This window comes from Pseudophryne corroboree, chromosome 2 (assembly GCF_028390025.1).
Source record: "Pseudophryne corroboree isolate aPseCor3 chromosome 2, aPseCor3.hap2, whole genome shotgun sequence".
In the NCBI taxonomy this organism is placed as follows: domain Eukaryota; kingdom Metazoa; phylum Chordata; class Amphibia; order Anura; family Myobatrachidae; genus Pseudophryne; species Pseudophryne corroboree.
In genome coordinates, this window is record NC_086445.1 from 443263324 (window position 1) to 443407502 (window position 144179).

The following is a 144179-nucleotide window of genomic DNA, read 5'->3' on the forward strand; positions in this document are numbered from 1 at the left end:
AACCATCGTTTTGTATTTGTGGCTGACTTTGTCAGTTTCACTGGGTGCACCCAAAACATGTGTTTATGTATTTTTCGATGTGAGTGCGGATCTCCAATGATATCTTTTATTTTCCTAGTTGTACGTCCAATGTATTGAAGACCACAATTGCATTCTATTACATAGATGCAATTTGTGGTATCGCATGTTATAAAATCGAAAATTTTGAATTCCGTATTATTAAAAGTGGAAATGAAACTCTCCTTTTTTGAAGATTGATTTTTAAGTGATCTACATGTCATACATAAACCACATCTGTGGAAACCTTTGGTTTTAATTCTATTCGATCTTTTTTCTGTGATGGCACTCTTCACTAATCTATTCTTTAGATGGTGGATTTTCTATAAACAAAAATTTTTAAGACTGGATCCCCCATTAGTAATTTTTTTTGTTTTAAATTCAACGGTTTTGTATTGATTATTAAAGGTGAAAATAAAAGGAACCTTTGGTTTCTTATCCTTATTATTATTTTTTTATTTGTATTCTAATAGGTTCTCCTTGGGAATCTCTTTCATATTCTTAATGATCTGATCTAATTTTGCAGCCTCATAGCCTTTACTTTTCTTTAGAACTATGGACTCTACGAAGCTAATTGTTTAGAACCAGCAGGTCTCAACAGTGACTTTGAAATAAAATGGTTTCTTTAAAAAAGACTATCACTATTGAGAGAAGGTCTGAGAGTTTAATTTCCTGTATTCCTCGACTGAAATATTTAGAAGAGGGTACCCTGATGTTAGGGTAGGAATTTGGACCCACGGACCCATTGGACAAATTCCACCTTTTCAGGGCATCTAGATATTTTAGACTCTGATTATATATATTATGTCTAGGGGTTTTAATTATGATAATATGTTAATATTATTGTAATTATTTATTCAACCATTTATTTGTTCCTTGATACACTGATTTAAGGTATGACTTTTTTGTTATATCTAAAATGCCCTAAAAGTTTTGTTTTATCAGTTATAGGTATTAAGGTATCAGTATTGAAGTCAGATTCCCAGGTAACTAGTCCCCTTTAGTTCTGCCCTGATAATGAGGCTTGGAACAAGAGTTGGAACGCAAAAAGTAAAGTGTCCTCCAGTATGATCAAAATATTCCCCTTTCCGTTTGTAGAAATTAGGCTTGGAACACACGCCAGCCTCCGTATGGGATGTGATATGTCACTTCCGGTTAGACAGGATATGTCACTTCCGGTAATAGTGGAACGCATACTGCTTAGGGGGCTGGATTAGTGGGTGCACCGTTTCACCTTGTAGTGCGATTAAGGTATTTTCCCCCATATTGGTGCAATGTTATGTGCGGCTGGCACTTTTCATGTTTTGTGTTTTGGTTTTGGTTCTAATTCCACTTTTGTGTTTTGGTTTTGGCTTGGTGTTGCCAAAACCACCCTTTCGTGTTTTGGTTTTGTATCTGGATGATTTTTTTAAAAAAAACATAAAAACAGCTAAAATCACAGAATTTGGGGGTAATTTTGCTCCTACGGTATTATTAACCTCAATAACATTAATTTCCAGTCTATTCTGAACACCTTACACCTCACAATATTGTTTTTAGGCCTAAAAGTTGCACCGAGGTGGCTGTATGACTAAGCTAAGCGACACAAGTGTGCGGCACAAACACCTGTCCCATATAGGAGTGGCACTGCAGTTGCAGACAGGATGGCACTTAAAAAAACTAGGCCCCAAATAGCACATCATGCAAAGAAGTAAAAGACGTGCAATGAGGTAGCTGTATGACTAAGCTAAGTGACACAAGTGTGCGGCACAAACACCTGGCCCATCTAGTAATGGCACTGCAGTTGCAGACAAGGTAGCACTTAAAAAAAACTAGGCCCCAAACAGCACATCATGCAAAGAAGAAAAAGAGGTGCAATGAGGTAGCTGTATGACTAAGCTAAGCGACACAAGTGTGCTGCACAAACAACATGGGACGTGCTGGAATTTGCCCAGATGTAATACACGCACAATATTGGTGTCATAGGATAGCGTACCCCTAAACCACACACACACACGGCAAAGCCTGTAAAATTAATTTGGATAATAACCTTTTTATTTGGAGCTATTATATTAATACTAGGTGATTCATCCCGCCCTACGGGCGCTCTTCACACTGTCATTAGCAGCAGCGTATACCACTGTGACTGCCTTGTCACTGGAATGACTGATGGACAGGACACTACCACTGGTCTGATGCAACACAACACAACAACACTGTAAGGGACTTGTGGTTGTTGTTATAATTATTATACGGCAGCAGTGGACATATAGCAGCAGCGTATATCGTCACTGGATTGACTGATGAGACAGGACACTACCACTGGTCTGATGCAGCACAACACAACAACACTGTAAGGGACACGGACTCCTTATATAGAATACAAACCCCGCGAGAATCCGACAGCGGGATGATGACGTTTTGCTGCGTTCCAAGTCTTCCAAGTTTCCAAGTCAGGCGGGAAAACCCGAACCGGGCTCGGAACCGATCTCGGAAGGCAAAGTCCCGTAGGGTTCGGTTCTCTGAGAACCGATCCCGCTCATCTCTAGTTAAAATGTTGCTTTAAACACCTGCCAGCCTCCATAAAAGACTTGGCACGTCACGTCCGGTATGACGGAAGATGTCATTTCCGGTAAAGAGAACAGTGGAATGCACACCGCTCAGGAGGCCATATTATTTGATTCACCTTTCCACAGGGAAATTCACTACCGATTTCATCAATTTGTGCTTATTTTGAGCGATTGCACCACTCATTTTAAGGTTAATAAAAAGGTTTGGATAAATAACAAGTATTGGAATTGTATTGAATATGAAATATGTTTGGATGATGAATTTTAATGTTAGAGTGGAAGTTAATAAGGCAGACCCGACCACAGGGAGACAGGAAGTGGGAGGTTATTAGCAGTGCTATAAATATGTCAAGAGTGCACCACCAAAGTACACCCTGAGGAAGGCTCTATTAAGTTGAAACGCATTGGTGGCAAAAGGAGTTCCTGTAAGCTGTGTGTCTCCAAATCCAGGGCCTATGCATCATTCAGTGAGAGGTTTACACCCGGGAATTCCATCTACCTTCCTGCTGTTTGCATTGCCTTTGCATAAAGCCACCCATGGTACTTGACCCCCCAGATGTTTGTTGTTTTATTGATTAAAAAGTTTTAAGGTTTTACACTATGTAAGAAATGTATTTCTTTGAGGCGCCTATAGTTAATATTTACTCCACCTTGGAATCAGACACCTAGGGGGACACAGAGGTTCTATGATTCTGCTGTTTATTGTGGCCCAATACAGGACCTATAAGGGTACGCATATGTTGTACACATTGTTTCCATTACCCGTTGTGAAAGATTTTGCACTATGAGAAGTGTTTTTCTTTCTTTGAGGTATCGGCTATGATAACATCTTCTGGTGGAAGAGGACTGCAATATTTTAAAGACTGTGGACATTTCAAATACTCTGCTTATTAGACACATAATTTGAAAATACTTTGGGGTATATGGAATTCCAGACGAATTGCGTCTTTTTTTCGACCGTTTTAGGATTAGACTGTACTCGACAGCCGAAACCTTCCACCCGGTACCATGAATTCGACATATTCAATACAAAATGTATTTGACACTCCCCTTGTCAAATAACGGACCAATCGTCGAGTAGTGGGCGTCCTGGATTCGACTTCCCGCCGTTTTCAGCCCTTTATAGGGCTTGTTTGCTGCGTGCTCAGCAGCCATTTTGTGAACCTGCAGAGTGGAGTGGAGGTGCTGCAGAGCTAGCAAATTGGTTGTTGTTTGCTGTGGTATCGTTTGGACACCCAGCAGGCTTTAATCCAGGACGGACAGGAGACCTGTTACCCCGGAGGAGAGTCGTTTTTGGAGCGATTTCTACATTTGTAGGTAAGTACCACATGTGGTCTGGCGTTGCATGTATGTGTTTGTGTAGTGGGGGGGTGCCATGAGGTGTACATGTGGCGTTGCTTTGGGATGCTTGGGGTATGTATATGTGTGCAGGTATGTGTATATAGCTCCTGCTTGTATTGCTGCATGTTTTTTTTGGAGTTTTGTGTTTGGAGGTAGTTTTTCACTTTTTTTTTTTTCATAAAATGTTTTTTGGGTCATGCTTTTGCATTGGTGTACCTCCAGCATGTGCAGGAATGATTTTTGGCTTGTTTGGGCTGACTTTTACTGTGTCGGTATGGCCGACATGTGGTGTAGTTTGTTTCCAAAACATGTTCTTTGCTCCTACTTTAGCACTGGTTGACCTCCAGCATGTAGTAATCTTGGGATTTCTCTTGGTGATAAATGCATGCCTAGTTTTACATATTTAGACAGCACTACTGCGAGTGAGTTTATTATTGACTCATATTTGACTGGTGAACAGTAATGCATAAATAAGGAAGGATTTACCTTGTTTGGATATTAGTGGCCTTGACATTTTCTTGCCATATAATTATTATATCCAATCTGTATATTTTGAGACTATGTGTGTCCGTCCCCCTTTTTCTTGTGGAAAATACGACCAATTCCATTTCCTATTTAAGGTGACAAACAAAAGGGCTAGCTTAAAAAATTGCGGACATACCCCACTGGAGATGCCCAATCTCTTCCGATCTCGGAAGCCAAGCAGTGGAGGGCCGGACTAGTACTTGGATGGGAGACCACCTTGGAACATCCTGGTACTGCAAATAAATTTTGCCGCCTAATTTTAAGTCACAGATAGGTACTCGGATCCATATGACCTATGATTTAATTCTCTGCAATCATTTTTCCATTTGGGATTCTTGCAGTATGAATGATGGTCATATACTCACTATGACGGACACTACTGAGACTAGAAGGTGACACCTTTTTGACAATATAAAAGATTTTCCGGCTTACATTATATTATAGCAATTTTTGCTAATTATCTACTCTAATCTATATAAATATTTTCGCATAATAGTCTTGTATCACATATTTATTGAACTCCGATAATTTTATATATTTTACTAAGAAACTATTAAAATCATGATTTTATCAGTATAAGACATTGATACACTTTAGTCCCTCTGAGGTTGAGTGCTCCCAAACAAGAGTCTACTTTTTTTCCATTTCCTCTCATTTGGTATTTTTTCTTTGACCTCCAGCATGTGCAAGGATGCTTTTTGGCTTGTTTGGGGTGACTTTTCAGTGTGTCGGTATCGGCCATGTGGCCGACATGTGTTGTTGTTTGTTCCCAAAACATGGGCCCTCATTCCGAGTTGATCGGTCGCAAGGCGATTTTAGCAGAGTTGCTCACGCTAAGCCTACGCCTACTGGGAGTGTATCTTAGCTTCTTAAACTTGCGACCGATGTATTCGCAATATTGCGATTACAAACTACTTAGCAGTTTCAGAGTAGCTTCAGACTTACTCGGCATCTGCGATCAGTTCAGTGCTTGTCGTTCCTGTTTTGACGTCACAAACACACCCAGCGTTCGCCCAGACACTCCCCCGTTTCCCCGGCCACTCATGCGTTTTTTCCGGAAACGGTAGCGTTTTTTCCCGCACGCCCATAAAACGGCCTGTTTCCGCCCAGTAACACCCATTTCCTGTCAATCACATTACGATCGCCGGAGCGATGAAAAAGCCGTGAGTAAAAATACTATCTCCATTGTAAAATTACTTGGCGCAGTCGCAGTGCGAATATTGCGCATGCGTACTAAGCGGAATTTCACTGCGATGCGATGAAAAATACCGAGCGAACGACTCGGAATGAGGGCCATGTTTTTTTGCTCCTATTTAAGCACTGGTGCATCCCTGCACATACTGGAGGTACTTTTTGGCTTGTTTGGGCTGACTTTTACTGTGTCGGTATCTGCCATGTGGCCGACATGTGGTGTAGTTTGTTTTCAAAACATGTTTTTTGCTCCTACTTTAACACTGGTTGACCTCCAGCATGTGCAGGGATGCTTTTTGGCTTGTTTGGGGTGACTTTTCAGTGTGTCGGTATCTGCCATGTGGCTGACATGTGGTGTTGTTGTTTGTTCCCAAAACATGTTTTTTTGCTCCTATTTTATCAGTGGTGCATCCCTGCACATGCTGGAGGTACTTTTTGGCTTGTTTGGACTGACTTTTACTGTGTCGGTATCTGCCATGTGGCCGACATGTGGTGTAGTTTGTTTCCAAAACATGTTTTTTGCTCCTACTTTAGCACTGGTTGACCTCCAGCATGGGCAGGGATGCTTTTTGGCTTGTTTGGGGTGACTTTTCAGTGTGTCGGTATCTGCCATGTGGCCGACATGTGTTGTTGTTTGTTCCCAAAACATGTTTTTTTGCTCCTATTTTAGCACTGGTGCATCCCTGCACATGCTGGAGGTACTTTTTGGCTTGTTTGGGCTGACTTTTACTGTGTCGGTATCTGCCATGTAATTATGTAATGTGTGTTTAAATTTGTAAAAATAATTTTTCTTTTTACAACAGAGATGTCCAGGGACAAGCGACCCCGATCCCCCCTTCCCCCCACCCCTCAGAAGAATTTTCCCTGCACAGCAATGAGGAGTGGGAGCCGACCCAGGAGGAGGATACGACCGACCAGGCATGCAGTGACCAGCCGCGGTCATTAAGGGACCAAAGACAGAAGCAAAAGAAAAAGAAAAGGCCTAGGAAGGTAAATACTGACAACACCTGCAGACACAATAGCATCCAACATGACACACCCTAGTTTGCGCACTGCCATGCACACCTACAGGTATCTTTGCGCACTGCCAGGGATACTGACACACTCACAGGTACATACTGATCTTATTAAATGCATGTTTTCTTTTTATCCCTAAAGGCAAGAAGCCAGCCAGAGGATCAGTCGGAGGAGAAAGCCTCTGGTGAAGACGCAGGACAGAAGAAGCCGCATGGACACAGATACACTGAGGCGGAAAACTGTGCCCTAGTGGATGGCGTCGACAGGTCCAGAGGCGGAACTACCGCCAGTGCAACCAGTGCGTTGCACTGGGGCCCGCCTCTGTCCAGGGGCCCAAAGCATGTAATGAGTCAAACTGACTCATTACATGCCGCTGTGCGCTGCGGGCAACCGCTGCCCACAGCGCACAGCCGCCCGGAGAGAGGAGAGGAACAGCGGTACGGGGGAGAAGGAGGAGGAGGGAGCCGAAGGAGGGAGCCGCAGCAGCGCTTTACTACTGGTGGAGGCGCTGCTGCTGGTGCCTCTCTGCTTCACTATAGGCTGTCTTCCGAGAACAGCCTATAGTGAAGCAGAGGGGCAGCAGCAGCAGCGCCTCCACCAATGACACAGCGCTGCTGCGGCTCCCTCCTCCTCCACCTCCCTCCTCCTCCTTCTCTCCAGCCCGGGAATCGTCTGACGCTGCACCAAGGAGCCTGAGCCAGCGGAGACGCCGGAGAGGATAAGTATAATTCTTCTTTCTGTCTCTTTCTTTCTGTCTCTTTCTTTGTTGGGACTGCCTGCCGCTATGTGTAAAAATGGGGGACTGCCTGCCGCAATGTGTAAAAATGGGGGACTGCCTGCCGCTATGCGTAAAAAGGGGGAATCTGCCTGCCGCAATGTGTAAAAACGGGGTAATGCCTGCCGCAATGTGTAAAAAGGGGGAATCTGCCTGCCGCAATGTGTAAAAATGGGGAATCTGCCTGCCGCAATGTGTAAATATGGGGGACTGCCTGCCGCTATGTGTAAAAATGGGGAATCTGCCTGCCGCAATGTGTAAAAACGGGGGACTGCCTGCCGCAATGTGTAAAAAGGGGGAATCTGCCTGCCGCAATGTGTAAAAACGGGGGACTGCCTGCCGCTATGTGTAAAAATGGGGAATCTGCCTGCCGCTATGTGTAAAAAGGGGGAATCTGCCTGCCGTAATGTGTAAAAAGGGGGACGCTGTCTGTCGTAATGTGTAACAAGGGCACGCTGTCTGCCGTAATGTGTAAAAAGGGGACGCTGTCTGCCGTTATGTGTAAAAAGTGCACGCTGTCTGCCGTAATGTGTAAAAAGGGGGACGCTGTCTGCCGTTATGTGTAAAAAGTGTACGCTGTCTGCCGCTATGTTTAACAAGGGCACGCTGTCTGCCGTTATGTGTGAAAAGTGCACACTGTCTGCCGCTATGTGTAACAAGGGCACGCTGTCTGCCGTTATGTGTAAAAAGGGGACGCTGTCTGCCGTAATGTGTAAAAAGAGGAATCTGTCCGCTGTAAGGTGTAAAAGGGTCTCTGCCTGGTGTAGTGGTGCTACTGTGCGGCGTAATTTGAAGAATGGAGACTACTGTGCACCGTTTTATGAATTGGTATTATTTTGTGGCCACACCCCTTCCCCATGAAGCCACGCCACTATGTATTTTTGCGCCTACGCCGCGCACTGCCCCTGATTTGCATGCAGGGGTGGGGCTCCGAGGCCGTTTCTTGCACACAGTGCTAAAATGTCTAGTTACGGCACTGTTGCTAGGTATCCATTTCTCTGGCCCTGAGCAGGTCTCCCTCACCAGATCCTCTCCAGGGGTGAGGGGGTGGACTTGGATGGGATGTGGGGGGGTGGGGCCCAAAGCATTTTGTCGCACCTGGGCCCACCGCTCGCTAGTTCCGCCACTGGATAGGTCCTACGACGTTCTGTATGGACCAAGGGCACAGACCACAGCAGCTAAGAGCAAGCAAAATATCTGGGATGTCATCGCGAGACAAGTCACTGCAGTATCTGGAAACCGCCGGAGCACCAAAAACTGCATGAAGCGGTACAGTGATTGCCTCAGACAGACCAAGAAGAAGATGGGGATTCAGCGCCGACATGAGACAGCTACGGGAGGTGGTCCGGCTCTCAATCTGAAGTGGCTACCCTGGGAGAACGTTATTAGAATGCGCATGAACCCTGTTATGGTCCAAGGAGTTTGCGGAGGTGTGGACTCCAGCCGTCCTGCTGGCTTTCCCGAGGAGGAAGAACCGCCCCGAAGACGGAAGACGGCTGGAGACAAGCAGTCCAAAAGGAGGCCTGATGGTAAGAATACATTCAAATGAGCTGCACTAATCTTTTTTTTTTTTTATTTGCTAATGTGTTTGTTCTTTTTCCCCAGACACGCCTGCCCAGAGGACATCACCTGCGCGCAGGACATCGCCAGCGCGGACCTTCACCTACGCAGCAGGCATCGGCAGCAGCGCGCAGACCATCACCTGCGCAGCAAGCATCAGCAGCGCGCAGATCATCACCTGCGCGCCTCACATGGTCAGCACGCAGAAAGTCACCTGCGCGCCAGACATCGTCAGCGCGCAGACCATCACCTGCGTGCCAGACAGCGTGCAGAACGTCACCTGTGCGCCAGACACCGTCGGCGACCACACGACCAGCTGGGCGCCAAACTACATCCCCTGCGCGCAGGCCCTCACCAGCTCGTCATCTCTCCAGGAGCTCTGGGACTGTGACCGAAGAGCCTCAACAAGACACTACCCTTGTGGACCCATCACCCAAACTGTTTGAGTCTACAGAGTTAACGGACGAGACTTTTCTTGGGTTTGAAGACAGCTGTGCAGACGTATCCAGCCATACCCTTGAAAAGTCTCCAGAATTGAGGACAAGTGAAGCTCCTGGAGCAGCAGCACCACAGGATGGAGAAGGTTTTTATTTTGGGGTATTTTTTTTTTTGGGGGGGGGGGTCGCCATTTTTGTATAGTTTATTAACTTTATTTTATTTTTTCTTCTTTTGCAAACAGAGGTGCCACGGACCAGCAGCGGACTTGCGTCGGGGATTGGTCCCTTCTTCAGGCCGGATCTCCTACAGGATTCGTCGGACGACGAGGTGGAAGTGCAGCAGCCCGCTGTTTCTACATCCCTGTGCGAGTAATTATCAAATTGTGAGCCTTCAAACAAATGTATGAATGTGTATTCTAATTTCTAATTTTCTTTTCAGCTGCACAAATGCAATTGGTGGCCAGAGCAGGCCCTAGCCAATTTGATGCCCTAGGCAAAATTTTGTCTGGTGCCCCCTAGCTCCGCCGCTAGTTCTGCATCTGTACCTGCAACGCTCAGGTAGTGGGGCCCACCGGGGGTTTACCCTGTGGGCCAGTTCAACTCTGCACAATGCCACACAGTAATGACCATAATACATATAATTCCACACAGTAAAGGAACCTTACACATATGCCCCACATTAGTAATGCCCATAATACACATAATGCCACACAGTAATGCACCTTACACATATGCCCCACATTAGTAATGCCCATAATACACATAATGCCACACAGTAATGCACCTTACACATATGCCCCACATTAGTAATGCCCATAATACACATATACTGCCACAGATACTGCCGCACTTGCTGGTTATACAAAAAGATCAGTACCAAACATGTAGAAACTGACCATTCCCTTCACTATTCAGTGTGTTTGCTGGTGTCTGTTACTCCCGTTAACTGCATGCCCTTTACTTTATACTGTGGGAGCTAAATGCTCTGCCCTCCAGTCTGATGTGTCCAAAAGTCACGCTGCACTGATGTTTCATATAGAAATAACACAACGCAACTTACTGACCACGTTACAGTGCTAGATGGCAGGGGAATTTTACGGTATGGACTGACTAGGAAATAAAGTGTGGGGAGATCACTGCCCATGTTATGTCCCTGCAGACACCTGGGGTTTGCACAGGGATAAGGGACACACACAGGATGGCAGGGCCCCCCTCCCCCATGTGCACAAGCAGTATAGGTGATGTCAGGTTTCTGTGAAGCAGTCTTCCAAAATACACATGTGTTATCATAAGAAGCCATTCACTAATAACCTTATATAGTCAGTAAAAATGTCACAGGTCCAGGAATTGCATTTACTGGGCTTCTGCTGTCTGTCTGAGGTCTCACAAGTCAGGGGCATTCAAGCATGTCAGAGGAAGTTTAAGGCACAGTGTGCATTTTTTTTTACAAATGTAAACAGCAGTGTATACAAGTACTGATTGAATACATTTGGAAAGTAACAGTTTGCGGACTGTCCCTCTCAGCATGAGATACTGCAGGGACATGCTTGGATGCCCCTAGACATGCTTGAATGCCCTAGGCAAATGCCTAGCCTGCCTATAGCTAAAGCCAGCTCTGTTGGTGGCAGACGTACAGCAAGGGCAGGATCCCTCAAATGTTCAGAGGGTACACACCCTGGCAGCAGAGATGACTGCCCGCCAGGATACCTACACGAATGTCGTTGAAACCAGACTGGACGCCATTGAGAAGACAATGGAGAAAATGGCAAACGGTCTGGTTGAAATGCAAAAGGCTCTTGCCGACAGCATGGCAGAAACGCAAAAGACCAGACGAGAAGATCACAGAGAGACTATGGATATCCTTCAAGTTCTGGCCACATCCATTAACCAGCTGGTGGATAACACATCATGCCTGGCACACAGCGTTGACAACATGTCGGAGAGCCAACGACATTCGGCATCCAGCCAACAGATCATCGCAACCACACTGCAGATGATGTACGATAAGCTCCCAGAGCCAGCTCATCAACACGCTGGTGAACCACCACATCCGCCATCACAAGCCACATGGACGCCTCCTGCCCTTCCTCCACCACCATCCTGGTATGGACGGTCACAGCTGTACCACGGATATACAGGAATATACCCCACCCACCAGATGCCTCCACCACCAACACCGGCCGCATCATCTACACCCGCACGGCCACCGAGGCCAAGTCACAGCCGCCCAGGGCATCAACGCCCCATCAGGAGGAAGAAGAGGATCCGGACGGACAACCACCATAAGCCGTATCGTTTTATTATTTACTATTTATGTTTTTCATGTTTCCCTTTCTCCCCCTCCCATTAGTTTTTTTTCTTACTATTGTTTTAAATTTTGTGTTGGGCTCCCCCACCCGTGACCGGATACTACCAAGGAGCTATGTCTAGGCATACATGCGCGGGCATGTATGCGGGCGCGTGTGGTAACTGATGAAAGCTCCTTGTGGTTACATGTATGATGGGCCAAAGAGCTATTCTGATACCACTTTTTTTTTTTAAACAAACTCCTTTTTGTATTGGTGTAAAATAGGCTTTCACTGTTGTGTGAATTTACTATTCACTAGTGTTTATTTTTGGCTTCTTCATAGGATTGGGTGGAAAATTGAAGTGGACGGCGTAGTTCGTGTTGTGCGTACCAAGGTGAGTAAAGCCATGTTTCAATGTACATATTCAAGAAACTTTGGGCCGCCTGACCTTGGGGGACAAGACAGTCCAGCAATGGGTCATGCTGGGCTGTGTGGTTCCACAAGTGCAGGCGTGTCAAAGTGCTGACCACTGACACCACTCTGCCACTTTGGACTGCCTGCCCTTGGGGAACAACACAGTCCAGCAATGGGTCATGCTGGGCTGTCTGGTTCCACAAGTGCAGACGTGTCAAAGTGTTGACCACTGACACCACTCTGCCACTTTGGACCGCCTGAGCTTGGGGAACAACACAGTCCAGCAATGGGTCATGCTGGGCTGTGTGGTTCCACAAGTGCAGGCGTGTCAAAGTGCTGACTACTGACACCAATCTGCCACTTTGGACCGCCTGACCTTGGGGAACAACACAGTCCAGCAATGGGTCATGCTGGATGGTGTGGTTCCACAAATGTTCTTGGGAAAGGAATGAACATGACATCATTAGTGTCTTTACTTAATATGGAATTATTTTTTTTCACAGATATCTACACAAGAAAAGAATGTAAAGAAGAACAAACGCTACTTTTTTTGTTTTATTACATTTTATTTTTTAATCCAAAATTAAATACAATTATATTTCTTCAATACATTTTTAAAATGAGAAGTTTTGTGTGTTTTTCTTTAAATTAATAGTAAATAGAATGTAAAATATGGCATTTCAGAGATGCAGTGGTATTGTGTTAGGTCGCCCATAGTACAGCAGGGGAACTGTCGTGTCCCTTTTCATCCATGCTGTTTCCTGCAAATCGGGAAGGATACTCCGCAAGACCTGTGGAAGAGAATAGTATGAGGTTCCAGGTATTGGTAATAGTGTCACCCTTCTAGGAAAAGACAAGGTACAAGCAACACTTTGACACAAGCAGGTTACAGCGGCCTTTGTCCCAAATGCAACCCTCCGGCACTTGAGAAACTACACATCCAAACATTCCCTGACACAGCGTAAGCATTGGTGTATCAGGGCATGATTGGATGTGCAGTTTTGCAAATGCCGGAGGGCTGCACCTTAGACATGCCGGGGTTACTTGGACAAGAGGGAGTTTTGGGCAATACATCTCACCTGAGGGGGGTTGTCTGCTACATGGCGGAGGTTCAGGTCCACATCACAAGTAGGTCGCCCATGGTACATCAGGGGAACAGTCATGTCCCTTCACATCCACCCAATTTAGGAAGGATACTCCGCGAGACCTGTGGAAGAGAATAGTATGAGGTTCTAGGTATTTGTGTCATCCAAAGACAAGGTACAAGCAGGTTACATTGGCCTTTGTCCCAAATGCAACCCTTCACACTTGAGAAACTACACATCCAAGCATGCCTTGACACAGCGTAAGCATTGCTGTGTCAGGGCATGATTGGATATGCAGTTTTGCAAATGCCGGAGGGCCGCAGTTGGGACATGCCTGGCTTACTTAGACAAGAGGGAGTTTTGGGCAATACATATCACCTGAGGGGGGGTGTCTGCTACATGGCGGAGGTTCAGGTCCACATCACAAGTAGGTCGCCCATGGTACAGCAGGGGAACTGTCCGGTCCCTTCAAATCCAGGCTGGTTCCTGCAAATCAGGAAGGATACTCCACAAGACCCGCGGAAGAGAATAAGGAGGTAATTTGAGAGTGTTTCCACCACCCTGGGAAAGAACAAAAGGTCCCAGCAACACTGCGCATATACACAGGTTACTCAGACAAGATGGAGTTTTGGCCAATACATCTCACCTGAAAGAGTGACTCTAACATGGCGGTGGTTCAGGTCCACATCACAAGTAGGATGTCCATGATAGAGTGGGGTAAACTGGTCCAATACTGGAGTGGTTTTGCAGAAGTGTATCTTGGGTAAAACTGTTGAAGCATGGGTACATTCCCCTCAGCAGAGTGAAAAAAAAATATTCTTTTTAAAAATCTATTAAAAAATACTTGTGGGTCAAAAATAGACAAACCAAGTATATAATCCCTTCTAATAAAAATAGATATGCTATTAGCAATAAAAAAACACACAAAAAAACATGTTTTTAAACATTTTTATTAGATTCCGCCAGCAAAGTGAGGCGGAATGAAATTGACGAAAATTACTGTCGAAAAGCACTGTTGTCGAATCGACATTCTTCTATTAAATATACTTTTGTCGAAAAGCCGCATTTTGACCATTGCAGACATGTCGAATTTTGAAAATGTCGATTTGCAAAAAGTCGAATCTGAAACGGCAGGTATTTTGACGAAAAGTACTGTATTGCATTGTCGAATCCAATTCGACATGTTTTTTTTGTCGAAAATGCCCCGTTTTTCGACTTTTGCAGCAATTCGAACGCAATTGCATATACCCCTTTGTGTGTTTTAATTGTGAGATCCTACCCCAACCAGGAATCGCGGTTTCCCCTTTTATTTTACTGTTTGTTACTGCATTATAGGTGTATGATCACTATAGGGTTTCCAGCTGAATCCTAGATTGGAGCGCTAACATTCCATTTCTTTTTTCATGTATACATTCTGGATAATGCACCTCTGGGAGTGGATGCAAATGATGTATCCATGCCAGGCAAGTGGGTAAGAACCAGAATAAATACACATAGGGTAAGAGTAGGGGTGCTCAAAACAAGACCAGCTGCTGGTTTGAAAATATATAAATAAAAATATTTCCACAGACACATTAGCATATAATTAAATAAAATAGCATATTAAGCATAGCAGAACAGCAGATGGACATTGCTTTCTTAGAGGGTAATTCAGATCTGATCGCTGGGCTGGGTTTTTTGCAGCCCTGCTATCAGATAGCCGCCGCCTAGAGGGGGAGGGTGAATTTGCTGTGCAAGTGTGCATCCGTATGTGTAGCAGAGCTGCACAAACTAATTTTGTGCAGTCACTGCTCAGCCGAGGACTTACTCAGCCGCTGCGATTGATTCTTGCTGATCGGGACCGGATTTGACGTCAGACACCCTCCCTTCAAATGCTTGGACACGCCTACGTTTGTCCGGACACTCCCTGAAAACGCTCAGTTACCACCCACAAATGGCCTTCTCCTGTCAATCACCTTGCGAACGACCATGCAACTGGATCCTGCGCACCATCCTGTCGCAGGGCGCTGATCCCCGTAGCAGTGGTCCGTCACGCCGACGCATACGCATGCGCAGTTCAGATCTGATCGCACGCTATGTGAAAATGCACAGCAGGGATCAGATCTGAATTACCCCCTTAAAGCAAGAGAAAATTAGTAGAGATGAGCGCCGGAAATTTTTCGGGTTTTGTGTTTTGGTTTTGGGTTCGGTTCCGCGGCCGTGTTTTGGGTTCGACCGCGTTTTGGCAAAACCTCACCGAATTTTTTTTGTCGGATTCGGGTGTGTTTTGGATTCGGGTGTTTTTTTCAAAAAACCCTAAAAAACAGCTTAAATCATAGAATTTGGGGGTAATTTTGATCCCAAAGTATTATTAACCTCAAAAAACATAATTTACACTCATTTTCAGCCTATTCTGAACACATCACACCTCACAATATTATTTTTAGTCCTAAAATTTGCACCGAGGTCGCTGTGTGAGTAAGATAAGCGACCCTAGTGGCCGACACAAACACCGGGCCCATCTAGGAGTGGCACTGCAGTGTCACGCAGGATGGCCCTTCCAAAAAACCCTCCCCAAACAGCACATGACGCAAAGAAAAAAAGAGGCGCAATGAGGTAGCTGACTGTGTGAGTAAGATTAGCGACCCTAGTGGCCGACACAAACACCGGGCACATCTAGGAGTGGCACTGCAGTGTCACGCAGGATGTCCCTTCCAAAAAACCCTCCCCAAACAGCACATGACGCAAAGAAAAAAAGAGGCGCAATGAGGTAGCTGACTGTGTGAGTAAGATTAGCGACCCTAGTGGCCGACACAAACACCGGGCCCATCTAGGAGTGGCACTGCAGTGTCACGCAGGATGTCCCTTCCAAAAAACCCTCCCCAAACAGCACATGACGCAAAGAAAAAAAGAGGCGCAATGAGGTAGCTGACTGTGTGAGTAAGATTAGCGACCCTAGTGGCCGACACAAACACCGGGCCCATCTAGGAGTGGCACTGCAGTGTCACGCAGGATGTCCCTTCCAAAAAACCCTCCCCAATCAGCACATGATGCAAAGAAAAAGAAAAGAAAAAAGAGGTGCAAGATGGAATTATCCTTGGGCCCTCCCACCCACCCTTATGTTGTATAAACAAAACAGGACATGCACACTTTAACCAACCCATCATTTCAGTGACAGGGTCTGCCACACGACTGTGACTGATATGACGGGTTGGTTTGGACCCCCCCCAAAAAAGAAGCAATTAATCTCTCCTTGCACAAACTGGCTCTACAGAGGCAAGATGTCCACCTCATCTTCACCCTCCGATATATCACCGTGTACATCCCCCTCCTCACAGATTATCAATTCGTCCCCACTGGAATCCACCATCTCAGCTCCCTGTGTACTTTGTGGAGGCAATTGCTGCTGGTCAATGTCTCCGCGGAGGAATTGATTATAATTCATTTTAATGAACATCATCTTCTCCACATTTTCTGGATGTAACCTCGTACGCCGATTGCTGACAAGGTGAGCGGCGGCACTAAACACTCTTTCGGAGTACACACTTGTGGGAGGGCAACTTAGGTAGAATAAAGCCAGTTTGTGCAAGGGCCTCCAAATTGCCTCTTTTTCCTGCCAGTATAAGTACGGACTGTGTGACGTGCCTACTTGGATGCGGTCACTCATATAATCCTCCACCATTCTATCAATGTTGAGAGAATCATATGCAGTGACAGTAGACGACATGTCCGTAATCGTTGTCAGGTCCTTCAGTCCGGACCAGATGTCAGCATCAGCAGTCGCTCCAGACTGCCCTGCATCACCGCCAGCGGGTGGGCTCGGAATTCTGAGCCTTTTCCTCGCACCCCCAGTTGCGGGAGAATGTGAAGGAGGAGATGTTGACAGGTCGCGTTCCGCTTGACTTGACAATTTTGTCACCAGCAGGTCTTTCAACCCCAGCAGACCTGTGTCTGCCGGAAAGAGAGATCCAAGGTAGGCTTTAAATCTAGGATCGAGCACGGTGGCCAAAATGTAGTGCTCTGATTTCAACAGATTGACCACCCGTGAATCCTTGTTAAGCGAATTAAGGGCTGCATCCACAAGTCCCACATGCCTAGCGGAATCGCTCCGTGTTAGCTCCTTCTTCAATGCCTCCAGCTTCTTCTGCAAAAGCCTGATGAGGGGAATGACCTGACTCAGGCTGGCAGTGTCTGAACTGACTTCACGTGTGGCAAGTTCAAAGGGCATCAGAACCTTGCACAACGTTGAAATCATTCTCCACTGCACTTGAGACAGGTGCATTCCATCTCCTATATCGTGCTCAATTGTATAGGCTTGAATGGCCTTTTGCTGCTCCTCCAACCTCTGAAGCATATAGAGGGTTGAATTCCACCTCGTTACCACTTCTTGCTTCAGATGATGGCAGGGCAGGTTCAGTAGTTTTTGGTGGTGCTCCAGTCTTCTGTACGTGGTGCCTGTACGCCGAAAGTGTCCCGCAATTTTTCTGGCCACCGACAGCATCTCTTGCACGCCCCTGTCGTTTTTTAAAAAATTCTGCACCACCAAATTCAAGGTATGTGCAAAACATGGGACGTGCTGGAATTTGCCCATATTTAATGCACACACAATATTGCTGGCGTTGTCCGATGCCACAAATCCACAGGAGAGTCCAATTGGGGTAAGCCATTCCGCGATGATCTTCCTCAGTTGCCGTAAGAGGTTTTCAGCTGTGTGCGTATTCTGGAAAGCGGTGATACAAAGCGTAGCCTGCCTAGGAAAGAGTTGGCGTTTGCGAGATGCTGCTACTGGTGCCGCCGCTGCTGTTCTTGCGGCGGGAGTCCATACATCTACCCAGTGGGCTGTCACAGTCATATAGTCCTGACCCTGCCCTGCTCCACTTGTCCACATGTCCGTGGTTAAGTGGACATTGGGTACAACTGCATTTTTTAGGACACTGGTGAGTCTTTTTCTGACGTCCGTGTACATTCTCGGTATCGCCTGCCTAGAGAAGTGGAACCTAGATGGTATTTGGTAACGGGGGCACACTGCCTCAATAAATTGTCTAGTTCCCTGTGAACTAACGGCGGATACCGGACGCACGTCTAACACCAACATAGTTGTCAAGGACTCAGTTATCCGCTTTGCAGTAGGATGACTGCTGTGATATTTCATCTTCCTCGCAAAGGACTGTTGAACAGTCAATTGCTTACTGGAAGTAGTACAAGTGGGCTTACGACTTCCCCTCTGGGATGACCATCGACTCCCAGCGGCAACAACAGCAGCGCCAGCAGCAGTAGGCGTTACACGCAAGGATGCATCGGAGGAATCCCAGGCAGGAAAGGACTCGTCAGACTTGCCAGTGACATGGCCTGCAGGACTATTGGCATTCCTGGGGAAGGAGGAAATTGACACTGAGGGAGTTGGTGGGGTGGTTTGCGTGAGCTTGGTTACAAGAGGAAGGGATTTACTGGTCAGTGGACTGCTTCCGCTGTCACCCAAAGTTTTTGAACTTGTCACTGACTTATTATGAATGCGCTGCAGGTGACGTATAAGGGAGGATGTTCCGAGGTGGTTAACGTCCTTACCCCTACTTATTACAGCTTGACAAAGGGAACACACGGCTTGACACCTGTTGTCCGCATTTCTGGTGAAATACCTCCACACCGAAGAGCTGATTTTTTTGGTATTTTCACCTGGCATGTCAACGGCCATATTCCTCCCACGGACAACAGGTGTCTCCCCGGGTGCCTGACTTAAACAAACCACCTCACCATCAGAATCCTCCTGGTCAATTTCCTCCCCAGCGCCAGCAACACCCATATCCTCCTCATCCTGGTGTACTTCAACACTGACATCTTCAATCTGACTATCAGGAACTGGACTGCGGGTGCTCCTTCCAGCACTTGCAGGGGGCATGCAAATAGTGGAAGGCGCATGCTCTTCACGTCCAGTGTTGGGAAGGTCAGGCATCGCAAACGACACAATTGGACTCTCCTTGTGGATTTGGGATTTCAAAGAACGCACAGTTCTTTGCGGTGCTTTTGCCAGCTTGAGTCTTTTCAGTTTTCTAGCGAGAGGCTGAGTGCTTCCATCCTCATGTGAAGCTGAACCACTAGCCATGAACATAGGCCAGGGCCTCAGCCGTTCCTTGCCACTCCGTGTGGTAAATGGCATATTGGCAAGTTTACGCTTCTCCTCCGACAATTTTATTTTAGGTTTTGGAGTCCTTTTTTTTCTGATATTTGGTGTTTTGGATTTGACATGCTCTGTACTATGACATTGGGCATCGGCCTTGGCAGACGACGTTGCTGGCATTTCATCGTCTCGGCCATGACTAGTGGCAGCAGCTTCAGCACGAGGTGGAAGTGGATCTTGATCTTTCCCTAATTTTGGAACCTCAACTTTTTTGTTCTCCATATTTTATAGGCAGAACTAAAAGGCACCTCAGGTAAACAATGGAGATGGATGGATTGGATACTAGTATACAATTATGGACGGACTGCCACGGTTAGGTGGTATAAAAAAAACCACGGTTAGGTGGTATATATTATAATAATAATACAATTATGGATGGACGGACTGCCTGCCGACTGCCGACACAGAGGTAGCCACAGCCGTGAACTACCGCACTGTACACTGGTTGATAAAGAGATAGTAGTATACTCGTAACAACTAGTATGACACTATGACGACGGTATAAAGAATGGAAAAAAAACCACGGTTAGGTGGTATATATTATAATAATAATACAATTATGGATGGACGGACTGCCTGCCGACTGCCGACACAGAGGTAGCCACAGCCGTGAACTACCGCACTGTACACTGGTTGATAAAGAGATAGTAGTATACTCGTAACAACTAGTATGACACTATGACGACGGTATAAAGAATGAAAAAAAAACCACGGTTAGGTGGTATATATTATAATAATAATACAATTATGGATGGACGGACTGCCTGCCGACTGCCGACACAGAGGTAGCCACAGCCGTGAACTACCGCACTGTACACTGGTTGATAAAGAGATAGTAGTATACTCATAACAACTAGTATGACACTATGACGACGGTATAAAGAATGAAAAAAAAACCACGGTTAGGTGGTATATATTATAATAATAATACAATTATGGATGGACGGACTGCCTGCCGACTGCCGACACAGAGGTAGCCACAGCCGTGAACTACCGCACTGTACACTGGTTGATAAAGAGATAGTAGTATACTCGTAACAATTAGGATGACACTATGACGGTATAAAGAATGAAAAAAAAAACCACGGTTAGGTGGTAGGTATATAATAATAAATAATACAATTCTGGTCGGACGGACTGCCTGCCGTGTGCCGACACAGAGGTAGCCACAGCCGTGAACTACCGCACTGTACACTGGTTGATAAAGAGATAGTAGTATACTCGTAACAATTAGGATGACACTATGACGGTATAAAGAATGAAAAAAAAAACCACGGTTAGGTGGTAGGTATATAATAATAAATAATACAATTCTGGTCGGACGGACTGCCTGCCGTGTGCCGACACAGAGGTAGCCACAGCCGTGAACTACCGCACTGTACACTGGTTGATAAAGAGATAGTAGTATACTCGTAACAATTAGGATGACACTATGACGGTATAAAGAATGAAAAAAAAAACCACGGTTAGGTGGTAGGTATATAATAATAAATAATACAATTCTGGTCGGACGGACTGCCTGCCGTGTGCCGACACAGAGGTAGCCACAGCCGTGAACTACCGCACTGTACACTGGTTGATAAAGAGATAGTAGTATACTCGTAACAATTAGGATGACACTATGACGGTATAAAGAATGAAAAAAAAAACCACGGTTAGGTGGTAGGTATATAATAATAAATAATACAATTCTGGTCGGACGGACTGCCTGCCGTGTGCCGACACAGAGGTAGCCACAGCCGTGAACTACCGCACTGTACACTGGTTGATAAAGAGATAGTAGTATACTCGTAACAATTAGGATGACACTATGACGGTATAAAGAATGAAAAAAAAAACCACGGTTAGGTGGTAGGTATATAATAATAAATAATACAATTCTGGTCGGACGGACTGCCTGCCGTGTGCCGACACAGAGGTAGCCACAGCCGTGAACTACCGCACTATACACTGGTTGATAAAGAGATAGTAGTATACTCGTAACAATTAGGATGACACTATGACGGTATAAAGAATGAAAAAAAAACCACGGTTAGGTGGTAGGTATATAATAATAAATAATACAATTCTGGTCGGACGGACTGCCTGCCGTGTGCCGACACAGAGGTAGCCACAGCCGTGAACTACCGCACTGTACACTGGTTGATAAAGAGATAGTAGTATACTCGTAACAATTAGGATGACACTATGACGGTATAAAGAATGAAAAAAAAACCACGGTTAGGTGGTAGGTATATAATAATAAATAATACAATTCTGGTCGGACGGACTGCCTGCCGTGTGCCGACACAGAGGTAGCCACAGCCGTGAACTACCGCACTGTACACTGGTTGATAAAGAGATAGTAGTATACTCGTAACAATTAGGATGACACTATGACGGTATAAAGAATGAAAAAAAAAACCACGGTTAGGTGGTAGGTATATAATAATAAATAATACAATTCTGGTCGGACGGACTGCCTGCCGTGTGCCGACACAGAGGTAGCCACAGCCGTGAACTACCGCACTGTACACTGGTTGATAAAGAGATAGTAGTATACTCGTAACAATTAGGATGACACTATGACGGTATAAAGAATGAAAAAAAAAACCACGGTTAGGTGGTAGGTATATAATAATAAATAATACAATTCTGGTCGGACGGACTGCCTGCCGTGTGCCGACACAGAGGTAGCCACAGCCGTGAACTACCGCACTGTACACTGGTTGATAAAGAGATAGTAGTATACTCGTAACAATTAGGATGACACTATGACGGTATAAAGAATGAAAAAAAAACCACGGTTAGGTGGTAGGTATATAATAATAAATAATACAATTCTGGTCGGACGGACTGCCTGCCGTGTGCCGACACAGAGGTAGCCACAGCCGTGAACTACCGCACTGTACTGTGTCTGCTGCTAATATAGACTGGTTGATATTTAAAGAGATATTAGTAGTATACAACAATACTATACTGGTGGTCAGGCACTGGTCACCACTCCTGCAGCAAAAGTGTGCACTGTTAATTAATATAATTGTACTCCTGGCTCCTGCTAACAACCTGCAGTGCTCCCCAGTCTCCCCCACAATTAATTATAAGCTTTTAATTTATACATTGATGACTGTGCAGCACACTGGGCTGAGCTGAGTGCACACAGACTGAGTCACACTGTGTGACTGACTGTGCTGTGTATCGTTTTTTTTTTCAGGCAGAGAACGGATATAGCAGAGAGAAGTGAACGGATATATTATATTAAATAAAAGTTAACTAGCAACTGCACTGGTCACTGACTGTGGTAAACTAACTCTGTCTGCGACTCTGCACAATCTCTCTCTCTCTATCTAATCTATCTCTATTCTAATGGAGAGGACGCCAGACACGTCCTCTCCCTATCAATCTCAATGCACGAGTGAAAATGGCGGCGACGCGCGGCTCCTTATATAGAATCCGAGTCTCGCGATAGAATCCGAGCCTCGCGAGAATCCGACAGCGTCATGATGACGTTCGGGCGCGCTCGGGTTAACCGAGCAAGGCGGGAAGATCCGAGTCGCTCGGACCCGTGAAAAAAAACATGAAGTTCGGGCGGGTTCGGATTCCGAGGAACCGAACCCGCTCATCTCTAAAAATTAGTAGCGGAATTCTCCCACATACCCAACTAATAAGGGGTTAAATTATAGAAGGAGAAATGGAAAGCTAGCAGTATCACTGGACGTATATGGCAGTATCGCTGATTTATACGGTAGTACCACTGGACTGGATTTATATGGCAGTATCACTGGATTTATACGGCAGTACCACTGTACTGGATTTATGCTGCAGTATTACTGGATTTATACGGCAATACCACTGGACATATACGGCAGTATCACTGGACTTATATGGCAGTATCACTGGACTTATACGGTAGTACCACTAGACTGGATTTACACGGCAGTATCACTGGACTTATACGGCAGTAGCACTGGACATATACGGCAGTATCACTAGACTTATACGGCAGTATCACTAGACTTATATGGAGTATCACTGGATTTATATGGCAGCACTACTGGACTGGATTTATACGGCAGTATCACTGGATTTATACAGCAGTACCACTGGACTGGATTTATATGGCAGTACCACTGGATTTATATGGCAGTTCCACTGAACTGGATTTATACGGCAGTATCACTGGACTTAAACAGCAGTACCACTGGACATATACGGCAGTATCACTGGACATAAACGGCAGTATCATTGGACTTATATGGCAGTACCACTGTACTGGATGTATACGGCAGTACCACTGGACTGGATTTATACGGAAGTACCACTGGACTGGATTTATATGACAGTTCCACTGGATTTATACGGCAGTACCACTGGACTGGATTTATACAGCAGTATCACTGGACTTATACGGCAGTACCACTGGACATATACGGCAGTAGCACTGGATATATACGGCAGTAACACTGGAATTATACGGCAGTACAACCGGACTGGATTTATATGGCAGTATCACTGGACTTATATGGCAGTACCACTGGACATATACGGTAGTATCAATGGACTTATACGGCAGTACCACTGGACATATACAGTAGTATTTCTAGACTTATACAGCAGTACTACTGGACATATATACAGCAGTATCACTGGACTTATACAGCAGTATCACTGGACTTATATGGCAGTACCACTGGATTTATACGGCAGTACCACTGTACTGGATTTATGCTGCAGTATTACTGGATTTATACGGCAATACCACTGGACATATACGGCAGTATCACTGGACTTATATGGCAGTATCACTGGACTTATACGGTAGTACCACTAGACTGGATTTACACGGCAGTATCACTGGACTTATACGGCAGTAGCACTGGACATATACAGCAGTATCACTAGACTTATACGGCAGTATCACTGGACTTATATGGAGTATCACTGGATTTATATGGCAGCACTACTGGACTGGATTTATACGGCAGTATCACTGGATTTATACAGCAGTACCACTGGACTGGATTTATATGGCAGTACCACTGGATTTATATGGCAGTTCCACTGAACTGGATTTATACGGCAGTATCACTGGACTTAAACAGCAGTACCACTGGACATATACGGCAGTATCACTGGACATAAACGGCAGTATCATTGGACTTATATGGCAGTACCACTGTACTGGATGTATACGGCAGTACCACTGGACTGGATTTATACGGAAGTACCACTGGACTGGATTTATATGACAGTTCCACTGGATTTATACGGCAGTACCACTGGACTGGATTTATACAGCAGTATCACTGGACTTATACGGCAGTACCACTGGACATATACGGCAGTAGCACTGGATATATACGGCAGTAACACTGGAATTATACGGCAGTACAACCGGACTGGATTTATATGGCAGTATCACTGGACTTATATGGCAGTACCACTGGACATATACGGTAGTATCAATGGACTTATACGGCAGTACCACTGGACATATACAGTAGTATTTCTAGACTTATACAGCAGTACTACTGGACATATATACAGCAGTATCACTGGACTTATACGGCAGTACCACTGGACATATACAGCAGTATCACTGGACTTATATGGCAGTACCACTGGACATATATGGCAGTATCACTGGACATACAGTATACGGCAGTATACAGCCCAGGACTTACTCAGCCGCTGCGATTGATTCTTGCTGATCGGGACCGGATTTGACGTCAGACACCCTCCCTTCAAATGCTTGGACACGCCTACGTTTGTCCGGACACTCCCTGAAAAAGCTCAGTTACCACCCACAAATGGCCTTCTCCTGTCAATCACCTTGCGAACGACCATGCAACTGGATCCTGCGCACCATCCTGTCGCAGGGCGCTGATCCCCGTAGCAGTGGTCCATCACGCCGACGCATACGCATGCGCAGTTCAGATCTGATCGCACGCTATGCGAAAATGCACAGCAGGGATCAGATCTGAATTACCCCCTTAAAGCAAGAGAAAATTAGTAGCGGAATTCTTCCACATACCCAACTAATAAGGGGTTAAATAGAGGGTGAAATGGAAAGCTAGCAGTATCACTGGACGTATATGGCAGTATCGCTGATTTATACGGTAGTACCACTGGACTGGATTTATACAGCAGTATCACTGGATTTATACGGCAGTACCACTGGACTGGATTTATGCTGCAGTATTACTGGATTTATACGGCAGTACCACTGGACATATACGGCAGTATCACTGGACTTATATGGCAGTATCACTGGACTTATACGGCAGTACCACTGGACTGGATTTACACGGCAGTATCACTAGACTTATACGGCAGTAGCACTGGACATATACGGCAGTATCACTAGACTTATACGGCAGTATCACTGGACTTATATGGAGTATCACTGGATTTATATGGCAGCACCACTGGACTGGATTTATACGGCAGTATCACTGGATTTATACAGCAGTACCACTGAACTGGATTTATACGGAAGTACCACTGGACTGGATTTATATGACAGTTCCACTGGATTTATACGGATTTTGGCAAATATATGAGAGATGTGATAGCATAACCTCTGACCCCCCTCTTTTTTATATTTATTTTATTTTCATATGTAATTCATCATGGAGCTGGATAAAAAAACATGCCAAAGGAAATTGGATGCCGTGACATTTCATTCAGATTTCCTTACTTAGACTCTAAAAACATGGCCGCCGTAATGGAGACTATGACTGTATCTGAAATGGCCGCCGAGAAATCAGATTTGCAACTGTGACCATTACCCATGTGGAGACCAAAGAAAAATGCACGCCGCAACTGAGACAACTGAAAGTGCCGGGAGCCTCTTCCGCAGTACGGAGCCGGCGCATGCGCACATCGAAGTTACGGATACCGGATGTGGGGCGGAGAGGTCACACATGGCCTGGACAGGAAGTCCGTGGCTTCCAGCTATATTTATGTTTTATGGACACTATAGTGAATATTTTAGAAAACAAATCTAACATTATACACCCCTACTGTTTGTCAGGAATTGACTTACCACAGCTGCATCTGTCCGTCGGTGCGGTCCCCGTCTGGGGTCTCTACGTCTCGCTGTCACTGGTCGCCTTGTCGCCGGACGTCATCTAGGGCCTAGGAACACTCCTGTTGTCAGCAGGCGTGCATGCACGCCGCGTTCCCACCGGGCCGCGGCATGGGCGCCGCCATGACAGTTTCCATCAGACTGCCGCATCGGCCAATCCGGAGCTTGGCCGCACCTCCTCATTCACTTCCCACCAATACCTACAGACCGGGGGGTATATCAGGAGCAGCAGGGTGAGTCAGTCCTGGTCCTGGACTTCGTGTCACTCCTATGACCTGTGTCTCTGGCTCCGTTCTCCAGTGCCTCCGTTTACCTGCTTTGCCTTCCAGTTTGATCCTGTACTACCGTGGAACCACAAGCACCAGCAACCCTTGCACTTGAGATCAAGCTTCACACCTTAACCAGCTACAGTGTGCTCCAGCCCTCTGCAGTAGAGACTCTCCTCCAGGTGCATCTCGTCATCTACACCTGTTCATCAGCCTGCAAGCTGCCAGTGTTATTTCAAACTGCACTGAGAACTTTAACACTTGTCTCCTGCAATTGCTACCAGGCTTGCTTCTCCCACCAACATCTCTGCTGGCTCCACGGTCCAACAACTATCGGTTTCCATACCGACACATCGATCCCCTGATCGATTGAACCTATCCTACAGACTTTGCCATAGACTCTCAGCTTCCACGCTGCTCATTCACCATTGCATTTGTTACTGTTATTATCAAGCATTCCTGCTGCCTTACTGTTTAAACCTACTGTTTAATAAACAACGTTGCGCACATGCGCAGGAATCCAATCCGGCCTCCTCACTTCTTCCATCCTACCTCCACTGACCCACTAGCGCCCCCTCCGGGAACACAAACTAAACAGAACCTGACAGTAAGTCCAGGACCGATGGACTCGGATGGTGGTCAGAATGTGGAGTCAGGGGCCTTACAAAATCTGGTCTCTCGCTTGGATGGTCAAGAGGCTGCGCAGCAGCAGATGTTCCAGTTCCTGCAAGGAATGTCCTCCCGTTTCGATACACTACAACAATCTCTACCCAGTGCTCTTGTTTCTTCAGTTCCAGTTACCCCTGCGCCTGCAAGTGCAGCGGGTTCTCCTTCACCGGCTGCATCAACTCCAGTGTCACGCTTGCACCTGCCCGTGTCCAGCAAATATGATGGCAGCCCCAAGCTATGTTGCGGGTTTCTTAATCAATGTGAAATCCAGTTTGAGTTGTTATCACACAATTTCCCCATGCCAAGATCCAAGGTTGCCTACATTATATCACTGCTCTCTGGATCAGCTTTGAGTTGGGTGTCTCCTCTGTGGGAACGTGCTGACCCTCTTATGAATAACTATACCGAATTTGTGTCAACCTTCAGATGCATCTTTGATGAACCAGGTCGCGCAACATCAGCTTCTGCAGATCTTATCCAACTCCGTCAAGGTACCCGTAGCATGGGTCAATACGTCATCCAGTTCCAGACGTTAGCCGCAGAGATTCAGTGGAATAACCAAGCACTGGTAGCAGCCTTCTGGCATGGACTCTCTGATCGGATTAAAGATGAACTAGCCACCCGTGTCATTCCTGAGCAATTATCAGAGTTAATTTCTTTATGTATCAAGTTGGACTCTCTCATTCGCAAACACAACAGTGAGCGTGCTCGTAGTGAGCCTCGCAAGCCGAGAATGGTACCTCCGACACAATTTCAGCCTCCACCTTCTGACGAGCCTATGCAAATTAATAGGTCCCGCTTAACCCCTGAGGAGCGGTCAAGAAGACTTCGAGAGAGACTGTGTCTTTATTGTGCGGCTACAGGTCACCAAATTAATTCTTGTACAGCGCGTTCGGGAAACGCCATATCCTGACTTGTAAAGAAGGAGTCAAGTTGGGATCTTCTAGACAAGCTCCTTCAAACCAAGACCTTATCCTTCCTGTGACTTTAGAGACTAAGGCTGGACTCCAGTCTGTAACTGCGTTAGTGGACTGTGGAGCTGCTGGAAACTTCATTACTCAAGCTGCAGTCTGCCTTTCTGCGAACTCACATATCCAGCCTATATCACTGCAGTGGATGGTAGCCGAATTTCCATGGGTTACATCTCTCATCAAACCAAGCCAGTGGTGCTGGGAGTTGGGTTCCTGCATTCTGAATTAATGGAGTTCCTAGTCATCCCTCAGGCAACCCAGGAGATCGTTTTGGGTATGCCCTGGCTCCAGCTACATAATCCGCAGATTGACTGGTCCACGTTACAACTGACTTCTTGGGGTTCACACTGCCATTAGTCCTGCCTAGCCCAAGTTCGTCCTGTGAGGTCTTCGGAAGTTAAAGTTCAGTCAAGTCTTCCTGTGGCCTACCAAGATTTCTCTGATGTCTTCAGCGAAAAGGCCGCTGATGTTCTGCCGCCCCACAGGGAGTGGGATTGTCCCATCGATCTCATCCCTGGCAAGAAGCCACCTAGAGGACGTACTTATACGTTATCTGTACCTGAAACCGAGGCAATGAGTGAATACATCCGGAGCGGGTTTTTTCTTTGTTAAAAAAAAAAGATGGAGGATTACGTCCGTGCATCGATTACCGGGGGCTCAACGATATTACCGTCAAAAACAGCTATCCACTACCGCTCATCACTGAATTATTTGACAAAGTCAAGGGAGCCCGCATTTTTACTAAGTTAGATCTCCACGGTGCCTACAATCTCATCAGGATTTGAAGTGGTGATGAATGGAAAACGGCCTTTAATACTCGGGATGGTCATTACGAGTACCTAGTAATGCCATTCGGGTTGAGTAATGCCCCAGCAGTGTTCCAGCACTTCGTTAACGAAATTTTCTGTGATGTTCTGTATAAATATCTTGTAGTCTATCTGGATGATATCCTCATCTTCTCTCAAGATCTCTCCTCGCATCGCCTACAAGTTCGTGAGGTCCTCCGACGTCTTTGTGAGAACCGTCTCTACGGCAAGTTGTCTAAATGTACCTTCGAAGTTTCTTCCATACCCTTCCTAGGGTATGTAATTTCTGGATCGGATCTCCAGATGGACCCGACAAAATTGGAAGCTATTGCCAATTGGTCTATTCCGAGTACTCTCAAGTCCATTCAGCGATTCCTGGGGTTCGCTAATTATTATAGGAAGTTCATCAGAGGATTCTCAACTCTCATTGCTCCTATTACCAGCTTAACTCGAAAAGGGGCAGATCATGCCAACTGGTCAGAAGATGCCTTGGCTGCGTTTCAGAAAATTAAGCAGGCTTTTATGACCGCCCCAGTTCTGTCGCAACCAGATGTTAACAAGCCATTCGAGTTGGAGGTAGATGCTTCTACAGTGGGAGTCGGAGCTGTTCTCTCCCAAGTGGGGGTTGATGGGAAGATTCACCCTTGTGGGTTCTTCTCTCGCAAATTCCTTCCTGCGGAAGCTAATTACTCCATCAGTGACCAAGAATTACTGGCGATCAAGCTGGCTCTTGAGGAGTGGAGGTATCTCCTGGAAGGAGCAAAATTCCCATTTAACATCTACACGGATCACAAGAACCTCCTCTACCTAAAGGCAGCCCAGTGTCTTAATCCTCGCCAGGCCCGGTGGGCAATGTTCTTCTCTCGTTTCAACTTTAAGCTTCATTTCCGTCCAGGTTCTCAGAATACCAAAGCTGATGCTCTGTCTCGTTCTATGGAATCCGAAGAGGAGATTTCCGATCCAGTTCCGCATTCTATTTTGAATCCAGTTGTGTTTGCCTCGTCTCAAGTTACTCCTGTTCCGCCTCCTGGCAAGATTTTTGTTTCCCCTGAGCTTTGTTCTAAATTGCTGTCTTGGGCTCATCAGTCCAAGTTCACAGGGCATCCTGGTGTCCTAAAGACTTTCAAGTTCCTGGTGGCCGAAAATGAAGGTCGACATCAAGGACTTCGTGGCATCCTGCCCCAAGTGTGCCCAGCATAAGACTCCCAGACAGTCTCCGGCAGGTCAGTTACAACCATTATCCGTACCCAGCCGTCCCTGGTCTCACCTGTCCATGGACTTCATCTCCGATCTACCCTCCTCTCAAGGATTCAATACCATCTGGGTAGTTGTCGACAGGTTTACCAAAATGGCCCATTTTGTTCCACTCCAAGGTCTTCCTTCCGCTCCAAAACTTGCTCAAGTCTTCCTACGGGAGATTTTTCGCTTACACGGACTGCCTACTGAAATCATATCTGACCATGGAGTTCAGTTTGTAGCAAGGTTTTGGAGAGCCCTCTGTTCTGCCCTACAAGTTAAGCTTAAATTTTCGTCAGCCTACCACCCTCAGACAAATGGACAGACGGAAAGGGTGAATCAAGAACTGGAGACCTTCTTGAGACTTTACGTTTCCTCTTCCCAAGATGACTGGGTAGACCTGCTCCCGTGGGCTGAATTTGCTCATAACTTTCGCTATCATACTGCCACGGAGACCACCCCGTTCTTCGCTGTATATGGGCAACATCCTCGTGTTCCAGATTTCCAAGATCTACCAAACATCGATGTTCCTGCAGCCACTTCTGTTCTAAGTCAGTTCTCATCTACTTGGAGGAAAATTCATGTTTCCCTAAAAGAGGCCTCAAGTCGATACAAGTTCTTTGCCGACCGCAAAAGGCGTGCAGTTCCCAGCCTAAAACCCAATGATAGGGTTTGGCTTTCCACCCGAAACCTTCGTCTCAGAGTGCCATCGATGAAGTTTGCACCACGCTTCATTGGTCCTTTTTCCATTGACAAAGTCATCAGTCCTGTAGCGTACAAGCTCAAATTGCCTCCTTACTTACGAATACCTAATGCCTTTCATGTCTCTCTCCTTAGACCCTTGATCCTGAAATCGGTTCCAAAGAGCTCTTCCAGTTGGCCCCAAAGTACGAACCCAACGGGGCATTGAGTTCGAAATAGAGAAGATCCTGGATTCCCGTTGCCGGTACGGTCGTCTGCAATATCTCATTGACTGGTCCGGTTATGGTCCTGAGGAGAGAAGTTGGGTAAATGCTACAGATGTTTATGCTCCAGGGTTGGTCCATGTTTTCCACAGAACTCATCCTTCCAAGCCACGTGGGTGTTCGGTGCCCACCCGTAAAGGAGGGGGTACTGTCAGGAATCGATTTACCACAGCTGCATCTGTCCATCGGTGCGGTTCCCGTCCGGGGTCTCTACGTCTCGCTGTCACTGGTTGCCTTGTCGCCGGACGTCATCTTGGGTCTAGGAACACTCCTGTTGTCAGCAGGCGTGCATGCACGCCGCGCTCCCGCCGGGCCGCGGCATGGGCGCCGCCATGACAGTTTCCATCAGACTGCCGCATCGGCCAATCCGGAGCTTGGCCGCACCTCCTCATTCACTTCCCACCAATACCTACAGACCGGGGGGTATATCAGGAGCAGCAGGGTGAGTCAGTCCTGGTCCTGGACTTCGTGTCACTCCTATGACCTGTGTCTCTGGCTCCGTTCTCCAGTTCCTCCGTTTACCTGCTTTGCCTTCCAGTTTGATCCTGTACTACCGTGGAACCACAAGCACCAGCAACCCTTGCACTTGAGATCAAGCTTCACACCTTAACCAGCTACAGTGTGCTCCAGCCCTCTGCAGTAGAGACTCTCCTCCAGGTGCATCTCGTCATCTACACCTGTTCATCAGCCTGCAAGCTGCCAGTGTTATTTCAAACTGCACTGAGAACTTTAACACTTGTCTCCTGCAATTGCTACCAGGCTTGCTTCTCCCACCAACATCTCTGCTGGCTCCACGGTCCAACAACTATCGGTTTCCATACCGACACATCTATCCCTTGTCAAAGTCAGAAAAATATCTCTATGCACACTACCATATTTGCACCTCACACAGGTCCGTGCTGCGCATGCGTGCGCTCTCTCGTACGTGCGCATACTCAGTCGCGGGCACCCGCAGGCGCACGGTATGCGTATTTACGGTAGAGTTTATGTGATCGTAGCGTGCGACTCAATCGTTACATATTTTCACTATATAATGTATTTTGTAGATCATGGTCCCTTTGATAGATTCTGAAAGTTTAGTTAACATAGCATGTTCCTGGACAGAGAGATCCCTCTTTGTATTGTACGAAGGGTCTAACAGGGGTCATACAGTGGTGTTTAGTACCCATCGGAAGAGTATTTAAATAGCAATATTCCGGTGTTGGTTTGGAGCGGATTAATCGCTCGTGCGAATAGTTATGGACATAAGAAGTTTATGTCCATTTACTATTATTTGTTCTTATTTAGTCATGCGGCGGGAAACCCAGTATCCCACCCACCTGAACAGTTGGAAGCAGTCACAGCCCACCTGTATGAATCAACCTATGACCTTTTGTTATAATGCGAAGCCGAATTCCTGTGTCCAATGAACAATGAGATTGTAGGGACCATTGAATTGCATTGTGTGTGGGGCATAAATAGGCAGGCCGACCATATCCAGTTCACTCTCTTCAACGGTTCTCATTGCTGATAATCGGGAGCTGGATATCGAGGCGCATGCGATCGTTTCCCCTTGTGCGTAAGTGTTTCTCCGCAACTATATTGATCTTCTTGTTATTGTGGGCCAATTTCTCTCTCTCTCTCTCTCTCTCTCTCTCTCCTCCTCTTTTTCTCTTATTTTCCCTTAAATAGTAATTGTATTATATTTCCTGTGTAGTTATCTGGTTAGGCAGTCTATGTTATATTGTAGTGTATGATTTGTATTTGTATTAATTCTTTTGCAAGTATATCATTCAAAATATATATATATTAGGCGTTGGACCCTAAGCCCAGGTATCTGTGTATTTCTTATAGTGTTTAATATTCTCAGAGCGTCGGTGACGCTCAAACAGCTTTTAAGTTAATAAGGTTACACTAGGTTGCATCTACACCCTATCTCTACACAAAGGTTTTACAGCATATTACATTGTTTATGGTTTAGATATAAAGGTTTAACATTGTGAGCGTCAGCGCCGCTGGTGATCTCCTCGTGGTCCCGAGCGTCCGCTACGCTATAGCGAATCATTAAGTTAGTCAGCAGCCAATAGCGTGCCTGCCTGTGATCTCTTGGCCGTGAGCGAACGTGACGCTTGAGCGTCTCGACTACGGCTAAGCGATTGTTACGCAACGTGCGTACCCTTACGGTACTTCATACGTAGATAGCGTACAGTGTTCTTAGACCTCATAAAGGGTATTATATAAGATAAATTTTTAGCTTTATCAATTGGCGGCTCGTCCTGTCCTTCACATATCTGCACTAGGTAATTTCAGCAGACATTATCCAGCAGCAAAGGGCGGGAGATCATATTCCTCGTAGTGCTGTTTGGATAAGCGTCTGCTTCTCTTAGTAAAGGGTGCTGAAGGAATCCGGGAACCGGAGGTAAGAACAACACGCTAGTCTCTTTTAAAACTGTTTATTTTTCTGTCTTGCGTACACACGCACGCATATCTGCATTTCTTTTTTTTTCATTTGTGTATTTTCGTATATCACTCTCCTGTTTGCCAGTTTTATAGTTGATAAACGTGCTAAGAGAGATTTGCCGCTATTTTATAGTTTAAGAGTAAAGGTAATATAGTTAAAGTATAGACAAACACAGCTGTGCCTGAGAGACAAGGCGAAGTCAGTGTGGTGCGCGGTAGATGATAAAGGATCATCTACATTGATAAACGTATAAATTGTGTTACGGTGGATCTTTGCTTTGCGTACACGTGTCTCTAACAAAGGACTGAGACTTGCGTACGCAATCCAAGGGCCGACGCACGCAGCGTATATTACGCAACGGAGCGTACGGGTACGCCCACGTAACTCAAATCACTCAGCTAGATACGGTAGCGCGATCCCTCCCCACATGCTTGCGAAGCGTTGCCGCGATAGCATTGCTAGTAACGAAAAGCGAAGACGTCGTGCTAGGTCACAACCTCACAATTCATACACCACATGCAGTTAAATTCTGCCCAAACCAGGCACGTCTCATCAGCGCGGTTTACAAGATGGGAATTGGCACTAATGGCCCCCGTAAACATCACCATAAGGAGATGCAGTGCATTAAATCCTGCAACATATCTCCCAGGTGTGCCTGGACAGGCACAAAGGGTGGAGGATGAGAGTGGTGGGGAAGGAGGATTTAATACAAAGGAAGACACTCATGATTGTATGGAATATTTGACCCAAAATTTTACCGCAAGGCCTGACATCAGTGACAACCCACTGGAAGATGTAGAACTTACGTTCTACACGGACGGTAGTTGTCATAGACAGTCAGACTCGGGAGACTTGTGTACTGGATACGCAGTCGTAGATGACCAAGGCACCATAGAAGCGGAACCGCTAGGCCCACCTCACTCAGCCCAGGTTGCTGAACTGGTCGCCCTAACCAGAGCATGTGAATTGGCTAAGGGAAAATCAGCCAATATCTACACCGATTCTAGATACGCATTCGGGGTAGTCCATGATTTCGGAGCCCTATGGCGCCTCAGAAATTTCATGACGGCAGCTGGTACACCGGTAGCGCATGCAGCTCACATAAAAAGGCTTCTAACAGCGATACAGGAACCCGACAGAGTGGCTGTTATCAAATGTAAAGCACACACATATAGCCAAGACCCAGTATCACTTGGTAACAGCCGAGCAGACGAAGCTGCTAAATTAGCAGCTGCTACCCCCAGACAGACAGACACCACACAACTGATGGTATTTAATACCATCAACACACAGAAGTTGTGTGAGATGCAAAATTTGTGTTCCACACAGGAAAAGGCAGTCTGGAAGGCAAAGGGATATGGTCAGGAGTCCTCAGGACTCTGGACGGATGGACACGGTAAACCAGTGGCCCCCAAAGCATACCTTCCATGCTTAGCTGAGGCAGCTCACGGGCTGACTCATCTGGGCAAGGAAGGGATGTGCAAGTTGGTAAGAGCATATTGGTGTGCCCCAGGATTTTCATCTCATGCGAGTAAAAGGGCAATGTCATGTCTTACCTGTCTGAGAAAGAACATCGGAAAGGCAATACCTACAGAACCATCTCATATCCCACCTGCCGGCGGCCCTTTCCAGGTAATACAGATTGACTTTATTCAATTACCCCCTTGTCGAAATTTGAAATATGTACTTGTTTGTATAGATGTTTTCTCAAATTGGGTCGAAGCATTTCCGGCGGCCACAAATACCGCTATGTTTACTGCTAAGAAAATTGTGCAGGAATTTGTATGTAGATATGGTATCCCTAGAATTATCGAAAGTGATAGGGGTACCCATTTTACAAGTGATGTCTTTCAAGGAATGTGTAAATTGATGGGAATTGATAGCAAGCTGCACACTCCATACCGTCCACAGGCGAGTGCGAAAGTGGAAAGAGTGAACAGCACTATTAAAAATAAACTGAGTAAAGTGATGGCAGAGACAGGATTGACATGGCCAGAAGCTTTACCCATTGTACTGTACAGCATCAGAACCACTCCCAGGTCCCCTCTTAATCTGTCTCCCTTTGAAATCTTGTTTGGTCGACAACCGCATGTCATGATTAACCCTCAGGATGATTTGAAGTGTAACAATGAAGTGACTGTAAAATACTTGATTAACATGAGTAAACAGTTAAGGAATCAAAATGATAATCTGAAGTTAGTGATTCCTGATTTACCAGATAGTAATTGTCATGACATTGAACCTGGGGATTATGTAATGATACGGAATTTTCTACGCTCAGGTTGCCTTATTGACAGATGGGAAGGACCATACCAGGTCTTATTGACTAGCACTACAGCATTGAAGGTTGCTGAGAGAGAGACTTGGGTTCATTCGTCCCACTGTAAAAAGGTTGCTGATCCAGAGAGGCCCCGTGATAAGGAACAGACGGTAGAGGTTGTATCACTGGAGTGTCTGTTCCAGGAAGATTGAGGCGGCACCTGAGCATTGAAAATCACAAGACCAAAAGCAGTTGTCGATCCCCTGTTCCCTTTTATTGTTTTTCTCCAACTTCCCATCCCCTCTCCCTCAAATTATTTTTTTTTCCCCCTTCTCATTCTTCTCCGTTTCCTCCTACAAGATGGACTTGCCCCAAGAGACTGTGATCCGGATTTTCCTGTTGACCAGAGCAGTCTGTTCCGGCGAGAGTACCATGGAGGTCGAGAGAGGTTCTGGAATGGGTTCTGATGACAGAGATGGAGGCGTAGTTTTCCAAGAACAACATAATCAACAAGCAAAGGCGAGTATCAGAAAGCGATCCGATAGCATTGACCATAGAAGGAATTGTGAAGGATTGTTAGCTGAAGAAAACTGTATCTGTCGGCTCTGTAACAATGTCATTGAGGATGGGTGCATAAAGAAATGCCAATCCAGTTTTAATATCCATATGGACCGGCATCCATTGAGTGACTATCACTCCTTAGTGGGTAGTGTGTTAAATAAAACAGATTGTTGGGTATGCTCTCAAGTACCTCAAGGTCATAGCAAATCAGGGCTAGTACCATTTCCTTTAACGTTAGGGGAGGTACTTGAGTTAAGTGGTGGGAGACCGGTGGACAGGAGGTTTAATATCTCCAGCCCTCCTAGTTTGAAGCTCCACCAATACCATGTGGATAGGTCCCTATTATGCTTTAACATCTCCAATCCCCGAAAGCCGGGAAATTGGGAAGTGTCATGGAGTAATCAAACCATGACCTTTTCGCATAGAGCAGATAGAATGCCTACAGATACAGAGCTTATACGCCACATAGCCAGTAGAGGAAAATCTTTCCGGTATAGGTATACCTTAGGAAATAGGATTACGAGAGTTGGAGAGGTATCACCAGGATACTGTGCACATATCGTACAACCTGATACGTGTACTAAGCAGATGGAAGAATTAGGGTTAGGAGATTTCACATGGAAGGTGTGTAATATGGTTATGTCCTACTCCGTCCCATATGTTCTCCCCGATGATGCATATTTCATATGCGGGAGAAAGGCGTATAAGTGGCTTGCCCCAAACTCTGAAGGATTGTGTTATATTGGAAAAGTACTGCCTGAAGTAATGACTGTATCACATGACAAAATGAAAGACATACACCGTGTTGCCCAAACTCCTTATACTCACACCCATTACGAGCACGTAGTTAAACGGCACCTGATAGAAAGAACAGAGCATCCGGCCTCTGACATGATCCATGAATCCACCGGGATTCAGTTTCTAATCGCGTTAGATATCACTCGCACCGCTAGAGGAGTGTTGAATTATAAATACATATCTGCGCTCGCCAATTTGTTAGATAATATCACTGAAATGTATGATGACACGTTTAGGTATACTGGAAGAGAACTTCCGGCTTATAAAACAGAACTGGTACAGCATAGAATGGTTCTTAATTACCTCACAGCAGTGACAGGCGGATATTGTGTCACACTGGCAACACAATACGGCGTGAAATGTTGCACATATATTACGAATAGCACCGAGGACCCGTTCGAGGTCATAGACCAAAAGATGGACGATATTCTCCAACTGAAGTGGGAATTTCGCAGGAGACACAATCTCACTCTTGCTGCTGTAGGTAATGAGCTGACTGGTTGGGTGTCATGGTTGAACCCGCGAAATTGGTTCTCTGGTTTAGGAGACTGGGCTTAAGGAGTCATAATGGATGTTGGGAAGTTTCTCCTATGTATCTTAGGTGTTATCATAACGATTGGTTTGATATTTAGATGCGGTCAGGCTTTAATGAGGTGCAATCGTCGTACTAGGGTAATGAGTTTAAGGAGTGAGGAAACTGTAATTCCAATGGACTTGATTTATGACCCAACGGTAGAAACAATGATGTGATGAAAATGCGATTTCTACGGTCCGTTTCTTTCACCTGTTTTTCCGTTTCCTCCAAGGTAAAAAGACCCACTTGGATGAGGAATTTGATGAGCCGATATACAGACAACAGAGGGATTAAAGAAGAAGTTTTGACAACCTGATACATAGATTTTTGATGAACTATGCCATGGATCCCCAGTTTCCCTAGAAATTTTAAAATTACGCTAGCCCAACACTTTTGTAAATCTATGGACATTGACAGCTTTTGCTCGCACCTTATGGGCAAAAGCACAAAGAAGACTGCATTCAACAGACACCAAACAAGACCTCAATCGACGAATGTACATTTACCTGACATAGAATACCACCGCATTTACCGTAATTATGTCTTTTCTTCATTTCTACAACCCTCAGGTAATGACACACATAGTCGATAGGGAATACAGGCACAGATATCAGCAATCACATATCACCCCCATTCATGTATCATCAACTAAAATGTGCTCCCCCATTTTGTTACAACCAAAGCCGAAAAGAGCTCGGTAAAGTTTGACAGCCCATCCACAGACCCGTACCACGGGATAAGAAGGAATTCAAATGTATACTTCGCAATACCTCGAAGCTTGATTTAAAACACGTACGGCACGATGATACATGACCCCCAAGCACGGATTCATACACACATGCTTCTGCTATCTCACTAGGTCATACCCTTTTCCTACCTTCTCCTCTCCTTCCCTACCCAACCATGTAAATGTATTAACCCCCGACATATATTTTTCTCTTTTTTGAAACGTTTTAGAAGGTGGCAGTTATTGTTGACTGCCAAAGGGTGGACTGTCAAAGTCAGAAAAATATCTCTATGCACACTACCATATTTGCACCTCACACAGGTCCGTGCTGCGCATGCGTGCGCTCTCCCGTGCGTGCGCATACTCACAGTCGCGGGCACCCGCAGGCGCACGGTATGCGTATTTACGGTAGAGTTTATGTGATCGTAGCGTGCGACTCAATCGTTACATATTTTCACTATATAATGTATTTTGTAGATCATGGTCCCTTTGATAGATTCTGAAAGTTTAGTTAACATAGCATGTTCCTGGACAGAGAGATCCCTCTTTGTATTGTACGAAGGGTCTAACAGGGGTCATACAGTGGTGTTTAGTACCCATCGGAAGAGTATTTAAATAGCAATATTCCGGTGTTGGTTTGGAGCGGATTAATCGCTCGTGCGAATAGTTATGGACATAAGAAGTTTATGTCCATTTACTATTATTTGTTCTTATTTAGTCATGCGGCGGGAAACCCAGTATCCCACCCACCTGAACAGTTGGAAGCAGTCACAGCCCACCTGTATGAATCAACCTATGACCTTTTGTTATAATGCGAAGCCGAATTCCTGTGTCCAATGAACAATGAGATTGTAGGGACCATTGAATTGCATTGTGTGTGGGGCATAAATAGGCAGGCCGACCATATCCAGTTCACTCTCTTCAACGGTTCTCATTGCTGATAATCGGGAGCTGGATATCGAGGCGCATGCGATCGTTTCCCCTTGTGCGTAAGTGTTTCTCCGCAACTATATTGATCTTCTTGTTATTGTGGGCCAATTTCTCTCTCTCTCTCTCTCTCTCTCTCTCTCTCTCTCCTCCTCTTTTTCTCTTATTTTCCCTTAAATAGTAATTGTATTATATTTCCTGTGTAGTTATCTGGTTAGGCAGTCTATGTTATATTGTAGTGTATGATTTGTATTTGTGTTAATTCTTTTGCAAGTATATCATTCAAAATATATATATATTAGGCGTTGGACCCTAAGCCCAGGTATCTGTGTATTTCTTATAGTGTTTAGTATTCTCAGAGCGTCGGTGACGCTCAAACAGCTTTTAAGTTAATAAGGTTACACTAGGTTGCATCTACACCCTATCTCTACACAAAGGTTTTACAGCATATTACATTGTTTATGGTTTAGATATAAAGGTTTAACATTGTGAGCGTCAGCGCCGCTGGTGATCTCCTCGTGGTCCCGAGCGTCCGCTACGCTATAGCTAATCATTAAGTTAGTCAGCAGCCAATAGCGTGCCTGCCTGTGATCTCTTGGCCGTGAGCGAACGTGACGCTTGAGCGTCTCGACTACGGCTAAGCGATTGTTACGCAACGTGCGTACCCTTACGGTACTTCATACGTAGATAGCGTACAGTGTTCTTAGACCTCATAAAGGGTATTATATAAGATAAATTTTTAGCTTTATCACCCTTGATCGATTGAACCTATCCTACAGACTTTGCCAGACTCTCAGCTTCCATGCTGCTCATTCACCATTGCATTTGTTACTGTTATTATCAAGCATTCCTGCTGCCTTATTGTTTAAACCTACTGTTTAATAAACAACATTGCGCACATGCGCAGGAATCCAATCCGGCCTCCTCACTTCTTCCATCCTACCTCCACTGACCCACTAGCGCCCCCTCCGGGAACACAAACTAAACAGAACCTGACACTGTTATAATTATATAATACTCCTATTGTAATAGAAGTTTGATTGTACATGATCACTTTAATCAATTAATGACAGGAAGTGATGTTATCATCACTTCCTCTATAATATGAGTATATATATAAGGTCTGTCTCTAGCCCCAAACCACCCCTTGATGAAGTCCAGCTGGGACGAAACGCGTTGGATGCCTCTCTGATCTAACCTCACTTATCGAAGTTAAGCCAAATCGCTCCTCTTTTTGTTTTTTGTGTTTTATGTACTATATGTATTTTTTGTAAGTTTTATATTTTTTTATACATTTTTTTTATATACATATGGTTTTTATGTATACCACTCTCCTCTAACTTGTTTTTATCAAAAATACTACTCCGTTTTTTAGTGCTGTGTTTTGTAATAAATTTATATGAATTCTTTTATACCTACTATTGCCTAGCTTTTAAAAGTTGTCTGACACCAGTGGTCGCTTGTCACTACCTCACCCTCTGTTCCCAAATTTGAATCCTAGACACTTATACCAGTGCCTAAATATATTTGAGGTAATAAGCTGAAGCCCTGCTCGATATTAGGGAGTGTCCACTAGGCTGATTTTTATTAATTGCATTACACAGTTCCGGTATTTGTGTTGGTATTATAGATACTGCATCTGTGGCACTGTTAGCTTTCTTGGTACACATATATATACATGATGTTCTTGAAAAAGGTGATAAACCGAAACGTTGAACGGAACGGACTCAGACAGTCGTTTATTTTGCTGCAGTCCCATGAGTGCCACCCTGTGCATGTTGGATAGATTGGGGTTCGGAAGACCCGGGAGGGCACCAGGGCAAGTAATAATCTGTTAGCAATGGAGTGCCGGCATTTATGATTGAATATATGTATATGTATATGTATATATATATATATATATATATATATATATATAGCCTAGTGTGCTTTGTTCATGTGCATCTATGAGCCCCGTGACTGAATGAAGTTTGAATCGCGTTGCAAGTTCAAAAACAGAAGTATATGTATATATATATATATATATATATATATATATATACTGCATCCCTGGCTCTCCGGTCATCCACCATGGGATTATCTCTCTCCGGTGCCCTCCCCAGAGAAAATCCCTATGTAATACTGACAAAATGAGGGGCGGCACTCTGAGTCTTCAAATGACAGAAAAATGTGTATTAAGGTGCTACATCAATGTTTCGGTGACCACCGTCCCCTTCATCAGGATGAACACAACTGCAAATGTAAGGTGTATAAATAGACATCATTTACCCCCCCCCCCCATGTGGATTCCCCCACCAGCACTCACCAGCGGCCACGCCGTTCTGACTTCCTGTCTGTCGTCCCGGTGCGCATCAGCTGATGCGGAAGTGACATCATGTTTACCAGTCGGGTGCCAAGCGTATAGTGATAAGTCTCCACAAACCCCATGAATGTTGTGTCGCCAATATGAAAGCACTGAGTGAAAGAGGTGCATGTAGCTAGTGGAAATGACAAAACAAATTATTCATATATTGTCAGTAAAGTGCCACATTTTAAATAAAACCCTACCTCAAACAATTATGTATATTCATAAAAAATGATTAAAGTGAACTTAAAATTACAGAAGAGGCACACGCTAAAATAGCTTTTTTTTTTTTTTAAATTAATAACGAAAGCCTACCTGTGACATATGATTTACATGTCAACACATGATATCTTAAAAAACAGGGACCCACCTGAATCGTACTGATTTAATAGGACAATGCTCGGCACAAACCTTTTAATGTGAAACCAACTCTAAAAATCTCACTTGCAATCAATAACTAATATGTACTTATAAAAAATTAATTAGGCCTAAATGGTCTTTGAAGCCTACAGGTCTAAGGGTGTTTAGCCTAAATATCTACCTAGATTCAAGTTGCAAAAGCCGTTTTCCCCTATTGCCCCCTCTAGGTGACCCCGGGACATGAGCAATGAGCCGATGTTTAAACGTAACCATAGTATGTTTAGATTCTAAAAAATGGTGGGCAACCAGTTGGTCCCCTTTGCCCGAAGCAAGTGCATTTCTAATGGCTTGCTTGTGCTGTGCCATTCTGGTCTTGAATTGGCATTCTGTCTTCCTGATATAATAGCGCCCGCAAGGGCATATAATGGCATAAACCACAAATCTTGTGGTACATGTCAAGGGCCATTTTATTGGGAATTTTTTGTTTGAATAAGAGTGTGAAATGTAATCACCAGGAGACATATGTGAATACGTCGTGCAACCAGTGCACTTGAAGCAACCATTTTTCCCTAGTCAAACATTTTAATGTAGGGAGATCCGTTTTTACCAGCATGTCCTTGATGCTTCTGCCCTTGGAGTAACTGGGTAGAATTCGTTTATCATGTAGAACTTGTAAATCCGGGTCTGTGGTTAGAATAGGCCACAGTGACTTCATACGTTTGTTAATATACTCACTCTTTACACTGTAATCACTTACTCATGGGATAATATTAGTAGTGTCTTTACTGATACGTGGTTAAGGCAACGTTGATGTAGCACCTTAATACACGTTTTTTCTGTTATTTGAAGACTCTGAGTGCTGCCTCTAATTTTGTCAGTTTTGATATATATATATATATATATACACACAGAGTAAAAACCACAGCACTCACCGCACCAGAAGCGGGGCACAGCTATGCACTTACCACTCACAGGGTGGGGTGCATGTAACACTGCACTCTCCACCACAGAAGCGGGGTACACAGCTGTACTTACCACTCACAGGGCGGGGTGCATGTAGCCCATGACCACATCGCTCTAATAAATACAGAGAACCCAGCACTCACCAAAGTAAACTCACTTATCCTCAACAATTCAATAAATAAATGATGGGGGTTTAGTTGGTGGATTGGCCAATGCACGGAAGCCTGTATACCGATTCAAGGTACCCCACCTTCATACAGGTCCTACACTATCACAGAGTCTTAAAACCTGACTACCACACTGCTGCATCATCTGCCTGCTAGATGTAATGTGTACCTGCCACAGACTTATATGGCTTTTAAAGGCACACTAGTCACCTATTGCACTGGCTCAAAGATGATTGCTAAAAAACAGCTGAGACAGGTTCAGGATAATAAAGTCCACACAGGGGTGCATGAGAAAGCTAGTGGCCACGGTTAATAAGAGCTAACCATAGATTAACCCCTTCATATACACACAGAGTAAAAACCACAGCACTCACCGCACCAGAAGCGGGGCACAGCTATGCACTTACCACTCACAGGGTGGGGTGCATGTAACACTGCACTCTCCACCACAGAAGCGGGGTACACAGCTGTACTTACCACTCACAGGGCGGGGTGCATGTAGCCCATGACCACATCGCTCTAATAAATACAAACAGAGAACCCAGCACTCACCAAAGTAAACTCACTTATCCTCAACAATTCAATAAATAAATGATGGGGGTTTAGTTGGTGGATTGGCCAATGCACGGAAGCCTGTATACCGATTCAAGGTACCCCACCTTCATACAGGTCCTACACTATCACAGAGTCTTAAAACCTGACTACCACACTGCTGCATCATCTGCCTGCTAGATGTAATGTGTACCTGCCACAGACTTATATGGCTTTTAAAGGCACACTAGTCACCTATTGCACTGGCTCAAAGATGATTGCTAAAAAACAGCTGAGACAGGTTCAGGATAATAAAGTCCACACAGGGGTGCATGAGAAAGCTAGTGGCCACGGTTAATAAGAGCTAACCATAGATTAACCCCTTCATATACACAGAGTAAAAACCACAGCACTCACCGCACCAGAAGCGGGGCACAGCTATGCACTTACCACTCACAGGGTGGGGTGCATGTAACACTGCACTCTCCACCACAGAAGCGGGGTACACAGCTGTACTTACCACTCACAGGGCGGGGTGCATGTAGCCCATGACCACATCGCTCTAATAAATACAAACAGAGAACCCAGCACTCACCAAAGTAAACTCACTTATCCTCAACAATTCAATAAATAAATGATGGGGGTTTAGTTGGTGGATTGGCCAATGCACGGAAGCCTGTATACCGATTCAAGGTACCCCACCTTCATACAGGTCCTACACTATCACAGAGTCTTAAAACCTGACTACCACACTGCTGCATCATCTGCCTGCTAGATGTAATGTGTACCTGCCACAGACTTATATGGCTTTTAAAGGCACACTAGTCACCTATTGCACTGGCTCAAAGATGATTGCTAAAAAACAGCTGAGACAGGTTCAGGATAATAAAGTCCACACAGGGGTGCATGAGAAAGCTAGTGGCCACGGTTAATAAGAGCTAACCATAGATTAACCCCTTCATATACACACAGAGTAAAAACCACAGCACTCACCGCACCAGAAGCGGGGCACAGCTATGCACTTACCACTCACAGGGTGGGGTGCATGTAACACTGCACTCTCCACCACAGAAGCGGGGTACACAGCTGTACTTACCACTCACAGGGCGGGGTGCATGTAGCCCATGACCACATCGCTCTAATAAATACAAACAGAGAACCCAGCACTCACCAAAGTAAACTCACTTATCCTCAACAATTCAATAAATAAATGATGGGGGTTTAGTTGGTGGATTGGCCAATGCACGGAAGCCTGTATACCGATTCAAGGTACCCCACCTTCATACAGGTCCTACACTATCACAGAGTCTTAAAACCTGACTACCACACTGCTGCATCATCTGCCTGCTAGATGTAATGTGTACCTGCCACAGACTTATATGGCTTTTAAAGGCACACTAGTCACCTATTGCACTGGCTCAAAGATGATTGCTAAAAAACAGCTGAGACAGGTTCAGGATAATAAAGTCCACACAGGGGTGCATGAGAAAGCTAGTGGCCACGGTTAATAAGAGCTAACCATAGATTAACCCCTTCATATACACACAGAGTAAAAACCACAGCACTCACCGCACCAGAAGCGGGGCACAGCTATGCACTTACCACTCACAGGGTGGGGTGCATGTAACACTGCACTCTCCACCACAGAAGCGGGGTACACAGCTGTACTTACCACTCACAGGGCGGGGTGCATGTAGCCCATGACCACATCGCTCTAATAAATACAAACAGAGAACCCAGCACTCACCAAAGTAAACTCACTTATCCTCAACAATTCAATAAATAAATGATGGGGGTTTAGTTGGTGGATTGGCCAATGCACGGAAGCCTGTATACCGATTCAAGGTACCCCACCTTCATACAGGTCCTACACTATCACAGAGTCTTAAAACCTGACTACCACACTGCTGCATCATCTGCCTGCTAGATGTAATGTGTACCTGCCACAGACTTATATGGCTTTTAAAGGCACACTAGTCACCTATTGCACTGGCTCAAAGATGATTGCTAAAAAACAGCTGAGACAGGTTCAGGATAATAAAGTCCACACAGGGGTGCATGAGAAAGCTAGTGGCCACGGTTAATAAGAGCTAACCATAGATTAACCCCTTCATATACACACAGAGTAAAAACCACAGCACTCACCGCACCAGAAGCGGGGCACAGCTATGCACTTACCACTCACAGGGTGGGGTGCATGTAACACTGCACTCTCCACCACAGAAGCGGGGTACACAGCTGTACTTACCACTCACAGGGCGGGGTGCATGTAGCCCATGACCACATCGCTCTAATAAATACAAACAGAGAACCCAGCACTCACCAAAGTAAACTCACTTATCCTCAACAATTCAATAAATAAATGATGGGGGTTTAGTTGGTGGATTGGCCAATGCACGGAAGCCTGTATACCGATTCAAGGTACCCCACCTTCATACAGGTCCTACACTATCACAGAGTCTTAAAACCTGACTACCACACTGCTGCATCATCTGCCTGCTAGATGTAATGTGTACCTGCCACAGACTTATATGGCTTTTAAAGGCACACTAGTCACCTATTGCACTGGCTCAAAGATGATTGCTAAAAAACAGCTGAGACAGGTTCAGGATAATAAAGTCCACACAGGGGTGCATGAGAAAGCTAGTGGCCACGGTTAATAAGAGCTAACCATAGATTAACCCCTTCATATACACACAGAGTAAAAACCACAGCACTCACCGCACCAGAAGCGGGGCACAGCTATGCACTTACCACTCACAGGGTGGGGTGCATGTAACACTGCACTCTCCACCACAGAAGCGGGGTACACAGCTGTACTTACCACTCACAGGGCGGGGTGCATGTAGCCCATGACCACATCGCTCTAATAAATACAAACAGAGAACCCAGCACTCACCAAAGTAAACTCACTTATCCTCAACAATTCAATAAATAAATGATGGGGGTTTAGTTGGTGGATTGGCCAATGTTTGTGTTTATATATATATATATATAGAGAGAGAGAAAGAGAGAGAGTAGAAGTTGCTTCAGGCGGCACTCAGGAGACGATGAGTTAGGTGAACAAACGGTTAGTGTTTATTTTCTACGTTTCGGGGTCCGAGTCCCCATCATCAGGACACACTTACAAGTGAACACAGTGCAAAAAACAACTTAAATAACTCACCATTCACACCTCCAGCCGCCCTCTCCGCGTCACCGTTCGGTTTCCGGGTTCCGGATTACCGCTCACATGACCGGATGTGCGTCACCAGGGCCATCCAACGGGGGCATGGGGGCTGTTGCCTGGTAACGGCTATAAACAACATGTAAAATACAATATAACATTACTAGAATTGTGTAACTAAAACGTGCATTTTAAGACAGGTAATCTCACTTTACCTGAAACACCACTTTTGTCAGAAATCTATATAAAGAAATCATTGTAACCTGCCAGTACGTCAGCATATTACCTGGTTTCATAAGTGACATATAATACATCTCAATTAACCTACATCACCTATTGTGCCGACTATCCCATAAAATTTCAAAGTGATAGTTTAAAAACCACATTACTTCAATAACCTCTTTGTGTGCTCCTTAAATACATATACTAAAGTATCTTGTTGTAATAAATGAATGATTAGAACTTTACAATCAGGTATACTCATTAGAGATGTGCACTTGAAATTTTTCGGGTTTTGTGTTTTGGTTTTGGGTTCGGTTCCGCGGCCGTGTTTTGGGTTCGACCGCGTTTTGGCAAAACCTCACCGAATTTTTTTTGTCGGATTCGGGTGTGTTTTGGATTCGGGTGTTTTTTTCAAAAAACCCTAAAAAACAGTTTAAATCATAGAATTTGGGGGTCATTTTGATCCCAAAGTATTATTAACCTCAAAAACCATAATTTCCACTCATTTTCAGTCTATTCTGAACACCTCACACCTCACAATATTATTTTTAGTCCTAAAATTTGCACCGAGGTCGCTGGATGACTAAGCTAAGCGACCCAAGTGGCCGACACAAACACCTGGCCCATCTAGGAGTGGCACTGCAGTGTCACGCAGGATGGCCCTTCCAAAAAACACTCCCCAAACAGCACATGACGCAAAGAAAAAAAGAGGCGCAATGAGGTAGCTGTGTGAGTAAGCTAAGCGACCCTAGTGGCCGACACAAACACCTGGCCCATCTAGGAGTGGCACTGCAGTGTCACGCAGGATGGCCCTTCCAAAAAACACTCCCCAAACAGCACATGACGCAAAGAAAAAAAGAGGCGCAATGAGGTAGCTGTGTGAGTAAGCTAAGCGACCCTTGTGGCCGACACAAACATCTGGCCCATCTAGGAGTGGCACTGCAGTGTCACGCAGGATGGCCCTTCCAAAAAACACTCCCCAAACAGCACATGACGCAAAGAAAAAAAGAGGCGCAATGAGGTAGCTGTGTAAGTAAGCTAAGCGACCCTAGTGGCCGACACAAACACCTGGCCCATCTAGGAGTGGCACTGCAGTGTCACGCAGGATGGCCCTTCCAAAAAACACTCCCCAAACAGCACATGACGCAAAGAAAAAAAGAGGCGCAATGAGGTAGCTGTGTGAGTAAGCTAAGCGACCCTAGTGGCCGACACAAACACCTGGCCCATCTAGGAGTGGCACTGCAGTGTCACGCAGGATGGCCCTTCCAAAAAACACTCCCCAAACAGCACATGACGCAAAGAAAAAAAGAGGCGCAATGAGGTAGCTGTGTGAGTAAGATAAGCAACCCTAGTGGCCGACACAAACACCTGGCCCATCTAGGAGTGGCACTGCAGTGTCACGCAGGATGGCCCTTCCAAAAAACACTCCCCAAACAGCACATGACGCAAAGAAAAAAAGAGGCGCAATGAGGTAGCTGTGTGAGTAAGCTAAGCGACCCTAGTGGCCGACACAAACACCTGGCCCATCTAGGAGTGGCACTGCAGTGTCACGCAGGATGGCCCTTCCAAAAAACACTCCCCAAACAGCACATGACGCAAAGAAAAAAAGAGGCGCAATGAGGTAGCTGTGTGAGTAAGATAAGCGACCCTAGTGGCCGACACAAACACCTGGCCCATCTAGGAGTGGCACTGCAGTGTCACGCAGGATGGCCCTTCCAAAAAACACTCCCCAAACAGCACATGACGCAAAGAAAAAAAGAGGCGCAATGAGGTAGCTGTGTGAGTAAGATAAGCGACCCTAGTGGCCGACACAAACACCTGGCCCATCTAGGAGTGGCACTGCAGTGTCACGCAGGATGGCCCTTCCAAAAAACACTCCCCAAACAGCACATGACGCAAAGAAAAAAAGAGGCGCAATGAGGTAGCTGTGTGAGTAAGCTAAGCGACCCTAGTGGCCGACACAAACACCTGGCCCATCTAGGAGTGGCACTGCAGTGTCACGCAGGATGGCCCTTCAAAAAAATACTCCCCAAACAGCACATGACGCAAAGAAAAATTAAAGAAAAAAGAGGTGCAAGATGGAATTGTCCTTGGGCCCTCCCACCCACCCTTATGTTGTATAAACAGGACATGCACACTTTAACCAACCCATCATTTCAGTGACAGGGTCTGCCACACGACTGTGACTGAAATGACGGGTTGGTTTGGACCCCCACCAAAAAAGAAGCAATTAATCTCTCCTTGCACAAACTGGCTCTACAGAGGCAAGATGTCCACCTCATCATCATCCTCCGATATATCACCGTGTACATCCCCCTCCTCACAGATTATCAATTCGTCCCCACTGGAATCCACCATCTCAGCTCCCTGTGTACTTTGTGGAGGCAATTGCTGCTGGTCAATGTCTCCACGGAGGAATTGATTATAATTCATTTTAATGAACATCATCTTCTCCACATTTTCTGGAAGTAACCTCGTACGCCAATTGCTGACAAGGTGAGCGGCGGCACTAAACACTCTTTCGGAGTACACACTTGTGGGAGGGCAACTTAGGTAGAATAAAGCCAGTTTGTGCAAGGGCCTCCAAATTGCCTCTTTTTCCTGCCAGTATAAGTACGGACTGTCTGACGTGCCTACTTGGATGCGGTCACTCATATAATCCTCCACCATTCTTTCAATGGGGAGAGAATCATATGCAGTGCCAGTAGACGACATGTCCGTAATCGTTGGCAGGTCCTTCAGTCCGGACCAGATGTCAGCATCAGCATTCGCTCCAGACTGCCCTGCATCACCGCCAGCGGGTGGGCTCGGAATTCTGAGCCTTTTCCTCGCACCCCCAGTTGCGGGAGAATGTGAAGGAGGAGATGTTGACAGGTCGCGTTCCGCTTGACTTGACAATTTTCTCACCAGCAGGTCTTTGAACCCCAGCAGACTTGTGTCTGCCGGAAAGAGAGATCCAAGGTAGGTTTTAAATCTAGGATCGAGCACGGTGGCCAAAATGTAGTGCTCTGATTTCAACAGATTGACCACCCGTGAATCCTTGTTAAGCGAATTAAGGGCTCCATCCACAAGTCCCACATGCCTAGCGGAATTGCTCTGTGTTAGCTCCTCCTTCAATGTCTCCAGCTTCTTCTGCAAAAGCCTGATGAGGGGAATGACCTGACTCAGGCTGGCAGTGTCTGAACTGACTTCACGTGTGGCAAGTTCAAAGGGCAGCAGAACCTTGCACAACGTTGAAATCATTCTCCACTGCGCTTGAGACAGGTGCATTCCACCTCCTATATCGTGCTCAATTGTATAGGCTTGAATGGCCTTTTGCTGCTCCTCCAACCTCTGAAGCATATATAGGGTTGAATTCCACCTCGTTACCACTTCTTGCTTCAGATGATGGCAGGGCAGGTTCAGGCGTTTTTGGTGGTGCTCCAGTCTTCTGTACGTGGTGCCTGTACGCCGAAAGTGTCCCGCAATTCTTCTGGCCACCGACAGCATCTCTTGCACGCCCCTCTCGTTTTTTAAATAATTCTGCACCACCAAATTCAAGGTATGTGCAAAACTTGGGACGTGCTGGAATTTGCCCATATTTAATGCACACACAATATTGCTGGCGTTGTCCGATGCCACAAATCCACAGGAGAGTCCAATTGGGGTAAGCCATTCCGCGATGATCTTCCTCAGTTGCCGTAAGAGGTTTTCAGCTGTGTGCGTATTCTGGAAACCGGTGATACAAAGCGTAGCCTGCCTAGGAAAGAGTTGGCGTTTGCGAGATGCTGCTACTGGTGCCGCCGCTGCTGTTCTTGCGGCGGGAGTCCATACATCTACCCAGTGGGCTGTCACAGTCATATAGTCCTGACCCTGCCCTGCTCCACTTGTCCACATGTCCGTGGTTAAGTGGACATTGGGTACAGCTGCATTTTTTAGGACACTGGTGAGTCTTTTTCTGAGGTCTGTGTACATTTTCGGTATCGCCTGCCTAGAGAAATGGAACCTAGATGGTATTTGGTACCGGGGACACAGTACCTCCAACAAGTCTCTAGTTGCCTCTGCAGTAATGATGGATACCGGAACCACGTTTCTCACCACCCAGGATGCCAAGGCCTCAGTTATCTGCTTTGCAGCAGGATGACTGCTGTGATATTTCATCTTCCTCGCAAAGGACTGTTGGACAGTCAATTGCTTGGTGGAAGTAGTAAAAGTGGTCTTACGACTTCCCCTCTGGGATGACCATCGACTCCCAGCAGCAACAACAGCAGCGCCAGCAGCAGTAGGCGTTACACGCAAGGATGCATCGGAGGAATCCCAGGCAGGAGAGGACTCGTCAGAATTGCCAGTGACATGGCCTGCAGGACTATTGGCATTCCTGGGGAAGGAGGAAATTGACACTGAGGGAGTTGGTGGGGTGGTTTGCGTGAGCTTGGTTACAAGAGGAAGGGATTTACTGGTCAGTGGACTGCTTCCGCTGTCGCCCAAAGTTTTTGAACTTGTCACTGACTTATTATGAATGCGCTGCAGGTGACGTATAAGGGAGGATGTTCCGAGGTGGTTAACGTCCTTACCCCTACTTATTACAGCTTGACAAAGGCAACACACGGCTTGACAAATGTTGTCCGCATTTCTGTTGAAATACTTCCACACCGAAGAGCTGATTTTTTTGGTATTTTCACCAGGCATGTCAATGGCCCTATTCCTCCCACGGACAACAGGTGTCTCCCCGGGTGCCTGACTTAAACAAACCACCTCACCATCAGAATCCTCCTTGTCAATTTCCTCCCCAGCGCCAGCAACACCCATATCCTCCTCATCCTGGTGTACTTCAACACTGACATCTTCAATCTGACTATCAGGAACTGGACTGCGGGTGCTCCTTCCAGCACTTGCAGGGGGCGTGCAAATGGTGGAAGGCGCATGCTCTTCACGTCCAGTGTTGGGAAGGTCAGGCATCGCAACCGACACAATTGGACTCTCCTTGTGGATTTGGGATTTCGAAGAACGCACAGTTCTTTGCTGTGCTTTTGCCAGCTTGAGTCTTTTCTTTTTTCTAGCGAGAGGCTGAGTGCTTCCATCCTCATGTGAAGCTGAACCACTAGCCATGAACATAGGCCAGGGCCTCAGCCGTTCCTTGCCACTCCGTGTGGTAAATGGCATATTGGCAAGTTTACGCTTCTCCTCCGACAATTTTATTTTAGATTTTTGAGTCCTTTTTTTAATGATATTTGGTGTTTTGGATTTTACATGCTCTGTACTATGACATTGGGCATCGGCCTTGGCAGACGACGTTGCTGGCATTTCATCGTCTCGGCCATGACTAGTGGCAGCAGCTTCAGCACGAGGTGGAAGTCGATCTTGATCTTTCCCTATTTTTGGAACCTCAACATTTTTGTTCTCCATATTTTAATAGGCACAACTAAAAGGCACCTCAGGTAAACAATGGAGATGGATGGATACTAGTATACTTATGGATGGACGAGCGACTGCCGACACAGAGGTAGCTACAGCCGTGGACTACCGTACTGTGTCTGCTGCTAATATAGACTGGATGATAATGAGATAAAAAGAAAATATATATATATATATCACACTAGTACTGCAGCCGGACAGGTATATATATATTATGTAATGACGGACCTGCTGGACACTGTCTGTCAGCACTGCAGACTCCTAAAGTAAGCTACTAGTATCAAGAAGATAGAAAAAAAACCACGGGTAGGTGGTATACAATTATGGATGGACCAGCGACTGCCGACACAGAGGTAGTGTCACGATCCGGGTATCTGGACGCCATTACTTACCCTTCAGATGCCTCCTAAGGCGGGCTCAGCGTTCCAGGACCGGATTCCGCTGTTCCTGAGTTTCCACATGCAGAGTGGTCTTTTCATCAGCCACGGCCTCCGCTGTGCCCGCGTGGTTAAATGTGCATCTATCAGCCTGGCGTCTCCTGTCTCCGGTGGCCGGCGCCGCCATTACTGTTTCCCAGACCACATGGATTACAAACCAAACTTCCCTCCAAGTGTCTGCATGGGCGCAGCCATCTTGGATTCTGTCATCTGATCATTTCCACCAATCTGCTGTCTGTGTTGTTGATTTGCATAATTGCCTAGCCAACCCCTTCCTTGCTGCTGGTATAAGTAAGCTGTACCTGAGCAAGGAAGACGTCAGTGCTTTGGTTGTCAAACCTAGTTCCTGTTTGTCTCTCTTCTATGATTGTCTTCCAGGTTCCAGCTCCTGTCTCAAGACTTCCACCATAGAGACCCGCACCAGCATTCCACCTGCGGTGTAGCCTGACTCTCCAATCCATTGTGGATTCATCTGTTTCCAGCTACAACACTACCTGCTTCCAGCCTCAGCTTCCAGCAGAGTACAGCTTCCCTTAAAGGGCCGGTGTCCTTTCTATACTTTACCACTCTCCACCGGAATTATTATTTCTCCGCTCTCAAGTTCTACATTTCAGTTCACATTTCATCGCTCCCAAAGTTCATTTATTATTTAACTGGTTCCAGCCAGTATCCACTCCGTGCTAACAACAGTCTGGTTCCAGCCAGTATCCACAGCAGCTGTTTTACCTTCAGCAACCCAGCTCTTCCTGGAACACCAGCTGGTACAATCCTGGGTTATCTCCATTGCTACAGCCGGGCCTGGTAAGGACTTTCCATCTAGAAGATCATAAGAACTATCTCACACTACCAGTGCCCTGTGGCTCCTGCCATGCTGTAGTACTCAGGAACTGTATTTATTCTTTGCTGACTTTTACGTTTTCTTTTATTGCTGCTGTGATGCGGAGTTGTCATAATAAACATCATTGACTTTTATCTAAGTTGTCGTGGTCACGCCTTCGGGCAGTTATTATTCATGTTACTTACATGTCCAGGGGTCTGATACAACCTCCCAGGTTCCGGTACATCTCAGCCCCTACAACTGAGGCTGCCTCCCGTCAGCTCAGGCCCTCAGTTGTGACAGTAAGCACTGACCTAATGAATCCAGCCGGAGACCAGGATCAAGCGGCCAGGCCGATGCAAGAACTGGCAGCCCGACTAGAACATCAGGAGGCTGCACAGGGCCACATCATCCGCTGTCTCCAGGATCTCTCTACTCGGCTGAATGGGATTCAGACAACTCTCCGTGGATCAGGCGCGTCTGGTGCGTCAACCACAGTGACTCCAGCTATAACCCCACCCACCTTACCCATTTCTGCTCCACGTCTTCATCTTCCAACGCCAGCAAAATTTGACGGATCTCCAAGATTCTGCAGGGGATTTCTCAACCAGTGTGAGATTCAGTTTGAGCTACAACCTGGCAATTTTCCCAGTGACCGTACAAAAATTGCCTACATTATTTCTCTTCTCAGTGGCTCAGCCCTTGATTGGGCATCACCGTTATGGGAGAGGTCCGACACCCTGCTATCTTCTTACACTGCATTTGTGTCAACATTCAGGCGCATCTTCGACGAGCCAGGCCGGGTAACTTCAGCTTCGTCTGAGATTCTCCGTTTACGCCAGGAATCACGTACTGTAGGACAATATCTTATACAGTTCCAGATCCTGGCATCCGAACTGGCATGGAACGACGAGGCCCTGTATGCTGCATTCTGGCATGGTTTATCCGAGCGTATTAAAGATGAGTTAGCTACCAGAGACTTACCCTCCAAGTTAGATGAGCTAATCTCACTTTGTACGAAAGTTGACTTACGTTTCAGAGAGAGAGCAACTGAGCGTGGAAGATCATCTGCTCCAAAATCTTCTACTCCTCCTCCTCGCCAACTGTCACCAACTACAGATGAACCCATGCAAATTGGCCGTTCCCGTTTAACTCCTGCTGAGCGCCGAAGACGTCTCTCCGAGTTTCTCTGTCTGTATTGTGCAGCTCCGTCTCACACCATTAATGCCTGTCCCAAACGTCCGGGAAACTCCAAATCCTAGCTCGCCAAGGAGAGGGCCGGCTAGGAGTAATGATCTCCTCTCCATCTCCTCAAGATTGTAACCTCCCAGTCTCGCTTCAAGTTGCTCAACGTTATCAGAACGTCATTGCCCTCCTGGATTCCGGAGCAGCTGGGAACTTTATTACTGAAGCCTATGTTAAACGGTGGTCCCTACCCACCGAGAGACTTCCTTCGTCCTTTTCCTTAACTGCTGTGGATGGCAGTAAAATTTTTGATACAGTTATTTCTCTAAGGACTCTACCAGTTCGTCTGAGAGTGGGAGTTCTTCATTCCGAACTTATTTCATTTTTAGTGATTCCAAGAGCCACACATCCTGTGGTCCTGGGCCTTCCATGGCTCCGTCTTCACAATCCTACAATTGATTGGACGACTACGCAAATCCTGGCATGGGGTTCCTCCTGTACTAAGACATGTTTGTTTAAAGTGTTGCCTGTCTGTTCTTCCTCCCCCAGGTCGTCTGATGTTCCACCTCCTCCATATCAAGATTTCACGGATGTGTTCAGTAAAGCTTCTGCTGATATCCTTCCTCCTCATAGAGAATGGGACTGCCCGATTGATCTCGTTCCAGGGAAGGTTCCACCTCGAGGCCGAACTTATCCGTTGTCTCTCCCCGAGACACATTCTATGGAGGAATACATTAAAGAGAACCTAGCAAAGGGGTTCATTCGACCTTCTTCTTCTCCAGCCGGCGCAGGCTTCTTTTTTGTAAAGAAGAAAGATGGTGGTCTGCGGCCGTGCATCGACTACAGAGGTTTGAACGACATTACCATCAAGAACCGCTATCCTTTACCCCTGATTACTGAGCTCTTTGACAGAGTTAGTGGAGCTACCATCTTTACAAAGCTGGACCTGAGAGGTGCATACAATCTCATCCGGATCCGTGAGGGTGACGAGTGGAAGACCGCATTTAACACCCGTGACGGACATTATGAGTACCTCGTCATGCCCTTCGGATTGAGCAATGCTCCAGCTGTCTTCCAGCATTTCGTCAATGAGATCTTCAGAGACATTCTATACCGTCATGTCGTGGTCTATCTAGATGATATCCTCATTTTTGCCAACGATTTAGAGGAACATCGTTTCTGGGTAAAGGAGGTTCTGTCCCGTCTCCGTGTCAATCATCTCTACTGCAAATTAGAGAAATGCGTCTTTGAAGTCAAGTCCATTCCGTTTCTAGGGTACATTGTGTCCGGTTCCGGACTAGAGATGGATCCTGAGAAACTACAAGCAATCCAGAATTGGCCGGTACCCTTAACCCTCAAAGGGGTCCAGAGGTTCTTAGGGTTCGCCAATTATTACCGAAAGTTTATACGAGACTTTTCCACCATTGTGGCGCCTATTACTGCTTTCACCAAGAAGGGTGCTAACCCGTCCAAGTGGTCTGAAGAAGCCATGCAAGCTTTTCATCTTTTAAAACAGAGGTTCATCTCTGCACCTGTCCTGAAACAGCCTGACATCGACTCTCCTTTCATCTTAGAGGTGGATGCCTCCTCCGTTGGAGTAGGAGCGGTGTTATCTCAGAGGGCTAAAGATGGTCATTTACATCCTTGCAGTTTCTTCTCACGGAAGTTCTCCCCAGCGGAGCGCAACTATGCCATTGGCGACCAGGAGTTGCTAGCCATCAAGCTCGCTCTAGAGGAGTGGAGATATCTGTTGGAGGGAGCTTCTCATTCAATCACCATCCTTACAGACCACAAGAACCTTCTATATCTAAAAGGCGCACAATGTCTCAACCCTCGTCAGGCCAGATGGGCACTTTTCTTTTCCAGGTTCGACTTTAAACTCCAGTTCTGTCCGGGCTCTCAGAATCGTAAGGCCGATGCCCTTTCCCGCTCATGGGAGCAAGAAAATGAGTCAGAGTCTTCAGACAAGCATCCTATTATAAATCCGTTGGCATTCTCCACGGTAGGGATGGACTCTACGCCCCCATCAGGGAAAAGTTTTGTGAAGCCGACACTAAGGAAGAAGCTCATGCATTGGGCCCATGCTTCCCGTTTTGCCGGACATACAGGTATCCAAAAAACCCTGGAGTTTATCTCTAGGTCCTATTGGTGGCCAACTCTGAAAAAGGACGTTTTGGAGTTTATTGCATCTTGCCCAAAGTGTGCTCAACATAAAGTATCCCGTCAGTCGCCTGCGGGGCAACTGGTTCCACTATCTGTTCCCCGTCGACCGTGGACCCATTTGTCGATGGATTTTATTACAGATTTGCCCATGTGCAACAAGTTCAATACCATCTGGGTGGTAGTTGACCGGTTCACCAAGATGGCACACTTCATTCCTCTCACCGGTCTTCCGTCAGCTTCCAAGTTGGCTCAAGTATTCATACAAGAGATCTTCCGACTCCACGGTCTTCCAGAAGAAATTATCTCAGATCGAGGAGTTCAATTCACAGCCAAATTCTGGCGAAGTTTATGTCAAGTCCTCCAAGTCAAGTTAAAGTTTTCCACGGCTTACCATCCTCAGACCAATGGTCAAACTGAGAGGGTGAATCAGGACTTGGAGGCCTTCCTCCGCATCTATGTGTCCTCCTCTCAAGATGACTGGGTTCAATTACTTCCCTGGGCCGAGTTCTGTCATAACAACCAGTATCATTCTTCATCTTCCTCAACACCATTCTTCACCAACTTTGGATTCCACCCTAAAGTCCCTGAGTTCCAACCGCTTCCAGCAACTTCTGTTCCCGCAGTGGATATCACCTTGCATCAGTTTGCCAATATCTGGAAGAGCATACGATCAGCTCTGCTCAAGGCATCGTTCAGGTACAAGAAGTTTGCGGATAAGAAGCGTCGAGCAGTTCCTGCTCTCAAGGTGGGTGATCGGGTATGGTTATCCACGAAGAATTTGAGGTTAAGAGTTCCCAGTATGAAGTTTGCACCTCGCTACATCGGTCCTTTTAAAATTGATCAAGTCATCAATCCTGTTGCTTACAGACTCCAGTTACCTCCCTTCTTAAAAATACCCAGGACATTCCATGTTTCCCTGTTGAAACCGCTAATCTTGAATCGGTTTCATTCCTCACTTCCACCAACTCCGAAAGTCCAAACTCAACGAGGCGTTGAGTATGAAGTGGCCAAGATCCTGGACTCACGTCACCGTTATGGTCAACTTCAGTATCTCATTGACTGGAAGGGCTATGGTCCTGAAGAACGCTCTTGGACCAATGCCTCTGACGTCCATGCTCCTGCCTTGGTCCGAAATTTCCACGCAAAGTTTCCTTTAAAGCCTAAGAAGTGTCCTGGGGCCACTCCTAAAGGGGGGGGTGCTGTCACGATCCGGGTATCTGGACGCCATTACTTACCCTTCAGATGCCTCCTAAGGCGGGCTCAGCGTTCCAGGACCGGATTCCGCTGTTCCTGAGTTTCCACATGCAGAGTGGTCTTTTCATCAGCCACGGCCTCCGCTGTGCCCGCGTGGTTAAATGTGCATCTATCAGCCTGGCGTCTCCTGTCTCCGGTGGCCGGCGCCGCCATTACTGTTTCCCAGACCACATGGATTACAAACCAAACTTCCCTCCAAGTGTCTGCATGGGCGCAGCCATCTTGGATTCTGTCATCTGATCATTTCCACCAATCTGCTGTCTGTGTTGTTGATTTGCATAATTGCCTAGCCAACCCCTTCCTTGCTGCAGGTATAAGTAAGCTGTACCTGAGCAAGGAAGACGTCAGTGCTTTGGTTGTCAAACCTAGTTCCTGTTTGTCTCTCTTCTATGATTGTCTTCCAGGTTCCAGCTCCTGTCTCAAGACTTCCACCATAGAGACCCGCACCAGCATTCCACCTGCGGTGTAGCCTGACTCTCCAATCCATTGTGGATTCATCTGTTTCCAGCTACAACACTACCTGCTTCCAGCCTCAGCTTCCAGCAGAGTACAGCTTCCCTTAAAGGGCCGGTGTCCTTTCTATACTTTACCACTCTCCACCGGAATTATTATTTCTCCGCTCTCAAGTTCTACATTTCAGTTCACATTTCATCGCTCCCAAAGTTCATTTATTATTTAACTGGTTCCAGCCAGTATCCACTCCGTGCTAACAACAGTCTGGTTCCAGCCAGTATCCACAGCAGCTGTTTTACCTTCAGCAACCCAGCTCTTCCTGGAACACCAGCTGGTACAATCCTGGGTTATCTCCATTGCTACAGCCGGGCCTGGTAAGGACTTTCCATCTAGAAGATCATAAGAACTATCTCACACTACCAGTGCCCTGTGGCTCCTGCCATGCTGTAGTACTCAGGAACTGTATTTATTCTTTGCTGACTTTTACGTTTTCTTTTATTGCTGCTGTGATGCGGAGTTGTCATAATAAACATCATTGACTTTTATCTAAGTTGTCGTGGTCACGCCTTCGGGCAGTTATTATTCATGTTACTTACATGTCCAGGGGTCTGATACAACCTCCCAGGTTCCGGTACATCTCAGCCCCTACAACTGAGGCTGCCTCCCGTCAGCTCAGGCCCTCAGTTGTGACAGGTAGCTACAGCCGTGGACTACCGTACTGTGTCTGCTGCTAATATAGACTGGATGATAATGAGATAAAAATAAAATATATATATATATATCACACTAGTACTGCAGCCGGATAGGTATATATATATATTATGTAATGACGGACCTGCTGGACACTGTCTGTCAGCACTGCAGACTCCTAAAGTAAGCTACCAGTATCAAGAAGATAGAAAAAAAACACGGGTAGGTGGTATACAATTATGGATGGACCAGCGACTGCCGACACAGAGGTAGCTACAGCCGTGGACTACCGTACTGTGTCTGCTGCTAATATAGACTGGATGATAATGAGATAAAAATAATATATATATATATATCACACTAGTACTGCAGCCGGACAGGTATATATATATTATGTAATAACGGACCTGCTGGACACTGTCTGTCAGCACTGCAGACTCCTAAAGTAAGCTACTAGTATCAAGAAGATAGAAAAAAAAACCACGGGTAGGTGGTATACAATTATGGATGGACCAGCGACTGCCGACACAGAGGTAGCTACAGCCGTGGACTACCGTACTGTGTCTGCTGCTAATATAGACTGGATGATAATGAGATAAAAATAAAATATATATATATATATCACACTAGTACTGCAGCCGGACAGGTATATATATATATATATATTATGTAATGACGGACCTGCTGGACACTGTCTGTCAGCACTGCAGACTCCTAAAGTAAGCTACTAGTATCAAGAAGATAGAAAAAAAAACCACGGGTAGGTGGTATACAATTATGGATGGACCAGCGACTGCCGACACAGAGGTAGCTACAGCCGTGGACTACCGTACTGTGTCTGCTGCTAATATAGACTGGATGATAATGAGATAAAAATAAAATATATATATATATCACACTAGTACTGCAGCCGGACAGGTATATATATATTATGTAATGACGGACCTGCTGGACACTGTCTGCAGAATGCGTTTATAAAAACACCATGGGGATTATACCAAAGCTCCCAAACGGGCGGGAGAGTGCGGATGACTCTGCAGCACCGATTGAGCAAACAGGAGGTCCTCCTCAGCCAGGGTATCAAATTTGTAGAATTTCGCAAACGTGTTTGCCCCTGACCAAGTAGCCGCTCGGCACAGCTGTAGTGCCGAGACCCCTTGGGCAGCCGCCCAAGGAGAGCCCACTTTCCTAGTGGAATGGGCCTTGACTGATTCAGGTAACGTCAATCTAGTCGTCGTATGCGCCTACTGAATCGGGGTACAGATCCAGCGAGCAATAGTCTGCTTTGAAGCAGGAGCGCCAACCTTGTTGGCTGCATACAGGATAAACAGCGCTTCAGTTTTTCTGACTTTGGCCGTCATGGCCACGTAAATTTTCAAAGCCCTGACTACATCCAGATACTCGGAATCCTCCAAGTCTCGTGTAGCCACCGGCACCACAATAGGTTGGTTCATATGAAAGGATGACACCACCTTAGGCAAGAATTGAGGACGGGTCCGCAATTCCGCCCTATCCATATGGAAAACTAGATAGGGGCTTTTGTGAGACAAAGCCGCCAATTCTGACACTCGCCTAGCCGAAGCTAAGGCCAACAACATGACCACCTTCCAAGTGAGATATTTTAACTCTACTGTCTGAAGTGGTTCAAACCAGTGCGACTTAAGGAAACTCATAACCACGTTAAGGTCCCAAGGCGCCACCGGAGGTACAAAAGGAGGCTGAATATGAGGCACTCCCTTTACAAAAGTTTGTATTTCTGGAAGTGAAGCCAATTCTTTTTGAAAGAAAATGGATAATGCCAAAATCTGAACCTTAATGGAGCCTAATTTTAGGCCCAAATTCACTCCAGTTTGTAGAAAGTGAAGGAAACGGCCCAGATGGAATTCTTCCGTAGGAGCATTCCTGGCCTCACACCAAGCAACATATTTACGCCATATACGGTGATAATGTTTAGCTGCCACATCCTTCCTAGCCTTTATCAGAGTAGGAATGACCTCATCCGGAATGCCCTTTTCCGCTAGGATCCGGCGTTCAACCGCCATGCCGTCAAACGCAGCCGTGGTAAGTCTTGGAACAGACAGGGCCCCTGTTGCAACAGGTCCTGCCTTAGAGGAAGAGGCCATGGATCTTCTGTGAGCATTTCCAGCAGATCCAGATACCAGGTCCTTCGTGGCCAATCTGGAACAATGAGAATTGTTCTCACTCCTCTTTTTCTTATTATTCTCAACACCTTGGGTATGAGAGGAAGAGGAGGATACACATAGACCGACTGGAACACCCACGCTGTCACTAGGGCATCTACTGCTACCGCCTGAGGGTCTTTTGGATTTGGCGCAATACCTCTGTAGCTTTTTGTTGAAGCGGGACGCCATCATGTCTATCTGGGGCAGGCCCCACTGGCTTGCAATCTGTGGGAAGACTTCCTGATGAAGTCCCCACTCTCCCGGATGCAGGTCGTGCCTGCTGAGGAAGTCTGTTTCCCAGTTGTCCACTCCCGGAATGAACACTGCTGATAGGGCGCTTACATGGTTTTCCGCCCAGCGTAGAATCTTTGTGGCTTCCGCCATTGCCACTCTGCACTTTGTGCTGCCCTGGCGGTTTACATGAGCTACTGCGGTGATGTTGTCTGACTGGATCAGAACTGGTAAGTCGCAAAGCAAAGTCTCCGCTTGACGAAGGGCATTGAATATGGCCCTTAGCTCCAGGACATTGATGTGAAGACAAGTCTCCTGACTTGACCAAAGACCCTGGAAGTTCCTTCCTTGTGTGACTGCACCCCAACCTCGGAGGCTCACGTCCGTGGTCACCAGGACCCAGTCCTGAATGCCGAATCTGCGGCCCTCTAGAAGGTGAGCACTCTGCAGTCACCACAGGAGAGACACCCTGGCCCTGGGGGACAGGGTGATCAACCGATGCATTTGTAGATGCGACCCGGACCATTTGTCCAGTAGGTCCCATTGGAAGGTCCATGCATGGAACCTGCCAAATGGAATGGCCTCGTAAGATGCCACCATCTTTCCCAGGACTCGCGTGCAGTGATGCACTGACACCTATTTTGGTTTCAATAGGTTCCTGACCAAAGTCACGAATTCTTGAGCCTTTTCTATCAGCAGATACACCCTTTTCTGGTCCGTATCCAGAATCATGCCCAAGAAGGGTAGACGAGTCGTAGGAACCAGCTGCGACTTCGGGATATTGAGAATCCAGCCGTGTTGCTGTAACACCTTCAGTGAAGGTGACACGCTGTTCAGTAATTGTTCTCTTGATCTCGCTTTTATGAGGAGATCGTCCAAGTACGGGATAATTGTGACACCTTGCTTGGGCAGGAGCACCATCATTTCCGCCATTACCTCGGTGAAAATTCTCGGGGCCGTGGAAACCCCAAGCGGCAACGTCTGAAATTGGTAATGACAATCCTGTACCGCAAATCTCAGGTACGCCTGATGAGGTGGATATATGGGAACATGAAGGTATGCACCCTTTATGTCCAGAGATACCATAAAATCTCCCCCTTCCAGGCTGGCGATGACCGCCCTGAGCGATTCCATCTTGAATTTGAACCTTTTCAAGTATAGGTTCAGGGATTTTAAATTTAAAATGGGTCTGACCGAACCGTCCGGTTCCGGGACCACAAACAGGGTTGAGTAATATCCCCTGCCCTGTTGAAGCGGGGGAACCTTGACCACCACCTGTTGAAGATACAAGAAAGGACGATCCACGACCTTTCTTGTTTCTATTTGATCAAAAGGACTGCATTTGATAATGCGGTGCTTTTTTAGGTTGTGAGGGAATATAAGGTAAAAAATTAGATTTGCCTGCCGTAGCAGTGGAGACCAGGACCGAGAGACCTTCCTCAAACAATTCCTCACCCTTGTAAGGTAAAACCTCCATATGCCTTTTTGAGTCGGCATCACCTGTCCATTGTCGGTCCAAAGGACTCTTCTAGCCGAGATCGACATAGCGTTAATTCTCGAACCCAATAGACCAATGTCTCTTTGTGCATCTCTCATATATAAGACAGCATCTTTTATATGTCCTAGGGTCAATAGGATGGTATCCTTATCCAGGGTATCAATTTCCGCTGATAAGGTATCTGTCCATGCTGCTACAGCACTACACACCCATGCCGACGCAATAGCCGGTCTGAGTAAGGTACCTGAATGTGTATAAATGGACTTCAGGGTAACCTCCTGCTTGCGATCAGCAGGATCCCTGAGGGTAACCGTATCTTGGGAAGGCAGCGCTACCTTTTTGGATAAGCGTGTCAAAGCGTTGTCCACCCTAGGGGATGATTCCCACCGAACCCTATCCGTTGGCGGGAAAGGATACGCCATAAGAATCCTTATGGGAATCTGCAGTTTCTTGTCTGGAGATTCCAAAGCTTTCTCACATAACTCGTTCAGCTCATGTGAGGGGGGGAAATTTATCTCAGTTTTCTTTCCCTTATACATGTGTACCCGCGTGTCAGGGACAGGGGGTTCCTCTGTGATATGCAAAACATCTTTGATTGCAATAATCATATATCGAATACATTTAGCCACCTTTGGCTGTAATTTTGCATCATCATATTCGACACTGGAGTCAGAATCCGTGTCGGTATCCGTGTCAACTATTTGGGATAGTGGGCGCTTTTGGGACCCCAAAGGTCCCTGCGACATAGGTACAGGCATGGGTTGACTCCCTGACTGTTCCCTAGCTTCAGCTTTATCCAATCTTTTGTGCAATAAATTTACATTGGCACTTAAAACATTCCATATATCCATCCAGTCAGGTGTCGGCGCCGTCGATGGCGACACCACATTCATTTGCTGCTCCTCCTCCCTCGAAAAGCCTTCTACCTCAGACATGTCGACACACACGTACCGACACACCACACACTCAGTGAACCCTCTTATCTGAGGACAGTTCCCCCACAAGGCCCTTAGGAGAGACAGAGAGAGAGTATGCCAGCACACACCCAGCGCTATAATAACCCAGGACAAAAACACAATATTTATGTTTACCCAGATAGCGCTTTTATACTCAATTCGCCAATTATGTGCCCCCCCTCTACTTTAAAACCCTCTTGTCACCGTGATCTAAGCAGGGGAGAGTCCGGGGAGCTTCCTCTCAGTGGTGCTGTGGAGAAAAAATGGCGCTGGTGAGTGCTGAGGGAGAAGCCCTGCCCCCTCGGCGGCGGGCTTCTGTCCCGCTCTAAAATACAAAACTTTGGCGGGGGCTCGTAGGTATATACAGTGGCCGGCTGCATATACCCATCTTTTGCCAGGAGAGGTTTATTTGCTGCCCAGGGCGCCCCCCACCCACCCCCTGCGCCCTGCACCCTTACAGTGACACAGTATGTGAGGTGAATGGGAGCAATGGCGCACAGCTGCAGTGCTGTGCGTTACCTCAGTGAAGAACAGTGAAGTCTTCTGCCGCCTCTGATGTCTTCTAACTTCTCATACTCACGTGGCTTCTACCTTCAGGTTCTGTGAGGAGGACGGCGGCGCGGCTCCGGGACGGACGGCGAGGATGAGACCTGCGTACCGATCCCTCTGGAGCTAATGGTGTCCAGTAGCCTAAGAAGCAGAGCCTTTCAACTCACAGAAGTAGGTCTGCTTCTTTCCCCTCAGTCCCACGATGCAGGGAGTCTGTTGCCAGCAGGCTCCCTGAAAATAAAAAACCTAACAAAATACTTTCTGTCAGAAACTCAGGAGAGCCTCTGAAAAGCACCCAGTCTCCTCTGGGCACCGTAATCAACTGAGGTCTGGAGGAGGGGCATAGAGGGAGGAGCCAGTGCACACCCAAATCCTAAAGTCTTTCTTAAAGTGCCCATGTCTCCTGCGGAGCCTGTCTATCCCCATGGTCCTTATGGAGTCCCCAGCATCATCTAGGACGTAAAAGAAATTCTATTTCTGGTCCCTGGTATAGTGGATTATTTACAATGAGCTGTTTTACCGCTTGTACACCCCAATCATGGGGTATACAGGTGTACAAGCTCGTCACATCTATCGTTGCCAACACTGTGTGGGCCGGTATCTCTCCCAGTTGGTCTAATTTTCTCAATAAGGCTGAGGTATCCTTGAGATGCGTCTGGGTAGCCTGGATACACGGCTGCAGGAATGAATCTAAGTACACAATGACCCCCTGGCAGAAATGCCAGGAGGATTGTGTGCATCTTTGTGAATTTTTGGGATTACATAAAAAAAGGAAACTATGGGATGTGGTCGTAACAGAGCTTGATGCACTGTCTTTGAAATGATCCCCTCTTTCATAGCTTCAGATAACAGGATATCAAGTTCTTTTTGATATTTAGAGGTTGGGTCACTTGATAGAACAGAATAAGTGGCAGTGTCATTCAAGAGTCTCGAACATTCTGCTTTGTATTTGTCCACATCCATTACCACTATTGCTCCACTTTTATCCGCTCCACGTATCACAATGTCATCTCTCTCTCTGAGTTCCCTCAGTGCCTGATGTTCGGCTTTGGATAAATTGGAGTGGACTTTGTTGTCAACGGTCCCTAATTAAGATTCCAACATCCGGTGAAATGTCCTGATTGATGGATTGGTTGAAATAGGGTCAAAGTGTGATTTAGGTTTTATTCTACCCAGTGTTCCCTGTATAACCATATCCATCTGTGTTGTAGGAGGTTTGGGATGTTTTCCCAAAAATTCTTTTAATTTCAAATTTCGTTGCAAATGGTAGTTGTCTATTTTCCACTGTATTCTGTCCGGGGTGTGCGCAGGTATGTATGAAAGTCCCTTAACACACTGATACTGTCTGCGGACAACGAGTGGGAAGATAGATAAAAAATCAGTTGGGAGTTCCTATCTGCGGTTTCATGACAGTTGTGGCTCCTCTCCCTCCGCCGCGTCTGCCCGCCCCGCCTTGTGGCTTGGTTTTCTGCCACTGATACCAGCCCGGGTGCGTAGGCCTAAAGGGCCCTCCTGATGCTTTTCCACCCCGGATGTAGTCTGTGGCTCATCATTATAGCCGAGGATATGGCCACGCACTTTATGCAGTGTGATGATTTTGAGATGCTCAGCTTCTCAGACGTGGAAGCTGAAAATATATTATACACTGAATCTGCCTTCAACACTGAGGATGTCACTCCTAATGAGGACCTATACAGGGATTTATTCAAAATGAAAAAGAGGGAGATTGATTTCCTGCTTCACGGGAAAACCCTGTCTGACTATTACCGGGCAAAACAGATCCCACGTGGGTTTTGCATCCACAATATGCCCACTATTGGGAGATACAACATCTTATTCTGTAAACGTTGGATCTCAATACTCAATAAATGCTCTATGGACTTAATCCTCCTCGTCATAGAGGAGTCCAAGAGGGAATTGAGCATTACCAAGGAGAGTATTGAGAAGTTCGAATCCCAACATATCCCTAGTTTAGAGGCAGATACTACTACTAAATGGATGGAAAAACTCTCTGTACAGTTGGATCAATACCAGAAAGATTTAATCAAATATAAGAAACAAAAGCTAGCCCGAGTACAGCAGGATTACTTAGAGCATAGAGTCTACACCTGGCTGGGGGCGAAATCCCTGCAACAGCAACAGGGACCTAGGGGATCAGCCAGAAGGAGACGTACAGTCCGCTTCTCAAGCACGTCTGCCAGCGATAATGATGAGCCACAGACTACAGTCCGGGTGGAAAAGCTTCAGGAGGGCCCTTTAGGCCTACGCACCCGGGCTGGTATCAGTGGCAGAAAACCAAGCCCACGAGGCGGGGCAGGCAGACGCGGCGGAGGGAGAGAAGCCACAACAGGCAGGAAACCGCAGAGAGGAACTCCCAACTGATTTTTAATCTATCTTCCTACTCGTTGTCCGCAGACAGTATCAGTGTATTAAGGGACTTTCATACATACCTACGCACACCCCGGACAGAATACAGTGGAAAATAGACAACTACCATTGCAACGAAATTTTAAATTGAAAGAATTTTTGGGAAAACATCCCAAACCTCCTACAACACAGATGGATCCGGTTATACAGGGAACACTGGGTAGAATAAAACCTAAATCACACTTTGACCCTATTTCAACCAATCCATCAATCAGGACATTTCACCGGATGTTGGAATCTTCATTAGGGACCGTTAACAACAAAGTCCACTCCAATTTATCCAAAGCCGAACATCAGGCACTGAGGGAACTCAGAGAGAGAGATTACATTGTGATACGTGGAGCGGATAAAGGTGGAGCAATAGTGGTAATGGATGTGGACAAATACAAAGCAGAATGTTCGAGACTCTTGAATAACACTGCCACTTATTCTGTTCTATCAAGTGACCCAACCTCTAAATATCAAATAGAACTTGATATCCTGTTATCTAAAGCTCTGAAAGAGGGGATATTTCAAAGACAGTGCATCAAGCTCTGTTACGACCACATCCCATAGTTTCCTTTTTTTATGTAATCCCAAAAATTCACAAAGATGCACACAATCTCCCTGGCAGAACCATAATTTCTGCCAGGGGGTCAATGTGTGAACCGATTTCTATATACTTAGATTCATTCCTGCAGCCGTGTATCCAGGCTACCCAGACGCATGTCAAGGATACCTCAGCCTTATTGAGAAAATTAGACCAACTGGGAGAGATACCGGCCCACACAGTGTTGGCAACGATAGATGTGACGAGCTTGTACACCTGTATACCCCATGATAGGGGTGTACAAGCAGTAAAACAGCTCATTGTAAATAATCCACTATACCAGGGACCAGACATATAATTTTTTCTGGCTTTACTTAGATTTACCTTGACCCACAATTATTTCCTGTATGATAATACATTTTATTTACAACTTACGGTGTGTGCGATGGCGTCCTGTGTGGCCCCGTCATTCGCTAATTCATTCATGTGGGAAACTGAGGGTAATCTATTTTTGACACAGCAAGCAATCTCACAATGTCTTGTTTTATATACGAGGTACATAGATGACCTGTTACTCTTCTGGTCAGGACCTAAACAAGGACTGATAGACATCATAGATGCACACAATGCTTCTTCCAGTCCCATTAAATTAACTTTGACCCTAGATGAACATCAGGTGAACTTTTTAGATGTACAGATAGCTATCAATGAGGGTAAGATTAGTACTTCCCTGTACACTAAAAGTACGAACCGCAACACTATTTTAAAATATGACAGCTGTCACCCCAGAGCAATGATTTGCGGTTTACCGTTCTCCCAAATGCTCAGGGTTTGCAGAATTAATAGTGATCCTAAGGTCCGGGACCAACAGTTGGATGTAATGACCCAGAAGTTCAGGGACAGGGGGTACCCGAATGAGCTGTTACAGCAAGCACGCCACAAAGCGTTAGGTAAAACCAGACAACAATTGTTGGCCATCAAAGAGAAAACAACTAGTGGGAATATATTCCCCCGGGTTAATTGATATAACACAGCTAGTGGGCATACTAGCAAGAAAGCGAAAGAACTCTGGCCCATCATTCAGTCTGATCCCGATTTATGGATGTTTAAGAACACCAGACTGATGCGCAGTTATACACGGAGTAATAACATCAAGAGTCTAGTTGTTAAACCTGACGTATCCAAGAAAAGTGCAGAGACTACACATTTTCTGAGGCAGAGGAAAGGATGCTATAGGTGCGGTTGCACCACTTGTAATTTCCTAATCCCAGGGGATTCTTTTAAACACCCCTATACAGGAAAAAGAATTGACATCAGGGTAGCTGTGACCTGCAATTCAAAGTTTATAGTATATTTACTGACCTGCCCTTGTGGGCAAAACTACGTAGGTAAAACTGAGTGTAGTTTTAAGGTGAGAATGACCCAACATAGGTCAGCCATAAGGGCAGCACTAATTGCATGCACGAGTGAACAACTGGTAGCAATGCACTTTGCTGTAGCCAAACATAGCCTTGCTACACTTAGATACTGGATTATAGACCAGGCACCCTATTCTATTAGGGGGGGGGGGGGGGCAATAGAGCAACGCGCCTATTACAGTTAGAAACCCGGTGGATTCTGTTATTGGATACTTTGAGCCCTAAAGGGCTAAATGAGTCTTTGGGTATGAGTAATTTTATATAAAACCAGCATCAACCTGGGATAAATGGAAATTCTGTTTGCTTTAATGTATGTCCCGGCCCTGGTACGAGGTGGCTATATTGTGGTGTATATGATTACACAATATAGTGTTAACTAGGAGCTATAATTAATGTGACATTGCTTTATCAGTGATGAGTATACCTGATTGTAAAGTTCTAATCATTCATTTATTACAACAAGATACTTTAGTATATGTATTTAAGGAGCACACAAAGAGGTTATTGAAGTAATGTGGTTTTTAAACTATCACTTTTAAATTTTATGGGATAGTCGGCACAATAGGTGATGTAGGTTAATTGAGATGTATTATATGTCACTTATGAAACCAGGTAATATGCTGACGTACTGGCAGGTTACGATGATTTCTTTATATAGATTTCTGACAAAAGTGGTGTTTCAGGTAAAGTGAGATTACCTGTCTTAAAATGCACATTTTAGTTATACAATTCTAGTAATGTTATATTGTATTTCACATGTTGTTTATAGCCGTTACCAGGCAACAGCCCCCACACCCCCGTTGGATGGTCCTGGTGACGCACATCTGGTCATGTGAGCGGTGGTCCGGAACCCGGAAACCGAACGGCGGCGCGGAGAGGGCGGCTGGAGGCGCGAAGGGTGAGTTATTTAAGTTGTTTTTTGCACTGTGTTCACTTGTAAGTGTGTCCTGATTACGGGGACTCGGACCCCGAAACATAGAAAATAAACACTAACTCATCGTCTCCTAAGTGCCGCCTAAAACAACTTCTACTGTATACACGGCCTGTCGGGCTAGGAAGGAGGGCACCGGAGCACTTTAATGCACAGCTGTCTACAGACGAGTGCCGGAGGTCAGTTCCATATATATATATATATATATATATATATATATTAGAGATGAGCGGGTCCGGTTCACAGAGAACCGAATCCTACCGAACTTCACGTCCCAAGTCCGGATCCGTGCCCAGCTCGGATATTCCCGCCTGACTCGGAAACCAGAACGAGGCAAAACATCATTATCCTGCTGTCGAATTCTCGCTGGGTTTGGATACCATATAATGAGCCGCACGTCACCGCCATTTTCACTCCAGTCCTGGAGAGTGTAGTGAGAAGATGTGTCTCGGTCCTCAGTGTCTGTGCAGGCGGGAAAGTGGGGTGGTGATTATAGTGCTGTCTTGTGCTGCTCAGTCCAGTGTAGTGTCTTATGCTGCATCAGTCAGTCCAGTGACCAGTCACAGTGGTGGTGTCCTTTGCTGCCATATATCCAGTGCTGCTGTATAATAAGTCCCTTACCGTGTCGCTGTGTTGTCCTGCATCAGACCAGTGGGAGTGTCCTGTGCTGTATATTATTTACACCAAATAAAGGGGTTATTAACATTTAATCCAAATATAATTTTTACAGGGTTTGCCCTGTGTGGTGTAGGGGTACGCTCTCCTGTGCCGCATTTTGTGTTATATAACTCCAGAAAAATAATGGAGAACAAAAATTTGGAAGATAAAATAGGGAAAATCAAGAACCACTTCCGCCTAGTGCTGAAGCTGCTGCCACTAGTCATGACATAGACGATGAAATGCCATCAACATCGTCTGCCAAGATCGATGCCCAATGTCATAATTGAGGGCATGTCAAATCCAAAAAGCAAAAGTTTAGTAAAAAGACCCAAAAAAGAAATTGAAATGGTCTGAGGAGAAACGTAAACTTGCCAATAGGCCATTAACGACACGGAGTGGCAAGGAACGGCTAAGGCCCTGGCTAAGTTCATCGCTAGTGGTTCAGCTTCACATGACGATGGAAGCCCTCATACTACCAGTAGAAAAATGAAAAGAGTTAAGCTGGCAAAAGCACAGCAAAGAACTGTGCGTTCTAAGATGGATCACAAATCCCTCAGGAGAGTCCAAGTGCGTTGGCGGTTGCGATGCCTGACCTTCCCAACACTGGACGGGTAGAGGTGGCACCTTCCACCATTTTCACGTCTTCTGCAAGTGCTGGAAGGAGAACCCACAGTCCAGTTTCTGAAATTCAAATTAAAGATGTCACTGTTGAAGTACACCAGGATGAGGATATGGAAGTACATCAGGATGAGGATATGGGTGTTGCTGGCGCTGAGGAGGAAGTTGACGATGAGGATTCTGATGGTGATGTGGTTTGTTTAAATCAGGCACCGGAGGAGACACCTGTTGTCCTTGGGATGAAGAAGCCCATTGTGATGCCTGGGCAAAATACCAAAAAGCCAACTCTTCGGCGTGGAATAATTTCTCCACAAATCCGGACAACAGGTGTCAAGCCGTGTGTTTCCTCTGTTAATCTGTAATAAGTAGGGGTAAGGACATAAACCACCTAGGAACATCCTCACCTGCTGCGCATTCATCAGAAGTCAGTGTCAAGTTGTGAAACTTTGGGTAAGAGTGTAAGCAGTCCACTGACACCTAAATCCCTTCTTCCTCTTGTACTGAAGCTCCTGCAAGCCACACCACCAACTCCCTCTACGTCAACTTCCTAGTCAGTCAGGAACGTAAGTAGTCCTTCAGGCCATGTCACTGGCAAGACTGAGGAGTCCTCTCCTAACTGGGATTCCTCCGGAGAATCCTTGAGTGGTATGCCTACTGCTGCTGTTGCTGCCGCTGCTGTTGTTGCTGCTGGGAGTCAATCGTCATCCCAGAGGGTAAGTCGGAAGACCACTTGTACTATTCAGCTAAGCAACTGACTGTCCAACAGTCCATTGTGAGGAAGATAAAATATGACAGCAGTCATCCTGTTGCAAAGCGGATAACTGAGGCCTCGACACCTATGTTGGTGTTAGACGTGCATCCGGCATCCACCATTAGTTCAGTGGGACTTAGAGAATTGTTTGAGGTAGTGTGTCCCCGGTACCAAATCCCATCTAGGTTCCATTTCACTAGGCAGGCGATACCGAGAATGTACAGAGACGTCAGAAAAAGTGTCCTCAGTGTCCTAAAAAATGCAGTTGTACCCACTGTCCACTTAACCACGGACATGTGGACAAGTGGAACAGGGCAGGCTAAGGACTATATGACTGTGACAGCCCACTGGATAGATGTATTGCCTCCCACAGCAACAACAGCAGCAGCACCAGTAGCAGCATCTTGCAAACGCCAACTCGTTACTAGGCAGGCTACGCTATGTATCACCGCTTTCTGTAAGAGGCACACCGCTGACAACCTCTTACGGAAACTGAGGGACATCATCGCACAATGACTTACCCCAATTAGACTCTCCTGGGGATTTGTGATATCGGAAAACGCCACCAATATTGTGCGTGCATTACATCTGGGCAAATTCCAGCACGTCCCATGTTTTGCACATACAGTTAATTTGGTGGTGCAGATTTTTTTTTTTTAAATGAAAGGGGCGTGCAGGAGATGCTGTCGGTGGCCCGAAAAATCATGGGCCACTTTCGACATTCAGCCACCGTGTGCTGAAGAATGGAGAACCAGCAAACACTCCTGAACCTGCCCTGCCATCACCTGAAGCAAGAGGTGGTACCAAGGTGGAATTCAACACTCTATATGCTTCAGAGGATGGAGGAGCAGCAAAAGGCCATTCAAGCTTCTACATCCACCTACGATATAGGCAAAGGAGGCAGAATGCACCTGACTCAAGCGCAGTGGAGAATGATTTCCGTCTTGTGCAAGATTCTCCAACCCTTCGAACTTGCCACATGTGAAGTCAGTTCAGACACTGCCAGCTTGAGTCAGGTCATTCCCCTCATCAGGTTTTTGCAGAAGCAGCTGGAGAAATTGAAGGAGGAGCTAAGACGGAGCGATTCGGCAAATGATGTGGGACTTGTGGATGGAGTCCTTCATTCGCTTTGCCAGGATTCAAGGGTGGTCAATCTGTTGAAATCAGAGCACTACATTTTGGCTACCATGCTCGATCCTAGGTTTAAAGCCTACGTTGTATCTCTCTTTCTGGCAGCACAAGTCTGCAGAGGTTCAAAGACCTGCTAGTGAGAAATTTGTCAACTCAAGCGGAACGTGACCTGTCAGCAGCTCCTCCTTCATTTTCTCCCGCAACTGGGGCTGCGAGGAAAAGGATAAGATTTCCTAGCCCACCCGCTGACGGTGATGCAGGGCAGTCAGGAGTGAGTGCTGACATCTGGTCCGGACTGAAGGACCTGCCAACGATTACTGACATGTCTACTGTTACTGCATATGATTCTGTCACTATTGAAAGAATGGTGGAGGATTATATGAGTGACAGCATCCAAAAAGGGATGTCAGACAGTCCGTATGTTTACTGGCAGGAAAAAGAGGCAATTTGGATGCCCTTGCACAAACTGGCTTTATTTTACCTAAGTTGCCCCCCCTCCAGTGTGTACTCGATCGGCGTAGGAGGTTACTTCCACTAAATGTGGAGAAGATGATGTTCATCAAAATGAATTATAAATTCCTTCGGGAAGACCTTTACCAGCAATTGCCTACAGAAAGTACACAGGGACCTGTGATGGTGGATTCCAGTGGGGACGAATTAATACTCTGTGAGGAGGAGGATGTACACACTGAAAGGGGTGCGGAATTGAAGGATGAGGTCGACATCTTGCCTCTGTAGAGCCAGTTTGTGCAAGGAGAGATTGATTGCTTCTTTTTTGGTGGGAACCCAAACAAACCAGTCATTTCAGCCACAGTCGTGTGGCAGACCCTGACGCTGAAATGATTGGTTTGTTAAAGTGTGCATGTCCTGTTTATACAACATAAGGGTAGGTGGGAGGGCCCAAGGACAATTCCATCTTGCACCTCTTTTTCTTCATTGCATCATGTGCTGTTTGGGGACTAGTTTTCTAAAGTGCCATCCTGTCTGACACTGACGTACATCTCCAGGGGTACTGCCATATAAGTCCAGTCCAGTGGTGCTGTCTTGTGCTGCATCAGTCCATTGGTGGTGTCTTGCTGCCATAAGTCCAGTGGTGGTGTCCTGTACTGTAAATTATTTTCTCCAAATAAAAGGGTTATATACATTACTTATATTATTATCCAAAGAATTTTTACAGAGTTTGCCCTTTGTGGTGTAGGGGTACGCTCGCCTGTGCTGCATATTATAATAGCACCAAATAAAGGGTTACTATTATCCAAATGAATTTTACAGGCTTTGCCGTGTGTGTGTGTGTGTGTGTGTGTGTGTGTGTGTGTGTGTGTGTGTGTGTGTGTGTGTGTGTGTGTATGCTCTCCCGTGCCACCAATATTGTGCGTGTATTACATCTGGGCAAATTCCAGCACGTCCCATGTTGTTTGTGCCTCACACTTGTGTCGCTTAGCTTAGACATACAGCTATCTCATTGCACCTCTTTTTCTTCTTTGCATCATGTGATGTTTGGGGCCAAGTTTTTTTAAGTGCCATCCTGTCTGCCATTGCAATGCCACTCCTAGATGGGCCAGGTGTTTGTGACGCACAATTGTGTCGCTTAGCTCAGTCATCCAGCCACCTTGGTGCAACCTTTTGGCCTAAAAACAATATTGTGAGGTGGTCAGAATAGACTGGAAATGAGTGGAAATGAACATTATTGAGGTTATTAATACCGTAGGATCAAAATTACCCCCAAATTATGTGATTTTAGCTGTTTTAATGTTTTTTTCAAAAATCATCCAGATCCAAAACCACAACACGAAAGGGTGGTTTTGGCAAAACCAATCCAGATCCAAAACACGAGCATGGAACCAGAACCAAAACCAAAACACGAAAAGTGTCCGCCGCACATCTCTATAATAAATATACTGTATATATATATCACATATTAGACTGGCACCCTCCTCCATCAGGAATATTGCCACGGTGCCGTGGTCAAACAATACAGCAAATCCAATGTAGGTACTCGTTGGTCTTATTTAAAAGAAACACCTCTTGCTTCTGCAATTTGCAGCAATGTTTCAGGATTTATTTCACTTCGGCAGGCTTCATACATGAAGAGACAATGGGGGTCATTCCGAGATGATCGTAGTTGTGCTAAATTTAGCACAGCTACGATCATTCACACTGACATGCGGGGGGGACGCCCAGCACAGGGCTGTCCCGCCCCGCATGTCAGTGCCGCCCCCCCCCCCCCCCCAATGCAGAAGTGCAAAGGCATCGCACAGTGGTGATGCCTTTGCACTTCAAGAGTAGCTCCCGACCAGTGCAGCTTTAGCGTGCTGGCCGGGAGGTACTCATCTCTCCTCGGCCCGCAGCGGATGCGTGTGATGTCACTCAGACGCTGCGGCCCACCCCCCGTTCGGTCCGGCCATGCCTGCGTTGGCTGGACTGCGCCCACGAAATGGCGGTCAAACGCCGCCATTCCACCATGCCCAGCGAGCGCCTCTGCCTGTCAATCAGGCATAGGCGATTGTAGCGGCACGACGTCCTTCGGCTGTCTGGCATGCGCCGGCGCACTGCGATGCCAGCGCATGTGCAGTTCTGACCCGATCGCACCGCTGCGATAAACTGCAGCGTGCGATCGGGTCAGAATGACCCCCAATGGCTGAGAGAATTGTGGCTATACATGTGTATCCCTGTGATGTGTCTCCAGAAAAAGCAGCTTTCAGTCAACAACAGCCTACAAGGTACAGTACTGTATTTCACAGATATCACTGTATATTGCAGCTCAGAATGACTCTCAGTGATCAAACATGGACATGTCAAATCTACCCGGTGAGCATCCATGGCCACTCCACACCTGGACATCAGCTGGTCAGTGGTCATGTCCATTTTCCATCACATTTGCATTGGGCAGAGGGAAATCTGGACTCCCCGATGACATCCGCGTCCCACCCCCATCGCATCAGAAAAGCGCAAGCAATGTCTGGATTTGCGACAGGGAAGTGTTGAATCCGGGAGCTTTGTGTAGCTTTCCAGGGCAGTGGGAGACTCTGCACTCAGTTAACTGGGAGTCTCGCACGGAATGTGGAAGGGTAGGCAACTATAGGTAAACCAGTGTTTCCACACACAGGGCTCGGCTTTATATATGGGGAGAAACAGGAAATCCACCTGAGGAACGGAAAACACCTTTCATATAATAAGATTGTTTAAAGAGAACTAACAGGTCTGATTTAAATAGTTTGGATAGCTCTTTAAGCCTAATACTCTTATTTGTTGAATCAACTGCTGCATATTCTTGTACATGCTACATATACATTTCTGATACTCCTATGGCTTCAACGAGTAGAATGGCAGAGAAATTGTGCTCTTTCAGTGTAAAAGGGCTTAATATCCTGGAAAATTGCTCCACTTTATTAAGGGAACTTCACTTGGATAGGGTGAGTGTGGCTTTTATACGAGAAACGCATTTCAAACAACTTGCCACCCCTAGATTAGGAAATTATTACTAAACGCATGTATTTTGTAGCAATAACCCTAAGGCTAAATCTTTGGGAGTAGCTATAATTGTCTATTGTCGGTGGCCCATATCTGACATCTCACACCACATCCTATTGGAGGGCAGACGCCAGGTTTTGAATTGCACAATATATAATCAGATATACACTTTTGTTAACAAATATTTTCCCAATCTGAACCAATGGCAGTTTTTTGTTAAAATCTTTCGCCTTATAGAATCTATAAAAGAAGGGTGCTTATTCCTAGGTTGCGACTTCAATTGGTCCCTTGATCCCCCACTAAATTGTTCTTCTGGGTCCCCTTGTGCTTCCTATAAAGATTATCGTAAAGTACTCCAGTTATTACATGAATATAAATGATTGGAGCTGTGCAGGGTCCAGCACCGTACTGTCAGAGACTACACCTTTTTCTCTCAACCCGACTCAATATAATCCTGCATTTACTACTTTTTAGTTGATCATAGGAATTGACAATTTTTTCAAGCAGTCACATTAGCCAAATTACATGTTCCAACCATGCCCCAGTTTATGTAACTATAATTCCTCCTGATGTACCTCTCAGACCATGGATGTGGAGATTTAACAAACTCCTTTTCCTTGACCCACGCATGAAAGCTGAACTTCTCCAATACATAGATGACTATATTTCTGTCAATGATATTCCAAACACTCCCGTAGGGACGGTTTGGGAGGCGCATAAATGTGTGATTAGGGGAAAATGTATCCAACTAGGGTCTCAAATGAAACGGGAGAAGAAAGCCCAACATAAACAATTATTGACCCGTATTCAATTACTGGAGACGTCCCATAAATCCTCCCTAGATGAAACGGGTGTTGTGCGATTTTACTGAAGCCAGATTGCCCCTTAAAAAACGTCTTCAAGATAAAACTAAATATGATCTCTTGAAGTCCGACATAAATATTATCAGTGGGGTGATAAACATGGTTCTATGTTAGCTAGGGTGCTGAAAGCCCAACGACTGCAGACATATGTGCATTCAATAAAAGTCTCTGGTGGAAGCGCTGTACATTCTTTCTCTCAGATTGCAGTTGCATTCCAAAATGATTATATGAACCTCTACAATCTGAAAGGATGTCAATACCCAAACAACTTTCCCTAAGTTTCAGAAGCTTTGGAGAATTATCTCTCTTTAATCGACTTTCCATGACTTGCAAATGATGACTTAGCCTCTCTTGAACAAACATTTACCATTGAAGTATTAGATTTTTTTCTGTCCTCGACATCAGTTTGGGTATGAGTGAATGGTGCTCTATCTGATTCCTTATCAATTAAAAAATGGCACAAGACAGGGGTGCCCGCTATCTCCCCTTATCTTCGTGCTCTGCATGGTGGCTCTGGCAAGGGCTATCCGGTCAAACAATGATATTAAAGGTATCGCGATTGGCGAGACCGAATTCAAACTGGCACTATTTGCCAATGATTTGCTTGCTACTATAACTACACTGGTGACTTCTCTCCCGGTCCTCATACATGAGTTTGATAGATTCAGTCAAGTGTCGAACTTTAAAATAAACTATTCAAAATTTGTGGCCATGAATATTTAATCCCCTTCATCTGTGGTAGCCGGTGTCAGGAATCTGCATTTTGCATCACGTCACTTACCAGTGCTCTGATGTACTGGCCTCCGGAGGTCACATCCCCAGCCTGGCAGCATGTTCCATGATTGCCTGTAATGTGCAGAGACTCTCTCCAGTGTGTACCCCGCTTGCCATACAGCGTGTACCCCGATGTATTCCCACCATCTCCAGTGTATGGGTGCTGCCATGACACCTGCAGTCTGCTAACTTGGTGCTATCCACTCCTGAGCATTGGAGCACTCACATGACTTGATTCGCCAATCCCTGCTGACCAGGGGTATATACTCAGAGTTCCTGCTCAGTATCATTGCCTTGAACAACGAGTCACATCCTGCGAACAAGCGTCTCCTGGCTCCAGTATTCAGAGATTCCCCTGTGTATTAGCTCCATGGAACTACAGGCATCAGCCATCCAGTTTGTGCAATTCCATCTGCATTCAGCTCCAGTCACCAGCAGTCTCCAGTGACTTCCTAGCTTCAGTGTCTCCGTGGAACTACAGGCTCCAGCCATCCAGCTCTGCTACAACTCCTTCCATAGTCAGCTTCCACTTCTACATTCAATAAGAGACTCTCTCCAGGTGCTGCCTCATCATTCTCACATGTGTGTTGTTAATCTGCATTCAGCACTGTGCTATTGCATCCAGCACTTAAACAACCAGCTTGTATATTACCAATTGTCTCCTGCTATAGCCTTGCTTGGCTCTGTGGACTTTGTGCATATATTCTGACTGTGTGAATCTATTGCTGTCGGTTTCCAGACTGATTACCGGATGTACATATTGCCTTTATTTCCGACCATCGGTTGCATTACCTACCTACTGCATATTGATCCTGTTACCATCGGATTCAAAGATAGCCATCGATGTTCACCATCGGCTTCCAGGCCGATCATCGCAGTTTGCTAATTACACTAGTTCCCAGACCAGTTCATTATCTGTGACTGTTATTATACCATTTGTATTACTTACCTCCAGAGTACTGATTTCAGTTGCCATCGGCTCCCAGGCCGACCATTGTTATTTGCAAGTTGCTAACGGTTTCCAGACTGAATACCAGAAGTTACTTATTGCCTTTGTTGTTCCATCACATTCTCCCATCGGTTTCCAGGCCGATCCTCTGTGTCATTATTTATCCTCAGGATATAGCTCAACATCGGCTTCCAGGCCAGCCATCATTGATTGCCATCGGCTCCCTGGCTGGTCATTACTGTTCTCTAATTACTGCTGGATTTCCAGATCAGCTCATTCTTTGTGACTGTACTTAAAACCAATGTCAGCTTCCACGCTGTGAAACTTCTGTATTGTTATTCCTGTTCCAGTAATCATTATATTGCTGTGTGCATTTAATAAACAGAATTGCACACATGTGCAGGAACTTACTATGACCTCCTCGTTTCCTCCATCGTACCACCACTGACCCACTAGTGCCCCCTCCGGGAACAGACATTTACACAAACCTGACCGCCGGTCTCAAAAGTTCCTTTCCCTTTAGTTGGCACTCCTTTCAACTCAAATATCTGGGAGTCTCCTAATTCCACAAATTTATTCCGGCTCAAGTTTCCTACTTTACTTGCACAATTTAAGAAATATTTTAAGAAATGGTCATTGCTGAGGCTGTTATGGGTGGGTAGATTCAATGAACATCCTACCAAAAAATGTATATTTGATGCAAGCCTTACCCATTACCATTCCCCAATCCCCTTTACTATTCCTATGTCCTTCAGGTAATTACAAGCCCTAGTAATGCGTTTTATGTGGGGGTCTATTAGACCTCGAATCCCACAAGCCACTATGATCCAAAGCCACTTTAGAGGTAGCCTTCAACTACCTCATTTTCTTACATATAACTATTCAATACATTTAACTAGGATTGTTGAGATGTCCAGACTGCCTGTTTCAAAGCAGTGGCCGTTAATTGCAAATCATGTCACCACTGTCCCATCATACGTTTTACCTTGGACAACTAAGTGTCCTCATCTAAGCCACCCTACCCTGAGACCTAAGCTCCATTGTTCTGAAAAAATTCAGACAATCTCCTTTATTTGGCCATGGTCCTTGCTACCTACACCTTTGTTAATTTTCTCCCAGGCCTTTCATCCTCTGGCCTTATAGATTGGTCTTCGGCAGGTGTAACACTTATATTCCATTTGGTCTCTGGCAGTGGGGTGCAAACCTTTATGGATCTTCAAAAAGAACATCATCTTCCTTCTCACTCCTTCTGGTTCTATCTCCAGGCTCGACATTATATATTCTCTCTTGAGGCAGGTAGCCCTCATTGGACTACGACCAAGTTGAATCACATTGCATCAATGAAACGGTGCCCACACATCTGATTTCTCTCCTATATCAAAGCGCTCTGAAAGTGCTGTACTCAATCCCCTTCATGTGTTGGCCTGGCAGAGGGAGCTAGGTAGAGAGCTAAAGGAAAATCAGTGGTCTCAGATATTCAATTACACTTTTGCTAGCTCCTCTTCGATCCAAGTACTAGCAACTAATATAAAATTCTAGCCAGGTGGTATAGATGCCCACTGCATATTCTTAAAATGTTTCTAAACTTAACTGATACTTGTTGGCATTGTAATCAGGCGATAGGTACCCCTATGCATATTTGGTGGACTTGCCGATCATAACCAACTTCTGGCAAACAGTCTGTAAAGTAACAAATGAGATTACCGGACTCCCCTTATCTGACCCAACTGAAATCTGGTTGCTTAATTTAATGGACATACCTCTCTCAACCTATAAAAACTCTTAACTGCGGTATTTGATGAATGCAAGAGCCACTATACCATACTATTGGAGATCCTCAAAATGCCCTGCCATCTCCCGATGGTTTCAGAGGGTGGACCACTATATGGACATGGAGGAGTTTACCCAGACACTGAAACTCCCTACTTCAGAATTAACGTCCACTTGATTCTGTCAGCTTTCCTTTAAGGTTTCAAAGGAATATGGCAAATTTGTTTGTTCTCTGTCACCATGATACATTATTTCTCACGGATGACCACTTTATCCTCTGTCATTATCCCTATCCACTTCCCTTCCTCTTTCTTAAATCTTCAATCTTTTCTGTCTCTTTGTTAATATTAATATTTCAACAATTTGACAACCTTTCTATATGTAAAGCTGTGTGTGATCAAAATGTATATTCTTTTTTTAATAATTGCTCAATGGATTATTTTTCATCATTTGTCCATATACTAGGGTTCTTTTAGGACATACTGTGTGTAATATTAAATTGTTGAAATCACTTTAATAAACACAGATTGTACAAAAAAAACTCTGCAGGGAGGGACTAACCTACAGGGGCTAAACTACTAGGAGCATTACCACTGGGAGGCTAAACTAAAGTGGGGTTAAACTACTGGGGTCATAACTGCAGGAGCATTACTACTGGGGGCTAAACTACTTGGGGGCATAACTACTGGGGATAAACTACAGGAGGCTAAATGACTGGGGGCATTACTACAGGCGACATTACTACTGGGGGCAATACTACACAGGGGCATTACTAATGGGGGCACTACTATTGAGTGCATTGTAAAGGGGGCACTTCATAAGGGGCATCACTCCTGGGGACATAAGGGGCACTACTACTGGGGGCATTGCATAAGGAGCACCACTACTATGGGCTCTATATAAGGGGCACTACCGCTGTGGGCACTACCAGTACAGTGGACCTTGCATAAGGATCACTACTACTTTAGTCATTGGAAAAAGGGGCGGTACTGCTGTGGTATTGTGTATTACGGGGAGCTACTACTGTGGGCATTATGTGCATTAGAAGTGCTACTACTGTGGGTATTATTAACATTGTGTGACCACGCCCCATTCTTTTTGAGACCACACCCCTTTTTGGAGGGTGCCTACGGCACGTGCAACACTTTTGTTGCATGGGCGCCGGGGGGAGGGGGGGAGTTTCACCACCTCTCTAGGACCACTTTAAGCACTGCAAACAGCCTAGTACAAATGCAGCCATACTCATCTTACTGCGATACGGCATGCTGCATGGCGTGCCGGCGATCGCATCATTATTTCCTTTAGGAATTAGTCTGTATATATATATATATATATATATATATATATAAAATATATCTTGTGAGAAGCTAGCCTATATACGGGTATCTATCTATCTATAGAGTCCAGGTGAGTGTGAGTACTGATCCCCCACGCACACGGCACAGCACTGCAGCACTTGATTAAATGGAAGTTTTTATTCCTACTTCAACATTTCGGGACACATCGTCCCGTCATCAGGAAGACATACTGTACCTGCTGGATGGATTGCTATTATCTCCTATATACATGGTGGACTGCAATATGTATTATTTATATTTCAGTCATATATTCTTATAATCACTTATAATTCCACCGTGTGAGTAAGTAATGAGTTCTTGGTCCTGAAAGTGTGGACTGCCAAGCTAATCTAGCTTTATGTAATATTTATGTACATAAGTGGCCATAGTAGACCAAATTCACATTATCAGCAGTGTATATATCAATGGCATTATGTATATTTTAATTACTGAAGTACAATGTAGTGTTAGCATTAGCAATGTAGCTGTGTAGACATTAAGGTGGAACAGTGTTAATTATATATCAGAGACAGTGTTTAGAAAAACATTTGTGACAGAATAATTGTCAGTCAAGACTTCAATAGTAAACCATAGTTATTGGTGGAGGTGGAGATGGACCCACAGGGGTGAGATGATTTATATAGGAATTACAACTACTGAGCGTGACTGGGCCGGCTAATGAGGGGAAGCGGAAGCCGGAAAATTCTCTATAAAACTTCCCCCACAGGGGTAAGGTGATTGATAGAGGAATTACAACTACCGACCGTGACTGGGCAGGCTAGTGAGGGGAGGCCAGAAATGTCTCTATCATTCCCCCCCCCCCCCCCCCCCCCCCCCCCACAAGGGTAAGGAGATTGATAGAGGAATTGGAACTACTGAGCATGACTGGGCCATCTAGTGAGGGGAAAGGAGGCCGAAAATTTCTCTATCAATCACCCCACCCCCACAGGGTTAAAGCAATTGATAGAGGAATTGCAACTACTGTACTGAGCATGACTGAGCCAGTAGTGAGGGGAGGTGGAGGCCAGAAATTACTCTATCAATCCCCTCTCCTCCTCCCACAGGGGTAAGGTGATTGATAGAAGAATTGCAACTACCAAGCGTGACTGGGACAGCTAGTGAGGGGAGGTGGAGGCCAGAAATTACTCTATCAATAACCCCCTTGCCCCCACACGGGGTAAGGCGATTGATAGAAGAATTGCAACTACAGAGCATGACTGGGCCGGCTAATAAGAGGAGGCCAGAAACGTCTCTATTAATCACCCCCCCCCCCCCCCACAGGGGTAAGGTGATTGATCGAGAAATTGCGACTACTGAGCGTGACTGGGACGGCCAGTGGGGAAGGCTGGAAATTTCTCAATCAATCGCCCCCCCACAGGGGTAAGGAGATTGATAGAAGAATTGCAACTACTGCGCATGACTGGGCCAGCTAAGGCGATTGATAGAGAAATTGCGACTACTGAGCGTAACTGGGCCGGCCAGTGAGCGGAGGCTGTAAATTTCTCAATCAATCGCCCCCCACAGGCGAAAGGAGATTGATAGAAGCACAGCCAGTATATGATCTAGTGAGCACTTATCAGGCTCCTAACTGTGGTGTGGATGTTATACACTGCTCCAAAAAATAAAGGGAACACTAAAATAACACATCCTAGATCTGAATGAATGAAATATTCTTATTAAATACTTTGTTCTTTACATAGTTGAATGTGCTGACAACAAAATCACACAAAAATTATCAAAGGAAATCAAATTTATTAACCCATGGAGGTCTGGATTTGGAGTCACCCTCAAAATTAAAGTGGAAAAACACACTACAGGCTGATCCAACTTTGATGTAATGTCCTTAAGACAAGTCAAAATGAGGCTCAGTAGTGTGTGTGGCCTCAACGTGCCTGTATGACCTTCCTACAACGCCTGGGCATGCTCCTGATGAGGTGGCGGATGGTCTCCTGAGGGATCTCCTCCCAGACCTGGACTAAAGCATCCGCCAACTTCTGGATAGTCTGTGGTGCAACGTGACGTTGGTGGATGGAGCGAGACATGATGTCCCAGATGTGCTCAATTGGATTCAGGTCTAGGGAATGGGCGGGCCAGTCCATAGCATCAATGCCTTCGTCTTGCAGGAACTGCTGACACACTCCAGCCACATGAGGTCTAGCATTGTCTTGCATTAGGAGGAACCCAGGGCCAACCACACCAGCATATGGTCTCACAAGGGGTCTGAGGATCTCATCTCGGTACCTAATGGCAGTCAGGCTACCTCTGGCGAGCACATGGAGGGCTGTGCGGCCCCCCAAAGAAATGCCACCCCACACCATTACTGACCCACTGCCAAACCGGTCATGCTGGAGGATGTTGCAGGCAGCAGAACGTTCTCCTTGGCATCTCCACACTCTGTCACATGTGCTCAGTGAGAACCTGGTTTCATCTGTGAAGAGCACAGGGTGCCAGTGGCGAATTTGCCAATCTTGGTGTTCTCTGGCAAATGCCAAACGTACTGCACGGTGTTGGGCTGTAAGCAAAACCCCCACCTGTGGACATCGGGCCCTCATACCACCCTCATGGAGTCTGTTTCTGATCATTTGAGTAGACACATGCACATTTGTGGCTTGCTGGAGGTCATTTTGCAGGGCGCTGGCAGTGCTCCTCCTGTTCCTCCTTGCACAAAGGCGGAGGTAGCGGTCCTGCTGCTGGGATGTTGCCCTCCTACGGCCTCCTCCACGTCTCCTGATGTACTGGCCTGTCTCCTGGTAGCGCCTCCATGCTCTGGACACTACGCTGACAGACACAGCAAACCTTCTTGCCACAGCTCGCATTGATGTGCCATCCTGGATGAGCTGCACTACCTGAGCCACTTCTGTGGGTTGTAGGGAGGTCATACAGGCACGTGGAAGCCACACACACTACTGAGCCTCATTTTGACTTGTTTTAAGGACATTACATCAAAGTTGGATCAGCCTGTAGTGTGTTTTTCCACTTTAATTTTGAGGGTGACTCCAATTCCAGACCTCCATGGGTTAATAAATTTGATTTCCATTGATAATTTTTGTGTGATTTTGTTGTCAGCACATTCAACTATGTAAAGAACAAAGTATTTAATAAGAATATTTCATTCTTTCAGATCTAGGATGTGTTATTTTAGTGTTCCCTTTATTTTTTTGAGCAGTGTATTTGTTCCGCTTTGATACATATTGTTTAAATATACATAGTTTGTCTATATATCCTGACTCCCAGGAGTTTGTGTTATCATTGTATATTACACTATATTACCTCTTTTTTATTAACAATAAACAAAACACATTTTTTTATTTAAAACATGTTTATTCATTTTCTGTACCTTTAAGCGCCACCTGGAGTATTTATTTGTATAAGCCATTTGAGGCCCACTGATTCCAGAGGTTCAACTGGAGGCTCCTGAAGTGCCTGAGAACCACTGACAAATCCCACGGAGCCACTGGAGGGACAAATGGAGGTTGAATACAGTGGAGCAATTCTGTGCTGGAACCATATTGACAGAACAGAGACGTTCACTTTCAGAGATCCAGGAAACTCTTAATTTCACAGGTAGTGAGTGGGTGGATCACCCACATGCCACCCACTTCCTACTGAAGTGGGCAGGTGAAGTGGGACCCTGGAGTTGCCAAGTATGCTCATATACTCTTCCAGGGGTGTTGGGCAGGGCTGTCTTATTAGAATTGTAGGCCCTGGGCAAAACAATGCACTGGGTGCCTACCCACCCATTCAGGGGAATACATAAAAACAAAATCATAACTTACTCCTCGTAGGTCCCATGCCTTCTCACCACATGCTGCAATACAGTGAATGTATGTCAGCACTGTGATAGCTCCAGCCACCCAATAAGCAAAATGCTCACAGCCATTCACTGTTTCGCTCAGGCTGGCAGGCAGATAGAGATTGATGCCTGGTTGCTCTGATTGTGTGTCATTCATAATGACAGCAGCTGGACAGCATTCTTTGCCTGCCTCCCAAAATAAGCTCTGGAGATACCAGCATGCCCCTGCTCGAAGGCCTCTAAAATTATGGGATCCGGGGCAGCTGCCCAGTGTGCCTAAACGTTAAGATGACCCTGGTGTTGGGGATACATGGAAAAAACTGGTGTCTCCAGCAACTACAGGGACAGTAGGCAAGTATGAGTATGCTCCCAACTCTGAATCTGCCCTTAAACAGTATTTACTACTTCCCTGCAATTCACTGGCCATGCGTTTCAGGAGGTACACCATGCGTTTTGGGCTGAGTATCTCTATGTGCAGGGGCCCAAACATTTCTCAGGTACCCCTTCACCTAGAGGAAAATCCTCAATGCTGAGTAGCAATATACTGTTGATGAAGGGTACGGAGGCTTTTTACCTATTCTAACATGTTCTGACAGCCAAGATAATTCATACAGCATGCGCTAAATTGCTACATGTAACATTTTGTATTTTGGGTCTAAAGTTTGTTTTTTAAATGGTCGGCAGTGTTTTATGTGGGGTTTTGAAAACCAGCAGTTTTTCTGCAGTTTTTCCTTCAGTAAATGTATTGCTTTTAAAATCTTTAAAAAAAAATTCAGATAAAGTGACTTATCTGAAAGAAATATAGCAATGCCAATATTCTGAATCTATTCTCACATCAATATTGGTCTAATTTCTAAATACTTATATATGTACTCACAACTCATATTATCCAACTTACTGCAGCGTGCCAGAAGCTAAGTTACAGGAGCTTGCTGGTCTCCACACATCTGCCAGGCTGCCCACACACCACAGAAATAGACACGGCTTGTACTGTGAAGCAAATATTTTATTTATAGTGTTTCATGTGCTCACTTTTCCTGCAGTCCCAAAGGATGATATAACCATACGAAATACATAATTTTGATATCTTCTGCCTTTCAGTGACCCAGCATCACTTGCAGCTGAGAAATAGGCTAAAATGGTTATTTACACAGCAGCAAAAATGCCCAGCAAATTATATCATGTGATGTCTATTTTGTAAAATGTATTTCATAGAAAGTGTACGGATTAGTGCTGTGTTTCCCAACTCCAGTCCTCAGAGACCCCGAACACAGAGCTGGATTAAGGCTTCGGGGGGCCCGGGGTACTTAAGACAGTGGGGCCCTAAAATCTAAAATTAAAATGATAACGTCTTCAATTACTAAAAAGAAAAATACAATTTGGTGGTAAATTTGAAAGAATCTTTCAGATAGGGAGCACACACATGTATATATATATAATATATATGAATATATATATATATATATATATATATACACTGCTCAAAAAAAATAAAGGGAACACTAAAATAACACATCCTAGATCTGAATGAATGAAATATTCTTATTAAATACTTTGTTCTTTACATAGTTGAATGTGCTGACAACAAAATCACACAAAAATTATCAATGGAAATCAAATTTATTAACCCATGGAGGTCTGGATTTGGATTCACCCTCAAAAATTAAAGTGGAAAAACACACTACAGGCTGATCCAACTTTGATGTAATGTCCTTAAAACAAGTCAAAATGAGGCTCAATAGTGTGTGTGGCCTCCACGTGCCTGTATGACCTCCCTACAATGCCTGGGCATGCTCCTGATGAGGCGGCGGATGGTCTCCTGAGGGATCTCCTCCCAGACCTGGACTAAAGCATCCGCCAACTCCTGGACAGTCTGTGGTTCAGCGTGGCATTGGTGGATGGAGCGAGACATGATGTCCCAGATGTGCTCAATTGGATTAAGGTCTGGGGAACAGGCGGGCCAGTCCATAGCATCAATGCCTTCGTCTTGCAGGAACTGCTGACACACTCCAGCCACATGAGGTCTAGCATTGTCTTGCATTAGGAGGAACCCAGGGCCAACCGCACCAGCATATGGTCTCACAAGGGGTCTGAGGATCTCATCTCGGTACCTAATGGCAGTCAGGCTACCTCTGGCGAACACATGGAGGGCTGTGCGGCCCCCCAAAGAAATGCCACCCCACACCATTACTGACCCACTGCCAAACCGGTCATGCTGGTGTTATGCACACCAGTGCCAGCAGGAAAGTACTGGTGTCAGAACTGTTATGCACTCCAGTGTCTGCAGGAATGTACTGGTGTTTGAACTGTTATGCAAAACAGATGGACTCACAGACAAACTGGGGGATATGACATAACGTACACAGAAGGTGATAGGGTAACAAAATACACACAAAGTGAACAGAGAAGCCCAGAGGCTAAGGAACTGGGTATCTCCCTTGTATTAGAACTGCTAAGATGGAAAAAGCAAGATGTTGTGTTTTAATACGTAGAGTACCCGAAATGCTGTTGCTAAGGGCAACAGCAAAACCCTAAAGGGTTACCATCGGGTGTGGCAGTAAACTCCTTGGTCAGAGATGGAATGATAGACACAAGGAGAATCTCCACAATCCAAATTCTCACTTGCAGTGCACAGGTTTTAGCTTACTGCCACTAAACTGACCCCTGACACCTAGCACAGTGAGACAGGATTAGACAGGCAAGTCTTAGAATACAGCCGCAAACTTGCTAAGTTCACAGAGTAGTAACAGAACCCCAGCAAGCTAAACGACTGACTCCAGTCTTACTGCTAGGTCTGGATTGGCAGAGTGTAATACCAAATTCCCAGGCCTATTTGCAGTAAGCAACAAACAAATACAAAGCTACACAGTACTGGCTAACGTTCATGAACTGACTAACCAACAAAGATTCAGCAGCATCTGCTTACCCTGAAAAGAGGCCTTATAAAGCAGGTGCTGTCCACGCCCCACTCAGACCTCACAGACTGTGAGCACAAAAACCAGCACCGGATCCCCTGCCGTGCACAGAGCCTATAACCACTGCACAGCAAAAGACCCGAACCGGAGTATCAGCTGCGCTCAGGTTACTCCACTAGCACTTGTCTCCCGGTTGCCATGACGACGTGGCAGCACAGGGCAGGAGACCCTAACAGTACCCCCCCTCTGACGAGGGGTCAAAGAACCCCTACCACCGGGTTTATCGGGGAACTGCGAGAAGAAAGAGCGTATCAGTCTGGGGGCATGAAGATCACAACTGCGCACCCACGACCGCTCCTCCGGGCCATACCCCTTCCAGTGCACCAAAAATGACAGCCGACCCCGAACCACCTTGGAGTCAAGAATCCTTTCAACAACAAACTCCCTCTGGCCACGTATCAGAAGAGGGGAAGGTCTTCCACTGGTAGAAGGATTACTAATCGCCCGTTTTAAAAGGGAACAATGAAATGTTTTATTGATACCCAAAGAACGGGGCAGATCTAACTGAAATGCCACCGGATTGATAACCCTGGTGATCTTATAAGGGCCGATGAACCGGGGCCCTAACTTATGAGATGGCTGTCTCAACTTCAAATTCTTGGTAGACAACCAGACGAAGTCTCCTAATTTGAAGCTGCAGGGTCTTTTCCGCTTATCAAAAACCCTTTTTGTCACTAATGACACAGACACAAGGGCTTTCTTCACTTTCCGCCAAATACCTCTAAGGACCGAAACCACAGAGGAACCACCAGGCGTGGAGTCCACGGGGTCAAAAGAATTGGCCTTAGGATGATGCCCATACACACAAAGGAAGGGAGAGATCCCTGTAGCAGAGTGAGCCGCGTTGTTATAGGCAAACTCCACCATGGACAGATGAGCAACCCAGTCAGTCTGACACTTGGAGACATAACACCTGAGGAACTGCTCCAAGGACTGGTTCACCCTTTCAGTCTGCCCATTAGACTGCGGATGGTAGCCTGACGACAAGCTGACAGAAATCTGGAGATCGGAACAAAATGCCCTCCAGAATTTGGCCACAAACTGGGATCCGCGGTCAGAGACCACATCAAGTGGCAACCCGTGGAGACGCACAACATGCAGCATAAATAATTCAGACAGGCGTCTGGCTGATGGCAGCCCAACCAGTGGAACGAAGTGCGCCATCTTCGAAAACCTGTCAACGACAACCCAGATGGCTGTCATCCCCGAGGATTTGGGCAAGTCCACCACAAAATCCATTGAAATGTGGGTCCATGGCTTAGATGGGATAGAGAGTGGATGTAATGGGCCAACAGGAACCCCTCTAGGAGTCTTATTTTGGGCACAGATGTCACATGCCCGAACCCACTGATCCACATCCTTAGCCACCGAGGGCCACCACACCGCCCTAGATAGCAACTCCCGAGTTCTGGCAATACCCGGGTGACCTGCCGACTTCTTGGCATGGAATTCCAGGAACACTCGCTGTCTTAACCTAGGAGGCACAAACAAAAGACCTACCGGAAGGTCTGGAGGAGCCTGCTCCTGTGCTCTAAGGACTAATGATAAGAGGTCCTGGGTAATGCCCACTTTAATACATGATGGGGAAACAATGGGCAACGGCTCCTCGGTGGTCTCCTGGATTGGAGCAAAACTCCGCGAGAGCGCATCAGCCTTGATGTTTTTTGACCCAGGGCGATATGTTATCAAAAAATTAAAGCGAGCAAAAAACAAAGCCCATCGTGCCTGCCTGGCATTGAGACGCTTCGCTGACTCTAAATATGCCAGATTCTTATGGTCAGTGAGAATTGAGACCACAAACTTAGCCCCCTCAAGCCAGTGTCTCCACTCCTCGAGTGCATCCTTAATAGCCAACAATTCCCGGTTACCCACGTCATAATTCATCTCGGCAGGCGAAAATTTACGGGAAAAGTAAGCACAGGGATGAAGGCGATTATCAGACACTCCCATCTGAGAAAGCACTGCCCCAATACCCATCTCAGAGGCATCCACCTCCACCACAAAAGGACGCTCTGGATCTGGGTGTCGCAGCACCTTGGCCGAAACAAATGCCCTTTTGAGACGGGCAAAAGCCGCTTTAGCCTCACAAGACCAGTGAGCAACATCCGCCCCTTTCTTAGTGAGTGCCACCAAGGGCGCCACTATAGACGAAAATCCAGCGATAAATCGTCTATAAAAATTCGCAAAGCCCAGGAAACGCTGAAGCGCCTTCAAACTAGTGGGCTGCACCCAATCCAGGACTGCCTGTACCTTGGAACCCTCCATTTGGAAACCTTCTGGGGAGATAATATATCCTAGAAATGCGATTTGCTGAACTTCAAATTCGCACTTCTCCAGCTTTGCCCCAAGCCGGTGGTCTCTGAGTTTCTGGAGGACTAAGCGTACATGCTTCCGATGTTCCTCCAGGGAATGGGAGAAGATTAGGATGTCATCTAAGTATACAACTAAGAATCTATCCAAATATTCCCTGAGCACATCATTCATGAAATCCTGGAAGACTGCCGGGGCATTACAGAGCCCAAAAGGCATCACCAAATATTCATAATGCCCTGAGTGGGTATTAAAGGCAGTCTTCCATTCATCCCCCTCTCTTATTCGGATTAGATTGTACGCACCGCGTAGGTCAATCTTAGAAAAAATGGTGGCAGTACGAAGCTGGTCAAACAAGACCGAAATGAGAGGCAGTGGGTATGAGTTTTTAATCGTGATACGGTTCAATTCCCTGAAGTCGATGCAGGGTCGCAACGAACCGTCCTTTTTACCCACGAAGAAGAACCCCGACCCAACTGGAGACTGTGAAGGTCTGATAAATCCCTTAGCCAAGTTCTCCTGAATGTACTCTGCCATAGCCTGAGTCTCAGGACGTGACAGGGAGTACAACCTGCTCTTGGGAAGCTTAGCATTTGGCAACAAATCAATGGCACAGTCATAGGGGCGATGGGGAGGTAGTACCTCTGCAACTTTTTTGGAGAACACGTCCGCAAAATCTGCATAACACCCTGGCAATCCTGGCAAACTTAGCTGCGAGAGCCTGACTGGAAGGCTCAAGCAACTCCTGAAACAATCAGTACCCCAACTAAGAATCTCCCCAGACCCAGTCAAATTGAGGATTGTGGGCCCTTAACCAGGGTAACCCCAACACCAATGGGGCAAAAGTACAGACAGTCACATAAAAGGACAATTTTTCAGAGTGTGTGGCTCCAATAAACAAAGAAATCTGGCTAGTGCAAGAGGTAATTTTACCTTGGGATAATGGTTCCCCGTTTAACCCACAAATCTCAATTTCCGATGCCAAGGGTACTAAGGGAACAGAGTGTTTCAGGGCGAATTGGCGGTCCATAAAAACCCCGTCGGCCCCACTGTCCACAAAGGCCTCAGTCTTGACAGTTTGACCGAGGATCTTCAAGGTCACCGGAATGATAAAAGTCTTCTTGGGAAATTCTGACTTCTGGCCTGACAGGATATTTCCCATCACCCTCAGGCCCTGAAGTTTTCCGGCTTTTCTGGGCATGATACTACCACATGACCTTTATTCCCACAGTACAAACACAACCCCTGCTGTCTCCTCCGCGTCTTCTCACACGAGGAGAGGCGGGTAGCCCCAATCTGCATAGGCTCCTCAGAAAATTCCTCAGAGTCTGAGGTTCCCTTGGGAAGGAAGGAAATCTCAGTCTCCCTTTCAAGCCTACGCTCTCTCAGCCGTCTATCCACCCGGATGGATAACTGCATGAGCTGATCCAAGCTATCAGGCAAGGGATATTGTACCAGTTGGTCCTTTATCTGGTTAGAAAGACCTCTTCGGTACTGGTGTCTCAGGGCTGGGTCATTCCACTGGGTATCATGGGCCAACCTCCGAAACTCCGTACAGTAAACCTCAACTGGCCTGCGCCCTTGCTTAAGGATCGAAATCTGAGCCTCGGCTGAGGCCGTCTTGTCAGGGTCATCATACAACATGCCCAGTGCCGTAAAAAAAGCATCAACACTTTTAAGCGACGGACAGTCAGGCTGCAACCCATATGCCCAGACCTGTGGGTCTCCTTGTAGCAAGGAAATCACTATGCCCACCCGCTGAATCTCCGACCCAGAAGACTGAGGCCTAAGCCGGAAGTATAGCTTGCAGCTCTCCTTGAAACAAAAGAACTGCGAGCGATCTCCAGAAAAACGATCCGGGAGATTTACTTTCGGCTCCTTAACCCCTGCAGGTGCTGCTGCTGCGGGAGCTCCGCCAGCAGCCTGGGAGGTGTGCATTTTAATGGGCAAATCATTAAATTGTCGAGTCAGGACCTGCACCTGATCGACCACCTGTTGCAACGTATTTTGAGGGGTATGCTCCATATTCCCACAAAATTTCAACAGGAGTATTAGGCTGCTGAATATGTTATGCACACCAGTGCCAGCAGGAAAGTACTGGTGTCAGAACTGTTATGTACTCCAGTGTCTGCAGGAATGTACTGGTGTTTGAACTGTTATGCAAAACAGATGGACTCACAGACAAACTGGGGGATATGACATAACGTACACAGAAGGTGATAGGGTAACAAAATACACACAAAGTGAACAGAGAAGCCCAGAGGCTAAGGAACTGGGTATCTCCCTTGTATTAGAACTGCTAAGATGGAAAAAGCAAGATGTTGTGTTTTAATACGTAGAGTACCCGAAATGCTGTTGCTAAGGGCAACAGCAAAACCCTAAAGGGTTACCATCGGGTGTGGCAGTAAACTCCTTGGTCAGAGATGGAATGATAGACACAAGGAGAATCTCCACAATCCAAATTCTCACTTGCAGTGCACAGGTTTTAGCTTACTGCCACTAAACTGACCCCTGACACCTAGCACAGTGAGACAGGATTAGACAGGCAAGTCTTAGAATACAGCCGCAAACTTGCTAAGTTCACAGAGTAGTAACAGAACCCCAGCAAGCTAAACGACTGACTCCAGTCTTACTGCTAGGTCTGGATTGGCAGAGTGTAATACCAAATTCCCAGGCCTATTTGCAGTAAGCAACAAACAAATACAAAGCTACACAGTACTGGCTAACGTTCATGAACTGACTAACCAACAAAGATTCAGCAGCATCTGCTTACCCTGAAAAGAGGCCTTATAAAGCAGGTGCTGTCCACGCCCCACTCAGACCTCACAGACTGTGAGCACAAAAACCAGCACCGGATCCCCTGCCGTGCACAGAGCCTATAACCACTGCACAGCAAAAGACCCGAACCGGAGTATCAGCTGCGCTCAGGTTACTCCACTAGCACTTGTCTCCCGGTTGCCATGACGACGTGGCAGCACAGGGCAGGAGACCCTAACAGCTGGAGGATGTTGCAGGCAGCAGAACGTTCTCCTTGGCGTCTCCAGACTCTGTCACGTCTGTCACATGTGCTCAGTGAGAACCTGCTTTCATCTGTGAAGAGCACAGGGTGCCAGTGGCGAATTTGCCAATCTTCGTGTTCTCTGGTAAATGCCAAATGTCCTGCACGGTGTTGGGCTGTAAGCACAACCCCCACCTGCGGGCGTCGGGCCCACATACCACCCTCATGGAGTCTGTTTATGATCGTTTGAGTAGACACATGCACATTTGTGGCTTGCTGGAGGTCATTTTGCAGGGCTCTGGCAGTACTCATCCTGTTCCTCCTTGCACAAAGGCGGAGGTAGCGGTCCTGCTGCTGGGATGTTGCCCTCCTACGGCCTCCTCCACGTCTCCTGATGTACTGGTCTGTCTCCTGGTAGCGCCTCCATGCTCTGGACACTACGCTGACAGACACAGCAAACCTTCTTGCCACAGCTCGCATTGATGTGCCATCCTGGATGAGCTGCACTACCTGAGCCACTTGTGTGGGTTGTAGGGAGGTCATACAGGAACGTGGAGGCCACACACACTACTGAGCCTCATTTTGACTTGTTTTAAGGACATTACATCAAAGTTGGATCAGCCTGTAGTGTGTTTTTCCACTTTAATTTTGAGGGTGACTCCAAATCCAGACCTCCATGGGTTAATAAATTTGATTTCCATTGATCATTTTTGTGTGATTTTGTTGTCAGCACATTCAACTATGTAAAGAACAAAGTATTTAATAAGAATATTTCATTCATTCAGATCTAGGATGTGTTATTTTAGTGTTCCCTTTATTTTTTGGAGCAGTGTATATATATATATATATATATATATATATATATATATATATATTTACATATGTACAGTCAGTGGTCGAAGTGGAAATTTTGAAGTGAGGGTATGGAAAAATGAAGGTTGCAATTATGCGCGCGCCTCCGGAAAAGGGGGCGTGGCCACTAAAAAGGGTGTGTGGCCTTCAGTGTAGTTTACCACACCACATACCCCTTATACACATTATTCAAAAGAATAATAATAATGAGAACAAATTAGGTGGTAATTAGCACTTTATAGTAAGGTCTCATTTATTAGAACATATGTAGCCGTTAACTATGAATATTGTGTTTAATTGATAGAGGCCAAGTTAAATGCTTATATGATAGTAAGTAAAAAAAACAATATGAATGTTTCCAATGGAGTGTAAGATAATTGCTGGAGTTGTTAATAAGTACTGACAGCTGTGCACCAGTGAGAGTATAAATACGGGACAAGAGGAAGAGGACGGCACTTCTTGAAAAAGGAGAGTGGACTCCCTGAAACGCGTTGAAGCCGTCCTGTGTCCATGTTCAGAAGGTCCTGGAGGTCGGTGATTCGGACCCTGTAGTGCACATTTACCTGTCTGCAGCCGGTACGTGCATGTACAAGGTTTTCCATCAGCTGCCGATATCCAGTCCTTGTAGTTGTATGCAGACTTTTATGTATGAAAATCTTTTATGAATTTTGGAATTTGAATAAATCCTTTACCGGAGATCAGTCTATTGGATGTTGGATGTGCATTGGGGATTTCCACTGGGAACAAATGCGCTAAGAGGATAAAGATACCTTTACGGGCACGCGGGACAGAATTTTAATGTAAGTCTCATAACTGCCAGTTATCAGTGAAAGTATATGTTGGTGCCAGAGTGTTGAAATCCTTGTGCCGATAAAGATACCTTTATGGACACACGTGAAAGAAATAACCTGTAAGTGCACTTCCAGGGGAGAGACTACACAGGGAATGATTTAAACTACGTGGCAATATCCCCATTATGTCACCACAATTTGAATATATAGCGCTAGTTCTTGGTATTCTTTCTTTTGAGCAATTTGTGTAAACCAGGAGGTTTTGGGTGTTTCCTCCATTACCAGAGAACAAGCAGCAATTAGAAAGCGCAAGGCTGCTAAAAATCCTGTTTTTTACACATTATTCACCACAATAGTAGGACCCCCTATACTATCTAGTACTGGTGCTCCTTTTACGTTATACCACATGGTAGGAGCTGAAATTCACATTATACCACACAGAATGAGCTGAAATTCACATTATAGCGCACAGAATGATCCGAAATTCACATTATACCACACAGAATGAGCTGAAATTCACATTATAGCACACAGGATGAGCCGAAATTCACATTTTAGCACACAGGATGACCCGAAATTCACATTATAACACAGAATGAGCCGAAATTCACATTATAACACACAGAATGAGCCGAAATTCACATTATAGCCCACAGGATGAGCCGAAATTCACATTAAAGCACACTGAATGAGCCGAAATTCACATTACAGCACACAGAATGAGCCAAAATTCACATTATACCACGCAGTGTGAGCCGATATTCACATTATAGCACACAGAATGAGCCAAAATTCACATAATACCACATGGTATGAGCCGAAATTCACATTATAGCACACGGTATGAGCCAAAATTCACATAATAGCACACGGTATGAGCTGAAATTCACATTATAGCACATGGAATGAGGCAAAATTCAGAGAGAGTGACAGTAGGGATATAGGGACAGGGAGAGTGACAGAGGGACAGGGAGAGTGACAGCAGGGGGTGGTCTTCAGTATGCCGAGTGTCAGGATCCCGGCGCACAGTATACCGGCGCCGGAGTCCCGACACCCGGCATACCGACAGCTATTCTCCCTCGTGGGGGTCCACAACCCCCCTGGAGGGAGAATAAAATAGTATGGCGCGCGTAGCGCGCCACCGTGCCCACAGCATGGCGAGCGCAGCGAGCCCGCAAGGGGCTCCTTTGCGCTCGCCCTGCTGTCGGTATGCCAGCGGTCGGTATGCCAGCGGTCGCTATGCCGGCGGTCGGGCTCCCTGCGCCGGTATGCTGGTCGCTGGGAGCCCGAGCACCGGCATACCGTACTACACCCGACAGCAGGGACATAGGGGGGAGAGTGACAGAGGGACAGGGAGAGTGACAGCAGGGACATAGGGACAGGGAGAGTGACAGAGGGACAGGGAAAGTGACAGCAGGGACATATGGACAGGGAGAGTGACAGAGAGAGGGACAGCAAGGGCATACAGTAGGGACTAGGGAGAGAGAAAGGCAGCAGGGTAAGATTACCTACAGTATTTAGCAGCGGCGGTGCTGAGGATGCTGTGGTCTGCGTTGCGGTGGATATGGAGGCTGTGGCCGGCATGGTGCGGAGGAGGCGGCCGTGTGGAGAAGGACTGAGGGCGGCGGCGGGCCGGCACGGGAAGCCCCGAAACATTGGTGTATAAGATGATGTATAGTGTGTGTGTGTGTGTGTGTGTGTGTGTGTGTGTGTGTGTGTGTGTGTGTGTATATATATATATATATACACACACACGTGTATGTATATATATATATATATATATATAGATATATATAAATATACACACACATGGGTACATATATATATATATATATATATACTCGATCGGAACGGGCGGCACTCGGAGACTTGGATTCAGTGTAACAAGTGTAGTGACTTTATTGTCAAAATCAAATCTACGTTTCGGGGTCGCAGCCCCGTCGTCAGGATAATTGACAATACAAACAAATGGTGCTTAAATACCTTAATGTGGAGTATCACCTCCCGCCAGTCCAGACGCCGCTGCCCGGTTTCCGGCCGCATCTCCCCGGTCCCTCCGGATATGATGCTGCGCCGGTCCGCCCTGCTCGCGTGCTGTTACTGTGGACAAGGTTACCATGGTTACATATAAACAATAAGTGTACAAGAAGAGGAAGCGCAGCATCCAAATCACAGTGAGATATAAAACAATGATTACTGTAGCCTGTTCAAATAAAGTGCATCGTGCAAAAAATAAACAATACTTCATACAATAAACGTGCTAAACAGCAAACGTGCTGGTTACAGAATGTTATATATTAAAATTGTGTTAAAAAGTCAGAAAAATAAAAATAAAAAATAAGTAAATAGACAAAACATATAGCCACTTCACTCATATTAGATCACAAGCTATGTATTATCAATGCTGATATCAATAACCCCATAGGGAAACCTCTATTGATATATGGCTAGTTAGATTTAATTTATGATTACATATAAAGTATTAAATATTAATAATAATTATTGGATATTAAGCATTAGACATATGAGTTGCTACACATTATATCTGAGTTATCTCATACGATAACTCTACTGGTGACCATAATTGTCTCAGACTCGCTAATGCATTAAGGAACATCTTATAGAAAACACCGCAGATATAGGGACTCATTAAGCCCCTTCGGGTGGATGGTATTTAATTTATAGATCCATCTGGATTCCAATTGCAGTAATCTTTTAGATCTATCTCCACCCCGTAGGGACTTAGGGGCATGATCAATGATCTTATACCTAAGAGTAGCCATGCTGTGTTTAGCCCTAGCAAAATGCCTAGCTACTGGTTGTTCACTATCGCCTTTTTTAATAGCTTCTCGTATGGCATACCTATGCTGTGCCATACGAGTTTTAAAGGCACAATCCGTTTTGCCTACATAGGCCAACCCACAGGGGCATGTCAAGAGATAAATCACAAATTTAGAGTCGCAAGACAAAGGGTATCGAATGGTAAATAATTTGCCCGTATGTGGATGTCTGAAGTTGTCGCCCTGTGTTAGGTAGCTACATGTAGTGCACCCACTACAGCGGTAGCATCCCTGCTTCTTACTCAAAAAATGTGTTTTGGGCTTCTCAAACTCAGAGATGTCGGTCTTGACTACATAATCTCTGATGCTTTTGTTTCTAGTATGACTAACCAACAGTTTAGAGTTGTACACATCACCTAGATCTTTGTCTGAGGCTACAATGGGCCAGAGCTGTCTCACTCTCCTAGTTAGATGTTTACTACTTGAGTTAAATTGAGTGACCCATGGGAGCCTGCCATCCATCGTTTTTTTATTAATACTACTAGGTCTGAGCAATTGTTCACGTGTATAGGAAAGAGCTTTAGATCTGGCTCTTTGCAGATCGGACATCGGATAGCCCCGATCAAGAAACTTTTTAGTCATCTTAGTCAATTCTTCGTCCCTAACTCCCTGATCACTGTTTATACGACATACTCTTAAGTATTGTGAGTATGGAAGACTTGCAATGGTTGATCTGGGGTGGAAACTGTCATATTTAAGCAGATTGTTTCTATCTGTTGGCTTAACGTATAACGATGTACTAATTATTCCCGCTTGCAAGGAAATTTTGACATCTAGAAAATTAATGGTACTAGTGTCAATGTTGGCTGTAAATTTTACTGGGCTGGCAGATTGATTGTGTGCTTCTAGAATGTTTTGAAGATGTGCCTGCGTCCCTGTCCAAAAAATAAGGACATCATCTATGTATCTAAGATATAAGCCTAAATGGCAAGTTATCTGATTATCTTGAAGAAATAGATCTTTCTCTACCTCCCACATAAAAGCATTTGCAAACGCTGGGGCCACTGCTGACCCCATAGAGCATCCTGTGCGCTGTATATAGTATTTTTTGTCATAAAGAAAGAAATTGTGAGTAAGTGTATATTCCAATAACTCCAGAAAAAATTCAATTTGGGGGCCTTTGTATAGCGGATTGTTAGTGATCAACCGCCTGACTGCTGCCAGTCCTGATGCGTGTGGTATACAGGTATACAAACTAGTTACATCTATTGATGCCAAGATAGTATGCGGGGGAAGTACCCCCAATGTCTCTAGCTTCCTCAGAAGCATTGAGGTGTCTTTGAGATGTGTACTAGTTTGCTGAATACACGGTTGTAAAAACGTATCACATAGGACTGCCAAAGGTTCACAGAGAGATCCCCTTGCCGATATGATAGGCCTGCCTGGGGGATTAAGCGGATCCTTGTGTAATTTGGGGATACTGTAAAAAATGGGTACTATTGGATGTTCTCTGGATAGTGTTTTGGATAATGATAAGGAAATGATGCCATTACTGACAGCCCTGGATAACAATGAATCAAGCTCACGTTTAAATACAACAGTAGGGTCTGACCGCAGGCAACTATAGGTATTCTGATCTGATAACAATCTTTCACATTCCTTTTTATAATCAACTATATCTAGTACCACTATGCCTCCCCCTTTATCAGCGTTCCTGATAATAATATCCCTCCTTTTACCCAGGGACTTAAGGGCTGTAAACTCCTCTTTAGACATATTGGGGCAGGGCTTCTCACATGTTTCTTTATCCAGTGAGTCCATCAGTCTGTGGAACGTCTTAATCGAAGGGTTCACTGAATTGGGCTCGAATGTTGATTTGCTGAGTCTACTCACCTGTGCCGGGATGTCAGATACAAATGAGACCCCTTGTTCAGATGGTGTCTTATGAAAATGTTCTTTTAATTTAAGAGAACGTGTTAATTTGAATGTCTCTATCTTCCATTGCATTGGATTAAGCGAATTGGTTGGTACGTATCCCAACCCTTTGCTTAACACTTTGCGCTCAATCGGAGACAGGTCTTTGGCTGAGAGGTTGAATATTAATTGCGTCCCCTCCTCGGCGGTTTGGAATTTGCTCTGGGCCCTCTCCTTCCTCCGCGTCTGTCCCCCTCTCCTCGTGAGCGTGGGCCTCTTCCTGCGACCACCGCCCTAGTTCGTACCCCTAAAGGGACATCCGCTGTTTGTTGAGTGTGTCCTTGGGTGACCTCCTCCACTTCACTTGCTGAGGTACTTGAGTAAGTGGGGCGTTGTTCACGACGCTTGGTGTAGTGCGGCCGCCCCGGGGCTTGACTCACGGTGCTATTATATAACCAGGAATAGACTCTATGTTGCGCATAGTCCTGTTGCACCCGTGTGAGTTTCTGCTTCTTAAATTTAATTAAATTGATTTTATACTGTTCAAGTTCTGTCTCCAACTTGCTCAGCCATTCAGGGGGCAAGGCTGTTGAAATGCCGTGTACTGTAGTAAATGTCTCGATCTTCTGTTTAGTACTATTCATTTCTCGTGCTGACTCCTCAATGACAAGCAACAGGAGATCCATGGAGCACTTGTTCAGCACAGAGATCCATTTCCTTCAGAATGTCACATCGTATCTGCCTATAGTGGGCATATTATGAATGCGAAATCCTCGCGGGATTTGTTTAGCCCTGAAATAGTCCGATAGGGTCATTCCGTGGTACTGATAATCAATCTCACGTTTGCGTAATTTCATCAATTCTCTGTAGAGGTCTTCATTTGTGGAGCCAGCCGTAGAATCAAATGCAGAGGTTTTAAACAGAATATTATCCGCTTCTGCTTCTGAGAAGCTAAGCGTGTCTGAATTGTCACATTGTAGGAAGTGTGTAGCACCATCATTATCCCTTGTATCCGTAGCTGCCATCTGTATATGGGAAGTGTGCAAAACGTTTGCCTGTGCAGCAAAGTGCTGAGTGCTGTGCAAAGTGGTGCTTCCTTAAAGTGCAGTATAGTGCGGGTGTGAAGTCTCCTGATAACAAGAAAAAGGATATCAAGGTGCCTTGGTCCAAAAAAAGGAATCCTGTGCAGGGATCCAATTGACAATATATAGAACAAAATGACCCGGCACTCTATAGTCCTTGAATAAATAACTCACTGCTCACTGTGCCTTCCCTCTCTGCTTTTCAGCCAGTAATACACTCGATCGGAACGGGCGGCACTCGGAGACTTGGATTCAGTGTAACAAGTGTAGTGACTTTATTGTCAACATCAAATCTATGTTTCGGGGTCGCAGCCCCGTCGTCAGGATAATTGACAATACAAACAAATGGTGCTTAAATACCGGATTGTGCCTTTAAAACTCGTATGGCACAGCACAGGTATGCCATACGAGAAGCTATTAAAAAAGGCGATAGTGAACAACCAGTAGCTAGGCGTTTTGCTAGGGCTAAACACAGCATGGCTACTCTTAGGTATAAGATCATTGATCATGCCCCTAAGTCCCTACGGGGTGGAGATAGATCTAAAAGATTACTGCAATTGGAATCCAGATGGATCTATAAATTAAATACCATCCACCCGAAGGGGCTTAATGAGTCCCTATATCTGCGGTGTTTTCTATAAGATGTTCCTTAATGCATTAGCGAGTCTGAGACAATTATGGTCACCAGTAGAGTTATCGTATGAGATAACTCAGATATAATGTGTAGCAACTCATATGTCTAATGCTTAATATCCAATAATTATTATTAATATTTAATACTTTATATGTAATCATAAATTAAATCTAACTAGCCATATATCAATAGAGGTTTCCCTATGGGGTTATTGATATCAGCATTGATAATACATAGCTTGTGATCTAATATGAGTGAAGTGGCTATATGTTTTGTCTATTTACTTATTATTATTTTTTATTTTTCTGACTTTTTAACACAATTTTAATGTATAACATTCTGTAACCAGCACGTTTGCTGTTTAGCACGTTTATTGTATGAAGTATTGTTTATTTTTTGCACGATGCACTTTATTTGAACAGGCTACCGTAATCATTGTTTTATATCTCACTGTGATTTGGATGCTGCGCTTCCTCTTCTTGTACACTTATTGTTTATATGTAACCATGGTAACCTTGTCCACAGTAACAGCACGCGAGCTGGGCGGACCGGCGCAGCGTCATATCCGGAGGGACCGGGGAGATGCGGCCGGAAACCGGGCAGCGGCGTCTGGACTGGCGGGAGGTGATACTCCACATTAAGGTATTTAAGCACCATTTGTTTGTATTGTCAATTATCCTGACGACGGGGCTGCGACCCCGAAACGTAGATTTGATGTTGACAATAAAGTCACTACACTTGTTACACTGGGGGAGATGTACTAAGCCTGAAAAGTGATAAATATCACTGTGATAAAGCACCAGCCAATCAGCTCCTAACTGCCATGTCACAGGCTGTGTTTGAAAAATGACAGTTAGGAGCCGATTGGCTGGTACTTTATCACTGTGATATTTATCACTTTTCAGGCTTAGTACATCTGGCCCACTGAATCCAAGTCTCCGAGTGCCGCCCGTTCCGATCGAGTGTATTACTGGCTTAAAAGCAGAGAGGGAAGGCACCGTGAGCAGTGAGTTATTTATTCAAGGACTATAGAGTGCCGGGTCATTTTGTTCTATATATATATATATATAGGAAAACGTATGGTGGCACTCAGGAAGAAAGACAACACAGACAACGCTGGTGCAGTCAACGTTTCAGGGATAGCTCCCTTTTATCAAGACACGACCAGCCAACTGTGATACATAAAATATATATACATACCGGCAACCAGCTCCTCTCCAATCGCGTGGCTCAAGCCGCCTCCCCCAGACGCCGGGCAAAAACGTCATCTGCACTGGCCGGCGCCGAGAATCAACGTCGGGCAGGCAGGGGGTGCGGTCTGGTCCACACGTCAGAGCGTTGCTAGGCAACCATAAACTACAGACAGTGAGAACGAACAAGTACAAAAATATATATAATACAGACCCGAAAACCAATAAAAGACATAGAAAACACCTGAACAAAAGTTGTTGCATACCCAGTAACACGTTAGTGTAGCAGAGGTCTAAAATAATGATATTAAACGATATTAGACGGAATCATGATCCTAATGCAATGGCTATGTAAAACAGATAAGCAATGTCATTGCTTCCAGAATGGAACAATGTTCTAAGCAACATGATAACCATACACTGGATGGACGAGCTGAAAATGCTATATCCACCAGAATACAGTTAACGGTGCAGCACCATGCAAACAATGAATAAAGAAAAGGATCTATACATGATATATATCAACAAAAATGAACTACAAAAACCTGCATGCATATATGCTGGCATACTGAATATAGAGGAATTATAACAAATGTAGTGAAAAACTCGTATACGAAAAATTAGTTTTACAGAAAACAATTAAAACTCAGTGCCTCATTCAGGCCAAGTGGATGCACCGTTTGCAGGGTGTGAATCCATCATGCCTCTTTTCTTAAAAGTACTTGACCTCTGTCACCCCCCTTGTTGTTTGCAGGAACATGGTCAATCATTTTGTAGCGGATGGACGCCAAACTATGATTACAATTTTTAAAGTGTCGCGCTACTAGGAGATCGCTACCTTTACCTTCTAAGGCAGCCCGTATACTGGACCTATGCAGTGCTATTCGCTCCTTGAACTGTCTAATGCTTTTACCGACGTAAAGCAGCCCACAAGGGCACTTAATGTAGTACACAATGTATTTGCTGCTGCAGGTCAGAATGTGTTTAATGTTAAACAATTTACCAGACCTGGGATGGTTAAAGGTACTGCCCGCTTCCAGACAGCTGCAGGTAGTACATCCAGTACATCTGTAGTTGCCTGGTTGTCGAGTTAGAAAGTTAGGCAATCTATTTTGACCAAGATTAGAAATATCGTTGTGGACAACTATGTCCCTGATGTTCCGGCCCCGTCTATAAGCTGCCATGAGAGTGGTATCTTTAAAGCTAGGTAAATCTTTATCCCTAGTAATTACTGGCCATATACCCTTAGATTGGCGATTTAATGTCTTACTGGCTGTGGTATAATCTTGTGTCCAGATCATCCTGTTCTGAACATTGTCAGGATCTTTAGGAACTAAAGTATCCTGTCTCGGTGTATTAAGTGCTTTGGACATTGCCTGTTTTAAGGACTCGTGAGAATATCCTCTAGCTGTAAATTTATTTGCCATAATCATCATCTGATTTTTGGCATCCTCATCATTACTGCAAATCCTTCTAATTCTCAGAAACTGAGAAAATGGAAGACTCCATTTCATGGGTTCAGGATGATGACTGTTAGCCCTCAACAAAGTGTTGCGATCAGTGGGTTTGTAATACATGCTGGTTACTATGTTACAATTGCTGTCCACTGAGATAGCCACATCTTTAAAAAAGCCAAACGTATTACGGTGAACCGTGATTACGAATTAAATCAGGTCTACAACTGGGTGTTTAACAAAGGTCCGAGGACACAAAGAAATTCTAGACAGCGTCGACCGCCTAGAAAGTTCCCTCTTGAGACTGATCAATCCAGCACAGCGATTTCATCAAGTGACACAGAATGTGCTACGGCATCCACTTCAAAGAAATCCAATCCTGGAGTCAACACACGCTCAAAAAACGAGCGAACAAAAGAGCCAGAACCCGCCGTGGTGGCCAAAACAGGAGGGAAGCCGCCAAAAGCGTCAAGAAAGAAAACATAGTATTCAATCTGTCCACCAGGTCGCTCACCACAGATGAAATTAATGTGCTTAACAAAGGGTTGTCCTTTGTTCCTACTAGCACCCCAGACGTCTTCAAAAACAAAGTCGACCTGTTTAAACTGAACAGACGTATTAAACTTAAAGAATTCTTTCAAGGGAATACCTCAGTGTCTGAAAAAACTCCCATTTACAAAAAGTCCTTGTTTAACCCAGCAACATCTAATAAAAGCATTAAAAGTTTCTCTAGTTGCCTAGAATCCTACATCATTGAAGCATCTTCACATCCATATAAAGGATCATATAACCTCTCTAGGAATGAGCAAGTGGCACTCAGTAACCTTGGAAAATATGATGACATCACGATCCGCCCGGCAGACAAGGGGGGCGGTATCGTGGTCCAAGACCTAACCAGCTATAGAAAAGAAGCTTATCGTCAATTAAACGATACAACTGTGTATGAAATTTTGCAGAAGGATCCCACAACACAATATCAAATTGAACTGGACTCAATTTTATCAACAGCAGTGTCTGCCAACATCATCACAGCAGCTATTAAAGATGCCTTGACTGAGACTTGGCCCAAGATTCCGACGTTCTACACGATTCCTAAACTTCATAAGGACACAGTTAATCCACCGGGGCGTCCTATCATTGCTGCCAGAGACTCATTATATTATAATTTATCCCGTTATCTTGACTTTTATTTACAGCCTTTGATATTGAGTCTACCATTATGCCTGATGGACACCACTTCTCTCATTAGAACATTGCAATCCATTTCTCCTCTTCCAGATCAGTATTTGCTTTGTACCATTGACGTAGTCAATTTATACACCAGCATCCCCCATGACAGGGGTTTAGCTGTGATGCAAACCTTTTTAGAATCTAACAATGATTATTCAGGTCCTGATATTAAGTTTTTTGTTCAACTACTTTCATTGACTTTAGACAGAAATTATTTTCTGTTTGACAAACAGATTTTTCGCCAGCGAACTGGGTGCGCCATGGGATCATGTGTAGCACCCAGTTTCGCGAATATATTTATGAGCGAAATAGAAAAACAGTTGTTTTTTGACAATGCGTTGTATTCCCAACACATCATCCTATTTCGTCGATACATCGACGATATTTTGATGATCTGGTCAGGTACGCAACAGGACTTTGAAGACATGATGAGTCATGTGAATCAAAAGGATGCTGCCATCAAATTCACCTATGAATGCAGTTACAATACGGTCCACTATTTAGATGTGGCTATCTCAGTGGACAGCAATTGTAACATAGTAACCAGCATGTATTACAAACCCACTGATCGCAACACTTTGTTGAGGGCTAACAGTCATCATCCTGAACCCATGAAATGGAGTCTTCCATTTTCTCAGTTTCTGAGAATTAGAAGGATTTGCAGTAATGATGAGGATGCCAAAAATCAGATGATGATTATGGCAAATAAATTTACAGCTAGAGGATATTCTCACGAGTCCTTAAAACAGGCAATGTCCAAAGCACTTAATACACCGAGACAGGATACTTTAGTTCCTAAAGATCCTGACAATGTTCAGAACAGGATGATCTGGACACAAGATTATACCACAGCCAGTAAGACATTAAATCGCCAATCTAAGGGTATATGGCCAGTAATTACTAGGGATAAAGATTTACCTAGCTTTAAAGATACCACTCTCATGGCAGCTTATAGACGGGGCCGGAACATCAGGGACATAGTTGTCCACAACGATATTTCTAATCTTGGTCAAAATAGATTGCCTAACTTTCTAACTCGACAACCAGGCAACTACAGATGTACTGGATGTACTACCTGCAGCTGTCTGGAAGCGGGCAGTACCTTTAACCATCCCAGGTCTGGTAAATTGTTTAACATTAAACACATTCTGACCTGCAGCAGCAAATACATTGTGTACTACATTAAGTGCCCTTGTGGGCTGCTTTACGTCGGTAAAAGCATTAGACAGTTCAAGGAGCGAATAGCACTGCATAGGTCCAGTATACGGGCTGCCTTAGAAGGTAAAGGTAGCGATCTCCCAGTAGCGCGACACTTTAAAAATTGTAATCATAGTTTGGCGTCCATCCGCTACAAAATGATTGACCATGTTCCTGCAAACAACAAGGGGGGTGACAGAGGTCAAGTACTTTTAAGAAAAGAGGCATGGTGGATTCACACCCTGCAAACGGTGCATCCACTTGGCCTGAATGAGGCACTGAGTTTTAATTGTTTTCTGTAAAACTAATTTTTCGTATACGAGTTTTTCACTACATTTGTTATAATTCCTCTATATTCAGTATGCCAGCATATATGCATGCAGGTTTTTGTAGTTAATTTTTGTTGATATATATCATGTATAGATCCTTTTCTTTATTCATTGTTTGCATGGTGCTGCACCGTTAACTGTATTCTGGTGGATATAGCATTTTCAGCTCGTCCATCCAGTGTATGGTTATCATGTTGCTTAGAACATTGTTCCATTCTGGAAGCAATGACATTGCTTATCTGTTTTACATAGCCATTGCATTAGGATCATGATTCCGTCTAATATCGTTTAATATCATTATTTTAGACCTCTGCTACACTAACGTGTTACTGGGTATGCAACAACTTTTGTTCAGGTGTTTTCTATGTTTTTTATTGGTTTTCGGGTCTGTATTATATATATTTTTGTACTTGTTCGTTCTCACTGTCTGTAGTTTATGGTTGCCTAGCAACGCTCTGACGTGTGGACCAGACCGCACCCCCTGCCTGCCCGACGTTGATTCTCGGCGCCGGCCAGTGCAGATGACGTTTTTGCCCGGCGTCTGGGGGAGGCGGCTTGAGCCACGCGATTGGAGAGGAGCTGGTTGCCGGTATGTATATATATTTTATGTATCACAGTTGGCTGGTCGTGTCTTGATAAAAGGGAGCTATCCCTGAAACGTTGACTGCACCAGCGTTGTCTGTGTTGTCTTTCTTCCTGAGTGCCACCATACGTTTTCCTACATGCTCTTCCGGAGAGGTTAGGCACCAGGACCCGTTGATTTCACCAAACGTGAGTGCCAGACATCTGTTTGATTTCTATATATATATATATATATATATACACATAAACAACTATTGCTCTGATACTGGTAGGACTAATGTAAAGGGTTGCTGGCTGGGCACAGGAAGGCTGTGCACGCACTGTCCTCCCTGTTCCCTGCAGCCTGTGCGCCCAGCCAATGGCTGAGCCACAGGCTGCTGCTGCACAGATTATTGGACGGCTGAGCCGTCGCTCAGCTGTCCTTCCTGGACCTGAACACAGTACACAGTCTCTATGTGCGGCCGCGTCGCCGCCGCCGCCGCTGCCAGGGAGGTGGGGACAGCTATATCTCAGCTGCCCTGTATGTAGAGCCGCCGCGCCGGCTGCCGGGAGCGTAGCACCGCAGAACGGATCAAAGATCGGATCTGTGGTGACTGCGGGGAGGGGGGCCCTTTTAAAAAGGGGGGCCCGGGGTACTTACCCCCGGGGCCCCCCTCTTAATCCGGCTCTGCCCGAACAGTGCATGTATTACAGATCTCTTAGTTGGTGCACAGGTGTACAATATTCAATGCTGGCTGACCAGTTACATGCGGTGAGGTCATGGGCTGGGAAGGCACACGGGGTGGGAGCCTGTCTCACCCCCTACTCAGTGTAACTCTCACGTCCAATAGACAGGTACAGCTGTCTGACCCTACACTGCCCAGCACAAGCTGCTGTCCTACAAGCGGGTGTCAACGGACATGAGGCTGACACATCATGTACTGTGACTGCTATCACCAGGCCTAATACCACAATGTGGGGAGAGATAAGGAGTGGGACAGGAATCAGAGCTACAGGTCAGAAGATGGCAGAAACAAGTGAGAGGCAGGGAGAATGGAGGAGCAAGCAGGGGTATAGACACTGGGAGATTCATGGAAGGTACAGGAAGGGGAGGTGGCAGAGTTATCAGGGAGACAGCCAGGCCAGCAGGTGGTGGGAGAGAAACATGGGATACAAGGAATGCCAAAACCATGCCTTGTAAATGATTGCCACGTTAAAAAAACGTCCGAGTTCAGCTGGGAACCTGCACCTCCGGGAACTCAGACGTCATTACATCTGGCACATAGTGTTTGTCTCTTCAGATGGAGTGAACTGGCTAAAACTCCAACTTAGGGCGGGATGTAAAGAAGAAGAAAAAGGGAGTATAACAACTGCACAGGTCTGGATATGGTATAACTATGTTGTGGTCAACAAATAGATATAGCCAACTGGTGACTAAGTCCAAGTGTGTACAATACTTACTCTTGGAAAGAGTGGTGGTGCTCCCTGAGAGTAATATAAAATACAGTGCCTTGCTAAAGTATTCACCCCTTTACGCCCCCCCCCCCCCCCCTCCCTCGGCTTTTTACCTATTTTGTTACATTACAACCTGTAATTTACTTATTATTTTTTTAATCTGCATTTTATGTGATGGATCTGCACAAAATAGTCTGAGGGGTATATTCAATTAGAGTCAGAAATTGTCATCTTGTCGGAAAGACGGCAGTTTCCGACTAGCATAGGTTGGAAGGGGCTCAAACCTATTCAATCCAGCCTCGTTTTTTTCCGACAAGTCGGAAAGCTGTCAGAAAGCATGTGGATCAGCGGAATAGCCGCCGATACACATGCTTCTGTCGGAAAGGGGACCAAATCCGACAGGTTTTAGCCCCATTTCCAACAATGTCAATCCGACTTTTAAAAAAGTTGGATTGACACTGTCAGGACCGGGCCAAACCTGTCGCTGAGAGCCACCAGGCTCTCAGCGAGGTGGCTGCTGCTGCACAGGATGTATCACACAGGGCGGCAGGGGCGAAGGAAGCCGGTTGGCGTGAGGTATATGTTAGGGTTTATTTAAGAATGTCTTTTTCAAAAATCAATATAGCCCTGACACACAACAGCTGCACGGACGCCGGGCCAAATCCAGCAGTCGGATTAGACTCAAATCCGACAGTCGGATTAGCCCACTTATTGAATAGGGGTTGTCGGATGCATTACGACAAATGCATGTCAGAATGGATCCGACTCTTATTGAATATACCCCTAAGTTGGTGAAGTGAAATGAGAAAAATTTATATAAAAAATATTTGTATAAATAAAATTTGAAAATTGGCATGTGCATATGTACAGTATTCGCCCCCTTTGCTATGAAGGTTCTTAAAAGTTCTGGTGCAACCAATTACCTTCATAAGTCACATAATTAGTGAAATGAAGTCCACCTGTGTGCAATCTAAGTGTCACATGATCTGTCTGTATAAACACACCTTTTCTGAAAGGCCCCAGAGGCTGCAACATCACTAAGCAAGAGGCATCATCAAATGAAGACCAAGGAGCTCTCCAAACAAGTCAGCTACAAACAAAGTTGTTGAGAAGTCAGGGTTGGGTTATAAAAAAATATCCAAATCTTTGATGATCCCCCGGAGCACCATCAAATCCATCATCGTCAAATGGAAAGAACATGGTACCACAACAAACCTGCCAAGAGAGGGCCGGCCACCAAAACCCACAGACCGGGCAAGGAGGGCATTAATCAGAGAGGCAGCACAGAGACCAAAGGTGACCCTGAAAGAGCTGCAGAGTTCCACAGCAGAGACTGGTGTATCTGCGCATGTGACCACAATAAGCCGTACACTCCATAGAGCTGAGCTTTATGGAAAAGTGGCCAGAAAAAAGCCATTACTTAGTGTTAAAAATAAGAAGGCACATTTTGAGTTTGCCAAAAGGCATTTGGACGACTCCCCAAATGTATGGAGGAAGGTGCTCTGGTCAGATGAGACTAAAATTTAACTTTTCGCGTTTTCGGCCACCAAGGAAAACGCTATGTCTGGCCCAAACCCAACACATCCCTTCACCCCAAGAACACCATTCCCACAGTGAAACATGGTGGTGGCTGCATCATGCTGTGGGGATGTTTTTCAGCAGCAGGGACTGGTAAACTGTGTCGAGTTGAGGGAAAGATGGATGGTGCTAAATACAGGGATATTATTGAGAAAACCTGTTTTTGAAGCTGGGACCTTCCAGCAGGACAATGACCTGAAGCATACTACTAAAGCAACACTCGAGTGGTTTAAGGGGAAACATTTAAATGTGTTGGAATGGCCTAGTCAAAGCCCAGATCTCAATCCAATTAAGAATCTGTGGTCAGACTTGAAGATTGCTGTTCACAAGCGTAAACCATCCAACATTAAGGAGCTGGAGCAGTTTTGCCTTGAGGAATGGGCAAAAATCCCAGTGGCAAATGTGGCAAGCTCATAGAGACTTATCCAAAGAGACTTGCAGCTGCAATTGCCGCAAAAGGTGGCTCTACAAAGTACTGACTTTAGGGGGGTGATTAGTAATGCACGCTGAAGTTTTCTGTTATTTTGTTCTGTTTGTTGTTTGCTTCACAATTAAAAAAAAAATACATCTTCAAAGTTGTAGGCATGTTCTGTGAATGACATGATGCAAACCTTCAAACAATCCATTTTAATTCCAGGTTGTGAGGCAACAAAACATGAAAAATGAAAAGGGGAGTGAATACTTTAGCAAAGCACTGTAGGAACAAAGGGAAACTGCGAAAGCACGGCACAGGATTCTCTTGGATGGGAGCACTCTTATAAACCTAAAGTTTATGATCTGGATACTATAGACCACAGGTTCTCAAACTCGGTCCTCAGGACCCCACACAGTGCATGTTTTGCAGGTCTCCTCACAGAATCACAATTGAAATAATGAGCTTCACCTGTGGACCTTTTAAAACGTGTCAGTGAGTAATTAATACACCTGTGCACCTGCTGGGTTACCTGCAAAACATGCACTGTGTGGGGTCCTGAGGACCGAGTTTGAGAACCCCTGCTATAGACACCAGGAATCTATTCAGGGCCGGATTAACAGTGGGGCAGATGGAGCTGCAGCTCCAGGCCTCCCATTGCAAATAGGCCCACATGAGACTGACAGCATTGACAGGAAAAACATTTTTTCCTGTCACAGACTGCCAGCAACTGTCCTCTCTCCCATGCCCCGTCTTCGCGACTCTAGCACTCTCACCAAGATGAGTCACAGAACGGTGCAGGCAGTGTGGTAGCCGCCCCTCCCCTCCAGCCTCTCCTTCTCCAGGGCATAGTTGCCTACCCTCCCTCATTCTGCAGGAGACTCCCTGAAGTAGTAGCAATCTCCCTCACTCCCTGAATAGTCCCTCAATCTCCCTGAAAAAAAGAGAAATCAGAGATACATACATTCAAATGGGATCATCAGTGCCATTTCCCTGTATTGGTTATAAGGCACAATGATCCCTATGGCTACATGCTTTGTAAATGTTTCTTGTGGCCACTTACAGTATATGGAACCTCTTGTAAAACACAATACACAAAAAAATCCTGAAAAATATCAGTGTCTTTTCTTCAACAAGTAGATCTTACTAACTTTGGGGCTCATTTACATTTGGATGTAAGCTATTTTCATGACAGGCCTCTCAGATGTAGCAGTTCGCGCCCGCGCTGATATGGGTTACTTTCACAATCTCCCTGAAATGCTTTTTCAAAGGTAGGTAAGTATGCTCCAGGGTCCTGACTGAGCCTGTCACTCACAAGCTCCGCCCCCCCAGACTACATGAGGAGCTGCTGTTGCTGCATGAAGCCTGGTAATTGTAAGTTGTATAATGGCTTCTGGATGAGTAGCATCGATTGGTTTGTGTACTGTGTGTGTAGTGTTTGTGTGCATGTAGTGGTGTGTGGCATACTTGCCTACTTTTGAAAAAGCATTTCAGGGAGATGTGAAAGTACCACCTACCAGCGCGGACGTGTACTGCTACATCTGAGAGGCATGTCATAAACATGCTTTACATCCAAATGTAAATGAGCCCCAGAGTTAGTAAGATCTACTTGTTGAAGAAAAGACACTTACATTTTGCAGAATGTGTTCGTGTATTGGGGGTAATTCAGACCTGATCGTTTGCTAGTGTTTTTTCCAGCGCTGCGATCAGGTCAGAACTGCGCATGCGTATGCACCGCAATGCACAGGAGTGTTGCACGCCGCTCAGCGATGGGTTTGTGCGAAGAATCCATTTGCACGGGCGATTGCAAGGAGATTGACAGGAAGAAGCTGTTTGTGGGTGGCAACTGACCGGTTTCTGGGAGTGGTTGGAAAAACACAGGCGTGTCCAAGCGTTTGCAGGGAGGGTTCCTGACGTCAATTCCGGTCGCGGACAGGCTGAAGTGATCGCAGCTGCTGAGTAAGTCCTGGGCTGCGCAGAGACTGCACAAGATCTGTTCGTACAGCTCTGCTACACATGCATTCGCACACTTGCAAAGCAAAAATGCACTCCCCTATAGGCGGCGACTGTCTGTTCGCAGCAGTGCAAAAAAAACCCTAGCGAGCGATCAGGTCTGAAGTAGGCCCATTGGGGCAGATGTATTAACCTGGAGATGGCATAAGGAAGTGATAAACCAGTGATAAATCCAAGGTGATACACGCACCAGCCAATCAGCTCCTAACTGTTGATTTACATATTGGAGCTGATTGGCTGGTGTGTTATCTCCTTGCACATATCACTGGTTTATCACTTCCTTATGCCTTCTCCAGGTTAATACATCTGGGTTCCATATACTGTAAGTGGCCACGAGAAACTTTATTTAAAATGCATGTAGCCATAAGGATCATTGTGCCTCATAACCAATGCAGGGACATGACACTAATGAGCCCATTTGAATGTATGTATCTGTGATTTATTTCCCCCCCCCCCCTAGGAACGTAACAGCTGCATAATAGGGATAAGGTGCAATCAGGGAAATTGCTGGACTATTCAGGGAGTAAGGGAGATTGCTGCTATTTCAGGGAGTCTCTTGCAGAATGAGGGAGGGTAGGCAAGTATGGTGTGTGTACTGTGTGTGTATGTATATGTGATTGTGTGTACTGTATGTGTGCTTGTAGTGTTTGTGTGTACTGTATGTCTGTGTAGTGTGTACTGTATGTGTGTGTACAGTGCCGTTTCTAGCGGCGGGCGAGCCGTGCACCCCTCTTCACGAGCACTCCTGCTCAGGGGGCGGGGTTTCACGGAATGACGCGTTTGCATCGTGACATCACGACGCAATCGCGTTATTCCGCGAAACCCCGCCCCCTGAGCAGGAGTACTCAAGAGGGAGGAGGGGCAGACAAGCCAGTGGAAGGAGGAGGCGGCCGGCGCGAGGGAGGTGAGGCAGCCCGACCCGAAGAGCGGGAAGATCTTCTATGTAAGTAATCTCTCTCTCTCTCCCCCCCACCCTCTCCCTTCTTTCCCCCCCCCCCCCCCACTTGACACCTGCCTGCCGCACTGGTTAAAATGGGGACACCTGCCTGCCGTACTGTGTAAAATGGGGACACCTGCCTGCCGCGCTGTGTAAAATGGGGACACCTGCCTGCAGCACTGTGTAAAATGGGGACACCTGCCTGCCACGCTGTGTAAAATGGGGACACCTGCCTGCCGCGCTGTGTAAAATGTAGACACCTGCCTGCCACGCTGTGTTAAATGAGGACACCTGCCTGCCGCACTGTGTAAAATGGGGACACCTGCCTGCCATGCTGTGTAAAATGGGGACACCTGCCTGCCGCACTGTGTAAAATGGGGACACCTGCCTACCGCACTTTTTAAAATGGGGACACCTGCCTGCTGTAATGTGTAAAATGAGGACACCTGCCTGCCGCACTGTGTAAAATGGGGACACCTGCCTGCTGTGCTGTGTAAAATGGGGACACCTGCCTGCCGCACTGTGTAAAATGGGGACACCTGCCTGCCGTACTGTGTAAAATGGGGACACTTGCCTGCCGCACTGTGTAAAATGGGGACACCTGCCTGCCGTACTGTGTAAAATGGGGACACCTGCCTGCCGTACTGTGTAAAATGGGGACACCTGCCTGCCGTACTGTGTAAAATCAGGACACTTGCCTGCCGCACTGTTTAAAATGGGGACACCTGCCTGCCGTACTGTGTAAAATGGGGACACCTGCCTGCCGTACTGTGTAAAACGGGGACACCTGCTTGCCGCACTGTGTAGAATGGGGACACCTGCCTGCCATACTGTGTAAAATGGGGACACCTGCCTGCCGTACTGTGTAAAACGGGGACACCTGCCTGCCGCACTGTGTAGAATGGAGACACATGCCTGCCATACTGTGTAAAATGGGTACACGTGCCTGCTGTAATGTGTAAAATGAGGACTTTTGATTGTCATTTTTTTTTTCCTGTGGTGGCCGTGATGATATCAGATGAGACCACACCCACTTTACTAAGACCACACCCATTTTAAGCAGCCCACGCCCCCTTGTCGGAGCGCGCGCGCCTTCGGCACGCGCATTCTTTTTCTTTTTACAGCTATGAGGGGGGTCCCATTTTTTTTTATAGCAATGGGGGGGTGGTCCCATTTTGAAATCTCGCACTGGGAGCCAAATTGGCTAGAAACGGCCCTGTGTGTGTATATGTAGCAGTGGTGTGTGTAGTGTTTATGTGTATATGTGGCAGTGGTGTGTGTGTGTGTGTGTGTGTACCGTGCATGTATATATGTGGTAGTGTGTATTGTGTGTAGAGTGTGTGTGTGTGTGTGTGTGTGTGTGTGTGTGTGTGTGTGTGTGTGTGTGTGTGTGTGTGTGTATATATATGTGGTGGTGCGTGTGTGTACTTCATGTGTTTGTAGTGTGTACTGTGTGTGTGTGTATGTGGTGGTAGGCAGGTATAAAAGTGAAACAACAAATAAATCCCTAGCGCTTATCAAGCCACCAAAACTGTTTGGCCAATCGCTATATTATTGTATGCATAATTCTCATGTAATGCTGCTCCCAAATTGGCAGTACTGTGATGCCAAGAATAAGTAACAACAAAAAAAGGCAATAGGAATAGGGAGTGTCATAACAAATTTATTAAAATACTGCTGTAGTGTATGGGCATCGCCACCATGCAGCTGTCGAAATCGACAACTGCAAGTGTCGTAATGGTCAGCAATGCTGACCATTCATACATTGCCCGCGCATATCGGCCTGCTATCTCTTAGATAGCCGCACCGCAGCCATCATACATGGGGGAGAAGTGGTATAGCGCACATAATGTGCGCTGATACCGCTCCTCCCCCATATTGCCAGATCATACATTTACCAAAAAAAGAGCACGGCGCTATGCTCCACCTCCTAGGTGTTAAACTTATCCCCACAGCAATGATGTAACGGAATAACTTTTAAGCTGACAAAAGGAGGTCGCCGGGGGGTCTGTATGTAAACGTCCCAGCGCTTTGCTCCGCCTTTGATGTTTGTAGTTACTGTACACAGTTACTGTATATCCAAGATGCCGTTAACCAACATTGGGAATGGAGAAGGCTAGCAGTTGCACAAACTCACAATGCTGCCAAAGTACTCTACCCACGATGCTGTGGGCAGGGCCGGCTCTACCATTAGGCAGCTTTAGGCAGTTGCCTAGGGGCGCCAGCTCTTGTGGGGCGCCACTGAATTCATCTAGCAAAAAACTGAAGGATGTCTCTGTATGCGGCCTCCTCCTTTTACACTGCGCTGGCTGCTGCTGCGGGTCTAATCAAGTGCAGCTACCACTATCAGGCTGTACCACAGTGTCTCAGTGCTTCCTCTGTGACGACATGAGTAACATCAAGCCATGTGAAGGCACATAGGATGCGGATGTAACTATGGCTCCAGAGGGGCACCTTCACGGCTGCTCCTCATAACCCTGATGCACCTCCTGCAGGGGGGTTGCAGGTTAGGGGGCACCGGGTTGAAGCTTTGCCTAGGGTGCATAGAGACCTTGCACCGACCCTGGCTGTGGGGATAACTTTAACATCTTTGAACCATACAGTCAGACGCCCTTCCTCTAGAGGCTGACATTGCTTGAATAAATAAGCACAACTAACTTTAACGGAATACAAATTGAAACTAAAATTCTATATGGCACTTTTTTGGATTGGATACCATCGATTAAGGAATTTCTGTCCATAAACCCTTATTGGGTAACCTTAATCATTTGAAGATAAAAGAAGTCTTGTTCAATTGTTCATTTAATATATTTTTAATGATATATTGTTATTATGTGTGCATAACGTCTATGTAATATTCATTTTTAATAAATGTGTTATTGTGCTCCCTAGGTATTCCTATTACCTTATTTTTGTTAGGGGTTAAAGTGGGTTGGAACGGGGCGGAACTGCGTTTCCGTCAGTTGTATGTGGAATAAACGGCACTGCTACTGTGGGCAGTTATTATGGGTATAAGCAACACTGATACTGTGTGAGCATTATTATGGGGGTTATTCCGAGTTGTTTGCTCGCTAGCAGATTTTAGCAGCATTGCACACGCTAGGCCGCCGCCCTCTGGGAGTGTATCTTAGCTTAGGAGAATAGCGAACGAAAGATTTGCAGAATTGCGATTAGAAAATTCTTAGCAGTTTCTGAGTAGCTCCAGACTTACTCACAGATTGCAATCAGCTCAGGCCGTTTCGTTCCTGGTTTGACGTCACAAACACGCCCTGCGTTCGACCAGCCACTCCCCCGTTTCTCCAGAGACTCCCGCGTTTTAGCCTGACACGCCTGCGTTTTTCCGCACACTCCCAGAAAACGGCCAGTTTCTGCCCAGAAACACCCACTTCCTGTCAATCACACTCCGATCACTTCAACGATGAAAATTCTTCGTTCGGACGTGAGTAAATCTACTAAATTTTGTGCTAAAATACTTACCGCATGCGCACTGCGTACCATGTGCATGCATATTTTTGACTTAATCGCTCCGTTGCGAAAATCGGCAACGAGCGAACAACTCGGAATGACCCCCTATGTGTATAAGCGGAACCGATACCTTGTGGGCATTATGGGTATAAGCGGCATTGATACTGTGGACGTTATTATGTATGTAAGTTGCACTGCTACTGAGGACATTTATTATGTGTATAAGAGGCACTGCTACGCGGGGAATTATTATGTGTATAAGGGGCATTGCTACCGTGGGCATCATTACGTGTATAAGCAGCACTGCTATTTACAGGGGGTTTCCTCTTGTTTGTTAACTTTTACATTACACTGTTGATATAAGTGAAGTGGAGATGCAATTAAGGTGACTGAAGGAAGGCCACACAGCAAGGATCATGCTCCCCACATCACTAGCCACACGCCATGTGGTGGCACACAGTTAGGCCCTTTGTAAATTTCAGCTCCAGGCCCATGTGGACCTTAATCTGGCACTGAATCTATTGCATTTAAAACTTAACTTTGAATTACTGATCACAATATAAAAGTGGAGTAGAAGATGCTCCAAGTAATATTAAAAGGTGAAATATAGACACAAGAATAATTTGACACAAAAACCCCCACATGAATTAAAAAGATACACAGGTTCAAATTACTATAATTTGGCCAGAGCCAGAGCATCTTGCTCATAAATAGATATGTGGTATTAAACTGACACCCATATGAAGAAGGGTAGACAAGGCTCTTATGGTGTTTTGCGGATTCTACTGCCCCGCATTTGCATCAGCATTGAATTCGGGGTGAGAGATCCTTAATCGTACCAGCCAATAGAAAAGCAAAGAAATTATCAGGGATTAGGCGTGTGGATTCGTTTCTGCTTTCAGCTGATGGCAATAAGCCAGCGCAGCTGATGAGAGAATTACTAACACACAGGTAGCCCTGACAATAAAAAACAAAATACAGAGATAGTATTGTTAGGATCTCCTGCTCTGTGCTGCCACGTCGCCATGGCAACCGGGAGGCAAGTGTTAGCGAAGTAACCTGAGCGCAGCTGATACTCCGTCTCCGGTCCGGGTTTTTACTGTGTAGTGGTTACAGGCTCTGTGCACGGCAGGGAATCCGGCGCTGGTTTTGTGCTCACAGTCTGTGAGGTCTGAGTGGGGCGTGGACAGCACCTGCTATATAAACCATCCTCTCAGGCTAGGCAAATGCTGCTGAATCTTTGTTTGTTAGTCAGTTCCAGAGAGTTAGCTAGTACTGTGTGACTTTGTATTTACTTGTTGCTTACTGCGAATAGGCCTTGGGATTCGGTACTTCATTCTGCCAATCCGGACCTAGCAGTAAGACTGGAGTCAGTTGTTTGACCTGCTGGGGTTCTTTTGCTATTCTGTGAACCCAGCAGGTTTGCGGCTGTACTCTCAGACCTGCTTGCTTAATCCTCCCTCACTGTGCAGGGCGTCCAGGTGTCAGTTTAGTGGCAGTAAGCTGAACCTGTGCCCTGCAAGTGGGGGTTAGGATTGTGGATACTCTCCTTGTGTCTATATTTCTATCTCTGACCAAGGAGTTTATTCCCACACCCGTTGGTAACCCTTTGGGGTTTTTTCTGTTGCTCTTAGCAACATCATTTCAGGTGCTCCACATGTTAAATCACTACACCTCGCTTCATTGTCCGCTCTATTCCATCTGAGCATTCCTGACACTAGGGAGACACCCAATTCCTGAGCCTTTGGGCTTCTCCGTTCACTTTGTGTTTATTAGTTATTCCATCACCTCCTGTGTATGTTATGTTATACTGTCTGTGAGTTCGTTTGCTTCGCTTCCCTCTCTGTTCATACACCGGTATACTCCTGTTAGCACTGGTGTGTGTAACATATTCAGCAGCCCTACTCCTGTTGAAATTTTGTGGGAATATGGAGCATACCCCTCAAAATACTTTGCAACAGGTGGTCGATCAGGTGCAGGTCCTGACTCGACAATTTAATGAGATGTCCATTAAAATGAACACCCCGCAGGCCGCTAGCGGAGCTCCCGCAGCAGCAGCGGCAAGTTCAGGGGTTAAGGAGCCGAAAGTAAATCTCCCGGATCGTTTTTCTGGAGATCGCTCGCAGTTCTTTTGTTTCAAGGAGAGCTGTAAGCTATATTTCAGGCTTAGGCCCCAGTCTTCTGGATCGGAGATTCAGCGGGTGGGCATGGTGATTTCCTTGCTACAAGGAGACCCACAGGTCTGGGCATATGGGTTGCAGCCTGACTGTCCGTCGCTTAAAAGTGTTGATGCTTTTTTTACGGCACTGGGCATTTTGTATGATGACCCTGATAAGATGGCTTCAGCCGAGGCTCAGATTACGGTTCTTAAGCAAGGGCGACGGCCAGCTGAGGTTTATAGTACGGAGTTTCGGAGGTTGGCTCATGATACCCAGTGGAATGACCCAGCCCTGAGAAACCAGTACCGAAGGGGCCTTCCTGACCAGATAAAGGACCAACTGGTACAATATCCCTCGCCTGATAGCTTAGATCAGCTCATGCAGTTATCCATCCGGGTGGATAGACGGCTGAGAGAGCGTAGGCTTGAAAGGGAGACCGCAGTTTCCTTTTTTCCCAAGGGAACCTCAGACTCTGAGGAATATTCCGAGGAGCCTATGCAGATTGGGGCTACCCGCCTCTCCTCGTGTGAGAAGACGCGGAGGAGACAGCAGGGTTTGTGTTAGTACTGTGGGAATAAAGGTCATGTTGTAGCATCATGCCCAGAAAAACCGGAAAACTTCAGGGCCTGAGGGTGATGGGAAATATCCTGTCAGGCCAGAAGTCAGAATTTCCCAAAAAGACTTTTCTCATTCCGGTGACTTTGGAGATCCTCGGTCAAACTGTCAAGACTGAGGCCTTTGTTGACAGTGGGGCCGATGGGGTTTTCATGGACCGTCAATTCGCCCTGGAACACTTTGTTCCCTCAGTACCTTTGGCATCAGAGATTGAGATCTGTGGGTTAAACGGGGAACCATTGTCCCAGGGTAAAATTACCTCCTGCACCAGCCAAATTCCTTTGTTTATTGGAGCCACACACTCTGAAAAATTGTCTTTTTATGTGACTGTTCTTTTGCCCCATTGGTTTTGGGGTTACCCTGGTTAAGGGCCCATAACCCTCAATTTGACTGGGTCTCTGGGGAGATTCTTAGTTGGGGTAGTGATTGTTTCAGGAGTTGCTTGAGCCTTCCAGTCAGGCTCTCGCAGCTAAGTTTGCCAGGATTGCCAGGATGTTATGCAGATTTTGCGGATGTGTTCTCCAAAAAAGTTGCGGAGGTACTACCTCCCCATCGCCCCTATGACTGTGCCATTGATTTGTTGCCGGATGCTAAGCTTCCCAAGAGCAGGTTGTACTCCCTGTCACGTCCTGAGACTCAGGCTATGGCAGAGTACATTCAGGAGAACTTGGCTAAGGGATTTATCAGACCCTCACAGTCCCCAGTTGGGTCGGGGTTCTTCTTCGTGGGTAAAAAGGACGGTTCGTTGCGACCCTGCATCGACTTCAGGGAATTGAACCGTATCACGATTAAAAACTCGTACCCACTGCCTCTCATTTCGGTTTTGTTTGACCAGCTTCGTACTGCCACCATTTTTTCTAAGATTGACCTACGCGGTGCTTACAATCTAATCCGAATAAGAGAGGGGGATGAATGGAAGACTGCCTTTAATACCCACTCAGGGCATTATGAATATTTGGTGATGCCTTTTGGGCTCTCTAATGCCCCGGCAGTCTTCCAGGAATTCATGAACGATGTGCTCAGGGAATATTTGGATAGATTCTTAGGTGTTTATCTAGATGACATCCTAATCTTCTCTCATTCCCTGGAGGAACATCGGAAGCATGTACGCTTAGTCCTCCAGAAACTCAGAGACCACCAGCTTGGGGCGAAGCTGGAGAAGTGCGAGTTTGAAGTCCAGCAAATCGCATTTCTAGGGTATATTATCTCCTCAGAAGGTTTCCAAATGGAGGGTTCTAAGGTACAGGTAGTCCTGGATTGGGTGCAGCCCACTAGTTTGAAGGCGCTTCAGCGTTTTCTGGGTTTTGCGAATTTTTATAGACGGTTTATCGCTGGATTTTCGTCTATAGTGGCCCCCTTGGTGGCACTCACTAAGAAAGGGGCGGATGTTGCTCACTGGTCTTGTGAGGCCAAAGCGGCCTTTGCCCGTCTCAAAAGGGCATTTGTCTCGGCCAAGGTGCTGCGACACCCAGATCCAGAGCGTCCTTTTGTGGTAGAAGTGGATGCCTCTGAGATAGGTATTGGGGCAGTGCTCTCTCAGATGGGGGTGTCTGATAATCGCCTTCATCCCTGTGCTTACTTTTCCCGTAAATTTTCGTCTGCCGAGATGAATTATGATGTGGGTAACCGGGAATTGTTGGCTATAAAGGATGCACTCGGGGAGTGGAGACACTAGCTTGAGGGGGCTAAGTTTGTGGTCTCAATTCTCACCGACCATAAGAATCTGGCATATTTAGAGTCAGCGAAGCGGCTCAATGCCAGGCAGGCACGATGGGCTCTGTTTTTTGCTCGCTTGAATTTTTTGATAACATATCGCCCTGGGTCAAAAAACATCAAGGCTGATGCGCTCTCGCGGAGTTTTGCTCCAGTTCAAGAGACCACCGAGGAGCCATTGCCCATTGTGTCCCCATAATGTATTAAAGTGGGCATTACCCAGGACCTCTTGTCATTAGTCCTTAGAGCACAGGAGCAGGCTCCTCCAGACCTTCCGGTAGGTCTCTTGTTTGTGCCTTCTAGGTTAAGACAGCGAGTGTTCCTGGAATTCCATGCCAAGAGGTCGGCAGGGCATCCGGGTATTGCCAGAACTCGGGAGTTGCTGTCTAGGGCGGTGTGGTGGCCCTCGGTGGCTAGGGATGTGGATCAGTGGGTTCGGGCATGTGACGTTTGTGCCCGAAATAAAACTCCTAGAGGGGTTCCTGTCGGCCCATTACATCCACTCTCTATTCCGTCTAAGCCATGGACCCACATTTCCATGGATTTTGTGGTGGACTTGCCCAAATCCTCGGGGATGACAGCCATTTGGGTTGTCGTTGACAGGTTTTCGAAGATGGCGCATTTCGTTCCACTGGTTGGGTTGCCATCGGCCAGACGCCTGTCTGAGTTATTTATGCAGCATGTTGTGCGCCTCCACGGGTTGCCACTTGACGTGGTCTCTGACCGTGGATCCCAGTTTGTGGCCAAATTCTGGAGGGCATTTTGTTCTGATCTCCAGATTTCTGTGAGCTTGTCGTCAGGCTACCATCCACAGTCTAATGGGCAGACTGAGAGGGTGAACCAGTCCTTGGAGCAGTTCCTCAGGTGTTATGTCTCCAAGTGTCATACTGACTGGGTTGCTCATCTGTCCATGGCGGAGTTTGCCTATAACGCGGCTCACTCTGCTACAGGGATCTCTCCCTTCCTTTGTGTGTATGGGCATCATCCTAAGGCCAATTCTTTTGACCCCCTGGATTCCACGCCTGGTGGTTCCTCTGTTGTTTCGGTCCTTGGGGTATTTGGAGGAAAGTGAAGAAAGCCCTTGTGTCTGTGTCATTAGTGACCAAAAGGGTTTTTGATAAGCGGAGAAGACCCTGCAGCTTCAAATTAGGAGACTTCGTCTGGTTGTCCACCAAGAATTTGAAGTTGAGACAGCCATCTCATAAGTTAGGCCCCCGGTTCATCGGCCCTTATAAGATCACCAGGGTTATCAATCCGGTGGCATTTCAGTTAGATCTGCCCCGTTCATTGGGTATCAATAAAACATTTCATTGTTCCCTTTTAAAACTGGCGGTTAGTAATCCTTCTTCCAGTGGAAGACCTTCTCCTCTTCTGATACGGGGTCAGAGGGAGTTTGTGGTTGAAAGGGTTCTTGACTCCAAGATGGTTCGGGGTCGGCTGTCATTTTTGGTGCACTGGAAGGGGTATGGCCCGGAGGAGCGGTCGTGGGTGCACAGTTGTGATCTTCATGCCCCCAGACTGATACGCTCTTTCTTCTCGCAGTTCCCCGATAAACCCGGTGGTAGGGGTTCTTTGACCCCTCGTCAGAGGGGGGGTACTGTTAGGATCTCCTGCTCTGTACTGCCACGTCGCCATGGCAACCGGGAGGCAAGTGTTAGCGAAGTAACCTGAGCGCAGCTGATACTCCGGTCCGGGTTTTTACTGTGTAGTGGTTACAGGCTCTGTGCACGGCAGGGAATCCGGCGCTGGTTTTGTGCTCACAGTCTGTGAGGTCTGAGTGGGGCGTGGACAGCACCTGCTATATAAACCATCCTCTCAGGCTAGGCAAATGCTGCTGAATCTTTGTTTGTTAGTCAGTTCCAGAGAGTTAGCTAGTACTGTGTGACTTTGTATTTACTTGTTGCTTACTGCGAATAGGCCTTGGGATTCGGTACTTCATTCTGCCAATCCGGACCTAGCAGTAAGACTGGAGTCAGTTGTTTGACCTGCTGGGGTTCTTTTGCTATTCTGTGAACCCAGCAGGTTTGCGGCTGTACTCTCAGACCTGCTTGCTTAATCCTCCCTCACTGTGCAGGGCATCCAGGTGTCAGTTTAGTGGCAGTAAGCTGAACCTGTGCCCTGCAAGTGGGGGTTAGGATTGTGGATACTCTCCTTGTGTCTATATTTCTATCTCTGACCAAGGAGTTTATTCCCACACCCGTTGGTAACCCTTTGGGGGGTTTTCTGTTGCTCTTAGCAACATCATTTCAGGTGCTCCACATGTTAAATCACCACACCTCGCTTCATTGTCTGCTCTATTCCATCTGAGCATTCCTGACACTAGGGAGACACCCAATTCCTGAGCCTTTGGGCTTCTCCGTTCACTTTGTGTTTATTAGTTATTCCATCACCTCCTGTGTATGTTATATTATACTGTCTGTGAGTTCGTTTGCTTCGCTTCCCTCTCTGTTCATACACCGGTATACTCCTGTTAGCACTGGTGTGTGTAACAAGTATCTTATTGTGGCGTGCAATCTATCTTGTTGCATTTCATTAATAGTTTATATTATTGCTTATAGACAGATATATGGTAATGTAAGGAATTGCTACCAGAACACCGGTAATTGGAAGTTATATGATCCTTTATTCACAAAATATCTATTGTATTTATAGTACAGCATCAGAGGATGAAAAAAATTGTACGTAATTGACACAATTGTAACATACATCAATGAAGCAAACTCATAATTATAGTTGTTCCGGTAACATTTGATTTGGTCAAGTAAAGCAAATTTAGGCTAAGGTTGTCTGCGAAAGACTATGTAGTTAGACAGTCATATTTGTGAATACATTTACTATAAGGGCATAATGAGATTGAACCTTTTTAAATGATGGCAGTATAAACCATACGGAACCTGTGTAGTGGACGTCCTGCTCTGCGCAGTCAGCGGGACCACCTGGAAATCTCCTTAACGTACGTTTCGCCGTGGGGGGCTTGCTCACAGGGAGAACAGCTCATGGGGTGTAATGAAGTCTGACTTTGGCAGCCGTGCGGGATGCCACCGAACTCGAATGTTTTTTAAAAGGGCAATCATATACAAGGCATGGTTTAGCCTTGTACATGACTGCCTATTTTTAAAAAAGTCCAAGTTTGGCTGGCATCCTGCGCGGACGTCAATCTTGGACTTTATCATATCCCAGCCTGAGTATTGCTTGATACATAATAGGGTACTTCAATGCCCTCTGTATTTTTCCTAAATGTGTGGCTGGCTGGCTGGCAAGTCTCCACTTCACTTTTAATCAGCCACAAAAAGTGTAAATCATATGTGTATCTTTTTAAAGGGATGATCTGGATACCCCCTCCCCCGAGTAAAATATGCCACCTGCATGGACTGGCAGTCTTGACTGCAACAGCAGAAAGCATTCCCATGGGAATCCACTCACCGGCTATCACAGCACCCCTTCCCAGCCTCTGGGGGCTGCTGTAGATGTACAAGCCAGTCAGCGTTGTTCATTTGTATGCATGCGTGAGATCGTGATCCTGTGCATACAGACCCCCCTGACCAGCCAAGGCACCAACTAACGCAGGTAAGGATTAAACACTTCAGGTAAGCATCCATATTTTAATAGGTGTTTGCAGAATTTTTTGAACCCTGCAAAACAACTTTATATTTGTACATACTAGACGTGGCAGAAATTGAGAGTCTAGTCTATACATACCAATAACCCATATGCATTTTCTAGAGCTTACGTATAGTACTGTGCTGTGCTGGGTACTGTGCTGGGTGTTTGTTGCTTTGCTGGGCGTACTGTACTATCTCGATTGCAGGACCCCTCAGGCTCTCTACAATCCTCTGTTGCTTAGTAGTACTGGGCAGCATCCCTCTTATCCAATTATGACAGATTTAGGTTGATGAAAAGGTATGTAGTCTACTTTGTTGATCTACCAATTTACTCAGCACTATCATTAACATTGAAGTCTGGTCAGGGAAAGGCCCTCCAGTAAATGGGCTAGCTTCAGCTTCTACCCAAAGTCTTTGGTGAACATCGAAACTCTTTGCAGTTGGTCTAGGGCTTGAAGTTTGAAGGTTTGAGGCTTTTACATTAGCACCTCCAAGCCATGCCACATTCTATTGACAACCACACTTATTTGGTACAGTCAGAAAGCTGGTTTGTATTCCTTCTCAATGCTGCTCTCTATCTTTAGAAGTAGGGTTGTAGGACATCATGTCCCTATTTCTTTGTGATCAGTCATCTTCATTTTGGTGGTTTCCTTCACTGTAACTCTGCCCTATGAGGTAACTATGTAACTGGAGGAGTTGGAGTACAGAAGAATATTTGTTAACAAAGAACAATGTAATGCTTTTAAAGAATACAGCTGTAATCCCAAAAATATTAAGTACACCTATGCAAGAATGATGATGGGAGAAGAAGTCTTGGCTGTTTTAAGAAGTTCCATCTTTGATCCTGGCAGTCCTCTTTAGTAAACTGGTATGTTTATAAAATAGACTGGCAACTCTCAATTTAACTAGCATTTAGTCTCTCTATGATGGTGTTGCCCACTTCTCAATTCAAAGTACTCACCCCCCAAGTTATGCTTTGCCTTCCCCAGGGAATCCTCTTAGTAAGGGCATATTTTACCTCTTTGGCAATATTTGTGCACTTTTCTGGTCAAAATCATCTGCAGTGGAGGGCTTTGATGTCACTTCCTTCTCTGTTCTTCAGGCATGTAGTTGAGTTGTATTTTACAGACCTAGAAATATATTGGACTATCCCCAGCCAATGGCTCCCCATTCACTCTTTTCACTCCTTTATAAGTGAGCACTGTGTCTAGGGGTTAAAAAAGTAAAAGTAAATCCTATAAAGTAATAATGACAAGAAAAAATAGGATTTTAATTACCAACCGGTAAATCCTTTTCTCGTAGTCCGTAGAGGATACTGGGGTCCATTTAGTATCATGGGGTATAGATGGGTCCACTAGGAGCCATGGACACTTTAAGAATTTGATAGTGTGGGCTGGCTCCTCCCTCTATGCCCCTCCTACCAGACTCAGTCTAGGAAACTGTGCCCGAGGAGATGGACATACTTCGAGAGAAGGTTAGATAAGGATAGTGGTGAGATATCAAACCAGCACACACAAAAAGAGGAAAGCCAAGCTAACCAAACTTGAAATAGGAACAGCAACGGCTGAACCAACATTACTTAACCAAGTAACATTGCAGGACCAACGAAGCACTGGGCGAGCTCCCAGTATCCTCTACGGACTACGAGAAAATGATTTACTAGTAGGTAATTAAAATCCTATTTTCTCTTACGTCCTAGAGGATACTGGGGTCAATTTAGTACCATGGGGATGTACCAAAGCTCCCAAACCGGGTGGGAGAGTGCTGAGGTTCCTGTAGAACTGATTGACCAAACTGAAGGTCCTCAGAGGCCAAAGTATCAAACTTTTAGAACTTTGCAAACGTATTCAAACCTGACCAAGTAGCTGCTTGGCAAAGCTGTAAAGCCAAGACTCCCTGGGCAGCCGCCCAGGAAGAACCCACCGACCTAGTAGAGTGGGCCTGTACAGATTTTGAACATGGCAAACTTGCCGTGGAATAAGCATGCTGGATAGTAAGTCTGATCCAGCGTGCAATAGTCTGCTTTGAAGCAGGACCCCAATCTTATTGGGATCATAAAGAACAAACAGCGAGTCTGTCTTTCTGTGACGAGCTGTTCTTTTCACATACACCTTCACAGCCCTCACAACATCCAAAGACTTTGAAGTAGCAGAGGTGTCGATGACAACCAGGACCACAATAGGTTGGTTGAGGATACTGGGGTCCACATTAGTACCATGGGTTCCACTAGGAGCCTTGGGCACTTTAAGAAATCAATAGTGTGCACTGGCTCCTCCCCCTATGCCCGTCCTACCAGACTCAGTCTAGAAACTGTGCCCAAGGAGACAGACATATCCTGAGGAAGGATTTAACAGAACAGTGGTGAGATTCGAACCAGCACACACAAACAAGAGGAAGGCCATACTAACCAACTTGAACAGGAACAGCAATGGCTGAACCAACAACATTACTTAACAAAGTAACAGTGCAGGAAAAACGAAGCACTGGGCGGGCGCCTAGTATCCTCTACGGACTATGAGAAAAGGATTTACCAGTAGGTAATTAAAATCCTATTTTCTCTTACGTCCTAGAGGATACTGGGGTCCACATTAGTACCATGGGGATGTACCAAAGCTCCCAAACCGGGTGGGAGAGTGCTGAGGTTCCTGCAGAACTGATTGACCAAACTGCAGGTCCTCAGAGGCCAAAGTATCAAACTTGTAGAACTTAGCAAACGTGTACAAACCCGACCAAGTAGCTGCTCGGCAGAGTTGCAGAGCTGAGACACCCTGGGCAGCCGACCAGGAAGAACCCACCAACCGAGTAGAGTGGGCATGAACAGATTTAGGAACCAGCAATCCTGCCGATGAATAAGCATGCTGGATAGTAAGCCTAATCCAGCAAGCAATAGACTGCTTTGAAGCAGGACACCCAATTTTCTTGGGATCATAGAGAACAAACAGAGAGTCAGATTTCCTGTGACGAGCTGTCCGCTTCACGTAGATCCTCAAAGCCCTCACAACATCCAAGGACTTTGAGGTAGCAGAGGTGTCAGAAAGCACCAGAACCACAGTAGGTTGTTTGATGTGAAACGCAGACACCACCTTAGGAAGAAATTGCTGACGAGTTCTGAGTTCAGCTCTGTCCTCAGGGAAAATTAAATAGGGACTTTTGTGAGATAAAGCCCCAATTCCGACACACGTCTTGCTGAAGCCAAGGCCAGCAGTGTGACAGTCTTCCACGTAAGATATTTTACGTCCACCTCCTGTAACGGCTCAAACCAGTCCGATTGGAGGAAATGCAGCACCACATCGAGATCCCAAGGTGCTGTGGGAGGCACAAAGGGAGGTTGGATGTGCAGAACACCTTTCAATAACGTCTGGACCTCAGAGAGAGAAGCCAATTGTTTCTGAAAGAAAATGGACAAGGCCGAAATCTGGACTTTTATGGAGTCCAGACATAGGCCCACTTCTACTCCTGCTTGTAGAAAAAGCAGGAAACATCCAAGATGGAATTCCGCCGCAGAAAATGTTCTGCTCTCACAGCAAGAGATGAATTTCTTCCAAATGCGATGGTGTTTAGACGTTACCCCCTACCTGGCATGGATCATAGTCCGGATAACCTTGTTAGGGATCCCTCTCCTGGCTAGAATCAGCCATTCAACTTCCATGCCATCAAACGTAGCCACGGTAAGTCCTGATAGATGAACAGGCCCTGTTGCAGAAGATCCTCGCGAAGAGGTAGAGGCCACAGATCTTTGAGGAGCATCTCCAGAAGGTCCGCGTACCAGGCCCTTCTTGGCCAGTCCGGAGCAATTAGAATTGCTTGAACCTTTTCCATTTTTATTCTCTTTAGAATTCTTGGGATCAGAGAAAGTGAAGGAAACACGTACACCATCAGATAGACCCATGGAATCATCAAGCGTCTACAGCCACCGCCTGTGGGTCTCTCGACCTGGAAAGATATCGCTTGAGCTTCTTGTTGAGATGAGAGGCCATCATGTTGATCTGTGGATATCCCCATCGACCAATCAAGCACCTGAACACTTCCAGGTGAAGTCCACACTCCCCCGGGTGCAGGTCGTGTCTATTGAGGAAGTCTGCTTCCCAGTTGTCTACTCCCGGAATGAAGACCGCTGACAATACCACAGCATTTCTCTCTGCACAGAGGAAAATTCTCGACATCTCTGACATTGCCGCTCTGCTTTTCGTTCCACCCTGTCGGTTTATGTACGTCACTGCCATCATATTGTCCGACTGGACCTCAATAGCCCGATCTTGAACATGATATGAGGCCTGCAGAAAGGCATTGTATATGGCCCTGAGTTTCAGAATGTTGATTGGAAGAATGACTTCCTGACTTGACCATCTTCCTTGAAATTGCACCCCCTGAGTGACTACTCCCCAACCTCTGAGGCTTGCGTCTGTGGTTAGCAGAATCCAGTTCTGAATTCCGAACTGCCGACCCTCGATGAGGTGAGAAGTCTGTAGCCACCACAGAAGGGAGATCATGGCTTTTGGCGGCAGACGGATCCTCTGGTGTATGTGAAGATGTGATCCGGACCATTTGTCCAGCAGATTGAGCTGAAAGGGTCTCGCGTGAAACCTTTCGTATTGAAGAGCCTCGTAAGTGGCCACCATTTTCCCCAGAAGGCGAATGCAAAGATGCACCGATATCTGGGTTGGCTTCAGGACATCCCGAACCATCGACTGGATTACTAATGTCAGGAGATCGTCCAGGTACGGAATTATGTTCACTCCCTGTTTGCGGAATAGAAACATCATCTCTGCCATCACCTTGGTGAACACTCTCGGTGCCGTGGAGAGGCCAAATGGCAGGGCCTGGAACTGGTAGTGACAGTCCTGCAGTGCAAACCGTAGATAAGCCCGATGAGGCGGCTAGATCGGAATGTGAAGGTACGTATCCTTGATATCCAGAGACACTAGGAATTCCCCCTCTTCCAGACCTGAGTCACCGCTCTCAGAGACTCCATCTTGAATTTGAACACTCGCAAGTATGGGTTCAACGACTTGAGGTTCAAAATTGGTCTTACCGAACCGTCCAGTTTCGGTACTACAAACAAGTTGGAATAGTACCCCTTGTTTTGATGATGAGGTGGAACTGGAACAATGACGTGAGTCTGTACCAGTTTGTGGATGGCATGTTGTAAAGTTATACTTGCCTCTTGTGAAACTGGGAAGCCTGATTTGAAGAATCTGTGAGGTCGGAGCCCTTGGAACTCCAGTCTGTAGCCCTGTTGACCAGATTTGGCTGAAGAATTGTAGGCGAGCTCCCACGTGACAGCCTTCCAGGCATTGTGGTCCACCGTCATGCTGAAGTCTTTGAGAAAGCAGAGCCTGAGCTCTGTTCCTGAGCACCTGCAGTTGCTGGTTTGCATGGTTTACCTCTTGTGCTGCTGGAGGACTTAGAAGCACCTCTGGATTTTCCATTGAACTTGGCTGTTCGAAAGGACTGTAACTTAGAAGCTGAATAAGTCTTCTTGGTTGGGGGGGCTGCGGAAGGAAGATACGTAGACTTACCCGCAGTAGCTGTGGAGATCCATTTGACTAATTCATCTCCGAACAAGGCCTCTCCTGTGAATGGTAGGCCTTCCACGCCTTTCCTGGAATCCGCGTCAGCAGTCCACTGGCATAGCTACGAGCCTCTGCGTTATTGTACAGGTTTTGGATACCTGCGCTCACCCTCCATTTGGTGTTTGTATGTGAGAAATAATATATCTCTATGATCTGTAAATACCTTTATAAGTCACAATGCTTAGTATAACAGATGGTACAATAATTCATATATAATCGATGATATTGTGATTACACATAAATGCCCTTATTTGCAATAGTAACATGCATATTGTGTGAACATCCGATGTATAGGGAAAATAAACACAAGAGGATATAAAATATGGTATTGCCGCGTGATGAATATCCTAAAGAAAAGTCTTGTGAGAAAAGGAGTATCTTTGTTCCAGATATATAAGAGTCAGTCTTTATCTGAAGGGATTTCCTTTCCCCTCAGTGTGAGTCTAAGCAGTGTGCCCAGAGGCGGTTCTTTGTCAATAATTGATCGTAGGTGGTGGTCGTGTTCTGGGAGGCCGGCGTCCCGGCCTGCCAGGTGCAACTTACCCTCACGATGTGATGTTTAGTTCTCTTTGTTCACTCTGTGGTGAGTGATGATGTGGCCGCTTGCGCTGTTCCTGCTGTATCTGTCTCCGGTGGTGCTCCTCAGCAGACAGAGCTGGAAGCCTTCCTGGCTCTGCTGCTAGGCTGCCAGGTCCCGCTGGAAGCCGCACTGAACAACCGGAAGTTGCGTTGCCGCAACGCTCCGCTTCTTCCTATGTCCTGTGCGGTCTCAATGGCCGCTCCACTCGCCGGCCGGCGAGGAGTCTTGTGGATGTAGTTTGCGGTGATGTGCTGGCAGGCTTGAGGTGTTTGTATGGATCTGTTTCCAACGCGTTTCGGCCGCAAATGGCCTTCTTCAAGGATTCAGAGTGCTGTCCCATGGGGTGCTTTTATTGGTCTTTCTGACCAATCGGATGCGGTGGGTGTGGTTCCAAATGGGTGATTGATGTTGTGCTGGGTGTGATTCCAAATGGGTGATTGATGTTTCCATGGAAATGCTTCACTTAGTGCATCTGTTCATTTCAAACAGTAGTGTGCCAGACTTTTTTACTTTTATGGTATGGTGTTTGATGACAACGTGTATGTCCCATATATAGATAGTGGTTTCTTGGTCATATGTATCAACATACATGAATAGTAGTTCTACGGTTAAGTAAAGTTATAATTTTCTACAAACATATCACATTTGCATATGTATTCATGTCTATGTATAAGTGGATATGGGGTATCTGGTTTTCCAATGTCCAATAGTGTGCTCCAACCTGTAGTAATTATTTGGCTAGTATGCTGTTATTAAAGTCAATGTTGAGACCTTTCGGTGCCATGGTTTTGGGATTAAAGATCCATTTTAATTCGTTCCTATCCAATGTTTTATTGAAATCCCCACCTCTCCAATTTCTGGGTGGTTTCTCTATTGCTATGAAGAACAAAGTGGTGGGATTTGCCTCATGTACTTCTTTGTAATGTTTTGATACGCTGTGGTTCTCATATCCAATTTTGATGTTTCTTATATGTTCATATATCCTATTTTTTAAAAGGTCTGATGGTTCTGCCTATATATTCTAGCCCACACGGGCATCTCAGTAGGTATATCACCCCCTTACTTTCACATGAGACTTCATGTTTGATTTTGAATGACTCATTTATCGTGGAGGAGTGGAATTCCTCTATTCTCTTTGTGGTGGTCTTGTGTGTGATCTTGCAGCCTGAGCATTTGCCACAATAGTGAAAGCCCGTATGGTGTTCTGTGTACGGTAACGTAGTTTGTACCTTTGCTGATGGTTTGAGATGGTTCCTTACCAATTTCTGCTTAATGTCAGGGGCTTTCCTGTAGACTATGTGTGGTCTGTCATCCAAGATTTTATTGAGGTCCTCATCTTTCTTTAGTATACTCCAATGTGTTTGCAATGTCTTCTCTATTTGTTTGGCTGCTCTGTTATATTGGGTTATGAAGTAGGTCCTCTCTCCTGGGGAATTCCGTGTTTTGGTTTTGTCCTGTAGCAGTGTTTGTCTGTCTAAGTGTAATGTTTCTGCAAATGCTTTGTCTACCAATTCGGGGGCGTATTTCTTTTCCAAGAATTGGTCCCCCAGCTGTTTCCCTTGTGTCTTAAAATAACCCACATTTGAGCAATTTCTCCTAATTCTCATGAATTGCCCCTTAGGTATGTTTTGAAGCCATGTGTTGTGGTGTCCACTGGTTGCTAGGATGTAACTGTTGACATCCAGATCCTTCCTGAATGTTTTTGTCCGTAATGAATTGTCTTTAATGAAGATCTCTAAATCCAGAAATTCAACCTTCTCCTTGCTAGTGTGAGTTGTGAATGTGAGATTCCTGTGATTGTTATTCATGTGTTGGATGAATGAATTCAGGGAGTCCTGTGTCCCTTTCCAGATGAAAATTATGTCATCAATGTAGCGCCGCCATAGGACGAGGTTGGCGCCAAAATCATGCCCTCTCCATATGCTCTCTTCCTCCCATTTGCCCATGAAGAGGTTGGCGGCGCCACTCTCGATCCCATGGCGGTCCCGGTCATCTGCAGGTAGTAGGTGTCGTTGAACCACACAAGGTTATGGTTCAGTATGAATTCGGTAGCTGTGACAATAAAATCAGTTTGTTCTGGATCCAGAGTTCCGTCTGTCTGTAAAAAATGTTTTATGCTTTCAAGCCCTTGGTTGTGTGCAATTACTCTGTATAGTGATGTCACGTCGCTGGTCGCCAGCCAGTAATCTGGTTTCCACTCTACCGTCTGTAATGTTCTTATTATGTCCGTGTTATCCAGTATGTATGATGTCAGGTTTTTGACTTTCTCTTTTAAAAACGTATGCAAAAAATATGTAACCAATCGAATTGGAAGGGGCGCTCAAGCTGTGTTTCCAAACAATATGTGATAAGCAGCTGTCTGAATAGGCTAGTCACGCCTACAACATCATACAAAACAGAAACAAACCAAAGTGAGACAGCGCTAACTGAGATGGATTGTAAAAATACTGTACTATTTATTAAAATAACAATGATTTACTAAACATTTTTAAAAAATTGTTAAAATCTAATTTCACTGCACTCTTAAGCTCATAGTCACCATACATATGATTATTGATCGTTTGTTGTTTTATCCAATGTCCCCATAAGGTCCGCACATTCAATGTCCCGTATCCTAGGGTTGTGGCACAATCCCTGGGCCGATACCCACGCTGGAGGAATGCCTATCCCGATAGTAAGCAATGCAATGGGAAATGTCCTCACCAGTGTTGCGTGCTGAATTTCTGTTCGGTCCTTATAAATGGATGGGGTGCAAAGTTGCGCTGTTTGGCGGAGTCCTCAGGGGTCCAGGCAGTATTGGATGATCAATGTAGGTGACACAGGTTCACACCTGACGCGTTTCTCAGCTGACTGCTGCTTTCTCAAAGGTGACTGTGGTCCTAGCTGGCAGTGTATTTATACCTAGGTTAATTACTCATTCATTACATCTGATTCAAACAATCCATCTCTCAATATATGTGTAAGCTATTAAAAACATCAATTCATATAGGATAGACTCAAGGTTATATAAAAATTCAATACAATCTATAAACCGTAATGTTTTATTCGGTTGAAAAATATATTTAAACTCAGTCCGGTGGTGCTGGAACGCACGCGGACTACCGGACTTCCGGTCTGTGACCCGCATTGGTTGCTTTAGAAACGGGTCTCCTCCAATCTTATGTCTCAGACCATCGTTATGTTCCGGTTTGTGACGTGCCTTGGTTACCATGGAAATGGGGATCAACTCCCCTCAGGTCACAGAGCGGACGCGGGGTCACGTGATCGGCGCTCGGCAGAGCATATTGTGTATTCGTCATTTCCGGTCTGTGACCCGCACAGATTGCTATTAGGAGAGATTCCTTCTTTCCTCCTATCGTATTGCATGTGTGGGGCCACATGGTCGGCCTCCAGTGGAACGCATAGTGTACTAACGATTCATGTAGTTATATAAGAGGGAATTTCAAAATTTAAAAAATAATTATAACTCATGGTGTTCTATAATGATACATATTATACACTACTATCATTTATCTAATTCGATGGATTATTCCATCATTCTTCTGACGGACTTTTCTTTGATCATTAAAGTGTTTCCTACACAGATTATATAGGAATCTATATGTATAATTGCTCTGAGATTAGGAGATATTCTATTACCATTTATATGTGGTTTATAGGAAAAATGGTGGGAGGAAAAGGTAGGAAGGGAAGAGCGGAGGAGGGGGGGGGGAGGGAAGGGGGGAGACGTAGGGCAGAAAGTTTTTTATATAATTTAAACTAAGCGATCAAACCACGACCTACTATAGTATAGTGATAGATGTCATTCATTTAGAGAAGGTCTATCTAAATTGATTAACAACAGTTAGTAATAGATATCATTCTTTAGGGAAGGTCCGTATTTGATTAGAAGACGGAATACCAGCATGAGATAATAGGGATAAAGGGAAGAGAAGAATAGAAAAAAAGGGCTACCAATAAATAGTTTGTGGGGTTATATATATGAAAAAAACAGATCATTATATACTATATCACACAATTCAGCTCTACTGACTCATTTAAGCCTGTGGGAAAGATGCTATTCATTTTTAGCATCCAGAAGACTTCTTGTTTACAGAGAGTCTTATATCTGTCTCCTCCTCTTATCGTTTTACTAATAGATTCCAGACCTGTTATCTTCAAGCATTTAGGGTTTCCTTTATGGAAATCCGCATAGTGTTTAGATACACTATGTGTTAAAACTTTTTTCAGAATGTTCCTACGATGCTCAAGGAATCTTACTTTTAGGGGGCGTGTAGTCCTGCCGATATATTTTAAATTACACCCACAAGTCAGCATGTAAATAACGTGGGGTGTATTGCAATTTATATATGTTTTTATCTCATATGGTTTTTCTTCCCCGTCTATATTAATCATTAGAGTATGGTCAGCTGTAAAGTTGCAGGTTATACATCTGTTTCTCCCACATTTAAAGAACCCTTTCATTTTGTTTCCTAGCTGTGTGAGCCAGTTTATTTTTTCTGGATTCTTATTAGGACTGTTTTTCTCCTCAATTCTTTTCAAGTGGCTGGGGGCCAGTATATTTTTAAGCGATCTATTTTTCCGAAAGATAAAATTTGGTGATTTTGGAAGAATATTTATTAATATGTTATCCTGTTTTAATATATTATAATTTTTTGATATGATTTCTCTCACTTCTCTGTGGCAGTTATTATAGGTTGAAATAAATGATATATCTGAGGGCATATTCTGTTCACTCTCGTCTTTATTTTTATTTATATTTTTGAGGGTTCCTTTTGATGTATTTAAGAGTTGGTCTCTATCTATATTCTTTACTTCATTTAATGCTTTATCTAATAAATAGTTTGGATACCCTCTATCTCTAAAGGAATCCAACATAGTTTTTGCTTGGGAATCAAAAGAAGTCATAGTTGAGCAATTTCTTCTAATGCGTAATAGTTGACTTTTGGGAATGCCCTTTTTCCATGATGAATGGTGTGCACTATTGAAGTGTAGGTAAGTATTAGTGCCAGTTTCTTTTACGTGATTGCACGTTACTATTTCTTTATTTATTATTTCTAGTGAAACATCCAAAAAATTGATGTTAGTAGTGTTGAAGGAGTGAGTGAAAGTGAGGTTGAAGGAATTATTATTTAAATGTGTGAAAAAAGAAAGTGCTGATGCGTGATCTCCATCCCAAATAATAAATAAATCATCTATATAGCGTCCATAGAGGACCAGGTGCGCGTCGAACCCGCCCCCCCACACGAGCTGGTCTTCGACCTCGCCCATGTAGAGGTTGGCGTAGCTCGGCGCGAACCTGGTCCCCATGGCTGTGCCCATCACCTGAAGAAAAAAAGTGTCCAAGAATAAAAAATAATTGTGTTTTAAAATAAATGATATTGAATCCAAAATGAACTTTTGGTGTTTCTCCCTGAGGTCCCCATCTTTTTCCAGTCGGTTGGCAATCGTTTTTAGAGGAAGAAGAGGAGGCAAGAAAGAAACATCAAAGAGATTAAAAGCACTTAAGAGAAAAAATCAAGGAAAAAACATATTCAATTTATCTTCAAAAAAACTGTCTGAAAGTGAAATTCAATTACTAACTAAAGGTTTAAAATTTTCCCCTACAGCACCACCAAATATTTTTGATTTATTTGTAGAACTGAACCGGTTCGTAAGAACTCTTTGCCGCAAAAAATATTTTGCAAAACAAAACTTAATAAAAAATAAAGAAGAAGCATATCCCATAATATTAGATACAGGAGACATAGCGGCTATACAGATACTCACCGAACTCTTAGATGAAAACCCAGAAAAAACTTCACCAGAGAAGATTTTTGACATCTCAGAAGAACGTAAATTCTTCAAAAATAAATCAGATTTTTATCCGATTAAATCTAAGGGCGTTAGTATAGAGAGTTTTTATAAAACTACACTAGATGACTTTAAATCCTTATGTGCAACAACTACAAAGAAAAAACAGAATATAAATAAATGGGAAAAGAATGCCTTGAGAAAACTCACCAAAGACAGTTCGATTATAATTAAGGCTGCGGATAAGGGCGGGGGCCTTATCATACAAGATAGGAAAGATTATATAAAGGAAGCGGAGAGACAATTGGGTGACAGAACTTTCTATTCAAAATTATTAACTGATCCAACAGAGAAATATTTAATAGAACTTCAATATCTCCTCTCAGCTGCAGCTGAGGAGCAAATCATTACTAAAGAAGAACATCAGTTTCTTCTGTGCTCTCACCCAGTTGTGCCCACCTATTATCACCTCCCTAAGATACACAAATCCCTCACTTCACCTCCTGGTCGTCCTATTATTTCTGGTATTAATTCCCTCACATCTAATTTGTCCCATTATGTTGATTCACATTTACAATCACGTGTTTCTACCCTGAGGTCCCACATCAAAGATACCACACATTTTCTAAACATGATAAAAAGAATAAAATGGGAGGACTCTTATGCGTTTTTGACATTAGACGTACAGAGTCTATATACAAATATTCCCCATGAACGGGGCATAAAAACGATTGCCAACCGACTGGAAAAAGATGGGGACCTCAGGGAGAAACACCAAAAGTTCATTTTGGATTCAATATCATTTATTTTAAAACACAATTATTTTTTATTCTTGGACACTTTTTTTCTTCAGGTGATGGGCACAGCCATGGGGACCAGGTTCGCGCCGAGCTACGCCAACCTCTACATGGGCGAGGTCGAAGACCAGCTCGTGTGGGGGGGCGGGTTCGACGCGCACCTGGTCCTCTATGGACGCTATATAGATGATTTATTTATTATTTGGGATGGAGATCACGCATCAGCACTTTCTTTTTTCACACATTTAAATAATAATTCCTTCAACCTCACTTTCACTCACTCCTTCAACACTACTAACATCAATTTTTTTGGATGTTTCACTAGAAATAATAAATAAAGAAATAGTAACGTGCAATCACGTAAAAGAAACTGGCACTAATACTTACCTACACTTCAATAGTGCACACCATTCATCATGGAAAAAGGGCATTCCCAAAAGTCAACTATTACGCATTAGAAGAAATTGCTCAACTATGACTTCTTTTGATTCCCAAGCAAAAACTATGTTGGATTCCTTTAGAGATAGAGGGTATCCAAACTATTTATTAGATAAAGCATTAAATGAAGTAAAGAATATAGATAGAGACCAACTCTTAAATACATCAAAAGGAACCCTCAAAAATATAAATAAAAATAAAGACGAGAGTGAACAGAATATGCCCTCAGATATATAATTTATTTCAACCTATAATAACTGCCACAGAGAAGTGAGAGAAATCATATCAAAAAATTATAATATATTAAAACAGGATAACATATTAATAAATATTCTTCCAAAATCACCAAATTTTATCTTTCGGAAAAATAGATCGCTTAAAAATATACTGGCCCCCAGCCACTTGAAAAGAATTGAGGAGAAAAACAGTCCTAATAAGAATCCAGAAAAAATAAACTGGCTCACACAGCTAGGAAACAAAATGAAAGGGTTCTTTAAATGTGGGAGAAACAGATGTATAACCTGCAACTTTACAGCTGACCATACTCTAATGATTAATATAGACGGGGAAGAAAAACCATATGAGATAAAAACATATATAAATTGCAATACACCCCACGTTATTTACATGCTGACTTGTGGGTGTAATTTAAAATATATCGGCAGGACTACACGCCCCCTAAAAGTAAGATTCCTTGAGCATCGTAGGAACATTCTGAAAAAAGTTTTAACACATAGTGTATCTAAACACTATGCGGATTTCCATAAAGGAAACCCTAAATGCTTGAAGATAACAGGTCTGGAATCTATTAGTAAAACGATAAGAGGAGGGTACAGATATAAGACTCTCTGTAAACAAGAAGTCTTCTGGATGCTAAAAATGAATAGCATCTTTCCCACAGGCTTAAATGAGTCAGTAGAGCTGAATTGTGTGATATAGTATATAATGATCTGTTTTTTTCATATATATAACCCCACAAACTATTTATTGGTAGCCCTTTTTTTCTATTCTTCTCTTCCCTTTATCCCTATTATCTCATGCTGGTATTCCGTCTTCTAATCAAATACGGACCTTCCCTAAAGAATGATATCTATTACTAACTGTTGTTAATCAATTTAGATAGACCTTCTCTAAATGAATGACATCTATCAATATACTATAGTAGGTCGTGGTTTGATCGCTTAGTTTAAATTATATAAAAAACTTTCTGCCCTACGTCTCCCCCCTTCCCTCCCCCCCCCCTCCTCCGCTCTTCCCTTCCTACCTTTTCCTCCCACCATTTTTCCTATAAACCACATATAAATGGTAATAGAATATCTCCTAATCTCAGAGCAATTATACATATAGATTCCTATATAATCTGTGTAGGAAACACTTTAATGATCAAAGAAAAGTCCGTCAGAAGAATGATGGAATAATCCATCGAATTAGATAAATGATAGTAGTGTATAATATGTATCATTATAGAACACCATGAGATATAATTATTTTTTAAATTTTGAAATTCCCTCTTATATAACTACATGAATCGTTAGTACACTATGCGTTCCACTGGAGGCCGACCATGTGGCCCCACACATGCAATACGATAGGAGGAAAGAAGGAATCTCTCCTAATAGCAATCTGTGCGGGTCACAGACCGGAAATGACGAATACACAATATGCTCTGCCGAGCGCCGATCACGTGACCCCGCGTCCGCTCTGTGACCTGAGGGGAGTTGATCCCCATTTCCATGGTAACCAAGGCACGTCACAAACCGGAACATAACGATGGTCTGAGACATAAGATTGGAGGAGACCCGTTTCTAAAGCAACCAATGCGGGTCACAGACCGGAAGTCCGGTAGTCCGCGTGCGTTCCAGCACCACCGGACTGAGTTTAAATATATTTTTCAACCGAATAAAACATTACGGTTTATAGATTGTATTGAATTTTTATATAACCTTGAGTCTATCCTATATGAATTGATGTTTTTAATAGCTTACACATATATTGAGAGATGGCTTGTTTGAATCAGATGTAATGAATGAGTAATTAACCTAGGTATAAATACACTGCCAGCTAGGACCACAGTCACCTTTGAGAAAGCAGCAGTCAGCTGAGAAACGCGTCAGGTGTGAACCTGTGTCACCTACATTGATCCTTCAATACTGCCTGGACCCCTGAGGACTCCGCCAAACAGCGCAACTTTGCACCCCATCCATTTATAAGGACCGAACAGAAATTCAGCACGCAACACTGGTGAGGACATTTCCCATTGCATTGCTTACTATCGGGATAGACATTCCTCCAGCGTGGGTATCGGCCCAGGGATTGTGCCACAACCCTAGGATACGGGACATTGAATGTGCGGACCTTATGGGGACATTGGATAAAACAACAAACGATCAATAATCATATGTATGGTGACTATGAGCTTAAGAGTGCAGTGAAATTAGATTTTAACAATTTTTTAAAAATGTTTAGTAAATCATTGTTATTTTAATAAATAGTACAGTATTTTTACAATCCATCTCAGTTAGCGCTGTCTCACTTTGGTTTGTTTCTGTTTTGTATGATGTTGTAGGCGTGACTAGCCTATTCAGACAGCTGCTTATCACATATTGTTTGGAAACACAGCTTGAGCGCCCCTTCCAATTCGATTGGTTACATATTTTTTGCATACACACATAGTCTTAAAGTGGCAGCATGAGCTGCTTTTCCAATTTTCAGGATAGACTCAATAGAAGACAAACATATCTCGCTAAATGGGATATGCCTGTAGAGAAAAACAAAGAAGGAACAATTAATGATAAACTCAGGAATGATTTCAGGAAACTGGAGGATTTGTTAAAGTCAGAGTCCAGACACTGGCTGGACAGTGTCAATTTACAAAAATATTTAGATAAAAAGTTAATACCAAGAGGACTCAGACTTTTCAAACCCTCCATTTTCCAAGATGTAACAGAATTCCAAACAAAATGGGAATCAATATTGGATAAATGTTCTCTTTCACTGATGGAACTGGTTGTTGAATATAGAAGCTCCAAAGTAAGAAAACTAGAAATAGAAATTGAAGCTCTAAAAGTTGACCTAGAACCGTTTTGCCAAGATAGAGAATACAAAGAGAGAGACTCATTTGTAACTGAACAAGTAAATAAATTTGAACAATCTTTGATCAACACTAAATGCAAAAAATTCCAAAGAGATTTGGAAGACTATCGGTTAGGTAATGTCAGAACCTATAGATACCAGAGAAATAAAGATAAAAGTCGTAATTCAGAAAGAAACCACACCACCAGAGATATGGGGTATATCCAACCCAATGATCGCAGGACAGATAGTCCCAGAAATTACAGAAACAGAGGTAGACAACAATACCGTCCACAAAATAACTATCGGTCTTCTGATAGAGACAAATCACTAGAGAGAGAAAATAGACCAGAAATGATAGATAACAAAAAAAGAACAACCTTAGAACTAGGAGCAAAGCCAAAATATAGAGAATTAACATCAACCAGCAATAAGGAAGGTTTTTTAGAGCAAAGGAAACAGGGAACTTGGGACAGGGACAGAGAGTGGCAGAGGGACTCCCAAAAGAGAGGAAGAAACCCAAGCCTAGAGGAAGAAGAGGAGGCAAGAAAGAAACATCAAAGAGATTAAAAGCACTTAAGAGAAAAAATCAAGGAAAAAACATATTCAATTTATCTTCAAAAAAACTGTCTGAAAGTGAAATTCAATTACTAACTAAAGGTTTAAAATTTTCCCCTACAGCACCACCAAATATTTTTGATTTATTTGTAGAACTGAACCGGTTCGTAAGAACTCTTTGCCGCAAAAAATATTTTGCAAAACAAAACTTAATAAAAAATAAAGAAGAAGCATATCCCATAATATTAGATACAGGAGACATAGCGGCTATACAGATACTCACCGAACTCTTAGATGAAAACCCAGAAAAAACTTCCCCAGAGAAGATTTTTGACATCTCAGAAGAACGTAAATTCTTCAAAAATAAATCAGATTTTTATCCGATTAAATCTAAGGGCGTTAGTATAGAGAGTTTTTATAAAACTACACTAGATGACTTTAAATCCTTATGTGCAACAACTACAAAGAAAAAACA

General features: G+C 45.3%; 1 pseudogene; it reads left to right on the plus strand.

The window, feature by feature from the left end:
- The first annotated feature begins 4594 nt into the window (after positions 1-4594).
- LOC135051443 (5S ribosomal RNA) lies at positions 4595-4714 on the plus strand (annotated as a pseudogene).
- Positions 4715-144179: the final 139465 nt, after the last annotated feature.